Source organism: Schistocerca nitens, chromosome 9 (genome assembly GCF_023898315.1).
Source record: "Schistocerca nitens isolate TAMUIC-IGC-003100 chromosome 9, iqSchNite1.1, whole genome shotgun sequence".
In the NCBI taxonomy this organism is placed as follows: Eukaryota; Metazoa; Arthropoda; class Insecta; order Orthoptera; family Acrididae; genus Schistocerca; species Schistocerca nitens.
The window spans coordinates 94,408,155-94,552,333 of record NC_064622.1 but is presented as its reverse complement, the minus strand read 5'-3'; the positions used below and the strand labels follow the sequence as shown (position 1 = coordinate 94,552,333).

Genomic DNA, 144,179 nt, shown 5'->3' with positions numbered 1-144,179 from the left:
GGAATTAAAATCCATGGAGAAGAAATAAAAACTGTGAGGTTCGCGGAGGACATTGTAATTCTGTCAGAGACAGCAAAGGACCTGGAAGAGCAGCTGAACGGAATGGACAGTGTCTTGAAAGGAGGATATAAGATGAGCATCAACAAAAGCAAAACGAGAATAATGGAATGTAGTCGAATTAAATCGGTTGATGCTGCGGGAATTAGATTAGGAAATGAGGCACTAGTAAATGAGTTTTGCTATTTGGGGAGAAAAATAACTGATGATGGTCGAATTAGAGAGGGTATAATAAAAAAAAAATGGCTCTGAGCACTATGGGACTCAACTGCTGAGGTCATTAGTCCCCTAGAACTTAGAACTAGTTAAACCTAACTAACCTAAGGACATCACAAACATCCATGCCTGAGGCAGGATTCGAACCTGCGACCGTAGCGGTCTTGCGGTTCCAGACTGCAGCGCCTTTAACCGCACGGCCACTTCGGCCGGCAGAGGGTATAATATGTAGACTGGCAATCGCAAGGAAAGCCTTTCTGAAGAAGAGAAATTTGTTAACATCGAGTATAGATTTAAGTGTCAGGAAGTCGTTTCTGAAAGTATTTTTATGGAGTGTAGCCATGTATGGAAGTGAAACATGGACGATAAATAGTTTAGACAAGCAGAGAATAGAAGCTTTGGAAATGTGGTGCTACAGAAGAATGCTGAAGATTAGATGGGTAGATCACATAACTAATGACGAGGTATTGAATAGAACTGGAGAGAAGAGAAATTTGCGGCACAACTTGACCAGAAGAAGGAATCGGTTGGTAGGGCATATTCTGAGGCATCAAGGGATCACCAATTTAGTATTGGAGGGCAGCATGGAGGGTAAAAATCGTAGAGGAAGGCCAAGAGATGAATACACTAAACAGATTCAGAAGGATGTAGGTTGCAGTAGGTACTGGCAGATGAAGAACCTTGCACAGGATAGAGTAGCATGGAGAGCTGCATCAAACCAGTCTCTGGACTGAAGACCACAACAACAACAACAATTATAATGAAAACAGTGTCTAATTTAACCTAAGAAAGACTGTCTGAGATTAGAAGGTGCTTGAGTAATAATATATTAGCTGAGCGAAGACGAAGATGCTTCAGATGTGCTGTTGCGGAATATTGAAATAAAATTTGAATTTCTTGAAAAGTTAATTATCAGTTTGATTATAATTTGATTCCGACAGCGCCATTCATCAGACATCTACGATAAACGTTTAAATCTTAAGTATCATCTCACTGTTTTGTGTGCGCCAAGTGAACGTTATTTAAGGAAACAGGAAGTGTTCAGCCACCTGTGAAACGTCAGCCACGACCTGCAACAAATGATGATGTCCAAGTAGGTGTTTTAGCTGCTGTCGCGGCTAACTCGCACATCAGTAGCAGGCAAATTGCGCGAGAATCGGGAATCTCAAAAACGTCGGTGTAGAATATGAAACTTCCTGGCAGATTAAAACTGTGTGCCCGACCGAGACTCGAACTCGGGACCTTTGCCTTTCGCGGGCAAAGGTCCCGAGTTCGAGTCTCGGTCGGGCACACAGTTTTAATCTGCCAGGAAGTTTCATATCAGCGCACACTCCGCTGCAGAGTGAAAATCTCATTCTGGTGTTGAATATGCTAGATGAACATCGATTGCACCCGTACCATATTTCTATGCACCAGGAATTGCATGGCGACGACTTTGAGCGTCGTGTACAGTTCTGCCACTGGGCACAAGAGAAATTACGGGACGATGACAGATTTTGTGCACACGTTCTATTTAGCGACGAAGCGTCATTCACCAACAGCGGTAACGTAAACCGGCATGATATGCACAATTGGGCAACGGAAAATCCACGATGGTGGGGCATTATGGGAAGAAGGATAATTGACCCCCAATTTATCGAGGCAATCTAAATGGTGCAATGTATGCTGATTTCCTACGTAATGTTCTACCGATGTTACTACAAGGTGTTTAACTGCATGACAGAATGGCGATGTACTTCCAACATGATGGATGTCCGACACATAGCTCGCGTGCGGTTGAAGCGGTATTGAATAGCATATTTCATGACAGGTGGATTGGTGGTCGAAGCACCATACCATGGCCCGCACGTTCACCGGATCTGACGTCCCCGGATTTCTTTCTGTGGCGAACGTTGAAGCATATTTGCTATCGTGATCCACCGACAACGCCTGACAACATGCCTCAGCGCGTTGTCGATGCATGTGCGAACATTATGGAAGGCGAACTACTCGCTGTTGAGAGGAATGTCGTTACACGTATTGCCAAATGATTGAGGTTGAGCATTTCTTGCATTAATGTGGTATTTACAGGTAATCACGCTGTAACAGTATGCGTTCTCAGAAATAATACGTTCGCAAAGGTACATGTATCACATTGGAAGAACCGAAATAAAATGTTCAAACGTACCTACGTTCTGTGTTTTAATTTAAAAACCTATCTGTTACCAAATGTTCGTTTAAAATTGTGAGCCATAGGTTTGCGACTATTACAGTGCCATCTATCACAAAGCGAAAAATGTGGTCCAACTAAAACATTCATATCTCTTTACGTACTACAAGAATATTTAATAAAAAATGGGGGTTCCCATTTAAAAAAAACGCAGTTGATATCCGTTTGACCTATGGCAGCGCCGTCCAGCAGGACAACCGTAGTGACATCTGGTTTCCCCCTTCAAGTTAGACAAGTTTAGTTCTTTGTAGTATTTTCGTTTGACGCTTCTTTCGTGAGATATTCGGCCCGTCACGATGAATGGACCACTCTGTATATCCACCCTTGCGCGTTTGTGCTAAAAGAATATCAGTGTAAGGAAAATAGGCTGGTTCAAATGGTTCAAATGGCTCTGAGCACTATGGGACTTAACTTCTGAGGTCATCAGTCCCCTAGAACTTAGAACTGCTTAAACCTAACTAACCTAAGGACATCACACACATCCATGCCCGAGGCAGGATTCGAACCTGCGGGTTAGCACACTGGACTCGCATTCGGGAGGACGACGGTTCAATCCCGCGTCCGGCCATCCTGATTTAGGTTTTCCGTGATTTCCCTAGATCACTCCAGGCAAATGCCGGGATGGTTCCTTTCAAAGGGCACGGCCGACTTCCTTCCCCATCCTTCCCTAATCCGAGCTTGTGCTCTGTCTCTAATGACCTCGTTGTCGACGGGACGTTAAACACCAATATACTCCTCCTCAAACCTGCGACAGTAGCGGTCGCGCGGTTCCAGACTGTAGCGCCTAGGACCGCTCGGCCACTCCATCCGGCAGGAAAATAGGTCTTTAGTTTAATTATGCGATCACTTTAGATGTTGCAACAACTCTTAACAACATCTCTGTGTAACCTAGCATAAACATTTCACATACGTACTTTTTTCTTTTTTTTTTTTTTTTTTTTTTTTTCTCAGCACGCCGCTTTTGTTTTGTGAGGTGGCAGTATACTATCACCACGTAGCTGGTGAATATTCCCCACAGAGATAGGAGGAGTTATACAGGAGAAGTCTTCCCGTTTCTGTGTAGGACAGGAGTAGTGTCCTCCGCAGTTTTGCGAAACTTAGTGGCACCCGGTGGGAAGTACGGCAGTAGCCACGGCCGCAGCCACAGCGCTGATAAAAAACTTCCCCGGCTGACCGCAGCGCTTCCTTTGGCGTCGAATGGGAGGCGGAGGGGTAGGGGGGAGGGGCGGTGAGAGAGCACAGGACGGAACACGACACGAGCGGCGCCTAGTCTGACGAATGACGCCGGCACGGTAGCTCAGCGCGTTCGGTCAGAGAGCTAGCTGCCCTCTGTAATAAAAAAACTGAGTTAGTGGAACAACAACGAACTGAAATGGGTGTCTTTCGACGTCCGCCCAGAGCAGATACAACGAACGAATACGAACAAAATGAGATAAAAAAAAAATGGCGAGTTCGGCACCTCCTCCGTACAGGTGGCAGCAGTGGCGACAACTTCACTACTGCAGACCACAGAGCACGGACGGGAAAACAGCCCGGTTAAAAGCGATACCGATATTATACACTACAGGCCATTAAAATTGCTACACCAAGAAGAAATGCAGATGGTAAATGGGTATTCATTGGACAAATATATTATACTAGAACTGACATGTGATTACATTTTCACGCAATTTGGCTGCATAGATCCTGAGAAATCAGCACCCAGAACAACCACCTCTGGCCGTAATAATGGCCTTGATACGCCTTGATACGGCATTGAGTCAAACAGAGCTTGAATAGCGTGTACAGGTACAGCTGGCCATGCAGCTTCAACACGATACCACAGTTCATCAAAAGTAGTGACTGGCGTATTGTGACGAGCCAGTTGCTCGGCCACCATTGACCAGACGTTTTCAATTGGTGAGAGATCTGGAGAATGTGCTTGCTAGGGCAGCAGTCGAACATTTTCTGTATCCAGAAAGGCCCGTACAGGACCTGCAACATGCGATCGTGCAATATCCTGCTGAAATGTTGGGTTTCGCAGGGATTGAATGAAGGGTACAGCAAGGGGTCGTAACACATCTGAAATGTAACGCCCACTGTTCAAAGTGCCGTCAGTGTGAATGAGAGGTGACCGAGACACGTAACCAATACCATCACGCCGTGTGATACGCCAGTATGGCGATGACGAATACACGCTTCCAACGTGCGTTCACCGCGATGTCGCCAAACATGGATGCGACCATCATGATGCTGGAAACAGAACCTGGATTCATTCGAAAAAATGACGTTTTGCCATTCGCACACCCAGGTTCGTCGTTAAGTACACCATCGCAGGCGCTCCTGTCTGTGACGCAGCGTCAAGGGTAACCGCAGCCATGGAGCTGATAGTCCAGGCTGCTGCAAACGTCGTCGAAGTGTTCGTACAGATGATTGTTGTCTTGCAAACGTCCCCATCTGTTGACTCAGGGATCCCCATCTATTGACCCAGGGATCGAGACGTAGCTGCACGATCCGTTACAGCCATGCAGATAAGATGCGTGCCATCTCCACTGCTAGTGATACGAAGCCGTTGGGATCCAGCACGGCGTTCCGTATTACGCTCCTGAACCCACCGATTCCATGTTCTGCTAACAGTCATTGGATCACGACCAACGCGAGCAGCAGTGTCGCGATACGATAAACCACAATCGCGACAGGCTACAATCCGACCTTTATCAAAGTCGGAAACGTGATGGTACCCATTTCTCCTCCTTACACGAGGAATCACAACAACGTTTCACAAGGCAACGCCGGTCAACTGCTGTTTGTGTATGAGAAATCGGTTGGAAACTTCCCTCATGTCACCACGTTGTAGGCGTCGCCACCGGCGCCAACCTTGTGTGAATGCTCTGAAAAGCTAATCATTTGCATATCACAGCACCTTCTTCCTGTCGGTTAAGTTTCGCGTCTGTAGCATGTCATCTTTGTGGTGTAGCAATTTTAATGGCCATTTGTGTAGTTCTGAGTAACCGGCATTTTTCGGTACTTGTTTGGTTTCGGTTGTAACAGGTATTTTTTTTACTAATAACCGGGTAAGCATCAGTGCTAAAACTTTTGGTTTTTAAATAAACCTTATTTTAAATACGAAAAAATTTTATTGGTAAAATTTCAATTGCTTTGTAAGTCTGCGTTATCATAGAAAATGAAAAAAAAGCGTGCAATAAGTATATCGCATAAGGAATGGTACAGCACTGCCGAGACAATACTATGCCTGCTACCATGTGGGTTATTAGATGGCACGCGTATACATGAAGTGTGCAGGACTTTCCCCGTCCGGTCTGTATGGTGGTTTCTCACTGTCGTTGTTGGACACTAGCTGTATTACAAAATGGCGCAATCCCTTGTCTGCAAGTATTTCACAAAGTACGATACCAATAAAGTAAAACGATCCACTTGCTTTAGAACATTAAAATTGGAAGGGGGCACAACGAACCTGCAACATCGTATAAGGAGAAAACTTAAAATTTAACAATCCAGTCATAGTTTACAGTAAAAATAGAAAGCAGCTGACTCAGAGGGCCATAGGCACGGGTTGCCAGGTAGATGCCGTGTTTCTTGACTTCCGCAAGGCGTTCGATACAGTTCCCCACAGTCGTTTAATGAACATAGTAAGAGCATATGGACTGTCAGACCAATTGTGTGATTGGATTGAAGAGTTCCTAGGTAACAGAACGCAGCATGTCATTCTCAATGGAGAAAAGTCTTCCGAAGTAAGAGTGATTTCAGGTGTGCCGCAGGGGGCTGTCGTAGGACCGTTGCTATTCACAATATACATAAATGGCCTTGTGGATGACATCGGAAGTTCACTGAGGCTTTTTGAGGATGATGCTGAGGTATATCGAGAGGTTGCAACAATGGAAAATTGTACTAAAATGCAGGAGGATCTGCAACGAATTGACGCATGGTGCAGGGAATGGCAATTGAATGTAGACAAATGTAATGTGCTGCGAATACATAGAAAGATCCCTTATCATTTAGCTACAATATAGCAGGTCAGAAACTGGAAGCAGTTAATTCCATAAATTATACTGGAGTAGGCATTAAGAGCGATTTAAAATGGAATGATCATATAAAGTTGGTCGTCGGTAAAGCAGATGTCAGAGATTCATTGGAAGAATCGTAAGGAAACGCAATTCGAAAACAAAGGAAGTAGGTTACAGTACGCTTGTTCGCCCACTGCTTGAATTCTGCTCAGCTGTGTGGTATCCGTACCAGATATAATTGATAGAAGAGACAGAGAAGATCCAACGGAGAGCAGCGCGCTTCGTTACAGGATCATTTAGTAATCACGAAAGCGTTACGGAGATGATAGATAAACTCCAGTGGAAGACTCTGCAAGAGAGACGCTCAGTAGCTCGGTACGGGCTTTTGTTGAAGTTTCGAGAACATACCTTCACCGAGGAGTCAAGCAGTATATTGCTCCCTCCTACGTATATCTCGCGAAGAGACCATGCGGATAAAATCAGAGATATTAGAGCCCACACAGAGGAATACCGACAGTCTTTCTTTCAACGAACAATACGGGACTGGAATAGAAGGGAGAACCGATAGAGGTACTCAAGGTACCCTCCGCCACACACCGTCAGGTGGCTTGCGGAGTATGGATGTAGATGAAGATCTGCTGCCTGTGTCTATATATGTTGGGTTGGGTTGTTTGGGGGAGGAGACCAGACAGCGAGGTCATCGGTCTTACCGGATTAGGGGAGGACGGGGAAGGAAGTCGGCCATGCCCTTTCAAAGGAACCATCCCGGCATTTGCCTGGAGCGATTTAGGGAAATCACGGGAAACATAAATCAGGATGGCCGGACGCGGGATTGAACCGTCGCCCTGCCGAATGCTAGTATAAAATATGTCTCTGTCTTCCTGCAGCCTTGAAAATTGGCAAACTAACATTAAAAATATGGTTCTTCAGCCTCAGTTTTCACCCTGTAGCACTATTCGTAATGCCCAAATAGTGGTACGATCCTCGATAACAACATGATTTTTGAGTAGAATTTCAAAAAATCAAAATCAAAAGGAGAATACTGCTGATTTTTTCTAGTATTTAACCACTTATCACTTTCTATAATAAAGCACCGAACAGTGGACGGACTAAGTATTCCTTTATTTACCTATTTGCTTTGATATTTTGATTCTAAGTATCTTGAAACTGAGGAAGTCAAACTTTTTCAATCTTTGTTCGATTTATGTGTGTATTACAGGAAATAATAGGAATAAAAAAAAAACGAAAATCCATTATTTCAGATACCGATTATTTTGAGCGATTTTAATACTCGGGTTAAATTAGCGTTGAAAAAACCGGTATAACCGGAACTGTTTGTTCCAGTGATAGCCGCCGTCCCTACCACAGTATGCGCAAGGCGTCAAGCTCTAGTGAGAAAATTATACGGGATAGTAACTTTGAAAAATGAAGCACTTTGGTATGTAAAACAATATCCTGCTACTGCAACTCTTCATTTTTGGTAGTACCAAGGAATATGGCAAGAACTGGAAAGGGCACAACTTACCAAAGAACTTTCGGTGACTCTATCACTTTCTTTCCCATTATCAAATATGGCGTTTGTCTTTACTTCCGTGTTGACGAGGGTCTGATAGCGTCGGTGAACGACGTTACTTTACCACGAATTTGTCCGCCTTCTGTAGCGTCTATTTAGGACTCACGAACCGAAGCAACACTATTAACACTTCCAAAACTATCTTAATTAATCTTGTACTATTTGATCAAAGTTTGACAGCGTGTTTATGTGACTGAATTTTAATTTAGCTATCGAACTTCTTCCGAAGCGTTTAGCAGACAAGCTATTCGACAGTTAGCAACAACGTGTTCACTGCGCTTCACTGCTTCTTTTGAATTATCGTTTTAATAATTAATGGTCTCCACTAAACACAGTGATGCATTCACCACTGGAAGTGTAGCTGAACTCACCTTAAGAACTTCCTCCCGGAATTTAACTGGACTACAGGGTGGGGCAAATAAAAGTGGCCCGGAGAATAGATTTCCAGGGTACAAAGAAACACAGCAGAGGAAAGGAAGCACAGCACTAGGCTTACTGTAATACTTGTTGAAAGTGAGCGCCATTCATCTCTTGGCAATTTTGGACCATGGTCAGCGAGTTGCTGAAAGCATATGGAAGTAGGACAGCTGCAATTGCTGCAGTCTCATCGGACGTGTTTCGCTGCAGTTCTTGAAGACCATGAGGGTTGTTGGTAAACATCATAGACTTGAGGGCTCCCCACACAAAGTAATCGTACACTGACAGACCAGGTGACCTGAATGGCCGGCCACCTGGGGCTGCGACTAGACTGACCTCTGCTGACAGCTCTGTCACGTGTTATGACTGTGCCATCGTGACCTAGGGTTCAGCTACCTTACGGGCAGTTGCTACATCCTGTTGGAAGTACCTGTAGGTCTCTCTCTCGTCCGTCAATGGTGCCACGAATTAACGTCCAATTATATACACTCGTTTGGGCCACTTTTACTTGACCCACACTGTATTTACTGTTTATGTCGACACGCTCCAATGGAAAGAATTTTGAGAATTCAAATCTCTCCAACCAACTTTAAACATTTAAAATACGTATTAACAAAAATAAATCTTCTTTTTTGGAATCAGAATGAAACTGACAAGACTTCATGTCATTACTTTAAGATTTTTCGGGGAAAATTTAAAGTTAATAGTTCTCCTTCGAATGAAGATTATTAACTCTTGCAACTTTAAGCAAATGTTTTATAGAACTTCATGCAAAGCAAACAAATCTTACTAAAATACTGCAACAAAGCCATCCATCAAAAGTGTGTAATCATCTGTCTCATTAAACTGAAATATAACACTGCAGTTATTTTTGTTGCCGTTATACACAGCACACGGCACGGTACGTGTTGAATTATGTCTGGCTTTCCTTTTACAAATATAACAAATAATTAGTCAGTAAATTATTCACTGTAATCCCGTCACAGTTGCTGTGTTTTATTCTGGAGACTATCCCCGAACTATCAAGTTCATTTTGAACTCAGGTCTATTAAAGCTGAACTAATAGTGCCTAGTTAGGCAATAATCGATTCACTCATAGGTAATACACACATAATACGTTGGCACATGGAATGTCAGACCAATTTCACAATGTAGATGTAGTCGTGAAGTGCAGTTGAACTAGACTATTCTTCATAAATATACTACTAGCCATTAAAATTGCTACATCACGAAGATGACGTGCTACAGACGCGAAATTTAACCGACAGGAAGAAGATGCTGTGAAATGCAAGTGATTAGCTTTTCATTCAGAGCATTCACACGAGGCTGGCGCCGGTGGCGACGCCTTCAACGTGCTGACACGAGGAAAGTTTCCAAGCGATTTCTCATACACAAACAGCAGTTGACCGGCGTTGGCGGGTGAAACGTTGTTGTGATGCGTCGTGTAAGGAGGAGAAATGCGTACCATCACATTTCCAACTTTGAAAAAGGTCGGATTGTAGCCTATCGCGATTGCGGTTTATCGTATCGCGTTGGTCGAGAGCCAATGACTGTTAGCAGAATATGGAATCGGTGGGTTCAGGAGGGTAATACGGAACGCCGTGCTGGATCCCAACGGCCTCGTATGACTAGCAGTCGAGATGACAGGCATCTTATCCGCATGGCTGTAACGGATAGTGCAGCACCGTCTCGATCCCTGGTTTGCAAGACAACAACCATCTGCGCGAACAGTTGGACGACTTTTGCAGCAGCATGGACTATCAGCTCGGAGACCATGGCTGTGGTTACCCTTGACGCTGCATCAGAGACAGGAGCGCCTGCGATGGTGCACTCAACGACGAACCTGGGTGCACGATTGTGCAAAACGTTATTTTTTCGGATGAGTCCAGGTCCTGTTTACAGCATCATGATGGTCGCATCAGGGTTTGGCGACATCGCGGTGAACGCACATTGGAAGCGTGTATTCGTCATCGCCATACTGGCGTATCACCCGGCGTGATGGTATTGGGTGCCATTGGTTACACGTCTCGGTCACCTCTTGTTCGCATTGACGGCACTTTGAACAGTGGACGTTACATTTCAGATGTGTTACGATCCGTGGCTCTACCCTTCATTCGATCCCTGCGAAACCCTACATTTCAGCAGGATAATGCACGACCACATGTTGCAGTTCCTGTACGGGCCTTTCTGGATACAGAAAATGTTCGCTTGCTGCCCTGGCCAGCACATTCTCCAGATATCTCATCAATTGGAAACTTCTGGTCAATGGTTGCCGAGCAACTGGCTCGTCACAATACGCCAATTACTACTCTTGATGACCTGTGGTATCGCGTTGGGGCTGTATGGGCAGCTGTACCTGTACACCCCATCCAAGCTCTGTTTGACTCAATGCCCAGGCGTATCAAGGCCGTTATTACGGCCAGAGGTGGTTGTTCTGGGTACTGATTTCTCAGGATCTATGTACCCAAATTGCGTGAAAATGTAATCACATGTCACTTCTAGTATAATATATTTGTCCAATGAATATCCGTTTATCATCTCCTTTTTTTCTTGGTGTAGCTATTTTAATGGCCAGTAGTGTATATTTTCATTGTGAAATTGGTTTAATATTCCATGTGGTTGTCGTCTAACCAAGCGCTATTAGTTTTAATAGGCCGGATTCAAAATGAGCTTCGTAATTCGAAACTAGTGGCCGACATGATAAAACGTAACTGTGGCAACATTTTTGTTGTACTATTTGCTAGTCCTGCACTGACGTCATGTTGGAAATACGTAAGCAGTCTGTAGCTTGCCTTGTCAGGCGCAGTACCGTTGAGGATATGGCGCGACTAACACACCCGCAAATTCTTCACGTCTCGGGTTAGAGTGATAGGCCACAGACGTCGTAAGGGCTGACCTCTTTATGCCTGCTTGCTGCAAAGAGGTGCAATTGTTGCAATGTCATTGTTTAGCCTTGCAGCGATGGCTAATAGTTTATAGAGACGCCTTAACTTCTGCTGAAGTATTAATAAACATATTCTGCAAATAATATGTGCAGATTAATAGGAATGTCTCGCGGAGCTCACCAAGACTCGACCGCTCGCTACCACTGCTGGCTGGGCACCCTCCACCGCCCAAACTGACTGCGGTACACTTTTTTCCACATTAAAGGTTGTCCCAAAACGAAACGCTGCAAGATCACCTTTTGCTCCTCTCTCAAAACTGTCCACCAGATCTGCCGAGTGAGCCTTTTCCCTTCTAGAAAAGGTCAACACCAAACGGGACGACAAGGACGAAATATCAACATTCCTCAGGCCTAGTGATTCCCTAGCTCTTTGGTAGAATTTTATTCTTTCCGCAATAACAAATAATATCAAATTAAGCAAGAGCTAAACCATACAGAAACGATTTTTTTCATCTTCGTAACTATAGAACACTAAAGTAATGGTGCATTTTCTACTCTAATTAAAGTTTTACAGACACATTAAATAAACACTTCATGTCTCGACAATACACTACTTGCATGGAAATTAACATTGTTCCGTTATTAATCTGTGAGGCTAACATAAGTATGTATGCAGGAGACAACATGTACTGCGTAGGTGGGCGGAAGTTTGAAGAATTTCGAGGTAAGGACTGTAGTGCAACAGAGAGAGACTGCTTCTTCCCCCCCCCCCCCCCCCCCCGCCCCGCTCCTCCTTTTCTGTTTAATGTGATTCTGAAAAGACCACTTATTAAAATAAGCAGTCTAGATATAGGAAATCAGCTGGATAGAAGGATCAATACCCTGGCCTATGCGGATGCTGTTTTAGTAGCACAGAATGAGCAAGATCCGGTTCTGATGGTAATAGTGCTAATACCTGAAGAAGATTAAGGATAAGACGATATGCCTCGTAATGAGCAGAGAGATCGATGACAGAATTTTAAATGTGGATGGTAAAACCTGTGTAAGTGTGAAAGAGTTCAAATATCTCGAGGTAGTTCTCAGTGAAAGGAGTGAGACAGACAAGAAAATAATCGCAAGGATTCAAGCAAGAGGTGGATCAAGGTTTCCACTCAGAAAGCTACTCAGGTCCTTGCTTCTATCGAGATCTACGAATATTAGGATCTAAGGGACTGTAATAAGCCTACAACATAAGGACCTATACGGAAAAAAAAGAGATGGGGCCCCTCCACTCCCGCACCAAGTTCTACTGTCACCTCCGTAAACATGTTAGTTGTCTAGTAAGTGGATCATAGGATGCTGGGCTGTGATGTTGTCCGTGCGTCTGGGTAAGGCTACGCATTAACACGGTCCATCAGGTGATAGATAGTGGACGAAACGCGAGTGAGGGTAGCGATTTGAAGAGCAGAGGGAAAAAAGTGCCATGGCTCGTGCCGTGGGAAGAAAAACCTCTGCGACAGTGGGATGGGTAGTAAGAGCAGTAGTGGCTTACTAGCTGCGATAGCTCATGCAAGGTTGGATTTGTTAGTATAGGTATCATGCATCATTACCGTGACAAACGATGGCGATGTGTCCCAGTTGCTGCAGCTGCTACATTCCTGGAACAATCAAGATCGTTATACAGTAGTGGGAGATCGGCCATAGATCATCTCACTGTGTGGGGGATGTGTGGAGCTTGTTTGCATGCAGTGTACGGTACGGCTTCCCTGTGTGGTTCCAGTTATTCGGCAGTGTATTTCAGCTGGGAATCCAGTAAATGCGTCTGATTAACAGGGGCTCGCCTGTGCCGTTATGTTTGCGTATGCTTGGCCATAGATGTTATGTCCTTACAAGTATGTCTTTTTGTCTTTTATGTTTCCATCTATGGTTGTGGTCGTAGTTCCCCAGATTCAGAATAAACGGGTTCTGCGAATGTCTGGAGTTTCTGTATAGTCTTGTGGTGAGTTTGTGGATTACCTCCGTGAGAGTCTCAAGTCGGTATTCCCAGTGAAGGTCCGCGATGCGTGTGTATCTTGGAGCATTGCTTATGATTTTCAGTATTTTGTTTTGTATGAGCTGCAGACGGCGCAGGCGTGTAGGCGCAGCGTATCCCCAGACAGGAGCTGCATACGTCATCACGGGTCGGATAAGTGTCATGTACATGGACCTCGACACCCTTCTGTTCAGTGTGCTACGCCTGTTGAGCATAGGATAGAGCTGCTTGAGCCTCGCGCTAGCTCGGTTGGTCATGTGTTGTATGTGGTCCCCCCAGAATAATTTCCGGTCCAGCCAGACACCGAGGTATTTGACTTTCTCGCGGAAACGTATTGGACGTGCATGTAGAGTTATTGGTCTGCATTAGCGGTGTTTGCGCAGTTGCTTCGGTCTTCTAGTGAACAGAACGGTTTCGCACTTGTCGACGTTTACTCTAACACGCCATTTCTCCAACCAAAGCTCGGCCACTCTGAGTGCAGTTTGTAGGCGTGACGTAATGTTTGATGGTTTCCAATCTTGCGCAAGGATGGCTGTGTCATCCGCGTAGATTGCCATCATTGTGTTGTGTGTTGGATCGCTGACCCCAAAGGCACCAAGAAGACTCCCGACATTTGAGAACGCTGTTCTGAGACAGATTTTTGGACAAATGAAGGAATGAGACGAGTGGAGGTAAAGGGAACACTGCGAACTGCAGGAGCTGTATTGTGGCAGCAGTTATATGTATGAGACTAAAGTCGTACGGCCACGTAAAGTGCCCAGAATGGTTCAAATGGCTCTGAGCACTATGGGACTTAACACACAAGGTCATCAGTTCCCTAGAACTTAGAACTACTTAAACCTAACTGACCTAAGGACATCACACACATCTATGCCCGAGGCATAGGATTCGAACCTGCGACCGTAGCAGCCGTGCGGTTCCTGACTGAAGCGCCTAGAACCGCTCGGCCACTGCGCCGGCAAAGTGCCCAGAAGGCCAGATCACCAGGAAGGTAGTGGAAGGATATATCAGAGTTAACAGACCAAGGGGAAGACTACAACTCATTGTGAGATGGATTTACATCAGAGCGGACAGGAGTGCGATGAGACGAGCTGGAGAAGAAGGCGTGGCTGGAGGAAGACGGAGGAAGCTGATTGGCGGGGCCAAATTTCGACAGTGGCTGTGTGACCAGCACAGTAAGTAAACAAGTACCAATATACGTCTTTAAATTCATTGCGAAGCTAAACTCCGTTCGAAGAGGCCTTGAGAGACCAAACGGTGCCGACCGACCGCCACGTCATCCTCAAGCTATTGGCGTCATTGGATGCGAATATGGAGGGGCGTGTGGTCAGCACTTAGCTCTCTTGACCGATGTCAGTCTTCGTGACTGCAGCCACTACTTCTCAGTCAAGTTGGCCTCACATGGGCTGACTGTACCCCAGTCTCCAACAGTGCTCGTCAGACCCGGAAGGTCACTCACTCAAGGACGAGCAGAACGCGACAGCGCTTAACTTCAGTGATCTGACAGGAACCAGTGTTGCCACTGCTGCAAGACCGTTGACAGTTGTTGTGCGAGAATGTTTATAATAGAATTAAATTTTCGCCTTGCAGCAAAGTGTGCGCTGATATGAAACTTCCTGGCAGATTAAAACTGTGTGCCAGACTGAGACTCGAACTCTGGACCTTTGCCTTTCTCGGGCTTTACCGGTTTTAATCTGCCGCGAAGTTTCATATCAGCGCTCACTCCGCTGCATAGTGAAAATTTCATTCTGGAAACATCCCCCAGGCGCTGGCTAAGTCATGTATCCGCAATATCCTTTCTTCCAGGAGTGCTAGTTCTACTAGGTCTGCAGGAGAGCTTATGTGAAGGTTGGAAGGTAGGAGACTAGGTACTGGCGGAATTAAAGCTGTGAGGCCGGGTCGTGAATCGTGCTTTTGTAGCTCGGATGCTCGATCACTTGCATGGGAAAGGCAAAGGCCCCGAGATCGTGTCCCCGACCGGCACACAGTTTCAAACTGCCAGGAGGTTTTATGTATATAATAAATAAATTACCAAAATGGTAACTAGGGTGACATGAATCAGTAGCAAATTACTGTTTACAACGAACACAAAAGAAATAGATTTCCTTGCTTATTGTAAATCGCTTAACACTATTTAGTATTTTGAAAGTAATTGTAATCCTCTTGTGTGGTAGTGAAGAGAGTTCATCACTCATGTGGTAGTGACGAGTTGTGGGAGTAGCAAAACCGTTTCATACAATCAAATTTTATGACAATCTGTGGTCCGGTAAAATTAAGTGTGATTGTACTTGCAATTGGAGGATATTTCGAACAGTTGCTATCAGTTTTCTGACCTAAGAACTGTGAACAATGGTTTTTAATTAATAAAAAACAGGATTATAGCAATTTTATTCATTTGACACAGTACATTCAGTTTCAAAAATTTGTTCTCCTGATTCGCTCATTGTTTGCTTACAAAAATCGTGATATAATCTAATCACTGGATTTCCAGATCTTCTCCTTTTCTAATTTGAGTGACACAACTAAAATTGACCTAATATGCGTGTAAAGCTGTGGTGTACACGCTCTGCCTCTTGAACGAGCACACTTGGGCGGCCTGCGGAGTCCTCGGGTCATAAAGAACCAGTGTCTTGAGATAGCATCGTCGGATGCTTCGAGCCGTAGGGTGTGTAGTGCCCAACTCTCAACGGAATTCATGACACATGGCTACCGCCACCTTTTGAAACGGAGAACGCAGAACACGGGTTGTCGTTGTGGTATCGCTGTCTTGACTAGATGCACACTAATGACGAGACCACACAGCAAACATATTTTTTTTTTTTTTTTTTTTTTTTTTACTCGTACGTGAAGTTCGGAGCTCGGATATCAGTCACCCAAAGGTGTCGATGCAACGCTCAAAATTTCTCGAGAAATCGTACTTTGAAGGTCGTTATTTCGAAGGAGGAATGTGACTATTTGGAACAATGTTCATCATGTGGCTGGCCCAGGTTCAGTTTCTACCTGGAGCAGACCTTTAAACAAAGGTACAAATACTACGGGCATTTCCATAAATCATAAAATATGTAAAGGTGAAAAAATCCATTTGTAATGTATTTTTAATTTAAGCAATCTTTATTAACAATCTTTTATAAAACACTGAGAGTTAAGAATTTATTTAGGGTGTCCACAAAAAAAACCATGTAAAACCTTTAGGGACAATTTCCCTATACAGGAATAAGTAAAAAGCGCCTGGTAAACGTGGGTTCTGAAATGCGTACTTTCAGAGGTATGAGCACTTGTTCATCTTCGGTTCTATGAAACAGATCTCTTCCACTGCAAGGTCTTTGCTTTCCACTTTTTGACCGAAACAAGAAAAACGTCTAGTAATCGTGGGGTCTAAAACACATACTTTAAGAGCTATCATCACCTGTTCATCTTCGTTAGTGTGAAACACATCTTTTCTACTGAACAAGTGCTCATCGTTCATAAGGTATGCAGAGCCGATGTTTACTTGATATTTTTTCTCGCTTAGATCCGTACTACCTCCTACCGAAATATGAGAAGTAAAGAGCTTTCAGTAGAAGAGATATGGTAGATAGTATCTCTTAAGGTATGCACTTTAGAGCCCTTGTTTACTAGTCATTTTTCCGTTGTACTGCCGTAAGGAACCTGTTCTTAAAACTTGTCGATATTTTTATGAGACACCCTGTGTTTGCAATGAACACAGGATGTTTTATCCAACGTGTAATTAGAAAAAAGAGAATATTTTTCTTAAAAAATACAAAGGATAGTGTTAATCAGAGTATTTTATGAGGGTATTTGTCTTGAGTGAAGCCATGTATGAAAGTGAAACATGGACGATAAACGATTTAGACAAAAAGAGAATAGAAGTATTCGAAATTTGGTGCTACAGAAGAATGTTGAAGGTTAGATTGGTCGATCACGTAACGAATGAGGAAGTACTGAACAGAATTGGGGAGACACGAAATTTGTGGCACAACTTGACCAAAAGAAGGGATTGGTTGATAGGTCATATTCTGAGATATCAAGGGACCACCAATTAGGTATTGGAGGGAAGTGTGTGTGTGTGGGGGGGGGGGGGGGGAAGTAGGGGGATAAAAATCGTAGAGGGAGACCAAGAGACGAATGAAAAAAGCAGATTCAAAAACACACAGACTGGAATTTTCTGTTGAAATGATGCAGGTATACGAAATGAGTGATGCTTGCAACAAGCAAGCAACCAATCAACAGGCCCTGGGGGAAGGGCTGGGGAAAATTATTGAACATCACTTATTACCAAGTACTCCTTAAAACAGTTATTAACCAATAACAATTTCTTTCTCTAAACAGCAACTAAGTACAAGGCTCAACTTTTATTAACTTAATTATCACATCAGAGTTTTTCAATTGTCCTCAAGATTTTATTTTAGCACAGTTTTATGTATAATTTAACACAGGGAAGCATCATTTGAGCATCATACACTACTGGCCCCTAAAATTGATACACCAAGAAGAAATGCAGATGATAAACGGGTATTCATTGGACAAATATATTGTACTAGAACTGACATGTGATTACATTTTCACGCAATTTGGGTGCATACATCCTGAGAAATCAGTACCCAGACCAACCACCTCTGGCCGCAATAACGGCCTTGATACGCCTGGGCCACAGAAAGAAACTCTAGCCAAATAGCGATTTTCTCTGAATTTCTCGAACCCAGTTGTGGGAGAACATACGGTTGTCGTACGTATTTGTAATATCAAAAATGGTTCAAATGGCTCCGAGCACTATGGGACTTAACATCTGAGGTCATCAGTCCCCTAGAATTTAGAATTACTTAAACCTAACTAACCTAAGGACATCACCGTAGCGGTCGCGCGGTTCCAGACTGAAGCGCCTAGAACTGCTCGGCCACACCGGCGGGCCTGTGATATCAGATCCCAACGTTGAAATGAATGATTGTTAGTAGTAGGTGAGATCGTCATGTCGTCATTGGAGGCCGGAAGAGACGCGTTGTTTTTGGCGGGATTCTCTGTTGGAGGGAACCCTCGGGATTGGTCAGCAGTGGTTGGACATTTTGCGGTTTGCGAATTGCAGCATTTGGCAGCAAGGAATATGAGTGAGTACCCCAAATGAAAGACTGGGCGATATGACGCGGGCCTGTTGGGTTCGTCATTACGCTAGGACGCGAGGGTGTGCTGACCGACATGGCGTACCAGCGCGGTAGAGACCGCCACATCTTGGAGTACCGGGAGAGTGCCGGACGACTCTGTCCATGCGAAGGAACCAGCGCGTCTGCATTCCACAGCTTGGCGCAGCACAATCTTACTTACGGTAGTAAAGGGAAGAGACCCTTCGTTCAGACACAAACACCCGTCTGCGGACGCACAGGCGGCGGCTGAAATCAGCTTCTACATCTACATCCATACTGCGCAAGCCGCCTGACGGTGTGTGGCGGAGGGTACCTTGAGTACCTCTATCGGTTCTCCCTTCTATTCCAGTCCCGTATTGTTCGTTGAAAGAAAGACTGTCGGTATGCCTCTGTGTGGGCTCTAATCTCTCTGATTTTATCCGCATGGTCTCTTCGCGAGATATACGTAGGAGGGAGCAATATACTGCTTGACTCCTCGGTGAAGGTATGTTCTCGAAACTTCAACAAAAGCCCGTACCGAGCTACTGAGCGTCTCTCTTGCAGAGTCTTCCACTGGAGTTTATCTATCATCTCCGTAACGCTTTCGCGATTACTAAATGATCCTGTAATGACGCGCGCTGCTCTCCGTTGGATCTTCTCTGTCTCTTATATCAACTATATCTGGTACGGATACCACACAGCTGAGCAGAATTCAAGCAGTGGGCGAACAAGCGTACTGTATCCTACTTCCTTTGTTTTCGAATTGCGTTTCCTTACGATTCTTCCAATGAATCTCTGTCGTCTGCTTTACCGACGACCAACTTTATATGATCATTCCATTTTAAATCACTCTTAATGCCTACTCCAGTATAATTTATGGAATTAACTGCTTCCAGTTGCTGACCTGCTATATTGTAGCTAAATGATAAGGGATCTTTCTATGTATTCGCAGCAGATTACACTTGTCTACATTGAGATTCAATTGCCATTCCCTACACCATGCGTCAATTCACTGCAGATCCTCCTGCATTTCAGTACAATTTTCCATTGTTACAACCTCTCAGTATACCACAGCATCATCCGCAAAAAGCCTCAGTGAACTTCCGATATCATCCACAAGGTCATTCATGTATATTGTGAATAGCAACGGTCCTACGACAGTCCCCTGCGGCACACCTGAAATCACTCTTACTTCGGAAGACTTTTCTCCATTGAGAATGACATGCTGCGATCTGTTATCTAGGAACTCTTCAATCCAATCACACAATTGGTCTGATAGTCCATATGCTCTTACTTTGGTCATTAAACGACTGTGGGGAACTGCATCGAATGCCTTGCGGAAGTCAAGAAACACGGCATCTACCTGGGAACACGTGTCTATGGCCCTCTGAGTCTCGTGGACGAATAGCGCGAGCTGGATTTCACACAATCGTCTTTTTCGAAACCCGTGCTGATTCCTACAGAGTAGATTTCTAGTCTCCAGAAAAGTCATTATACTCGAACATAATACGTCTTCCAAAATTCTACAACTGATCTACGTAAGAGATATGGTTGAAATGGCTCTGAGCACTATGGGACTCAACATCTTAGGTCATAAGTCCCCTAGAACTTAGAACTACTTAAACCTAACTAACGTAAGGACATCACACACACCCATGCCCGAGGCAGGATTCGAACCTGCGACCGTAGCAGTCCCGCGGTTCCGGACTGCAGCGCCAGAACCGCTAGACCACCGCGGCCGGCTCGTAAGAGATATAGGTCTATAGTTCTGCACATCTGTTCGACGTCCCTTCTTGAAAACGGGGATGACCTGTGCCCTTTTCCAATCCTTTGGAACGCTACGCTCTTCTAGAGACCTACGGTACACCGCTGCAAGAAGGGTGGCAAGTTCCTTCGCGTACTCTGTGTAAAATTGAACTGGTATCCCATCAGGTCCAGCGGCCTTTCCTCTTTTGAGCGATTTCAATTGTTTCTCTATCCCTCTGTCGTCTATTTCGATATCTACCATTTTGTCATCTGTGCGACCATCTAGAGAAGGAACTACAGTGCAGTCTTCCTCTGTGAAACAGCTTCGGAAAAAGACATTTAGTATTTCGGCCTTTAGTCTGTCATCCTCTGTTTCAGTACCATTTTGGTCACAGAGTGTCTGGACATTTTGTTTTGATCCAAAATATCTTAGGATTTTCTGCCAAGTCAGTACATAGAACTTTACTTTCGAATTCATTGAACGCCTCTCGCATAGCCCTCCTCACACTACATTTCGCTTCGCGTAATTTTTGTTTGTCTGCAAGGCTTTGGCTATGTTTATGTTTGCTGTGAAGTTCCCTTTGCTTCCGCAGCAGTTTTCTAGTTCGGTTGTTGTACCACGGTGGCTTGACAGGAGTACGTGGAGGGCTAGTTTCACATTAGGCGCCGCAGATGTGGTTGTGTCTGCTCTTCCACTGATCGCTACGGTGGACCACGTGACCAGGAAAACCCTTCCGTTGGGCGGCACAATGGCTGCTCGTTCCTCATGGCCGCTTTTCGCGTCCAGTGCAAAATTAAAGCTGACCCCAAAACTTAATAAATATTGAGCCGCATGTGTCACAGAATAGCCAGTAGACTCTTTTGAAGCGGAAAAACTGGTGGTTGCGTGTGTGAAGATGCACCTTCGATATCTGCATTAGTTATGAGTTATTGTGAGTTAAGCGTTATAAATAATTCCTGAACTGTAAAAATGAATATCACGGCAATGCATTATGCGGCTACAACAAACGAGGTGTCTCGTAGAACAGTTTCGGACTGTGATAGTAGATTTATTGAAATCATATTTAAATGAGAGGCTGAGAAGTGGATTTCGTGCCATTAAAAACAGCTCTTCTTACTAAATAAATAGAGAAACATTGAAAATAGCGACAGTACTGTAAACTTTAGATATACAGAAAAATATTTAATATATAATTTTAATTGTGTGATAATGCTCACACTTATAAATCCGAAAACGCACAAAAACCATAGAAATTATTGTTTATAAATAAACTGCGGCAGACATAAGAAAACTGATTACAGCATAATATTTCTCGGAAAATACGTGCATAAAAGATTTAAGAATTTCAGCAATTTTCGTGTTCAGTGGTTTAACTGGGTGAACAGCGGCGTTTTGAAGGGGAGTCTATGTTCGGACGCCGTTGGAGGTCAGGCAGTGTTGGTCTGTGCATCGAGAAAGTGTTATCTGACGAGCGGTGAAACATCCACTAGTTCGCTTTTGAATTATTCAGAGTTCCTACTTCCGGACATTGAAATCTTTCAACATCTCTTGGACTTGTTACTCTTCGGGTTGCGTGTAACACAAGTATTACGTAGAAGGTTTCAGTGTGTACCCATTCCGAAATTTGAAATTTGTGATACTCTGGAACTTTAATGGTTTTAGAAAGATAATTCACACAATTTTTCGTGGTTTATTCAACCGCCTCGAAGATCTTAAGAAACTCGGTCAGGCTCTGAAGTTAATTTATTGTGAACTGTGTCTTTCAATTTTTCTATGTTCTTATTGGAAATGAACTCGAATGTATGAAACTTTAAGAAATACGTGAGTGCGTATGTGATTTTTAAATACCTGCGTTAATATTAAATACGTTTGTGGAAGATTGGGTACATTTGCTACGAATGTGAGCTGGCGCTCCTTAGACGAAACGTAGCCAAACTTATAAGTCCAATCACATTTACGGGGGGCCCATTGAAGTTTTTGTGCTGTGCAATGCGTGGGTAAATCGATTCACGCAAGAGCACCAGGGGACTCCGAGCTGATACAGAACTTGCAACCAGTATATAATTCTGATTTTCGGCGAGTTGATGAGAGAGATTGTATTTTATTTCGTCATCCACACCACGTGCACACTTCCATACAACCCATAAGGTCGCAGGGTGAGCATAATTCGTAGCACCGGCAGACTGGTTCAGTCTGATTTCACACTTGTGGAATGCTGGACGATCGCCTATCTCATCTCCTTTGCCCTTGTAATGAACGTGTAGAGTGAAGGGTTTTTAGTCATCAACTTGCAGCTACTGTTCCGATTGAGAATTACGGGACTATATAGTTTTCAGTTATCGTTGGACATCAAGAGAGTGTAAATTCTTAAGAGAGCAAGAAGTAATGTAACTGACAGTGGAGTGACACTGATTTCCATTTAATATTAATGCAAACTAGGATAGAAATAACCATCACAGGTTTTGATTATTTGTTTATGTGTTGATCCCATAAACGTGATTATGAAGAAATATGAGTACTGAATTTAATAATTTTTTTCTGTTCCACCTCTTCACTTGCATTACATTGTGGGCCTTTGCAAGAAGGTGCTAGCTATTGGGTCTAAATCACAAACAACATACTACTCCAGTCACATAGCGTGAGAGCGAAATTTTGTGCAAATTCTCCACTTTAAGTGCTATACCTAGGGCTGTAAACTTCGGGTTATTCATTTAACATCGCACACATACATTTAGAGCTTAGTTCTTAAAGAGTTGGCCTACCCAATACTGGTTTTGGAAGAGTAAAGGAAATTCTACACCACTGGCTTTTGGCAGTCTCCATGTGGTCTCCTTTTGAGTGAGAAGTGTGCGAATGACCTGTACCATGGATGCACCTACTGGCAAATATGTGAACCGGCTGACTACAAGGCAGATTTATAATTTCGACGTATAAGTTAAAAATCTACCATAAGTTCGTATCTCCATTCATGCTGAAAGTGTAATCTTGCAAATTGGGTTGAATACTTTTGATACACACCTTATTTTTTCCTCTTTTTTTGAATTTAAATACAAGAAATCTCTCGGAAAAAATATAAAAATAAATATTTCACTTGTTCTGCTGAAAATAAACGTCGTCGATACACTGTAATGATAGAGAACAGTTCACCTGTTAAGACAGTTCTGAGAACCACGTAGCACGGACGCTGAACAGTCGTTCCTTCTTCAGCAAGACGTGCCTTGGCTTCGTTGGAGATGGGTTTCCATTTTAGACCTGAGAGACAATAACCTTACCTTTCAAATGCCAACAATATTTACGATATTTTTCAGTTTCATGATAAAAACTCATATTTAAAGGAAGGGAGGAGGATTAGGACTTAAAGTTCCTCTGACAATAATCTACTTAGAGACAGAGCACAAGTTTAGATCGCTTCAAGGATGGGGAAGGACATAGCGACGCCCAGGCAGAGGAACAAGTCTGACATTTACCTGGAGCGATTCAAGGAAATCAGGTTAAACATAAATATGAATGGCTGTATGTGGATTTGAACCCTAGAATCAAATGATCAATCATTATTATTTATTTATTTATTTTTTTGAATAAGTATAGCTATACTGATCCCGATAGCAATAATTACAAATGGTTCTGAGCACTATGGGACTTAACTGCTGAGGTCATCAGTCTCCTAGAACTTAGAACTACTTAAACCTAACTAACCTAAGGACGTCACACACATCCATGCCCGAGGCAGGATTCGAACCTGCGACCGTAGCGGTCGCACGGTTCCAGACTGTAGCGCCTAGAACCGCTCGGCCACTCCGGCCGGCTCAATAATTACAGTAGTTTAGTAAAATTCCATTTGATTAGAAGGAAGTAGTATGACTCTCAAGAAAAAATGTTTAGTTCTTATATTTTCTAGAAGCAAGAGTAGAATGTGGGCTTTGCAGAGTGAAGATGTGGCATTTCTATAACAAACTGCGAACTCTTACATCATAAGTTTTCTAGACAGCAGTTAAACGACAGGGATAGTAAAATAAAACAGCAGTGGGTATAGGTCCACCAAATTTTTTCCCATCTATCACATTTATTACTAAAAAATACACATAATTTTCGATTTTTCGAATGTAATGTTCATAACATTACAAAACACTATTTAGGCATTCATACGCAAGTTATGTAACGGGGACACTATGTTGAGACACCCATTACGTAAATGAAGTTTCACGTGGTCTTGTGATAGAACGAAAACCCTTTTTAGGATGTTTCCACGGATCTCAGTAAACGGATTCCGTTTATTGTCTGCAACCGACGGATGATACAGATAGAAGTCTCTCACCTGTAACAGAGAAGGCTGGATCACACTCAGTTGTGGTTCATATCAGCGAGGTCATACATTGCATGATATAAGATCAATGTACTTCATGTGGCTTAGAGAGTTAGGAAAACGTACAGTGATGTAAATAGGGACGTGATTAACAGTGACTTTTTTAAAAGCACTGTAAAAAAACCGGTTCAAATTTGAAATTTTTATGTGCAATAAGTATCAGGGTTTTCAATAACAGTGATTCATACGATTAAACATGAGGTGGTTCTTGTGCACCTAATACACCAAGGATAACCTAAAAGACTAGTTCAATTAATTTTCCCAGAAACAAATGTTATAATTTCTCTGGCACACAAAAACAAAACTAAATTAAAAGAATCGTGCTTTTTGAAGAAACAGCAATGCAACTAGCATTTACAGAATCTGCAAGAAAGATTTCACCCGCTGAGCTGTCAAAATCCTTAAAAATGGTTCAAATGGCTCTGAGCACAATGGGACTCAACATCTGAGGTCATAAGTCCCCTAGAACTTAGAACTACTTAAACCTAAGGACATCACACACACCCATGTCCGAGGCGGGATTCGAACCCGCGACCGTAGCAGTCCCGCGGCTCCGGACTGCAGCGCCAGAACCGCTAGACCACCGCGGCCGGCCAAAATCCTTAGAAACTTTTGTTATGCATAAGTCAAGGGAATAGGGCCGTCTGTCCATGCAGAATTCTGCCTTCAGAAACTACGTCACGTAAGATTATCAAATTGCAGTTCCTACTTTTGAATGTTCCATAAGCTCCTAAACGATAACTACGGAAATGAAAAAGCATAGAAGTAGAAACAGTGCAAATCGCTCGCTAGAGGTAAGACCACAATCGTTGATGCGGACCCCGTTAGATTCTGTAGTAAATAAGTGAATACGTACAGGGACTGGCGCCTATTCTGGTATCAGCAGGAATAACGAAGTGTACCACATTGTCTGTCGCTCCAACCTAGGAGGGCTTTGCGGAAAGTAAAGTCCATTAGCCTACAAATAAAAACTTGGATAGCTAAAACAACTTTAAAAGATCTTAAAATTATATCGCTGCAATACTACTTTATATCAGCAGCAGTCAGATTTATACAAGCAACCAGTTCGACTAATGGCCATTAAAATTGCTACACCACGAAGATGACGTGCTACAGACGCGAAATTTAACCGACCGGAAGAAGATGCCATGATATGCAAATGATTAGCTTTTCAGGGCATTCGCACAAGGTTGGCGCCGGTGGCGACACCTACAACGTGCTGACATGAGGAAAGTTTCCAACCGACTTCTCACACACAAACCACAGTTGACCGGCGTTGCCTGGTGAAACGTTGTTTTGATGCTTCGTGTAAGGAGGAGATATGCGTACCATCACGTTTCCGACTTTGATAAAGGCCGGATTGTAGCCTATCACGATTGCGGTTTATCGTGTCGCGACATTGCTGCTCGCGTTGGTCGAGATCCATTGACTGTTAGCAGAATATGGAATCGGTGGGTTCAGGAGGGTAATACGGAACGCCGTGCTGGATCCCAACGCCCTCGTATCACTAGCAGTCGAGATGACAGGCGTATTATCCGCATGGCTGTAACGAATCGTGCAGCTACGTTTCGATCCCTGAGTCAACAGATGGGGACGTTTGCAACACAACAATCATCTGCACGAACAGTTCGACGACGTTTGCAGCAGCATGGACTATCAGCTCGGAGACCATGGCTGCGGTTAACCTTGACGCGTCATCACAGACAGGTGCGCCTGCGATGGTTTACTCAACGACGAACCTGGGTGCACGAATTGCAAAACGTCATTTTTTCGGATGAATCCAGGTTCTGTTTATAGCATCATGATGGCAGCATCCGTGTTTGGTATCATCACGGTGAACACACATTGGAAGCGTGTATTCGTCATCGCCATACTGGCGTATCACCCGGCGTGATGGTATTGGGTGCCATTGGTTACACGTCTCGGTCACCTCTTGCTCGCATTGACGGCACTTTGAACAGTGGACGTTAGATTTCAGATGTGTTACGACCAGTGGCTCTACCCTTCATTCGATCCGTGCGAAACCCTACATTTTAGCATGATAATACACGACCGCATGTTGCAGGTCGTGTACTGGCATTTCTGGATACAGAAAATGATCGACTGCTGCCCTGGCCAGCACATTCTCCAGATCTCTCACCAATTGAAAACGTCTGGTCAATGGTGGCCGAGCAATTGGCTCGTCACAATACGCCAGTCACTACTTTTGATGAACTGTGGTATCGTGTTGAAGCTGCATAGGCAGCTGTACCTGTACACGCCATGCAAGCTCTGTTTGACTCAATTCCCAGGCGTATCAAGGTCGTTATTACGGCCAGAGGTGGTTGTTCTGGGTACTGATTTCTCAGGATCTATGCACCCAAATTGCGTGAAAATGTAATCACATGTCAGTTCTAGTATAATATATTTGTCGAATGAATACCCGTTTATCATCTACATTTCTTCTTGGTATAGCAATTTTAATGGCCAGTAGTGTAAATGTCAAGCCACAGGTGTTTCACAAAACGCGTCGCTTGTTTTGAATGACTCCTTCCAGTTTACTTAATATGTCACAACAGGCTTCAGAAGTGACTGTACTTTTACATTTCATTCTATCCACAATGAAGATTCCTTTATCATACTAAAGAAACAACAGCTATAAGCCATCTGGCTGGCGGAGGTGGTCATGTTTTTGTTTTGTTTGTTGGACTCTAAGATATGACTTTACACCATTATCTGCCGCCTTGTCTCGCGTCATCAGAGAAAACCGATGTCTCACCGCAGTTGGTTGCTGACTACAGACAGTCGGCCGCATATCTCATCATCACAATTGGCCTAACATTATTACGCTAAAGGTACTCACTGTACACACTCCGTCTGTATACGACACAAATTTCACGACGAATGTAGATTTCTTTTAAATTTATTTATTTATTTATTTATTTATTTATTTATTTATTTATTGTTCCGTGGGACCAAATTAAGGAGAAATCTCCATGGTCATGGAACGAGTCAATACATGAAATTATAACACGATATTAGAAACAGATAAAATGAAATATAGAAAAAAAACATATTTAGGTGACAAGTCATAAGTTTAAATGAAGACAATCAACAATGTAACACTGGAATTTGCTTAATTTTTTAGCTCTTCCAGGAGCTCCTCGACAGAATAGAAGGAGTGAGCCATGAGGAAACTCTTCAGTTTAGACTTAAAAGAGTTTGGGCTACTGCTAAGATTTTTGAGTTCTTGTGGTAGCTTATTGAAAATGGATGCAGCAGAATACTGCACTCCTTTCTGCACAAGAGTCAAGGAACTGCATTCTACATGCAGATTTGATTTCTGCCTAGTATTAACTGAGTGAAAGCTGCTAACTCTGGGGAATAGGCTAATATTGCTAACAACAAACGACATTAAAGAAAATATATACTGTGAGGGCAATGTCAGAATTCCCAGATTTTTGAATAGGGGTCGACAAGAGGTTCTCGAACTTACACCACATATAGCTCGAACAGCCCGTTTTTGAGCCAAAAATACCCTTTTTGAATCAGAAGAATTACCCCAAAAAATAATACCATACGACATAAGCGTATGAAAATATGCGAAGTAGACTACTTTTCGTGTTGAAGTGTCACTTATTTCAGATACTGTTCTAATGGTAAATAAAGCAGCATTTAGTTTCTGAACAAGATCCTGAACATGGGCTTTCCACAACAGCTTACTATCTATCCGTACGCCTAGGAACTTGAACTGTTCCGTCTCGCTTATAACATGCCCATTCTGTCTGATTAAAATGTCAGTTCTTGTTGAATTGTGAGTTAGAAACTGTAAAAACTGAGTCTTACTGTGATTTAGCATCAAATTATTTTCCACAAGCCACGAACTTATTTCATGAACTAAATTATTTGTTACTGTTTCAATATTACACACAAGATCCTTCACTATCAAGCTGGTGTCATCAGCAAACAGAAATATTTTTGAATCACCTGTAATACTAGAAGGCATATCATTTATATAAATAAGAAACAGCAGTGGCCCCAGCACCGACCCTTGGGGAACGCCCCACTTAACAGTGCCCCATTGGGACTGAACATCACTACCACTCTCAATATTGCGGATAATTACCCTCTGCTTTCTGTTCTTAAAGTAAGAGGCGAACCAATTGTAAGCTACTCCCCTTACTCCATAATGTTCCAACTTCTGCAGTAATATTTTGTGGTCAACACAGTCAAAAGCCTTCGTTAAATCAAAGAAAACACCTAGCGTTCGCAACCTTTTATTTAATCCGTCGAAAACCTCACAGAGAAAAGAGAATATAGCATTTTCAGTTGTTAAACCATTTCTAAAACCAAACTGAACATTTGACAGCAAATTATGTGAATTTAAATGCTCCAGTAACCTTGTATATACAACCTTCTCGATAACTTTAGCAAACACCGATGGCATAGAAATAGGTCTAAAATTGTCAACATTATCAATGTCTCCCTTTTTATAAAGTGGCTTCACTACCGAGTATTTTAATCGATCAGGAAACCGACCACTCCTAAAGGAAAAGTTACAGATATGGCTAAGTACTGGGCTAACATACATAGAACAATACTTCAGTATTCTGCTAGATACCCCGTCATATCCATGAGAGTTCTTGGTCTTTAGTGATTTAATTATTAACTCAATCTCCCTCTTGTCAGTATCATGGAGGAGCATTTCAGGTAACAGTCTCGGAACACTTTTTTCTAAGAGCGCTATATGATTCCCTGTTGGAATTAGGTTTCTATTTAGTTCACCTGCTATATTCAGAAAGTGATTATTAAATACTGTACATATATGCGACTTATCAGTAACACGGACATTCCCACTACGCACTGATTCTATATCCTCGACCTGTCTCTGCAGACCAGCAACTTCCTTTACGACTGACCATATGGTTTTAATTTTATCCTGAGACTTAGCTATTCTATCTGCATACCACATACTTTTTGCCTTCCTAATAACATTTTTAGGCACCTTACAATACTGTTTGTAATGGGCTGCTGCATTTAGATTTTGACTGTTTCTAACGTTTTGATATAATTGCCACTTTGTTCTACAAGATATTCTTATCCCTCTAGTCAGCCACCCAGGCTGCCTGTTTGTGCTAGTACCCTGTTTTAAACGTTGTAACGGAAAGCAACTTTCAAAGAGCATGAGAAAGGTCTTTAGAAAAGCATTATATTTATCGTTTACTGTCTCAGCGCTATAAACATCTTGCCACTCTTGTTCCTTTATAAGGTTTACAAAGGTCTCTACAGCAACCGGATCAGCTTTCCTGAACAGCTGATGACTATATTTAACACGAGTTGCAGCATAAAAATCTTTTAAAGTTAAAATTTGCGCATCATGATCTGAAAGGCCATTCACCTTTTTTCTAACAGAATGCCCTTCTAGTAATGAGGAATGAACAAAAATGTTGTCTATGGTTGTTCAACTGTTCCCTTGCACTCTCGTTGGAAAGAATACGGTTTGCATAAGATTATATGAATTAAAGAGGTCTACCAGCATCCTCTTCCTTGCACAATCACTTATACAATTAATATTGAAGTCACCACATATAACTAACTTTTTGTATTTCCTATAAAGTGAACCAAGAACCTCCTCTAGCTTTAGCAAAAATGCTGTGAAATCGGAGTCTGGGGATCTATAAATAACAACAGTTACAAGTTTAACTCCGTTAAATTTAACCACACCTGCACAACATTCAAACACCTTTTCAGCGCAGTACTTTGAAACATCAATTGACTCAAATGCGATGCCGTTTTTCACATACATGGCTACTCCCCCACACCGCAAAGAGCTCCTCGAAAAGCAGCCAGCCAACCTGTATCCTGGTAAAGGAAGCCTCTGAATTATCTCCTTATTTAAGAAGTGTTCAGATATACCAATAATTTCAGAGTCAACATCTATAAGCAGTTCACTAACTTTATCCCTAATACCTTGTATATTTTGATGAAATATACTAATTCCCTCATTACCCGGATACCTAAGCTTTGTCAAAAGTGATTCCCTTGTTAGAGAGACTTCCCTTAAGCAGGAATACCTATCAGCTGACTTCAATCTAAAAAAGGTGCAGCTCTAACACACACTACTGCAGGAATTTTCCCATGAGTGATCCCACTTCCTATGCTGTCACCTATAAGCTTTGCCAACCTCCCCTTCCCATACCTGTTGAGGTGCAGGCCGTGTCTAGTGAAACCCGTCCTGCTGATAGACTCCACCGACACCACTGAAATGTGACCCATGCTTTCTGTCATCAGCGCACCCCCAAGTCTCATGTTATTACGCCTGACGGCTGTATTAAGATGAGGCCGATCGTGACGCTGAAACAGTTCCACGAAATGCACATTCGTGTTGCCAGTCTGAGTGGCTATCTTTTCCAGGTCACCATCTATGTTATACTCCCCATCCCTACCAATACTATTACCAGCCCCACCCACAATCACTACCTGATCCTCTTTAGTAAAATCCCTACATAACCCCCCTATGTTAACAGTCACCTGAGCCAACCCTGCATTAGGCTTCACAATGCTGGTGACCTGGTACTCACTTCCCAGCACTTCCTGCAACTGCTGGCCTACACCTCTGCCATGTGAACTACCTAACAGCAGAACCTTCTTCTTCCTCTTCGACTTTGCAACTGTTCTAGGTACAGTAACTACTGAGGTCTGCTGCATACTTCCTACATCTACAGCTACTAGAGATTCCTCTCCACTAGACTCTGACAGTTGGTCATATCTATTGTAAACACCAATAGTAAAACTATCTGAAAATCTTCTTCTCCTAGCAGATCTCTTGCCAACAGCCAGCTCCCATTCCCCAACCCCCTTCTCCCTCCTCATCCTATCTAGCTCCTCCTGTGCGTTTTTCAACTGCACCTGAAGGGCACAGATCTTACGCTCCTGCTCCTCTATCAGTTTACTCTTGCTACATAACCTGCAGTTCCAGGAGAGGATCTCACCAGAATGCCCACTGGCTTCCCCACTGCATTCCCCCCAGTGAAAATACTTCGAACAAGTGTCACACCGCAATCCACTACTCACGAACCTACGGCAAAGCCCACACTTCTCACTCATGGTAAAATTTTACTTTTTCTAAGTTCCGCTACTACAATAAGAAGATGCTAAAAACCTGACTACAATAATTACAAACTTACTCTACAAGGGAAGTAACTACTATTATTAACAGTATTAATAAACAACAAATGTGAATATAACAAAAGACTAATACAGAAAGAGAATCAAACGTCTAATCACACAGTAACGAGCTGTAAACAGTTCCCAAAAGGTTCTTCTGAAATTATTTCACCAGAAAACACCACGAACACCGGTTGAAGACTACTAAAGTTCCTAAATAAATCACTATGCACAAACAATTAATTAGTACTTAGCTTTCGATGCGCCGCTACAGCTGCAACTGGTCAGCGCGGAATGTAAACACAGGCAAGAGGTTAAGTTGCTCGATACGAAACACTCACAAATATCACGTCACAACAGAAGAAAGGCAGAGCTGAATGAAGAAACCACTAATACGTCACTTATATAGTAAATATTATCACAAAAACCGTTAAAATATGTATCTGGAACCTAAAAATATATGAAAACTTAGAGAGCGATCTCACACGCAGTCACTCGCTTATGACGTCACACCAAGAGCCATTGGTTTCCTCACTGGTTTGATGCTCCCCACCACGAATTCCTATCTTGTGCCAATCTCTTCATCTTAGAGTAACACTTGCAACACACGACCTCATTTATTTGCTGGATGTTTTCCAATCTTAGTCTTCCTCTACAGTTTTCGCCCTCTACAGCCTCTAATACCAAGGAAATCATTCCCTGATGTCTTAACAGATGTCCTATCATCCTGACGCTCCCTCTTGTCACCGTTTTCCACATATTCTTTTCTTCTCCAATTCTACGCAGAACCTTCTCATTCTTTACCGTACCAGTCCACCAAATTTTCAACATTCGTTGACGCTTCGATTCTAGATATGTTTCAGTTTTCCTACAGTCCATGTTTCACTAACATACAATGCTGTGTTCCAAACGCACATTCTCAAAACTTTCTTCCTCAAATTAAGGTTCAAATGGCTCTGAGCGCTATGGGACTTAACATCTGAGGTCATCAGTCCCCTAGAACTTAAAACTACTTAAACCTAACTAACCTAAGGACACCACACACATCCATGCCCGAGGCAGGATTCGAACCTGCGACCGTAGCGGTCGTGCGGTTCCAGACTGCCGCGCCTAGAACCGCTCGGCCACTCCGGCCGGCTCAAATTAAGGCCTACGTTTGATATTAGTAGAATTCTCTTGGCCAGGAATGCCCTTTTTGCCAGTGCTAGTCTGCTCTCGATGTCCTCCTTGCTCCGTCCGTCATTGGTTATTTATCTGCCTTCATCTACTCCGTGACTGTCAGTCCTGATGTTAAGTTTCTCGCTATTCTCTTGTCTGATACTTCTCATTACTTTCGTCTTTCTTTTATTTACTCTCAGTCCACTTTCTGTTTATCATTAGACTGTTCATTGAAATCAGCAGATCATGTAATTATTCTTTACTTTCACTCAGGATATCAACGTCATCAGTAAATCGTATCACTGATATCCTTTAACTTTGAATTTTAATTCCACCCCTGATTCTTTCTTTTATTTCCATCATCGCTTCTTCTATGTCCAGAGTGAACAGTAAGGGTCTTGGTTCTTGCATATACTGTGTATTAACCGTTCTCCCTTTAGCTTACCTCTATACACATTCTATAAACCAACGTGAAGAGTCGTTTTGTTCCCAGTTCCTCCAATAATTTTAGAAATTCTGATGGAATGTTATCTATCCCTTCTGCCTTATTTGATCTTAAGTCCTCCGGAGGTCTCTTAAGTTCCGATTCTAATACTGGATCCCCTATCTTTTCTAAATCGACTCTTGTTTCTCCTTCAATCACGTCAGGCAAACCTTCTCTCTCATAGAGGTCATCAATGTAATCTTTCCACCTATCCACTCTCTCCTCTTCATTTAACGGTGGAATTCCCGTTGCACTCTTAAAGTTGACACCATTGCTTTTAATTTCACCAAAGGTTATTTTGACTTAGATATACTGAGTCAGTCCTCCCAACAAACATTTCTTTTTCGGTTTCTTCACATTTTTTCATGCAGCCGTTCCGTCTTAGCTTCCTTGCACTTCCTATTTGTTTCATTCCTCAATGATTTCTATTTCTGTTCTCCTGAACTTCTTTGAAAATTTTTATTCTTCCTTCTTTCATTGATCAACTGAAGTATTTCTTCTATTACCCATGGTTTCTTGGCGGCTACTTTCTTTGTACCTATGCTTTTCTTTCCAACTTCTGTGACTGCCCTTTTTAAAGGTGTCCATTCCTGCTCAACTGTACTGCCTACTGAGTTATTCCTTATTGCTGTTTCTATAGCCTTAGAGGACTTCAAGCGTATGTCATTCCTTAGTACTTCCATACCCCACTTCTCTGTATATTGATTTTCGCTGACTAATCTCTGAAACTCCAGCCTACTCTTGATCACTATTACACTGTGATCTGAGTCTACGCCTTACTGTCCAGTATCTGATTTCGGAATCTCTGTCTGACCATGATGTTATCTAAACAAAACGTTATCGGTCTTCAAGCAGCGTCAATTCGAATAGAATCCTCGAGCTTTCGGTGACCATCTCCGCCATCGTCGTCAGGAGTTCACTGATTGCCAGGCCTGTTTTTTTTTTTTCTTTATTGAATTTCGATTCCCTCCGAAGGGGGTGGGCTGGCAGCAGCTTAGTATGCCGCTTTTCAGCCTATATACTTTGTTTTAAAAAAGGAGAAGATAATATATAATAAAAAAACAGGCGACAAAATCGGAGACAAAGGGTAACATGGCGAAAAAATCGTGGAACTTAAAACAAAGAAACAAAGGGATGATGATGCTAATAAAATACGTATGAAGCAGACAGGTAAAATAATAGACAGACAATTAAAAAACACGGTGACAGTCTGGTTTCTGGTCGCAAAAGACATAAAATTCACACCCAGCGACAGCATGGTTTCTGTTCGCAACACGGGAAAAGACGAAACAACACTGAACAGTCACTGGAACACTGCACTAAAATATGACATACCACAGCCGAGTGCAGGTGGGCGGAAACTGGTCAGATGATGGGAAAATAAGAAAGGGGGGAAGGTGAGGAAAAGCGAAGGGGGGAGGGGGGAAAGGAGCCAATGGAGAATGAGGACCCATAAGAGGGGTGGGGGGTGCTGGGCAGACGCAACAGGGGAAGGCAGAGGACTCGGGGGGGGGGGGAAGGGAGAGGTTAGGTGGGGAGAACCACAGGATGGAAGGGGGGAAGAGGGAGCCCAGGGAAAGGACGGAGGAAAGGAGGGAGGATGAGGATCAGAGTTGATATGAGGGATAAATGGAGGGAGAGAGGGCATCATCTGGGAGGGGGAGTTGATGGAAGCCACCTTGGGATAGGAGATTAAGGGTGTAGAGATGGAGGGTAGGGGGGACACAACAGTGAAGACGTGGCACGGGGTGGGGACGGGAGAGGAGAGGAGCAACCAGGGGGTGAGGGGGATCAAGGCGGCGGGAGGTGTAGAGTATGCGAATATGTTCGAGGAATAGGAGCAGATGGGGGAAAGGAATGAGGTCATAGAGGATCTGCGTGGGGGACGGGAGGCGTATACGGAAGGGGAGGCGAAGTGCATGACGCTCAAGGATCTGGAGGGAATTATAGAATTTGGGGGGGGGGGGCAGATATCCAGGTGGGACTGGCATAACAGAGGATGGGACGGATTAAGGATTTGTAGGTGTGGAGGATGGTAGAGGGGTGCAACTCCTATGTCCGGCCAGAGAGGAGTTTGAGGAGTCGGAGACGGTTGTGGGCTTTGGATTGGGTGGAGCGGAGATGAGGGATCTAGGTGAGTTGACGGTCAATGGTGAGGCCAAGGTAGGTGAGGGTGGGGGTGAGCCAGGCCTGCTACGGTTTCTCGCTTATATAGGCATGATGACATTATCAGCAGCCAATCAGATACACCCAATGTGACGCGAGCGCGTAAGTCGACCCGTGCAGCTAGCGGAGCTATTGCCCGTGGTAGCACCGGTGACGTCACGTGGCGCCAGGGGCAGGCGCTACGTTTTAAACTGCCGCTCCCGCGTCGCGCATCAGTTTTTGCTTTTTTTCGATGTCCAACGCCCGCCCCCATGCCCTGCTGAGTGTGTACCCCTGGTTTCTGTTGAAATTGTAGTTGTTTAAAGGCCGCCTCATTTATAACGGAGTCCCAATATGCAGACGCATGAGCCAACGCTTTTGTATTTTCGAACTGTATTTTATGTCCGTTTTCTAGGCAATGTTCCGCTATGGCCGACTTGTCAAGCTCCCTTTGTTTTGTATGGCGCTTGTGCTCAGTACAACGCTCCGCAGCCGTGCGAATTGTTTGTCCGATATACATGCTGCCAAATTTACAGGTTACACCATATACGCCAGATACTCGAAGAACAACGTCGTCTTTAACAGGACGCAACATGTCTGCGGAGTCTATATAACCGAGAAACCGTAGCTCAAATGGTTCAAATGGCTCTGAGCACTATGGTACTTAACATCTGAGGTCGTCAGTACCCTAGAACTTAGAACTACTTAAACCTAACTAACCTAAGGACATCACACACATCCATGCCCGAGGCAGGATTCGAAAGTGCGACCGTAGCAGTCGCGCTGTTCCGGACCGAAGCGCCTAGAACCGCTCGGTCACCGCGGCCGGCGAAACCGTAGCAGCCCTGGCAGTCAGTGAACTCCCGACGACGATGACGGAGCTGGTAATCGAAAGCTCGAGGATATTATTCGAATTGACGCGGCTTGAAAACCTAGAACGTTTTATTCATGTATGCCGTCGCGAAAGACTCCGAGGACACATGATGTAATCTAACTGAAATCTTTCCGTATCATCCGGCCTTTTCCAAGTATATCTCCTTCCCTTGAGATTCTTGAACAAAGTATTCGCTATTACTATATGAACTTTATTACAGAACTCAGTTGTCTCTCTCTTCTCTCATTCCTTGTCCCAAGCCCATATTATCCTGTAACCTTTTCTTCTCCTCCTTCCCCAACAACTGCACTCCAATCCCCCACGACTATTATATGTTCATATCCCTTTACACACTGTATTACCCTTTCAATATCCTCATACACTTTCTCTGTCTCCTCGTCTACAGTTTGCGACGTCGGCATGTATACCTGAACTATCGTTGTCGGTGTTTGTTTGCCGGCGAGACTGATAAGGACAACCCTGTCACTGAACTGTTCACAGTATATCACTCTCTGCCCTACCTTCCTGTTCATCACGAATCCTATTCCCGTTATACCATCTTCTACTGCTGTTGAAATTACCCTCTATTCATCTGACCAGAAATCCTTGTCTTCTTTCCACTTCACTTTACAACCCTTACTACACCAACACCGAGCCTTTGCATTTTCATTTTCAGATTTTGTAGCTTTCCTAGCACGTTAAAGCTTCTGACATGTCACGCCCCGACTCGAAAGACATTATCCTCTCGTTGGTTATTCAATGTTTTTCTCACAGTCACCTCCCCTTTGGCAACCCCTTTCTAGAGACCCCAACTGGGGAGTATTCCGGAATCTTTTGCCAGTGGAGAGATCATCATGACACTTTCCCAAGTACAGGCCACATGTCCAGTGGATACACGTTACGCGTTTTGCGGTTTCCAGTGCTTTATGCATCCTCACGTCGTTGGTCGTTGCTGATTCTTCCACCTTTAGGGGCAGTTTCCGACCACTGGAACAAAAGAGAGCCCTGAACCTCTGACTGCTTCTCCACCCTCTTTGACAAGGCCGTGGGCAGAGTGAGAGTACTTCTTATGCCGGAAGTCTTCGGCCACCAATGTTGATTATTATTCAAAATTTAAGCAGCGCCGAGTTTCGAACGCTGGACCGAGAACGATTTGTTTACCAATCATGGAAGCTACACCTAGACCACTGTTATAGAACGGATGTGACATTTGGCAGTATTTTTAGTTGTGTCGCTCACTTTGAACGGCTCCTCTAGGCGAATGAGTTGCGATGCGGCTCTACCGCTATCGCAGCTCTAAGCACATTGACGTACCGAGTTAAACAGCGTACCGGCTGTTCTTTTTCCCCACAGTACATTACAGGTACATGAAGTTGCGACACCACGAAGGTCTTGCCTTATTTTTTTGAAAGATAACGCCTCACAGTGACGTCGGAGATCGAGCACACCCACCGAGCTTACCATGTCAGAACTGTATTTACTGCTGTCGGAATAACGGGCTTTTCGAACCGAAGGTGATCGTATTGCGTACCCAGTGACGTCTCCCTACCAACACGGCAGCTGCTGGGCGCATATGACAATGATACCGAATCTGATACTGATACATCCGTCGTGATATTTGCAGAACCGTGACTCCTCTGAAACGAGGACGTGGTAGTGCTCGTGTGCTGCCATTGCATCCCACATGTGGCGGTGCGCCTCTCTGTTCTTCCGTGTCCAGGAAAGCTGAAACATGGCCACTTTGCTCCACACGTTTCATTATCCGCGAGGATTCTCGTCCTGTAACCAACAATCCCATTTCCTGATTCAGGGTACGTGATGTGTCTATACAATTCTGAACGGCAGGGTTAGCATTGTGTCTGTCCTCAGAGGCCTAGACGCTTGGGACAATATAACTACGGCATGGCGTTGAGTGTGACCTTCCTTATTCCATCGATTCCATATTTGTATAACAGTCGCGGCATATCGACCTACCCGAGAAATAATCTCACTGAACGATAAACAAGAATACCGATAGGCCCCGATCATGCTGCTGTCTAATCCCGACACATACTGACGGACGTTTCTCCTTCTTACACGAGGCATAACACGATCTTCTCTCAAATCACGAACATTCAAATCAGATTTACGAATGAGAAAGCTGCTACGTAATCGTGCCTATATATGGATTTCAGTTGACATTAATCCTACCTATTTTCTGCGGTTGCGTTAATGCTAATCATTTACACATGTCAGTATACGATAGAGACACGAAAGAGACACAGGCACAAAGAGTCAGATCTGACTCTGCGTTCGATAATGGAAGCAAGACTGAAGAAAATCAGAGACACGTTCATAGGATTTATTGACTTATAAAAAGTGTTCGGCAATATAAAATGATACAAGATGTCCGAAATTCTTAGAAAAGTAGGGGTAAGCTATAATGGAAGAGCAAGAGGGAACCAAGAGGAAACAGTAAGATTGAACGACCGAGAACGAAGTGCTCGGACTAAAAAGGGTGTAAGACAGTGATATAATCTTTCGTTCCTACTGTTCAGTCTATACATCGAAGAACCAATGAAGGAAATTAAAAAAAAGAAAGGTTTTAAGGTGAAACGATTCGGTGATGACATTGCTATCGTCAACGAAATTGAAGAAGAATTACAGGATGTATTGATTGGAATTGTCTTGAGCAGTCTAAGGAGTACAGAATATAGACTGAGACTAAACAGAAGAAACGAAAGAAATGATAAGTAGCAGAAACGCGAGCACCGAGAAACTTAACATCAGAAATGGGGACGGCGAAGTAGACGAAGTTAAGGCACCAAAGTAGCCCATCAGGGACGGAGCAAGGAGGACATAAAGAGCAGACTAGCACTGACAAAGAGGGCGTGCCTGGGCAACTATCAAACGTAGGCCTTAATCTGAGGACGAAATTTCTGAGAATGTACGTTTGGAGCACAGCGCGGTATTATAGTGAAGCATGGAGTGTGGGAAAACCGAAATAGAGGAGAATCGAACATTTGAGATGTGGTACTACAGATGAATGTTGAAAATCAGGTGGACTGATAAGGTAAGGAATGAGGAGGTTCTCTGTAGAACCCACGAGGAAAGGAATACATGGAAAACACTGGCAAGAAGAAGGGACAGTGTAAGGTGCTGCTTACGTGAGGAAGACATTTTTACTAGTTTTAATAAATTATTGTCTCTTATTGATGTATTCACGATAGTTAGGAAGTGCTGTAGTCCGTAGCCGGCCATGAGTCGGAGAGCATTTCGCACGCTGTCTGGCTAGGTGACGAAGCGACCATATGTTGCGCGTAGTGGAGTGGGGCTCGGCGCTGGACCGTAGCAGCAGAGCTTCAGCCTGGGAAATATACATGACGGGAAGTACCGCCATCTTGGCACCAAAGTCACCGATTTTGTTTATTTATATTTAATAATTAAAGTCATTTATGACAACATGAATACTAGGAGGAGCCTCTGGATGTTTAAAACTATCTACCATAATTTTGCGTCGTTAAAATTCACACCCGTTCATTAACAAATGCATATCTTAGTAAGTACGAACTTGATCGGAAATCCACGAACTGTTACGAAACTAGTAAGAGATACGGACTGCGCTCCAAAGTCGGCAGTCGGCGTTAAGAGCTCTTCCTGTCTTGTTCGATGGTAGCCATGATCTCGGATACGTGACATGAGTGTTTCATTATTGATCTAATAGGAATAAAAGTGATATTACGGCATTCTGAATGTTAATTTCGAGTAAATAGATACGCCAAAGTTGATCGACAGCAATTTCAGGTAATTAGCTTCCACCGACAGAGACGTCCAATGCGCCAATGAAGAATCTGTACGGGACGACATTTACGAGAGCTGCACCGCGCACAGGCAGGAGGAAATCCGACGACACGACCCACCAATGCGGATCAAGGAAGGTCCGACTTACACTCGCAAATTCCGGGTTGAAATGCTGACCAGTTATACTGTACGCCACATATACCACGCTCTACGGACTCGCGGCTAAGCTGAGTAATAACAGCATCAGTTTAGAAGCGAGGGGATCTTGCAACAGGATGGCAGGATGTATGTCAAGACGTCAGGGAAAGACTTCCATGGTACTAGAAGGGGCTGTAGAGGCTAAAGACTGTAGAGGAAAACACAGATTTGAATACATCCAGCAAGTATTTGACGATGTAGGTTGCAATTGCTGCGCCCCCTTCACGGCGTTGCTGTTTTAATTGACAGCGGTATGCTCTTACTTCCCAACCTCCATGGAAGGGGAACTTACTTTCCGCATCGCCCTCGTTCAAGAAATGTCAGGTTATTGTTGATGCTTTTGTGGTCTTCAGTCCGAAGACTCATTTGATGCTTTTCTCCACGCTGCTGCAACCTGTGCAAGCCTCTTTGTATAATTAATGTAACAAACATCAATCTGAAGCTGCTTACCGTACATAAATAATGATCTCCGTCTACGATTTCTATTCACCTGCACTTCCCCCCATTACGAGATTGACGATCCCTTGGCGCATCAGGTTGTGTCCTGAACCTTCTTTTGGTCAGTTACGCAATCTATCAATCAAATCTTCAGCAGTCTTCTACAGCATCATTTTTCAAAATCTTGTATTCTCTAACTGTCTTAACTGCTTATCATCCGCATTTCACTTCTGTACAAGGCCACATTCCACACAAATACTTTCAGAGGAGACTTCCTAACATATTTCTATTCGGTGATAGCAAATTCCTCTTTTTCAGAGTAGCTTTCCTTGTTATAGAAACTCTCGACTTTAAATATCCTCTCTACTTCGACCATCATCAATTATTTTTGCTGCTCAAATAGTAGTGCTTACTTACTACTTCTACTGTCTTATTTCCTAAAATATTTCCATTAGCAACGCCTGTTTTGAAATATGTACTGCACTTGCGCAGGATAACATTTCTCAGTACGGAAGACCTCCTACTATGGAAATAACAGACGGAACGCCCGGCGGAAGATGTGTTTGGCGCGGCCACTTTGTCAGAGTTTAGCCGAGTTTTCGAGTGCTGGCCAGTTGGACGTACGAGGTGTCTATGTGGTGGATCTGTCAAACTTCAACGTGACCGGAAGTTACACTACCTGGTCGGTTAAACACACGCAATGCTGGTTTTTGTAGTATTTCACTCGTCTGTTCGTATGGAAGTTCCACGTCCTGGTCGTTCAAGCAGGCGCTATGCTACGTTTTGTGGCATTTTACTTGTCTTCTTGTATCGTGGCTGCTATATAAGATAGAGAATAGCCCTTCATAAAGAGAGTAAAGAGCGAAACATGTGATACCCACGACACCTCCGTACTTCTTACACAAATGACGCATTCAGTCACTAAAACAATATGCAACAGTCGTCTCCTATAAAGTTGATAGCATTAGTCATCTCCTATAATGATGACTGCATCTTGTTGAAATAGCCTACAGAGGTCATCGACACGTCGATGAACTTGATGAGGCTCATCTCTCCACGCATTTACACTGTACATCTGCAACTACACGACTTCTTTGCAGTTCACGCTTAAGTGCCTGTCAGAGGCACCTTCAGACTATTTCTCTACCCTTCGTACATCCAAATTTAAATTGGATGAAGGTGGGACACAGCTGGTATAATTTTTATTAGAAATGAAATTCCTCCAGCTGTACTTAAGATTTTATATTTACTTCGCTACTAGTTTCGACGTTGTGTCAACGTCATCTTAAGGCCCGTACACTTTGATGAAATCAGTTGTGTGTGGCTCAGTCTAGAAGTCCGCGGTGCGACCAACACGTGCTCCACTTGTATGGCGGGCAGTAACTCCATCCCGCCATCCCTCCATCCATGGGGAGCACGTGTTGGTCTCACTGTGGGCTTCTAGACTGAGCCACACACAACTGATTTCATCAAAGCGTACGGGCCTGAAGATGGCGTTGACGCAACGTCGAAACTAGTAGCGAAGTAAATATAAAATCTTAAGTACAGCTGGAGGAATTTCATTTTTAATAAAAACATTTCCCCGTCCCACTCTGTAACAGAGCGTGGGAAAAATGAAAACTTAAATCTTTCTGTATGACTTTTCATTTCTGTTATGTTATTACAATGATCATTTCTCCCTAAGTAGGTTGGCAGCAATGAATATTTTCACATTCAGAGGTGAATGGTGCTGATAGAACTTCCGTGAAAAAGTGTCGCCACAACGTAAAAGTCTTTGTTTTAATGATTGCTATCCAACTTGTTTATCATATGTGTGGCAATCTCTCCCATATTTGGCGTAAATATAAAACTAGCTCCCTTTTTTTTAAACTTTTTCGATGTCCTCCGTCAACCCTATCTGGTAAGGATCCCATACCGCACACCACTACTCTAACAGAGGATGGCCAAGCATAGTGTAGGCACTATACTTCAGTATAAACACAGACAACTGAAATACTTATTTATTCCATAAACTGGTTTTCGAATCTTTTCCGGCTCGTCTTCAGATGGTGCACGACATGATACACGACTATATCGAGGTGTAATTTTGGGTGCTGCCTTGCGACAGTATGCGTGGCTTTTTTGTTAATATCCATCTATCAGTTGACTATTTCAAAGCGTAATTCTGGATGCTGGCTGCTGGCTGGCTTTCTTGTTGATATCCATCTGTCAGCTTCCATTGTGATGTACAGCTGGTAACAACACATCACTCACTTTTCACGCGGTATGTATGTATATACACCGTAGTTATGAAACTTTGCAAGCACCCAGCATGCGCTGTATAACTACTGCTTGTAGTAGAACAATCATATATTTGTACTCATTTAATTAAAGGTACCTGTTTAACTAAGCTAAGGCAGTTATGCATAATATCTTGGCAGTACATGCTAAAAATGGCGTTACTCACCACACACAATAATACAAGAGAATTTAATTCACATGTGTATATTTCTGAACTAGTTAACTTGGTTAAAGTACAGAAATATGTTCCACAAGCGGGAAGTGGAGACAAATTCACACAATAATCTCGTCTTCTTTGCATCAAAGATAGTAAATTTTAAGTGTAATCCGCAATATTGCCTAAATGAATAATCATCTGACCGCATTTTGTTTTATTATGACCGAACTACTAGTAGTTCTACAAGTTTATAAGACATGTACCAAATTAATCTGAGCACAAGAGCTTCATTTCAAACATCCACAAAAAATTTAATCCGTATCATAAGCGTATTAGTTCTACTGAGTGTGGCACGAGTACCGACTATCTTACATCACAGGGAAAAATGGGAAAAATTAAAGGAAGGATAGTAGAATATTGGGAAAGGAAAAGGAAGTGAAAGAAGGGAGGAGTGTAAGCAGGAAGTCAGGATTTAAGACATGAGGAAAGGAAGGAACGAAGGCAAGAAATAAAGGAAGGAAAGAATGCTCCAGTATAATTTTTCACAGCAGACAGAGCAGTAGCTCAGCTCGACAGGAACCCTCGTTTAATATGATAGAACCCTCCCCCCTACTGGCCGCAAGTGATTTCTGCAATCATGGAAAAAATTAAACGGATGTGGCCAGACTGGGATTTTAACATTGCTTGTCCCATGTACGTAATCAGTTAATTTAACACAGCACTAGCTCAATTCGTATTGAAGAGGAAAAATGAAAACTAATGAAGATCCCTGTTGACGATTAGAAACTTATTGAGGTGATTTCATTATAAATAACTTACATATTAAGGTACAACTGAGTCCAGGTGTCTGGTGTCTTGGAAAGAAATATAAAATCTTACTCACGTTATTGATGCGTGCTGTTAGAATATAGCCTCATGCTGCTGTTGGTCTATTTTATGCAAGCGATTATTCTGATCGTACTGATAGCCTTCAAGGAATTCGTCTGGCTCATGGGACTGCTGGTAAACGTCCGCATCGTTCCCAAAGTGGCTTTGCTGATATTGCTGCAAGTCCTGATTACTGATGGGAAACTGTTCCTTCTCATATTGCTGTACAATCTGTTCTGATCCAGGTTCTTGATACTGCTGATACCGATCATGACTATTGCCTTCAGTATCGTCTTGGTGTGCTTGCTGTTCTAACTCGTCTGAGTCGAAGATATTGCTCTGCTGGTACTGCTGCTGGTCATCGCTAGAATAAGATTGATCTTGTTTCTGGGGATACAAACTGAGGTGTTCAAAATCTGAGTCAACATGTTGTTGGTTCTGCTGTTGAATTTGATCATTGTTTTGGGTTTCGCCGAGTTGATATTGTTGCAGATCATCTCCAGAATCTAAAGACTGCTCTTGGTGTGTGTTCTGGCTAAGTTCAGAATCAGAATCTAATTCTTGCTGCGTCTGTTGCAGAATTTGATCTTCGCCCTGTTGATATTGCTGCAGATTTTCTCCGGAATCTGAAGACTGCTCTTGTTGCGTATTCTGGCTAAGTTCAAAATCAGAAGCAGATTCTTTCTGTGTTTGTTGTAAATCTTGTTCTTCGTTGAGTGTACCACTTTGTTGATATTGCTGTACATTTTCCCCAGAGTCTGAAAATTGATCTTGTTGTATATGCTGGGGGACTTGGTCTCCTACTGATGTATCGGTCTGTTGATATTGTTGCAGATTGTCTCCAGAATCGGAAGATTGATCCTGCTGTGAATCCTGACTGATTTGTTCATTATCAGAATTTTGTTCTTGCTGCGTCTGCTGTATGTCTCCATTTGATGTATCGGTCTGTTGATACTGTTGCAAATCGTCTCCAGAATCGGAAGATTGATCTTGCTGTGTAAGCTGACTGAGTTGTTCAGAATCAGAATCTAATTCTTGCTGTATCTGTTGTAGGTCTCCGTTTGATGCATCGGTCTGTTGATACTGTTGCAGATTGTCTCCAGAATCGGAAGATTGATCCTCCTGTGAATGCTGGCTGATTTGTTCACTATCAGAATTTTGTTCTTGCTGCGTCTGCTGTAGGTCTCCATTTGATGTATCGGTCTGTTGATACTGTTGCAAATCGTCTCCAGAATCGGAAGATTGATCTTGCTGTGTGTGCTGACTGAGTTGTTCAGAATCAGAATCTAATTCTTGCTGTATCTGTTGCAGATCTCCGTTTGATGCATCGGTCTGTTGATCCTGTTGCAGATTGTCTCCAGAATCGGAAGATTGATCCTGCTGTGAATGCTGACTGATTTGTTCATTATCAGAATTTTGTTCTTGCTGCGTCTGCTGTAGTTCTCCATTTGATGTATCGGTCTGTTGATACTGTTGCAAATCCTCTCCAGAATCGGAAGATTGATCCTGCTGTGTATGCTGACTGAGTTGTTCAGAATCAGAATCTAATTCTTGCTGTATCTGTTGTAGGTCTCCGTTTGATGCATCGGTCTGTTGATACTGTTGCAGACTGTCTCCAGAATCGGAAGATTGATCCTGCTGTGAATGCTGACTGATTTGTTCATTATCAGAATTTTGTTCTTGCTGCGTCTGTTGTAGGTCTCCGTTTGATGCATCGGTCTCTTGATACTGTTGCAGATTGTCTCCAGAATCGGAAGATTGATCCTGCTGTGTATGCTGACTGATTTGTTCATTATCAGAATTTTGTTCTTGCTGCGTCTGCTGTAGTTCTCCATTTGATGTATCGGTCTGTTGATACTGTTGCAAATCGTCTCCTGAATCGGAAGATTGATCTTGCTGTGTATGCTGACTGAGTTGTTCAGAATCAGAATCTAATTCTTGCTGTATCTGTTGTAGGTCTCCGTTTGATGCATCGGTCTGTTGATACTGTTGCAGATTGTCTCCAGAATCGGAAGATTGATCCTGCTGTGAATGATGACTGATTTGTTCATTATCAGAATCTAATTCTTGCTGTGTCTGTTGAAGGTCTTGGTCTTTGTTTGGTGTATCGATCTGTTGATGTTGTTGCAGGACGTCTCCTGTATCTGAAATCTGGTCTTGCTGTGGATGCCAATTAACCTGTTGAGAATATTGATTTTGCAATGATTGCTGTGCAATTTGATCTGCATCTGATGCCTCACTTTGCTGATACACCTGAAGACCTTCTTCAGATTCTTGTTGATCGTTTACTAGTTTACCAGACTGAGGATCTCCGTATTGATGAATCTGCTGTACCGCCTGATCGAAGTCTGAACTGGGGTCGTGATGCTGCTGCTGCTGGCTGTCGTCCAGGTCGTAATCGTAGCCCTGCTGGTACAGCTGCCCAGACTGGTCAAACTCGGGCATCTGGTTATGCTGCATCTGCTGCCACATCTCTTGCCTGTCTTTCAGGACATCTCTATACCATGCTGGCAAGCTGTACGCATTTGAACGTTGATGGTGTTGGTACGGCCGCAAAAGATCTCCTATTTCAGAGAACTGACCACCCGCGAATTTGTGCCCTGGTTCCAGGCTGCCGACTTGTTGGTACTGGTGTTGCACCTGGTCCACGTTCTGCATGTAGTCTTTCCTGTGGACAATGAGAAGCGATAAATTTTTAACTAATGTTAATTTCGTAGGTTAAACAAAGGTTAGCATGCAAAGTCTACAGTATATACGAGCGTTATTCGGAAAGTAAGGTCCGCTCAAACGCGAAATGGAAACGACAGCGAATATGGACGAAGTTTTGCGCAGATGTGTTGGGTCGTGTCTCTGGTGTGCCTGTCAATCGTGCCACGTAGCTCTATGCAGTTGTGAGCACAAGGTGAGAAAGTAAAGATGTTTAGGAGAATTATGGGTGCCCACTGCGAAGTTTCGCCCGGTTTCATGCAACCCAACATAACGTAAGTGTCATGCATTTCCTTCTTCATGATAATTCGTGACTGTGCACTGCAGGGGCAAAGAGGACGCCGCTGCGACGTATTCGATGAACGTGTTTGTTCGATCTACATACACTACTGGCCATCAAAACTGTTACACCAAGAAGAAATGCAGATAAACGGGTGTTCATTGGACAAATATATTATACTAGAAATGACATGCAATTACATTTTCACGCAGTTTGGGTGCATACATCCTGAGAAATCAGTACCCACATCAACCACCTCTGGCCGTAATAACGGCCTTGATACGCCTGGGCATTGAGTCAAACAGAGCTTGGATGGCGTGTACAGGTACAGCTGCCCATGCAGCTTCAACACGATATCACAGTTCATGAAGAGCAGTGACTGGCGTATTGTGATGAGCCAGTTGCTCGGCCAACATTGACCAGACGTCCTGAATTGGTGAGAGATCTGGAGAATGTGCTGGCCTGGGCAGCAGTCGAACATTTTCTGTATCCAGAAAGGCCCGTACAGGACCTGCAACATGCGGTCGTGCATTATCCTGCTGAAATTTAGGGTTTCGCAGGGATCGAATGAAGAGTAGAGCCACGGGTCGTAACACATCTGAAATGTAACGTCCACTGTTCAAAGTGCCGTCAGTGCGAACAAGAGGTGACCGAGACGTGTAACCATTGGCACCCCATACCATCACGCCGGGTGATACGCCAGTATGGCGATGACGAAAACACGCTTCCAATGTGCTTTCACCGCGATGTCGCCAAACACGGATGCGACCATCATGATACTGTAAACAGAACCTGGATTCATCCGAAAAAATGACGTTTTGCCATTCGTACACCCAGGTTCGTCGTTGGGTACGCCATTGCAGGCGCTCCTGTCTGTGATGCAGCGTGAAGAGTAACCGCAGCCATAGTCTCCAAGCTGATAGTCCATGCTGCTGCAAACGTCGTCCAACTGTCCGTGCAGATTGTTGTTGTCTTGAAAACATCCCCATCTGTTGACTCAGGGATCGAAACGTGGCTGCACGATCCGTTACAGCCATGCGGATAAGATGCCTGTCATCTCGACTGCTAGTGATACGAGGCCGTTGGGATCCAGCACGGCGTTCCGTATTACCCTCCTGAACCCACCGATTCCGTATTCTGCTAACAGTCATTGGATCTCGACCAACGCGAGGAGCAATGTCGCGATACGATAAACCGCAATCGCGATAGGCTACAATCCGACCTTTATCAAAGTCGGAAACGTGATGGTAGGTATTTCTCCTCCTTACACGAGGCATCACAACAACGTTTCACCAGGCAACGTCGGTCAACTGCTGTTTGTGTATGAGAAATCGGTTGGAAACTTTCCTCATGTCAGCACGTTGTAGGTGTCGTCACCGGCGTCACCCTTGTGTGAATGCTCTAAAAAGCCAATCATTTGCATATGACAGCATCTTCTTCCTGTCGGTTAAATTTCGCGTCTGTATAACGTCTTCTTCGTGGTGTAGCAATTTTAATGGCCAGTAGTGTACTTCCTTCTTCATGATAATTCGTGACGGTACACTGCAGGGGCAATGATGACGCCCCTGCAACGTATTCGATGAAAGTGTTTGTTCGAACTACGTATAAGACAGACTGGCTCCCTCTGATGCTCATCTCTGCTCACATGAAACTCTGGCTACAAGGACAACATTTTGTCACCGACAACGAACTGCGGATCAGCGCAGAGAATTGAATGAAAGAACAGGCGGCTGTCTTGTATGACGTGGGTATTGGAAAGCTGCTACAACGCTATGACAAACGTTTCAGTCAGAGCGGTGACTTTATAAAGAAATAGATGGGAGGTGTAGCAAACTCTTGGAAATAACTCGTTTTTTTCCCTGTACTCTTCTATTTCGCAAGCAATCGGACCTTACTTTCCGAACTCGTATACATTTAAATATGCACAAAAAATCACATAAGACGTAACACCTCTTTTATTTCGTGAACGGTTCGACGTATCAGAACTAGTTTTCAGCGAATGGTACTGCAGAGACAGTCACGTAATTTTGTCGCATGTTTTATCTCCTTAACTCGTCCACTAGCCGAGCAACGGAGGTATGCTATTTCCTTTTTTCAAGTGGAATGATATATGTTTCTTAAAGACAATCAAATGTTCTTGAAAAAGAGAATACTGGGTAATATAGAAATTGTTAATGATGGCATATTAACTTTTTATAAAAGTATCCGAGAAGTGTACACAAATTGACAGGCTCCGTCGGTGTATAAGGTCTTCCTTCTGTTTATTTGTCTCCTCAGAAGCTGGCCGCTTACACATGTGTAAGTACAAATATCTGAAATAATATTTCTCTCATACGCTTGAAGATACAACACTCGTTTGACTCGTAGCTGACTCTGTATCTACGAGGAATAAAGTAGAGCCCAGAGGGAAACACCATAGTACCGTACGACTACCCTGTTGCTGCATATATCTACATCTACATAGATACTTCGCAAGCCACCGTACGGTGCGTGGCGAAGGGTACCCTGAACCACTAATTTCCTTTCCTGTTCCACTCGCCAATAGAGCAAGGGGAAAGCTACTGCCAGTATGCCTCAAAAATGGCTCTGAGCACTATGGGAATCAACTGCCGAGGTTATAAGTCCCCTGGAACTTAGAACTACTTAAACCTAACTAACCTAACGACAACACACACATCCATGCCCGAGGCAGGATTCTAACCTGCGACCGTAGCGGTCGCGCGGTTCCAGACTGTAGCGCCAGAACCGCTCGGCCACCAGCGGCCGGCAGTATGCCTCCGTATGAGCCCTAATTTCTCATATGTTATCTTTGTGGTCCTTACTCGCATTGTATGTTAGCGGCAATACAATTGTTCGGCAGTCAGCTTCAAATGCCGGTTCTATAAATTTTCTCAAAAAGGTTTTCTCGAAAAGAACGTCGCCTTCCCTCCAGGCATTCCCATTTGATTTCTCGAAGCCTCTCTGTGACACTTGAGTGTTGTTCGAGCCTACCGGTAACAAATCTAGCAGCCCGCCTCTGAATTGCTTCGATGTCTTCCTGCTATGGATCCCAAACACTCGAACAGTACTCGAGAATAGGTCGCACCAGTGTCCTATATGCAGTCTCCTTTACAGGTGAACCATTCTTTCCTAAAATTCTCCCAATAAACCAAAGCGGACCATGCGCCTTCCCTACCACAGTTCTCACATGCTGGTTCCACACCTCATATCGCTTTGCAACGTTGCGCCCAGATATTTAAACGATGTAACTGTATTAAGCAGGACACTAGTAATACTGTCCTTCCCCCTGAACCATGGACCTTGCCGTTGGTGGGGAGGCTTGCGTGCCTCAGGGATACAGATGGCCGTACCGTAGGTGCAACCACAACGGAGGGGTATCTGTTGAGAGGCCAGACAAACGTGTGGTTCCTGAAGAGGGGCAGCAGATTTTCAGTACTTCTGGATGATTGACTGACCTGGTCTTGCAACATTAACCAAAACGGCCTTGCTGTGCTGGTACTGCGAACGGCTGAAAGCAAGGGGAAACTACGCTCATAATTTTTCCCGAGGGCATGCAGCTTTACTGTATGGATAAATGATGATGGCGTCCTCTTGGGTAAAATATTCCGGAGGTAAAATAGTCCCCCATTCATATCTCCGGGCGGGGACTACTCAAGAGGCCGTCGTTATCAGGAAAAAGAAAACTGGCGTTCTACGGATCGGAGCGTGGAATGTCAGATCCCTTAACCGGGCAGGTATATTAGAAAATTTAAGGGAAATGGATAGGTTAAAATTAGATATAGTGGGAATTAGTGAAGTTCGGTGGCAGGAGGAACAAGACTTTTGGTCAGGTGAATACAGGGTTATAAACACAAAATCAAATAGGGGTGATGCAGGAGTAGGTTTAATAACGAATAAAAAAATGGGAGTGCGGGTAAGCTACTACAAACAGCATAGTGAACGCATTACTGTGGCCAAGACAGACACGAAGCCCACGCCTACTACAGTAGTACACGTTTATATGCCAACTAGCTCTGCAGATGATGAAGAAATTGAAGAAATGTATGATGAGATAAAAGAAATTATTCAGGTTGTGAAAGGAGATGAAAATTTAATAGTCATGGGTGACTGGAATTCGAGAGTAGGATAAGGGAGAGAAGGAAACGTAGTAGGTGAATATGGATTGGGGATAAGAAATGAAAGAGGAAGCCGCCTGGTAGAGTTTTGCACAGAGCATTTCCAGGGGCGGATGTGGACTCTGACTACAATCTATTGGTTATGAACTGTAGATTAAAACTGAAGAAACTGCAAAAAGTTGGGAATTTAAGGAGATGGGACCTGGATAAACTGAAAGAACCAGAGTTTGTACAGAGTTTCAGGGAGAGCATAAGAGAACAATTGACAGGAATGGGGGAAAGAAGTACAGTAGAAGAACAATGGGTAGCTCTGTGGGATGAAGTAGTGAAGGCAGCAGAGGATCACGTAGGTAAAAAGACTAGGTCTAGTAGAGCTCCTTGGGTAACAGAAGAAATATTGAACTTAATTGACAAAAGCAGAAAACATAAAAATGCAGTAAATGAAGCAGGCAAAAAGGAATACAAACGTCTCAAAAATGAAATCGGCAGGAAGTGCAAAATGGCTAAGCAGGGATGGCTAGAGGACAAATGTAAGGATGTAAAGTCTTATCTCAGTAGGGGTAAGATAGGTACTGCCTACAGGAAAATTAAAGAGACCTTTGGAGAAAAGAGAACCACTTGTATGAATATCAAGAGCTCAGATGGAAACCCAGTTCTAAGCAAAGAAGGGAAAGCAGAAAGGTGGAAGGGGTATATAGAGGGTCTATACAAGGGTGATGTGCTTGAGGACAATATTATGGAAATGGAAGAGGATGTAGATGAATATGAAATGGGAGACACGATACTGCGTGAAGAGTTTGACAGAGCACTGAAAGACCTGAGTCGAAACAAGGCCCCGGGAGTAGGCAACATTCGATTAGAACTACTGATGGCCTTGAGAGAGCCAGTCCTGACAAAACTCTACCATCTGGTGAGCAAGGTGTATGAGACAGGCGAAATACCCTCAGACTTCAAGAAGAATATAATAATTCCAATCCCAAAGAAAGCAGGTGTGGACAAATGTGAAAATTGCCGAACTATCAGTTTAATAAGTCACAGCTGCAAAATACTAACGCAAAGTATTTACAAACGAATGGATAAACTAGTAGAAGCCGACCTCTGGGAAGATCAGTTTGGATTCTGTAGAAATATTGGAACACGTGAGGCAATACCGACCTTACGACTTATCTCAGAAGAAAGATTAATGAAAGGCAAACCTACGTTTCTAGCATTTGTAGACTTAGAGAATGCTTTTGAAAATGTTGACTGGAAGACTCTCTTTCAAATTCTAAAGTTGGCAGGGGTAAAATACAGGGAGCGAAAGGCTATTTACAATTTGTACAGAAACCAGATGGCAGTTATAAGAGCCGAGGGACATGAAAGGGAAGCAGTGGTTGGGAAGGGAGTGAGACAGGGTTGTAGCCTCTCCCCGATGTTATTCAATCTGGATATTGAGCAAGCAGTAAAGGATACAAAAGAAAAATTCGGAGTAGGAATTAAAATCCATGGAGAAGAAGTAAAAACTTTGAGGTTCGCCGATGACATTGTAATTCTATCAGAGACAGCAAAGGACTTGGAAGAGCAGTTGAACGGAATGGACAGTGTCTTGAAAGGAGGACTTAAGATGAACGTCAACAAAAGCAAAATGAGGATAACGGAATGTAGTCGAATTAAGTCGGGTGATGCTGAGGGAATTAGATTAGGAAATGAGACACTTAAAGTAGTAAAGGAGTTTTGCTATTTGGGGAGCAAAATAACTGGTGATGGTCGAAGTAGAGAAGATATAAAATGTAGACTGGCAATGGCAAGGAAAGCATTTCTGAAGAAGAGAAATTTGTTAACATCGAGTATAAATTTAAGTGTCAGGAAGTCGTTTCTGAAAGTATTTGTATGGAGTTTAGCCATGTATGGAAGTGAAACATGGAGGATAAACAGTTTGGACAAGAAGAGAATAGAAGCTTTCGAAATTGTGGTGCTACAGAAGAATGCAGAAGATTAGATTGGTAGATCACATAACTAATGATGAAGTATTGAATAGTATTGGGGAGAAGAGGAGTATGTGGCACAACTTGACAAAAAGAAGGGACCGGTTAGTAGGACATGTTCTGAGGCATCGAGGGATCACAAATTTAGCATTAGAGGGCAGCGTGGAGGGTAAAAATCGTAGAAGGAGACCAAGAGATGAATACACTAAGCAGATTCAGAAGGATGTGGGTTGCAGTAAGTACTAGGAGATGAAGAAGCTTGCACAGGATAGGGTAGCATGGAGAGCTGCATCAAACCAGTCTCAGAACTGAAGACCACAACAGCAACAGTAATACTGTATCCGAACATTACAGGTTTGTTTTTCTTACTCGTCCGCATTAACCTACATTTTTCCACATTCAGGACTGGCTGCCATTCATCAAACAAACTGGATATTTTGTCGTCTTGTAACTTCCTACAGTCACTCAACTCCGATACTTTACCTTACATCACGGCATCATCAGAAAACAACAGCAGATTGCTAACCACACTGTCCGCCAAATCATTTACGTATACAGAGAATAAGAGTGATCCTATCACACTTCCCTGGTTTATTCTCGACGATATACTTGTCTCTGATGAACACTCGCCGTAGAGGACAACGTACTGTGTTTTGTTATGTAAGAAGTCTTCGAGCCACTCTCATACCTGTGAACTTGTTCCATATGCTCGTACCTTAGTTAAGAGCCTGTAGTGGGGCACCGTATCATGTGCTTTCCGGAAATCTGGAAATATGGAATCTGCCTGTTGCCCTTCGTCCATTGTTGTCAGTATATCAGGTGAGAAAAGGGCAAGCTGAGTTTCCCAACAGCGATGCTTTCTAAAACCATGCTGATTCGTGGACATAAGCTGCTTAGCTTCAAGAAAGTTTGTTATATTTGAACTGAGAATATGTTCAAGGATTCTGCAGCAAACAGAAGTTGGGGATATTGGTCTGTAACTTTGCGGTCCGTTCTTTCACCTTTCTTGTATACTGGTGTCACGTGCGCCTTTTTTCCAGTTTCTTGGGACTCTGTGCTAGGCGATAGATCACGACAGATGCAAGATGGATGAGAAGCCAATGCCATACGGTACTCTTTGCAAAATCGAATTGGAATTTCATCGGGACCTGGTGATTTATTTGCTTTCAAAACTTTCAGTTGTTTCTCTACATCAGGTATGTCCAGGTATGTCGTCCATATGGGAGTCTTTTCGATGGTCAAATGACTATGTTTGTACGATACCCCTGTGTGAACGATTTCTTCAATGCGAAATTTAAAACTTCGGTTTTCGTTATGTTATCTTGTAAGTAGGCTGTTTAGGTTTTTATATTGGTAATGCCACGTAGCGCTCTGTATGAAAATCACTGGCTGTGCTGTATGCAGTCTGTGGCTGGTTTGCATTGTTGGAAGTTGCTATTGTAGTGTTGAGCAGTTGGCTGTTAACAGCACGTAGCGTTGCGCAGTTGGAGGTGAGCCGCAAGCAGTGGTGAATGTGGGGAGTGAGATGGCGGAGTTTTGAGAGCGGATGATCTGGACGTATGTCCATCAGAGACAGTAAATTTGTAAGACTAGATGTCATGAACTGCTATATATATTATGACTTTTGAACACTATTAAGGTAAATACATTGTTTGTCCTCTATCAAAATCTTTCATTTGCTAACTATGCCTATCAGTAGTTAGTGCCTTCAGTAGTTTGAATCTTTTATTTCGCTGGCATTAGTGGCGCTCGCTGTATTGCAGTAGTTCGAGTAACGAAGATTTTTGTGAGGTAAGTGATTTGTGAAAGGTATAGATCAATGTCAGTCGGGGCCATTCTTTTGTAGGGATTATTTAAAGTCAGATTGCGTTGCGCTAAAAATATTGTGTCAGTTTAGCGTTGATCAGAATAGGTAAAGAGTGAAATGTCTGAGTACGTTCAGTTTTGCTCAGCTGTTTGAAAATCAAATAGTGTAAGAGTTTTATCAGCACAGTAATACATAAATTTTTCTAAGGGGACGTTTCAATCTTCAGCCGCCACATCAGACTAATCGACAAGGGACGGAATGGAAGCCTTTGGCTCGCTTAGCGATTTTACATAGGACCAGAGTTTTCTCTTGTTCTCTGCCAGATCTTTCGCTAAGAAGCCTGACATGAGAAACCCATTTTGTGCTGCTTTTGCTCGGAGTTTATTGCAGGAAGTTTGCGTACAATAATCATCAAACGTTATGTTGAACTTTTCAAGATCTTTAGATCGTAGGTAAAAAAAGTATATTGCTTCACTAAGTAAAGCGGACTTGCTTCAAAATTTCGGTTGATACTATATTTAAAATGTTTAAACATGCAACAAGATTACGTTTCCCTGTTATAATATCGTTTACCGAAAAGCTTTCGATATCTTGAACCATTCGCGAAATGAGGGTCTTGATCTACGTGAGAAATATGGCAATGGAAGTAGACTTGGTTCAAATGGCTCTGAGCACTATGGGACTTAACATCTTAGGTCATAAGTCCCCTAGAACTTAGAACTACTTAAACCTAACTAACCTAAGGACATCACACACATCCATGCCCGAGGCAGGATTCGAACCTGCGACCGTAGCAGTCGCGCGGTTCCGGACTGCGCGCCTAGAACCGCGAGACCACCGCGGCCGGCAAGTAGACTTGTCAGACACTTGTGCTTGAATAACAATCCTTGAAGTTAACGCAATCTTGTTTCGCGAGACAACATCACTTTTCTTCCAGATATTACTATTTAACTTCACTGAGCATATTTACACACTTTTGTATCAACTGCACTGACCTGTTACGGTCCTCGTAGCTCGTCTCTGCCACGCGTAGTTGACAAATATCCGAACACCCCACGGATTGCGGAATTGACCACTAGACGTCACGATGGAGGAACCCGCCAGTACGAAAGGAGGCGTGGAGTATTTTGTTGTCATTATACACTACTGGCCACTAAATCTCCTACACCACGAAGATGACGTGCTACAGACGCGAAATTTAACCGATAGGAAGAAGATGCTGTGATATACAAATGATTAGCTTTTCAGAGCATTCACACAAGGTTGGCGCCGGTGGCGACACCTACAACGTGCTGACATGAGGAAAGTTTCAAACCGATTTCTCATACACAAACGGTAGTTGACCGCCATTGCCTGGTGAAACGTTGTGATTCCTCGTGTAAGGAGGAGAAATGCGTACCATTACGTTTCCGACTTTGATAAAGGTCGGATTGTAGCCTATCACGATTGCGGTTTATCGTATCGCGACATTGCTGGTCGCGTTGGTCGAGATCCAATGACTGTTAGCAGAATATGGAATCGGTGGGTTCAGGAGGGTGATACGGAACGCCGTGCTGGATCCCAACGGCCTCGTATCACTAGCGGTCGAGATGACAAGCATCTTATCCGCATGGCTGTAACGGATCGTGCAGCCACGTCTCGATCCCTGAGTCAACAGGGACGACGTTTGCAGCAGCATGGACTATCAGCTCGGAGATCATGGCTGCGGTTAACCTTGACGCCGCGTCACAGACAGGAGCGCCTGCGATGGTGTACTCAACGACGAACCTGGGTGCACGAATGGCAAAACATCATTTTTTCGGATGAATCCAGGTTCTCTTTACAGCATCAAGATGGTCACATCCGTGTTTGGCAACATCGCGGTGAAAGCACATTGGAAGCGTGTATTCGTTATCGCCATACTGGCGTATCACCGAGCGCGATGGTATGGGGTGCCATTGGGAAACACGTCTCGGTCACCTCTTGTTCTCACTGACGCACTTTGAACAGTGGACGTTACATTTCAGATGTGTCACGACCCGTGGCTCTACCCTTCATTCGATCCCTGCGAAACCCTGAACTTCAGCAGGATAATGCACGACCGCATGTTGCAGGTCCTGTATAGGTACAGGAAATGTTCGACTGCTGCCCTGGCCAGCACATTCTCCAGATCTCTCACCAACTGAAAACGTCTGGTCAATGGTGGCCGAGCAACTGGCTCGTCACAGTACGCCAGTCACTACTCTTGATGAACTGTGGCATAGGCTGCTGTACCTGTACACGCCATCCAAGCTCTGTTTGACTCAATGCCCAGGCGTATCAAGGCCGGTATAACGGCCAGAGGTGGTTGTTCTGGGTACCGATTTCTCAGGATCTATGCACTCAAATTGCATGAAAATGTAATCACATGTCAGTTCTAGTATAATATATTTGTCCAATGAATACCCGTTCATCATCTGCATTTCTTCTTTGTGTAGCAATTTTAATGGCCAGTAGTGTATAAGCAGTATTAACATATGTGGTGAACCGGGAGAGCTCAATGATTTCGCACTTGGATTAGTCATTGGATGTCATCTAAGTAACAAACCCATCAGGAAAATTTAAAGCCTTCTTAAGATGACGAAGTCGACTGCTCACGGAATGATTGTAAAGTGGAAAGGCGTATGAAAAGCCATAGTGAAACCAGGCGTACGTCAAGTACTGATAGACAGGGAGCGCTGCAGAGGCTGGTTGTAAAAAATCGCATGAAATCGGTGGACGGAATCACTCGCAAGTTTCGAAGTGCCGTGAGCAGTCCACCTAACATGACTACTCTTAATGGCAAGTTAAAAAGGAATGGGGTACAATGGTCGAGAAGCTCCGTAAAAGTCACTCAGTTCAGAAGTCAGTGCTAAGCGACGCTAGACTTGGTTTAGACATCTGCGCTCGAATGAGTGACTTGGAATGATGAATCACACTACACCCTGTGGCAATCAGGTGGAAGACTCTGTATTTCACAATGTCTGGAGAACGTCTCCCGCCGTCTTATTTTGTGCCAACTGTGACGCAGAGAGAAGATGAGGTTACGGTATGGGGGATATGGTCTCCTTATTGCACTTAAGAAAACAATAACTGCTGAAGGACATTACATATTTTACAGCATTGTGTAGTGCATGCAGTAGAGAAACAGTTCAGAAACGATGATTTTTTTGCATCAGCGTGACACTACACTTTGGCATATAGCAGTATCTGTGAGACAACGATTTGGAGAAAGTAACATTCATGAAAATAACTGACCCGTCCAGAGTCTCGATCTGAATCCTACTGGACACCTTCGGAACGAAAGAGAACGTCGACTTTGCTGCAAGCCCTAGCATCCAAAATCACTGCAACCTTTGATTTTGGCTCGTGAGTAAGAATGGTTTGCCATTCCTCAACAGACACCTTACTGAAATGTCCTCAGCAGAATTCAACCAATCATTAGGGCGGAGGATGCACACACGCCATATTACTATCCACTAATAGGTGTCTGGGACAACGGCCTTGCCGCAGTGGATACACCGGTTCCCGTGAGATCACAGAAGCCAAGCACTGTTGGGCGTGGCCGGCACTTGGATGGGTGACGATCCAGCCGCCATGCGCTGTTGCCATTTTTCGGGGTGTACTCAGACTCGTGATGCCAATTGAGGAGCTACTCGACCGAATAGTAGCGGCTTTGGTCAAGGATACCATCATAATGACTGGGAGAGCGGTGTGCTGACCCCACGCCCCTCCTATCGCATCCTCCTGGAGGATGACACGGCGGTTGGATGGTCCCGGTAGGCCACTCGTGGCCTGAAGACGGAGTACTAAATAGGTGTCCGCATACTTTTGATCAAATAGTACATATGCCTCATACCTTTGTGCAACTTGTAATGTAAGTGCTGAAACTGTAATGAGCAATTATAAAACACGTGAAATCTTGGAAGATCAATACAGACGTATCGACTTGTCATCACCTAAATACTCATTGATTCTAAATGAAGGTGGACGAATAAACGACATGTTATCAGTTTTAATTCAAATGAATTTTTGTTGAGTATAAAGTGACTTGACTATCTCCAACTAATGCAGTAGCCGCACGGAGTGACCGCGCGGTTAGAAGCACCATGTCACGGATTCCGCGGCCCCTCCCGCCAGAGGTTCGAGTCCTCCGTCGGGGGTGTGTTGTCCTTAGCATAAGTTAGTTCAAGTAGCGTGTAAGTCTAGAGACCGATGACTTCAGCAGTTTGGTCCCTTAGGAATTCACATGCATTTGAACTAAAGCAGTAACAAATTGTGTACAGAGGGAGGTATCCACTGTGGTTTTTACACTGAAGCGCCAAAGAAACTCATATATGCCTGCGTATTCAAATACACAGATATGTAAACAGGCAGAATACGGCGCGGCGGTCGGCAACGCCTATATAACACAATAAGTGTCTGGCGCAGTTAGATCGGTTACTGCTGCTACATTGGCAGGTTATCTGGATGTGAGTTTGAACGTGGTATTATAGTCGGCGCACGAACGATGGGACGCAGCATCTCCGAGGTAGTGACGAAATGGGGATTATCCCGAACGAGAATTTCACGAGTGTACCGCGAATATCAGGAATCCGGTAGAACATCAAATCTCCGACATCGCTGCGGCCGGAAAAAGATCCTGCAAGAACGGGACCATCGACGACTGAAGAGAATCGTTCAACGTGACAGGAGTGCAACCCTTCTGCGAATTGCTGCAGATTTCAGAGCTGGGTCATCAACAACTATCAGCGTGCGAACCACTCAACGAAACATCGATATGCGCTTTCGGAGCCGAAGGCGTCGTACTCGTGTTCCCTTTAGCTTTACGCCCCGCCTGGGCCCGTCAGCACTGACACAGGACTTTTGATGACTGGAAACATATCCCCTGGTCGGCCGAGTCTCGTTTCAAATTGTATCGAGCAGATGGACGTGTACAGGTATGGAGACAACATCATGAATCCATGAAGCCTGCATTTCCGCTAGGTACCGTTCAAGCTGAAGGACGCTCTGTAAATGTGTGGTGCGTGTGCAGTTGGAGTGATATGGGACCCCTGATACGTCTAGATACGACTCTGAGGGGTGACACGTACGTAAGCATCGTATGTGATCGCCTGCATCCATTCATGTCTATTGTGCATTCCGGCGGATTTGGGCAATTGTAGCAGGACAATGTGACACACCACACGTCCAGAATTGCTACAGAGTGGCTCCAGGAATACTCTTCCGAGTTTAAACACTTCTGCTGGCTACCAAACTCCCCAGACATGAACATTGTTGGGCATATCTGGGATGCCTTGCAACGTGCTATTCAGAAGAGATCTCCATCCCCTCGTACTTTTACGGACATACGGACAGCCCTGTAGGATTCATGGTGTCAGTTCCCTCCAGCACTACTACAGACATTAATCGAGTGCATTCCACGTGCTCTTGCGGCACTTTTGTTGCTTGCGGAGGCCCTTCACGATACTAGGCAGGTGTACCAGTTTCTTTGGCCTTTCAGTGTAGCTGCCCGTCGTCTGGATGATCCTCGGGCGTCACAGGGCGAGCAAGCGAAGAATACTTAATAGGGACCGGCAGGGAGTCTTGTAAAGGTTGCAAACGAAAGCATGTGCCCTTATGCACATTCTGAGGTAAAAGTTTGCATGTGCTCATCGAGTGTCTTGGCCGCCAATATCTGCTGCGGCTACATTATTTGCATGAAAATATTCGAGGCTCAGGATGCGAAGTTTTCGGACTTTATCTAGATGGAAATGTTGGACGCAGCAGCTCCAAACTTAATGGTGGCGGCGGGCGAAATGGCAAGTGGCATTATTTTCCACCACTACTAAGACGTGAAGAAGAAACCACCAGTCACCAAATTACACTGACAGCAATACATCACCATCACCAAAGGAAAGAACTTTTGCACAGTTTTACGTAACTCAGAATTGTTAAGAAGCACAGTCAGTGATTTCGATTCATGTAGTATAGTACAATCTTTTTCTGAATACATGCACGTTATTCAAATTATTTGTAAAGTTAATCACCTAAAGTCGATATATAACCTGTATCATTACCACAACATTTTCTACATATTCATCTACATGGATACTCTGCAAATCACATTTAAGTGCCTGGCAGAGGGTTCATCGAACCATCTTCACAATTCTCTATTATTTCAATCTCGTATAGCGCGCGGAAAGAATGAATACTTATATCTTTCCGTATGAGCTCTGATTTCCCTTATTTTATCGTGGTGATCGTTCCGCCCTATGTAGGTCGGTGTCAACAATATGTAAATATTTGTGTTTGTTTATAGTTGAAACTTACGACAATGCCTATGTCTCATGAGCCAAATGTTCAGTCACAGTGCAGTTGATCCGGCAGAGCTAATCTGTTTCATCTGCATATGACAGTCGCATTGCTACTCTGCAGTTTTACTGTCGAGTGATTTTAGAATACTTAATTTTCAATCATTAGAGTTTCAAATGTTGCGTAACTTTAAGGCGGTAGGTACAGTGCTACGTATAATATGAAAGCGTTGATCCATATCCTCTCTAAGTGAAAGTCCTCTACACTAAACACAGGGCTTATTCAGTTTAAAGTAAATTCAGGTTCATTTGTGGAACATTAAATTCATTTGCTCCTTCACAGCTGGCGACGAAAGCTTTGTATTCATAGTTCGATTTCAGAGCGATTGAAACTAGTTCTCTCCTAGTCTAAGTGTTGCTACCATGATTATGGAACCACTCGTAAAGACTATCACTAAGGTAGGCAGTGCAGTAGACGAATACAAGTGCATTTATGTGACCATGATGCACTCTCCTATTACCATTGTGCTTTGGATAGAAGTTCATTTGATTTTGATTACTTTAAATCAAATATATATTCCGTTAGAATTTATTTCTTCTTTCTTTATTTGAGCGAACTGTTACCAATTCTAACAGATCTTCGCCTTTAAGAACACATCCAGTGACAGGATACTGTGTTGCGCAGCCAGAGGGGCACAAAAGAAAAGAAAAAATCACTTCTCGGTTTTTGGTAAGATCAATTTGTAGTTCCATTTGTCTTAAATATACAACACATAAAAATTAGTATATGCAGTACCATTGCGAAAAATTTAAGATCATCACCACGACCTTAAATCCGCATAGTAAACTTGTTATCGAGACTCAGTTTACAAACACATATGGAAAGAAGTCATAAAGTTTTTTCAACAGGTACATTAGCAGCACAAGAGAAACTCGAAACGGATTAATTCAACATCGAAGTTTTATAAGGCACACCATCACGAGGAGAAATATTCTCCTGTGCCATAATAAACATAGCATTTTTCTTGTCCTCCATTAACATCTACGATCGTAAACGCAAAAACAAAATTAAATCCACGATAAACAGCAGGACCAGATAGAAGCGATCCACGACGAATTCCTATCCTGTGCTAAACCCTTCACCTCAGATTAGATTTTTTGTGTTATTTTTTTATTTTATTTACTTATATTGTCATCAGTCTTGTGACTGGTTTGATATGGGCCGCACCGAATTCCTCACCTGTGCCAACGTCTTCACCTCGGAGTAACACTTGCAACGTACGTTCTCAGTTATTCGGTGGATGTACTCCAACCTCTGTTTTCCTCTACACCTTTTACCCTAGTCTTAAATCTCTTAAAATATGTCCTACCATCCTGTGCCTTCTTCTTGTCAGTGGTCAGTGTTTTCCACATGTCTCTTTCCTTTCTGATTCTCTGGAAAACCTCCTCACTCATTACCTCGACACTCCACACAATTTTCAACACTCTCCTGTAGCACCTCATCTCAAATTCTTCAATTCTCTTCTGGTTATCCTACAGTCCATTCTTCAGTACCACACACGTTGCTACAAACGTACATTCTCACAAATTTCGTCCTCAAATTTAGGCCTCAGGTTGATACTAGCAGACTTCTCTCGGCCAGGAAAGACGTGTTTTCCAGTACTAGTCTTCTATTGTGTTCTCCTTGCTCCGTCCGTCATGGGTTATTTTGCTGCCTAGGTGGTAGAATTCCTTCATCTACATCTTGATCACCATTCTTGATGTTAAGTTTCTCGCTGTCCTCGTTTCTGCTACTTCTCATTACTTTCGTCTTGCTTCCATTTACTCTCAATCCATATTCTCTACTCATTAGATTGTTCATTCCATTCAGCAGATCACGTAATTCTTCTTCACTTTCACTCAGGATAGCAATGTCACCAGCGAATCGTATCATTGATATATTTTCACCCTGAATTTCAATTCCACTCCTGAACCTTTCTTTTATTTCTGTCACTGATTTTTCGATGTACAGATTGAACAGTAGGGGCAGAAGATTACATTCCTGTCTTACAACCTTCTAAATCCGACACTTCGTTCTTCGTCGCCCTTTCTTATTATTCCCTCTTGGCTCTTGTACACATTGTATATTACCCATCTCTTTCTATAGCTTACCCATATTTTTCTCAGAATTTCGAACAACACGCACCATTTTACATTGTCGAACGCTTTTTCCAGGTCGACAGATCCTATGATCGTGTTTTGATTTTTCTTCGGTCTTGCTTCCATTATCAAGCGCATCGTCAGAATTGCCTCTCTCGTGCCTTTACTTTTTCTAAAGCCAAACTGATCGTCATCCAACACATACTCAATTTTCTCTTCCATGCTTCTGTACATTGTTCTTGTCAGTAACTTGGATGCATGAACTGTTAAGCTGATTGTGCGGTAATTCTCGCACTTGTCAGCTCTTGCATTCTCCGGAATTGTGTGGATGATATTTTTCCGAAAGTCCGATAGCATATTGTCAGACTCATAAATTCTGCTCACCAACCTGAATACTCGTTTTGTTGACACTTCCACAATGATTTTAGAAATTCTGAAAGAATGTTAGCTATCCCTTTTGCCTTATTGGATCTTCCAAAGCTCTTTTAAATTATGTTTCAAATACTGGATCTCCTGTCTCTCCTATATCGACTCCTATTTCTCTTCTATCACGTCCTCAGACAATTCTTCCCCCTGATAGAGGCCTTCAGTGTACTGTTTCCACCCATCGCCTCTCTCGTCTGCATTTAAGAATGGGATTCCGACTGCACTCTTAATGTTACCGCCCTTGCTATTAATTTCATCGAAAGTTTTGTTGACTTTTTTGTATGCTGAGTCAGTCCTTCCAACAATTATTTCTTTTTTGATTTCTTCACATTTTTCAAGCAGCTATTGCGCCTTAACTTCATTGCACTTCGTATTTATTTCATTCATAAGCGACTTGTTTTTCTGTATTCCTGAATTTCCGTGAACATTTTTGTACCTCCTCCTTTCATCGGCCGATTGAAATATTTATTGTGTTACCCATGGTTTTTCCTCAGCTACCTTCTTTGTACCTACTTTTTTTTCTTTCCAGCTTTTGTGACTGCCCTTTTCAGAAATGTCCATTCCTCATTGACTGAACTGCCTACTCAGCCATTCCCTATCACAGTATCTGTACCGTCAGAAGATTTCAGGCGTATCTCTTCATTCATTAGTACCTACGGGAATAAGTACACAGGTCAAAAGTTTTGTTCCAAAGTGGTTTAAAAGATATTTATTGAGCAAATAATATTAGATTTGTTAAGTTCAGAATGTGACTCCAACACTCTACTGTGTGCAGCGAGGAACAGCAGCTGACGCCAACTGTGTGCGTTGCCAGTGGTAGTTTTTTGTGGCAAATAGCCGGGTCGCGAGCCGGTAACACTAAGAAACTGAATTAAAAAACGCCTTCAGTCACAACTTTTCGTGCTTTTTAAATACACAATGCATTTCGGACCCTGTGGGTCCATCATCAGGTGTAATTTGTCTTAATACATGTTTTATTTCTTCTCTTGAATGAGGTAAAATGCGTACTCCTGTCACGGAAAGGTTTAATGTTAGGTTATTAATTTCGTGAAGGTATGTGCAAAATAGTGGAAAAGATGAACAGTGTAAACTTACCACATAATCCAAGGAAAGCGTTATTAGCGTTTTAGCACCATCAAACATGTTTTTCTCCGTCGTTTTCGAAAATGCACTTCAGTCAAGAGGCACATTTGCACACACATTTTTCTAAACTCTTCACAGATGTTTTTGTACATGTTGTTGTCAAAGATGAATTTATTGAATTTATTCGTAGTGCTAAAGATATAACTAGTAAACAATTGACACATGCTGGAAATATCTGTAGAATAGGTATTTAAAATTAATGAAATAACTATAGCTTGCGAAATCTGTTTGTTCATTTAACATAGATTCGGATTTTTTGATTTTGTGGAGGTATCTCTCCAGTTGTTCTAACAGATTTAGGGTTGTGGTTATGTAGTAACACCAAACTGTTTTCAAGACTGTTGATGACATGTTTCGTTTCCAACATATGCTTTGCAATGACTGATTTTTCGAAATGGTTGAGCCTGGAAGCATTTATGTGTTCTTGAAATCTGATTTTGAATTTTCTGCCTGTTTTCCCTACATAGTAGGCAGGACAGTTTGAAAACTTATTAAAACATAAAAAACTGTGAATTGCTCAAATACCAGAAGTCCAGGACATGTCACAGCTAATATCATCTCACAATTACTTTACATTTAATGGGAAAGTTTACCAACAGAATGAGGGTCTTGCCATGGGCAGTAGCATATCAAGTTTTCTGGCAGACATATTTCTCAGTCATCTTGAAAGTAAGTTCTTTAATGAAGACAATAGACTCGAAAGCAAAATAATATATTACTGGAGATATGTTTACGACACCTTGCTGCTATTTGATGTAACAAAAGATGAGCTCGAAGATGTACTAGCAGTATTCAATTCTTTCCACAAAAACATAAAATTCACAGTAGAACATCAGGACAACAAAAGCATAAATTTCCTGGATCTTAAAATCACCAACCAACAAGAAAAACACAAGTTCAGCATACACAGAAAACGCACTTACGTAGACATAACACTGGAGACCTCATCATGCCATCCCACCACACAGAAACATACGTCATTTAGGTCCATGCTACACAGAGCACACTCCCTTGATTTAGAAGGAAACACCGTCAAGAATTAGATAGATACAATAAAGAGCATTGCCGTAAGCAATGGTTATACAGAAAAAAACAATTGACAATTTAAAAATACACAAAAGTAAGACAACGAATGGCCACGCTGTGAAAGAAGGAAAAATATTCGCCAGTATGCCATACCTGGGCCCCTATGACAAAAAATTTCTGACTTTTTCAGAAAACAAATGTAACAATTGCATTCTCAACTAATAATGAGGTGGTAAACTTACTCGTCCATAACGTAAAACCAAATACGGAAACATACGACAACAGAGGAGTGTACAAAGTATCATGCCCTAGTTTTCCTGCCCACTATGTCCGGAAAACAGGCAGAAACTTCAAAACCCGGTTTCAGGAACACGTAAATGCTTTCAGGCTCAACCATTTCGAAAACTCAGACATTGCACAACATATGTTGGCAACGAAACATGTCATCAACAGTCTAGAAAACAATTTGGTAGTACTACGTAAATAAGACCGTAAATCTGTTAGAACAACTGCAGAGATACCTCCACAAAATCAGAAAACCAGAACCTATGTTAATTGAACAAACAGATTTCGCAAGCCATAGCTATTTCAGTAATTTTAATAATTACATCTTTAGCACTACGAATAAATTCATCTTTGACAACACCATTTACAAAAATAACTGTGAAGTGCTTAGAAACATGTGTGTGCAAATGTGCCTCTCGACTGAAGTGACATGTACGAAAACGACGGAGAAAAGCATGTTTGATGGTGCTAAAACGTTAAAAACGCTTTTTCTTGAATTATGTTGTAAGTTTAGACTGTTCATCTTTTTCACTATTTTGCACATACCTTCCAAGTTCGACTTACGAAATTAATAACCTAACGTTAAACCTTTTCGTGACAGGAATATGCTTTTCACCTCATTCAAGAAAAGAAATAAAACATGTATTCAGACAAGTTACACCTGACGATGGACTCACAGGGTCCGAAATGCATCGTGTATTTACTAAAACACGAAAAGTTATGACTGAAGGCGTTTTTTAATTCATACTTCCAGTGTATTGAATACAGTTACCTTTGAAGCTGCAAAATATGGATAAAATTAAAAAAAAAAGAACATCTGTTTAAGGATGGACTTATAGTGAAATAGTTATGCTCGGCTTCTTGGAGACTATTTTCAGCCGTTCATGGATTCAGTGACTTGATCGCTATGATGTTCCTAGGCAGCATTTACTCGTATTTTCAGGGATCGCTCAAAAATGGTTGCTGCTTTTCATCCCCTTAGTCCCAAGACCACTTAATTATATTCACCAGCATCCGTTTTCAAAATACTTTGTCCCCAGCTTTTTTCATAATGATTTATGACATTTAATGAAACACTTCGTAGTGCAATTCTGTTTTTATCACAAATACAATGTATTCCACGTGTATATCTTTAACGCCACTTTCAATTCAATGTTCTACCTCGTAAAAAAAAGCGAATCAGTGCCGAATTACTACAGTAAGGAGCAGAAGACACCAAATTGAGTCATGTACAAATCCGGAAACCGAGAACGTTGGTCTCGTTTCGATTAACAGAAACGAATTCGTATTTGAGGCCTGCGGAGGGAGCACTGTGGAGCGAAAACTGAGGAGTGGCAACTGAGAACAGAGAACCGAGACTCGAGAATTGAGAAGCGAGAACAGAAATCGATTCTCAAGAACACCAAGAAGTCTTTGTAATCGAGTACTTCGTAGATCTCGGTTCTCAGATGACCCATCAGTGCAGGCTGCCAAATTTTTGAGGATCAGTGTTATGTGGAATATTAATGAATATTATATGTGAGTTTCAGGTAGACGTTAAGTAACACCGCATACGTGATGAGGAGAATATTATCTAGTAACACACAGGCAAAGAATAAGACAGCGGAGTTCAGATTTAAAGTGGCTCTACATTCAAGTGTGAATGATAAAAACAGTAAGTGTAATTTCTAATGTTTCGTCTTACTTTTTGTGGTTTTCACGGGGAACAATCCATAGTGACACTGCCCACAGTCAGAATGATATTAAAACAACAGTCATGAATGCCAACTGCAACTGTAATGTGAAATGTGAGATTTAGGTAGACATTAAGTGACACTGGGGAAACTTGATGAGAAGAGGAACGTTAAATAGTAGTTCGCAGATGGTAATAATGAATTATTAAGGTATCAGCCATCAGATTTAAAGTGGCTCAAGAGTAACGTGTGATTGATGAAAAAACAGTAAATGTAATTTACAATGTTTTACCTAGCTTCTTATGGTTTTCAAGGGGAACAAACGAGAGTGACAATGACTGTAGTGACAAAGGTTTTGTAACAATGGTTATGAGTGGCAACTGAAACTGTTAGAGCTGAAATGCTTGTTATATAAACATTGACTACATCTACGTATTTTTCTTTCTGAATTACTTAATATAAGCCGTCTACATACTAATTATTATCCAAATGAATTGAAATGAGTAATAATCAGAGTTTATTAAATTAGCAATAAGAACCTAGATACTGGGCACACAATCAGCTTCCTATGTGTACCTACATGTGAGTTTAAACTCCTCTATAGAAACCGGTTGCCTCAATGAAACATCAGACCATAAATATCCTTAGAAATATAGGAAGGAGTCGGCGCGGAAGCTTACCCAGAACAGCCATCGTTGGTACACCAGATGGTGCTCCCATCGTCCGCACAGTGGCAAATGTCACAGCCGCTCTGGAAAGTCTGCCCCGGTGGACACAGCGTATCTGCAACATGAAAGGAGTATACGCTATGGCAGCTACACCTAGGCTCCCTCTACTAATGTAATTACGTTCAGTCTAGTGGCACTTTTGAAGTATACTGAGATTTTACAGCGCATGAGGGAACTGGTCAACTCACCTCTCCTAAAACTCTAACAAATCCATGGAGCGTCCTCGGGAAACTAGAAACATGAATCCTGTGACTCGAAAATGAATTATTACTCTTAGATGTACATGAAATAATTTATCAGCAATCATGCCTGGTGGTTCAGTGGTAAACTGAAAGGTTGCGGATTCAAAATACAGTACGATCGTGTCACGGAAAAATTTCAGTGTGTCTTTAACCTAGCCTTCAACTGCCAATGATGTGAAAATTCGACGAGACCGACAAGTGTGTTAGAATTCACGTTAAGTTGTCTATTTCCATGGTAGGACTGCTGTGGTACACTATGTGATCAAAAGTATCCGGACACCTGGCTCAAAATGACTTACAAGTTCATAGCATCGGTAAAGCTGGAATTCAATATGGTGTTGGCCCACCAGTAGCCTTGATGACAGCTTCCACTCTCGCAGGCATACGTCCAGTCAGGCGCAGGAAGGTTTCTTGGGGGATGGCAGCCCATTCTTCACGGAGTACTGCACTGAGGAGAGGTATCGATGTCGGTCGATGAGGCCTGGCACGACGTCGGCGTTTCAGATCATCCCAAAGGTGTTCTATAGGATTCAGGTCTGCGCAGGCCAGTCCATTGCAGGGATGTTATTATCGTGTAAACACTCCGACACAGGCCGTGAATAGTGAGCAGACTCATGATCCTGTTGAAAGATGTAAGCGCCATTCCCGAGTTGTTCTTCAACAGTGGGAAACAAGAAGGTGGTTAAAACATGAACGTAGGCCTGTGCTGTGATAGTGCCACGCAAAACAACAAAGGGTGCAAGCCTCCTCCATGAAAAACACGACCACACCATAACACCACCGTCTCCGAATTTCACTGTTGGCACTACACACGCTGGAAGATGACGTTCACGGCGAATTCACCACATCCACACCCTGCCATCGGATCGCCACATTGTGTACCGTGATTCGTCACTCCACACAACGTTTTTCCACTGTTCAATCGTCCAATGTTTACGCTCCTTCCACCAAGTGAGACGTCGTTTGGCATCCACTGGCGTGACGTGTGGCTTATGAGCAGCCGCTCGACCATGAAATCCAAGTTTTCTCACCTCCCGCCTAACTGTCATAGTACTTGCAGTGGATCCTGATGCAGTTTGGAATTCCTGTGTGATGGTCTGGATAGATGTCTGCCTATTACACATTGCGACCCTCTTCAACTGTCGGCAGTCTCTGTCAGTCAACAGACGAGGTCGACCTGTACGCTTTTTTGCTGTGTGTGTCCCTTCACGTTTCTACTTGACTATCACATCGGAAGCAGTGGACCTGGATATGTTTATGAGTGTGGAAATCTCGCTTACAGACGTGTGACACAAGTGACACCCAATCACCTGACCACGTTCCAAGTCCGTGAGTTCCGCGGAGCGCCCCATTCTGCTCTCTCGCGATGTCTAATGACTACTGAGGTCACTGACATGGAGTACCTGGCAGTAGGTGGCAGCACAATGCACCTAATATGAAAATGTATATTTTTGGGGTGTCCGGTTACTTTTGATCACATAGTGTAGGTTAGGGACGCGCAGGTCGTCGAAATGTTGTCCAATAGGATTTTTACCAAGCTATTGAGCTCCACGGAATTACAGAAGAGTTGAATTTCTCTGTGCCAAAGGCTATTCTGGAATGACACACAAGGAAATTGTCAACTAATTGGAGAAGAGTAATACATCTACCTCATTCAGACATTTAAGCTAGAACGAAGATTGGGGAATTCGATGAATTCTGACGGTTATGGGAGGCTTCTGCGATTGTAGTACTAGCTCATTTGTCACATGATCTTATACACATATACTTAATAATATTTTTGTTCGTCTGAAACATAAATTTTGTAATGAGAGTGAAGGAAAATCATGGGAAAAATACCTCTCTATTAGGTACGAATATGGGTCCAAAAGTAAACGGCGGGGAACAGGAGTGACTACTTGTTAAGCCAGACACACCAATCAGGAGTGTCGTGATCGACGAACAGTACATTCAGTCGGCTGCTAGATATCGGCCATTAGAAGTTGTACTGTGAGCAGACAGGCTGTAACGTCTATCGACAGATTTTATTTAAAATGCTTTAAACTTTTGACATTAAAAATTTATGTGAAAACTCTTGAAGCTTTTTAAGTAAAACAAAAGCTGTTAACATTCTGCACCTTTATTCTTCGTTTCTGTGTGCTTTCAGCCCTCTGTCACCAGAGGGCCCCGAATTTTAGCGCGTAATATAGCGGTGTGTAACGCAACTGTGCCATTGCGTGAGAAACAATGTACTGTAATCGAGTTTCGAATTCTATCCTGTATGTATTAATTGAAAGTTTATTTATTTGTTTATCTTATGCCAACAACAGCAAACATTGACAGGTACATAAAGTTTAATTTTACATGTATATCTAGTTAAATATTTACATATAGTTTAGTTTTACTTGTGGCACAAATTTTGTACACATTTTTAAATTATGAAAATTACTAATTTAAAATTACTTACTACTTTAACTGATGTAATTGCAAGTTAAAAGAAAAAAAGACAGATACATTTAATCTTAGTTCAATATCTAATAATTGAAGCCAACTAACAGCAGAGGGAGTAGCATTAATAAAGTCACTATATGGTCCAGGATACTTCCCATGAGGACAGTCTCTAACAATATGTTGAAGACTTTGTTATTGGGCCCCACAATAACAGGCTGGAGAATCTCAGAGTCCCCACTTGTGCATCATAGCGTTGCACCTGGCGTGGCGAGTTCATATTCTGTTCAGCCTTGTCCACTCACTTCTCTGCAGATGAAATCCTGGTAGGCTGGCAGTTGGGTCTTGGGACTCCTTGATGTGCTATTGTTGTAGCATTCCACCTCCTGCGCACTCTTCTCTAATGTCGAACTTCTTATCGTTCCTTCCATTATGCCACAGTGGACTGCGAGATTTTAAGCGGTCTGGGGGAGGGTTGTTTAAGACTGTATGAACTTGGCGGTTTTTGTGGTAGCCAGGGTGGTGTAGTTTCCTTCATTCTCGATTGATTGCTTCTTGGCGTCGTATTTCAGGTGGTGGGGTGATGCTGATAGTGTACAGCCAGGGCATCAGGGTGGATTTTAATGTGCCCATCCAGCTTCCTCGTGTGGCCACTATGTTGCCACACTGGAGCACAGTATTCGGCAACTGGTTACACCAGCGTAAGTACTCCAGTACGTAGAGTCGATGCGCCGGTACCCCATGTTGTACCAGGTAGTTTGTTTACAATGTTGTGTCGGGTCTTTAGTTTTTGGCTTGTTTTTTCCAACGTTTTTTTATACGTCTGAGACTGATCTAGTGTGACATCGAGGTATTTAGGCTTGAAAACTATGTCTAACCTTTTGCTGGTAGAAGGTCACATCCAACTGCCGGTTTGCAATTCTGCTGTTTAGATGCTCAGACTTCCGTCTTTGCTGCATTTGGCTGAAGTCTTCAAGCTTTGTAGTATGTGTTGAGAGTTTCTAAGTCTCCAGATAACATAGCTTCTCCTTACACAAGTGTGGTGGTTTGTACGGCTATGGCAAGGTCGTCGGCATAGCAAAATGTTTCACTAGCAGTGTTTGGCATGTTACTGTTGTACAGATTGAGAAATAGGGATTCTAGGACGGACCCTTGGGGGAGCCCATTTTTCAAGGTAAATGACTTGCTCTGTTTTTGTCCAACGCTAACCTTGAAGTAGTGGTTGGTTAACATATTTCCCACAAGCGTCGTCGGTTTCTTACTTGGGACATGAAAATCGCATGAAGGATGGTCGGTGACACTAACCCCAAGGCGTCGGATTGTTGCAGACGCCGCAGCCCTCGTGAGTGGCCTGGCATTGCCGTGCTGAAGGAGACGGTGATCCGTGTGTGGTGGATAGAATTCTATCCTAAGATCACTTACCCATACTAGTTGAAAGGACCATATGGTTAAAATTTCTAAAACTTGAATAATACCTTCGAGAACATCACCCTGATAACGATGAAGAGGTGCAAGGAAAGATGAGGTTGTGGCTCCGTCAACAAAGCAAAACATCCTTCGGTAACGGTATCAAGCAACTTGGCTCTCGTTGAGAGAAATGTGTTGGTTGCCAGGATGATGTGCTGAGAAGTGAATATGCGGACATGAAGTACAAAAATGTGGTACGTTGTTGTTGTTGTGGTCTTCAGTCCAGAGACTGGTTTGATGCAGCTCTCCATGCTACTCTATCCTGTGCAAGCTTCTTCATCAACCAAGCGAGGTGGCGCAGTGGTTAGCACACTGGACTCGCATTCGGGAGGACGACGGTTCAATCCCGTCTCCGGCCATCCTGATTTAGGTTTTCCGTGATTTCCCTAAATCGTTTCAGGCAAATGCCGGGATGGTTCCTTTGAAAGGGCACGGCCGATTTCCTTCCCAATCCTTCCTTAACCCGAGCTTACGCTCCGTCTGTAATGACCCCGTTGTCGACGAGACGTTAAACACTAACCACCACCACCACCACCACTTCTTCATCTCCCAGTACCTACTGCGATCTACATCCTTCTGAATCTGTTTAGTGTATTAATCTCTTCGTCTCCCTCTACGATTTTTACCCTCCACGCTGCCCTCCAATACTAAATTGGTGATCCCTTGATGACTCAGAATATGTCCTACCAACCGATCCCTTCTTCTAGTCAAGTTGTGCCACAAACTTCTCTTCTCCCCGATTCTATTCAGTACCTCCTCATTAGTTATGTGATCTACCCATCTAATCTTCAGCGTTCTTCTGTAGCACCACACTTCGAAAGCTTCTATTCTCTTCTTGTCTAAACTATTTACCGTCCACGTTTCACTCCCATACATGGCTACACTCCATGCAAATACTTTCAGAAACGACTTCCTGACAAGCAAATCTATACTCGGTGTTAACAAATTTCTCTTCTTCAGAAACGCTTTCCTTGTCATTGCCAGTCTACATTTTCTATCCTCTATACTTCGACCATCAACACGTATTTTGAACCCCAAATAGCAAAACTCATTTACTACTTTAAGCGTCTCATTGCCTAATCTAATTCCCTCAGCATCACCCGATTTAATTCGACTACATTCCATTGTCCTCGTTTTGCTTTTGTTGATGTTCATCTTATATCCTCCTTTCAAGACACTGTAAATTCCGTTCAGCTGCTCTTCCAAGTCATTTGCTGTCTCTTACAAAATTACAATGTCATATGCGAACCTCAAAGTTTTATGAGGCTTTCCCGACGGACATGTTGTATATATGGTTCTCGGGCGAGACGTCGGATGTCATAGTGAAAACTCCACAATATTTCGTCAGCGCAACTGGCCGACATCTTCAGGTGCGACGGCCACACTGCTAAGGCAGGACCAGGGCTCCCCATTTATGCCCGTTTTAGGCAGGAAGTGCGCATGCGTGGAGGCGCCAAATTCGATGGCCAATAGCGACGATATCAACTGATAGCTGGAAGGACAGTAACGCCACCTACAGGGTGAAGAACCAAATACTTCGGCGCACGCGCGGAGGCTGCCGCGGCTGCTCTGCGCTGCCATCGGCAGCCCCAGCGACCTCTGTCGGAAGCCGCAAGCAGTACTGCGCGTCCACGTAGGCGCCTTGATTATCCTCCCGTTGTCTTTTCATGGAAGACTTCGAGGAGAGAGCGCTCCAGACGTCGGATTTGAAACCCACGTGTTTTTGGCGATATGTGGACGACACCTTTGTTATCTGGCCTCACGGCATTGCATCGCTGAATGTTTTTCTTGGGCATCTTAACTCGCTTCATCCCAACATCAAGTTCACGATGGAGATGGAGAAAAACGGCGAACTTCCATTCCTGGACGTGTTGGTACGGAGAAAAGAAGATGGCACGTTAGGTCACTCAGTGTACCGTAAACCAACACATACGGACTTATACTTACAGGCCACCAGCTGTCACCATCCTTCGCAACGAAGTGGCGTATTGAGGACGTTGGTCCACAGAGCACGAGCCATATCAGACTCAGACAGCTTATCCTATGAGCTACTCCATCTGCGTACCATTTTCCAACAAAATAGATACTCCGAACGGGAGATTCGCCGTGCCTTACAACCAAAGCGGGTTACCCAACGTGAGGAAGTGGAAGAAGGCGAAGAACAAAGGGGAATGGTCATCTTGCCATACATCGGCGGTGTCTCTTCAAAAATAGGAAGACTATTGAAGAGGCATAAAGTTAAATGTGTTTTTCGTCCGCCGGCAAAACTCAGAGCTCTCTTGGGCTCATCTAAGGACAGCCTTGGCCTAAGAAGAACCGGTGTTTACGAGATTCCTTGTAGCTGCGGCATGTCGTACATCGGACAAACTTGTCGCACTGTAGAAGAGAGGTGCACTGAACACCGACGCTACACTCGTCTGGAGCAACCAGAAAAGTCTGCAGTGGCCGAGCATTGTCTCAGTACAGACCATTCTATGAATTACCTACATACAAAAATTCTCGCATCGACAAGTTCGTACTGGGACAGTGTTATTAAGGAAGCAGTGGAAATACGTAGCTCGACGAATCTTGTAAACAGAGACACGGGCTTTCAGCTTAGTTCAGCATGGGATCCAGCACTGGCCATATTGAAGTCGCTTCGAGCAGAGAGGAATACTTTTGGTCATAAGGCGGACGACGATTCGCCAGCAACATAAATATTCTGTTGACAACGGGAGGATAATCAAGGCGCCTACGTGGATGCGCAGTACTGCTTGCGGCTTCCGACAGAGGTCGCTGGGGCTGCCGATGGCAGCGCAGAGCAGCCGCGGCAGCCTCCGCGCGTGCGCCGAAGTATTTGGTCCTTCATCCTGTAGGTGGCGTTACTGTCCTTCCAGCTATCAGTTGATATCGTCGCTATTGGCCATCGAATTTGGCGCCTCCACGCATGCGCACTTCCTGCCTAAAACGGGCATAAATGGGGAGCCCTGGTCCTGCCTTAGCAGTGTGTTCGTCGCACCTGAAGATGTCGGCCAGTTGCGCTGACGAAATATTGTGGAGTTTTCACTATGACATCCGACGTCTCGCTCGAGAACCATATATACTCAAAGTTTTAATTTCTTCTCCATGGATTTTAATTCCTACTCTTAATTTTTCTTTTGTTTCCTTTACTGATTGCTCAATATACAGATTGAATTACATCGGGGGTAGGCTACAACCCTGTCTCACTCCCTTCCCAATCACTGCTTCCTTTCATGCCCCTCGACTCTTATAATTGCTATCTGGTTCCTGTACAAATTGTAAATAGCCTTTCGCTCCCTGTATTTTACCCCTGCCACCTTCAGAATTAGAAAGAGAGTATTCCAGTCAACATTATTAAAAGCTTTCTCTAAGTCCACAAATGCTAGAAACGTAGGTTTGCCTTTCCTTAATCTAGCTTCTAAGATAAGTCGTAGGGTCGGTATCGCCTCTCGTGTTCCAATATTTCTACGGAATCCAAACTGATCTTCCCCGAGGTCGGCTTCTACCAGTTTTTCCATTCGTCTGTAAAGAATTCGTGTTAGTATTTTGCAGCTGTGGCTTGTTAAACTGATAGTTCGGTAATTTCCACATTTGTCAACACCTGCTTTCTTTGGGATTGGAATTATTATATTCTTCTTGAAGTCTGAGGGTATTTCGCCTGTCTCATATATCTTGCTCACCAAGTGGTAGAGTTTTGTCAGGTCTGGCTCTTCCAAGGCTATCAGTAGTTTTAATGGAATGTTGTTACTCCCGTGGCCTTGTTTCGACTTAGGTCTTTCAGTGCTCTGTCAAACTCTTCACGCAGTATCGTATCTTCCAGTTCATCTTCATCTACATCCTCTTCCATTTCCATAATATTGTCCTCAAGTACATCGCCCTTGTATAGACCCTCTATATACTCCTTCCACCTTTCTGCTTTCCCTTCTTTGCTTAGAACTGGGTTTCCATCTGAGCTCTTGATATTCATACAAGTGGTTCTCTTTTCTCCAAAGGTCTCTTTAATTTTCCTGTAGGCAGTACCTATCTTACCCCTAGTGAGATAAGACTCTGCATCCTTACATTTGTCCTCTAGCCATCCCTGCTTACCCATTTTGCACTTCCTGTCGATTTCATTTTTGAGACGTTTGTATTCCTTTTTGCCTGCTTCATTTACTGCGTTTTTGCATTTTCTCTCATCAATTAAATTCAATATCTCTTCTGTTACCCAAGGATTTCTATTAGCCTTCGTCTTTTTACCAACTTGATCGTCTGCTGCCTTCACTATTTCATCTCTCAAAGCTACCTATTCTGCTTCTACTGTATTTCTTTCCCCCATTCTTGTCAATCGTTCCCTAATGCTCTTCCTGAAGCTCTCTACAACCTCTGGTTCTGTTAGTTTATCCAGGTCTCAACTCCTCAAATTCCTAGCTTTTTTCAATTTCTTCAGTTTTAATCTACAGTTCATAACCAATAGATTGTGGTCAGAACCACATCTGTCCCTGGAAATGTCTTACAATTTAAAACCTGGTTCCTGAATCTCTGTCTTACCATTATATAATCTATCTGATACCTTCTAGTATCTCCCGGCTTCCTCCATGTATACAACCTTCTTTTATGATTCTTGAACCAAGTGTCAGCTATGATTAAGTTATGCTCTGTGCAAAATTCTACCAGGAAGCTTCCTCTTTCATACCTTACTCCCATTCCATATTCACCTACTACGTTTCCTTCTCGTCCTTTTCCTACTATCGAATTCCAGTCACCCATGACTATTAGATTTTCGTCTCCCTTCACTATCTGAATAATTTCTTTTATCTCATCATACATTTCATCAATCTCTTTGTCATCTGCGGAGGTAGTTGGCATGTAAACTTGTACTACTGTGGTAGGCGGGGGCTTCGTATCTATCTTGGCCACAATAACGCGTTCACTATGCTGTTTGTAGTAGCTTACCCGCATTCCTATTTTTTTTATTCATTATTAAACCTACTCCTGTATTACCCCTATTTGATTTTGTATTTATAACCCTGTATTCACCTGACCAAAAGTTTTGTTCCACCTGCCACTGAACTTCACTAATTCCCACTACATCTAACTTTAACATATCCGTCTCTCTTTTTAAAATTTTCTAACCTACCTGCCCGATTAAGGGATCTGACATTCCACGCTCCGATCCGTAGAACGCCAGTTTCCTCCTGAGTAGACCCCACTTGAATATCCGAATGGGGGAGGATTTACCTCTGGAATATTTTACGGAAGAGGACGCCATCATTTAACCATTCAGTAAAGCTGCATGCCCTCGGAAAAAATTACGGCTGTAGTTTCCCCTTGCTTTCAACCGTTCGCAGTACCAGCACAGCAAGACCGTTTTGCTTAGTGTTACAAGGCCAGATCAGTCAATCATCCAGACTGTGGCTCCTGCAACTACTCAAAAGTCTGCTGCCCCTCTCCAGGAACCACACGATTGTCTGACCTCTCAACAGATACCCCTCCGTTGTGATTACACCTACGGTACGGCTATCTGTATCGTTGAGGCACGCAAAGTCCATGATTAATAACATTTATTTTATTTAAAATGCTTTAAATTTTTCACATTAAAAATTCAGAGGCATTACTTTTCTCATGCCCTCGTACGTTGTACTCGACTCATTTTCCCACTGTCTTGAGGCAAAGTAACCACTGGACTTGCATGCGCAAGGGTCAGAATTTTTGTTTCAGTATATGGATCTTCTGTTCCATATTGTTGTTCGAGCATCGACTTGCACACGTCACCTTATCTGAGACAGGTTCATAACCCGCATTCTCAGTTCTGAACTTTAGGATCGAAACAATAAACATATAAGAGAATAAAATACGAATGGTGATAAAAGTGCCTTGTAAATATTTTGTGAGTAATATAACGAATTTGATTTCAAAAAAACGGAACAATGAGGTAGGTGAGTTAGGGCACTTTAGCAATATCAAAGTAAGACACTTGCTTTTTCTTGCAGTTTTAAAATAATCACTCCGTTTAAAAACTCTGCGAAAAGTATTTGAAAATAACTTTTAAAGCCGTCCATTATCTTCAACTGTGTCATGTTTGGTGTATTTTTCGTGATTATTTTGTACACTGTGTACGGTGTTGATACCAGCACTGCTATGTTCCATTTCTCTTATTTGATGTGTGAGAGAAATTCTCAGTACTAAAATATTGAGGTAATAGATAATACACGCTACTATGGTGATTGAGGTTTCAGTCTGAAGTTTTATTCCACTTCTAAATTGTTCATTGTTGATACCTTGTGAAATTGACTACATGCCTCTCTTTGCACAGCGTGAATGAAAATTTAAAATGGAGTGCTATTATTTCTGTGAATTAATGCGTTTATCCGATACTATTAAAGAAATGAAAGATAGATGTAAGTAAATATCCTAGTATGACTGGCGTGCGTTATTATAAGAATACCACAAAGGGCGTACTGCATTATTCATGAATAATATCTCAGTGAAGTACTCGCGCTCTTCTGCAGTTTTATGATTTTGCACCTTCGGTGTAACTGTTCACGTATAGAGAATGTGTGGTCGTATTCGCATCTGTTTCGTTTGATTAATATAACTAAAATCCGAGTTTTTTTAGATAAAAGTCAAGGCAACACTCACATGGTCCTAACCATCTTTCACTTTCGTGACAGATACAGTAACGAAAATTCTTACAGTACGATCAAATTCATTTTCTAACAATAGTATAAAATACACACACAGGTGGAAGGGGGTATTATAAGCTGATGAGAGGAAGACACAATGCACCTGTTTATTCCGAAAAGAAGGCTGTATTCAGAGTTGAAATTTGTTCGACGTCATGTAACATCAATAACAAGAATTTTATAAAATATCAATTTCTCAGTTTCAGTCACTTTTATGATCCGATCTTGATCAGAAAAAGAGCGTTTCGGCTGCCTGTGGCCATCATCATCTGCCTAACTGTTATTTATACATCGGTTTCAGTGACATGACAAGAAGGATTCATGATGAGAGTGCCAGTGAGGTTATGTTCGAATGTTAATGTCCCAGTCTCGATAAATTAATTTACTTTATTGTGCTATAATCTAGATATTTTATATTTGGATAGTCTGGACGATATCATGACTTACATGTTGCGGGAATATATCCTTATATGCCACTAGTAGCACAGGAACAGGCACAACACCATTACTTCACACAATAGTTGACATGTCAAAGATTATTCAACTGCTATGATACTACATACTTTTAATTACTTGGATAGTAAGTATATGTACATGTACATTGACATCTACATCCATACTCCGCAAGTCACCTGACGGTGTGTGGCGGAGGGGACCTTGAGTACCTCTATCGGTTCTCCCTTCTATTCCAGTCTCGTATTGTTCGTGGAGAGAAAGATTCTCGGTATGACTGTGTGGACTCTAGTCTCTCTGATTTTATCCTCATGGTCTCTTCGCGAGATGTACGTAGGAGGGAGCAATATACTGCTTGACTCCTCGGTGAAGGTATGTTCTCGAAACTTCAACAAAAGCCCCTACCGAGATAATGAGCGTCTCTCTTGCAGAGTCTTCCACTGGAGTTTATCTATCATCTCCGTAACGTTTTCGCGATTACTAAATGATCCTGTAACGAAGCGCGCTGCTCTCCGTTGGATCTTCTCTATCTCCTCTATCAACCCCATCTCTTACGGATGCCACACCGGTGAGCAGTATTCAAGCAGCGGGTGAACAAGTGTACTGTATCCTACTTGCTTTGTTTTCTGATTGCATTTCCTTAGGATTCTTCCAATGAATCTCATTCTGGCATCTGCTTTACCGACGATTAATTTTATATGGTCATTCCATTTTAAATCACTCCTAGTGCCTACTCCCAGATAATTTATGGAATTAACTGCTTCCAGTTGCTGACCTACTATATTGTAGCTAAATGATAAAGGATGTTTCTTTCTATGTATTCGAAGCACGTTACACTTGTCTACATTGAGATTCAATTGCCATTCGTTGCACCATGCGTCAATACGTTGCAGATCCTGCATTTCAGTACAATTTTCCATTGTTACAACCTCTCCATATACCACAGCATCATCCGCAAAAAGCCTCAGTGAACTTCCGATGTTATCCACAGGTCATATATATTGTGAATAGCAACGGTCCTACGACACTCCCCTGCGGCACACCTGAAATCACTCTTACTTCGGAAGACTTCTATCCGTTGAGAATGACATGCTGCGTTCTGTCATCTAGGAACTCTTCAATCCAATCACACAATTGGCCTGATAGTCCATATTCTCTTACTTTGTTCATTAAACGACTGTGGGGAACTGTATCAAACTCCATGCGGAAGTGAAGAAACACGGCATCTACCTGGGAACCCGTGTCTATGGCCCTCTGAGTCCCGTGGACGAATAGCGCGAGCTGGATTTCACACGATCGTCTTTTTCGAAACCCATGCTGGTTCCTACAGAGTAGATTCCTAGTCTCCAGAAAAGCCATTACACTCGAACATAATACGTGTTCCAAAGTTCTACAACTGATAGACGTTAGAGATATAGGTCTACAGTTCTGCACATCTGTTCGACGTCCCTTCTTAAAAACGGGGATGACCTGTGCCCTTTTCCAATCTTTTGGGACGCTACGCTCCTCTAGGGACCTCCGGTACACCGCTGCAAGAAGAGGGGCAAGTTCCTCGCGTGCTCTGTGTAAAATCGAACTGGTATCCCATCAGGTCCAGCGGCCTTTCCTCTTTCGAGCGATTTTAATTGTTTTTCTATCCCTCTGTCATCTATTTCGATATATACCATTTTGTTATCTGTGCGACAATTTAGAGAAGGAACTACAGTGCAGTTTTCCTCTGTGAAACAGCTTTGGGAAAAGGCATTTAGTATTTCGGCCTTTAGTCTGTCATCCTCTGTTTCAGAACCATTTTGGTCACAGAGTGTCTGGACATTATGTTTTGATCCACCTACCGCTTTGACATCAGACCAAAATTTCTTAGGATTTTCTGCCAAGTCAGTACACAGAACTTTACTTTCGAATCAACAACACGTGCGTTTTTGTACAAACATATTTGCATCATGGCACATGTTAAATAGTTTGATAGATCCGTATTTATTAAGTTATGCAATATTATTCAGTTTCTTATTCTACCGATCCAGGTGTCTGTATTTCCTTTTTGCATTATAGGACAAACATTCTTTAGGTTGCTTCACTGTTTATGGAAGAATGCGTTTCAACAATAAGAAAGCGGATCCGACATGGATTTTACCCTGCGCATCTCCACTAAATTCGAGTTTCACTGTCGCCACACTTCGAATATTGAACATAATACTTGGCAGGTCTGAATCTTCTGGCAATCGTCTGTTGCTGCTACACCAGTCTCCTGGTTAAATTTCATAAGGTAATCGTTAACCTTTGACAGCCAAAACACTAATTTCACACAGCAAGATATTTACAGGAGATTGACATTGTCTGAATATTCCAAGATGGGAAAACACCGTCCTACGGAAATGGTACTATTTCACAGACTTCAGTAGAGGTGCACACCGGTTGTTACCTAGTATCAGTAGTCATTTGCTCGTTAACTGGTTATTTGCAACCACAGCGTTAATGCCAAGTCTGTGTCATTCAGGCCTATGTCTAATGCTGAAACCGATAAAACTCACAACGGAGGTCATACGCTGTTACGAGAGTAATCCCAAATGTACCGTCTCTTACTTTTTTATAAGTACATAGAGATGTTTATTTCTACAATGGTTTACATCAGTTTGCAGCTTGAACATTTAGCTATTTTTAGACATAATCACCATTTCTGTCGATGCATTTTTGTAGACGCTGTGGCAGTTTTTGTATGCCCATGTCATACCAGCTCGCCGCCATGCTGGCTGTTCAGAAAGTTATGAACCTCTTCTTTCACCTCGTCGTCGGAGCTCAATCGCTGGTACCACATTTAACGCTGACAGGTACTGTGAGACTCTGAAGAAACTCAAACGGGCAATTCAGAACCGGAGAAGAGGATTGTTGAGCAAGGGCGTACACATTCTCCATGACAACGCTTGCCCACACAACGCTCGGGAAACCGTTGCTCTCCTGCAACAGTTTCAGTGGAACATAATCACCCACCCACCCTATAGTCCTGACTTGGTGTCCAGTGACTATCACCTGTTCCCTAGGCTAAAAGAACATTTGACCGGAAAGTGATTCAGCTCCAATGACGAGGTGAAAGAAGAGGTTCACAACCTTTTGCACAGCATAGCGGCGAGCTGGTATTGAAACGTCCCCTTAGAAAAATTATACATGACTGTGCTTAAACTGACACAAAGTACTTTTAGCGCAACGCAATCTGACTTTCAATAATCCCTGCAAAAGAATGGCCCTGACTAACAATAACCTATACCTTTCTTGAATCACTTACCTCACAAAAATCTTCGTTACTCAAACTATTGCAATACAGCGAGCGCCAATACTGCCAGCTAAATAAAAGATTCCAACTACTGAAGGCACTAACTACTGATAGGCATAGTTAGCAAATGAAAGATTTCGATAGAAACAAACAATGTATTTACCTTAATAGTGTTCAAAAGTCATAATGTATATACCAGTTCATGACATCCAGCCTTACAAACTTACTGTCTCTGGTGGACACACGTCCAGATCATCCGCTCTCAAAACTCCGCCATCTCTCTCCCCACATCCACCACTGCTGGCAGCTCACCTCCAACTGCCCAACGCTACAATAGCGACTTCCAATAATGCAAACCAGCCACAGACTGCACACAAGCAACGTCAGTGATTTTCATATAGAGCGCTACATGGCGTTACCAACATAAAAACCTAAACAGCCTACTTACAGTATGACATGGGCATACAAAAACTGCCACAGCGTCTATAAAAATGCATCGACAGAAATGGTGATTATGTCGAAAAATAGCTAAATGTTCAAGCTGTAAACTGATGTAAATAATTGTAGAAATAAATAGGTCTATGAACTTATAAAAAATAGGAGACCTTACTTTTGGGATAATTACTGACATGTAATGGTCAGTTGTCAAAGGAATATTTGGTTTATATGTTTGAGTTATTCGGAGTGACAACATGTAATTAAGAATGGTGAGAACTAGAATTGCAAACGTACCCTAACTATATCAAATATTTATTCAATTTGTGAGAACCTAAATAACTTAACACCTAGAGGCCATGTAACAACATGTAAGAACACTCACCTCTGCGGAGTCGATGGAGTTCCCGGCACCGCCTCTGTGTGCAAGACTGGAACGACCCAAACTGGTCACACTGACAGGTGTTGCACTCCTTCCAGCTGAACTCGTTCGGGGTGCACAACCGTATGATACCTGCAAACGAAGGTAACATCAGTTCGAAGCAGCAGCATAAGGGATAAGTCATGTGCGCCCGCACTGATTGGAGGCACTATTCTCAGTCAGACATTTCTGTCAAGTTTCTGTCATCGTCGGTGTTATTCACGTTCTTCTTCCTGAGCTGCAACAACGGTTGCTCTTAAAAGGACGAGGAGATACAGCCTGTACAAAATTATTAATTTACTTCTTGTTTCCTTTATTTTCCGGTTTGTAGGTGTAGCGCAATCAACGGTGGCCCTTTTGAAGTAATGAACACGTACAGGTAAGTGAGGGCAATAACCTGCACGTTACGTCCTTAGCTGCCTTGCCGACATCTGCACGCTACAGTAACTTAGTAAGACACGCCTGTTTACTGCTAAATCAGTTTCTGGACTTACTTTTCTTATTTACTCGAAAGTAATTATCATTTAAAAACATCCACAGACATTCAAATCAGTTTATTACATAAGACATACAGAGTTTTATCTAATAATCATGGACCAAGAAAATACAAAGAAAAATGCTTCCAGAATGAGATTTTCACTCTGCAGCGGAGTGTGCGCTGATATGAAACTTCCTGGCAGATTAAAACTGTGTGCCCGACCGAGACTCGAACTCGGGACATTTGCCTTTCGCGGGCAAGTGCTCTACCATCTGAGCTACCGAAGCACGACTCACGCCCGCTACTCCTAGCTTTACTTCTGCTAGTATCTCGTCTCCTACCTTCCAAACTTTACAGTAGCTCTCCTGCGAAACTGTAAAGTTTGGAAGATAGGAGACGAGATACTGGCAGAAGTACAGCTGTGAGTACCAGGCGTGAGTCGTGCTTCGGTAGCTCAGATGGCAGAGCACTTGCCCGCGAAAGGCAAAGGTCGCGAGTTCGAGTCTCGGTCGGGCACACAGTTTTAATCTTCCAGGAAGTTTAAAAAAAAATGCTGTTTAATTATTGTGAGACATTTGTTTTCTTTATGCTGTTACACCTACAGAGCGATTATTTACAGACATTTTAATGTTTACTCCATTTTTGACAAATCTGTAGTTTTGTCTAATAATTATGGCCTAACAAAAAAAATCTGTTTAATTACTGAGAGACATTCGTTTTCTTTATGCTATTACACCTACTGAGCAACTGTTTACTGATATTTTAATGTTTACTCCATTTTTCGAGGAAACTAAGGTTTACAGCCTTTAAACTCACAATTACGGACAACAGCTGTTTCACTTCCACGTTCAAACACTGCCATTCTCCAATGCATGTGGCACTTTAGTCTACACCGCCATGCGATGTGGCCGTGCGGTTTAAGGCGCCATGGCACGGATTGCACGGCCCTTCCCGCCGGAGGTTCGAGTACTCCCTCGGGCATGGGTGTGTGTGTTGTTCTTAGAATAAGTTAGTTTAAGTAGTGTGTAAGTCTAGGGACCGATGACCTTAGCAGTTTGGTCCCTTAGGAACTCTCACACTTTTGAACATTTTGTAACTACGTCAGTTTCCTTCATTTCCACCAGCCTGTATTAGTGTGTTTCGCGTTTAGTGTTGTTATTGGGCCTGTTAGACTGTATAAGAGGTGCGAACAGCGTTCAGATATTGAGTGATCACTGTGAAGGACAAGGAGAAACCGCGTTTCGTGTGAGACAGCATTATCAGCAGCTAACAGAGTGCGAAAGTGGCATCATTTATTGCTTGAATTTGGCCCGCTGTTCGAATCATGCAATATCTGCCGGGTATTCCACGCCTGAAAACGACAAGGGAAGATCGTCGTAGTCTCCACCAAATTCATCTGCGACTGCTATCCGAGACCAAGCAATTCTGGGCCCTCCCGCATCATTGGTCGCAGACCAGCAGCAGCCAGACGATGCGTAGGCTACCGTTAACACCACAGTACAATCGGCCGGGTTTGGAGTGCCTATGTGGCCGGTTAGCGTGTTCTGCTGACGAATGGCATCGCAGTGTGTTCAGTGCTGAACCACGGTGCTGCTGTAAGACGGATGACAATCGTAAATGTAACGGCACAACGGGAGGCACGGACGGCCTGCGTCATCACGTGCTACCTGTCACGCGACTGTACTGAGGTATCATTTTTCAACAGGACAATGCTCATCAATAGATAGCACCTGTCTCTGTGAATAGTGCGCCATGTTTCCCCGACAGAACCGTGTGGGACCAGTTCTGGCATCCATTCGGCCCCAGCACCAGTATCTACTAACTATTGTGGGTTAACTTGCCTCACGAAATGATACTACGAATTTATGACACCCTCTTCAATGGAATAAGGGAGGCATAAGTATCTGCCAGAGGAGGGCCAATATCATATTGATTTGTGGGCTCATACTGCCAAGTTTTTACAAATATTATACGATGTTATAATTAATGAACTAACATCACATTCCTTCTCAACCCGTGAAATTTCATTTCATTTAGTTCTCCCGTTCGGCGCGTTCCATTTTTTTGGTCGGGTTGTGTGTATTAATTAAAATTATTACTTGGATTTCATTTTGCATCATCATCTTCAAGTAGTCCCCTTGGTAGCGAATACAGTGACCTCAGTGTTCCTGCCACTTTTGAAATGCACCTTGGAAGCTGACTTGCAGAGGGATTTCGTTGAAAGAAAGACCGGATCGTCTCGAAGACGATGTTAAGTTCCCTGCAGACACGCAATGCTGGCTGTGTGTGTCTTGAGGTATTTGGGGCACAAAATTTACCACATTCCTTCTCACGTTCAATTCTTCTAACAGAATACTTTCACAGTTGTAAATTAAGTTTGTACCTGACATTAAAGCATTGTCTCTAAACTCTTCATTCAACATTTGGTGCTATCGTGCAGTTATTCCTACTAGTTTAAAGCAAAAATTTATTCATGTACTTCCCTCCTTCACATAAGACATCGAAAAACTGCTAATTCACGGAAACATGACAGTGGAAATATGCTCACTGATAACTATTCAAAGCAGTCAGCTCGCAGCAACTTTTCACAGTGATTCAAGAGGGTTGTATGGAGAGACACCTAGCGGAATTTCAGTGTACTTGCAATCATTTCTAAACAAAATTCAAACTGCAGGAGCTTTTGTTTATCTCTTCGTAATATCCATACAGCAAGAGTATGCAGGTGATGTAGATACAGATAATCAAATTCTGACATTTTAACTGTTACTGTCGTTCTTCATAGCAATGGGCTCAGTTCCAAGCATCCCTCCTACTTCGACTGTCTTTCCTTTAACAATATAGTGCTGTTTCCACGTAGAACGGGCTTATTTGCAGTATTACTAACGATGCATTATCCCGGCATGTAAGCGCTTGTTAGTCCAAATGATACACCTCGTTGCATACTTGCGGTTAATGCAGCTGGCTTTACAGGCTGCATCCTGAAAATAACGTCTTGACAGGATAGGTGATGCCGATTACAGCAGACGTTTTAGATAACCAGTGAACGAGAAGGCACCGCGTGTATCTGTGGCCACAAAAAGACATTTCTTCTTTGATGACAACTTGTAGAGGCGTTGGAAGCAGAAATTGCGGACATTTTTTTAAAGCTGTTTGAGAAAATTACTACGTAATTATATCCTCTTTTTCGTTGGCGTGGTAGATTACAGTTCCTGACCTTGTTTGAACAAAAGTTCGTTCACGCCCTCCGTAAGAAGTTTAAACATTAAACTCTTGGGCGTCAGGGTTCTTTAGTAAACACATTGCACTGAATGCTGTAACATGTCGATTACCATGCTGTAGTGATATTCCTGTATTGCATCTTACTGTCTTCACACATGAATTTCTACTAGTTATGCTAAATTTAGTGTACTTGACTCAATACTCATAAGCATTAGAGAAAAATCGCGTCTAACAATATTATCGGTGGCTAGGAACTGAAAAGTTTTCCTGGCTTCTAATTGTGCAGCGTGAACAATTACTTACAGTTATTTAATCAGTAACGGCGCTCGCACAGCGAGTTTTAGCTGGGGAAAGGTATGACCTTTGGTTTCCTTTAGTAGATAATTTAAATTAGTAAGTTAGGCAACTATCTTCTTTTATTCCTGATTTCGTTCTTAGCCGCTGACTCTTTTCCTTCACTATTAGTTTACAACTTGCACTGATCATTTACTTTATTGGTGAAATGCTGTTTATATATTATTTTTTAAATTAAATACAATGCAAGTCTACAGTTCTAAGGTGATCAGCAAGGTCTTTAGCTACTACATGTAATGTTACAAGCAGAAAGCAACAATAAGTGAGTCTTAAACCGTGTCTCTTTGTGGCTTGGTAGGTAATTGTGTGAGCGAAATACTACCGTACATACCCAAAGATGTCGGGTTCAATCCTCTGTCAGTCCTAATAATTTATTTGTCACATTATCTATCATTCGTTTGAGCTTGAAAGCAACTCCTTGAATTTCTAAGTCGTAGGTGTTTCTTTATTCTATTTTCATTCCCCTGATGAGAATGTGTGCCAAAACAGGAGTATTTTATAGTCGTATCGAATCTTAAACCAATAAAATGCATCATCAATGGTACTGTAACAATGGTGTTAACTGTAGCCCCGCCTTTACTCCTGACTCTTGTAGGACATGTTCCTGCTGAATAAAAGATAAAAATATGGAGCACAGTACAATTTTCCTCTAAAAAACAATGTAGGCGGTATCTAATTTCCTTATAATGTGTGTCTACATGCGGTAGGCAAGTATTTTACAATAAAGAGCAGCAACTTAGATTTCAGAAGTTTTTGAGGCCATGGCAGAATTTGATGGCGGACCGTATTCGTTTCTGGATTTGCAACGTAGATAGTGCAGCACAAACAAAGGTAAAGAACCTGTACAGCAAATAGTCATATCCAAGTTCCGGTGTGTGTCCATCACTGTTTTGAAATATTTTAGAGACCACACATTTTGAGCAATGAAACCGTAATGATATATTGTTTTCGTTTATTCTCTTCTGTTCACAGATCCCCCTACGTATCTTCATCAAATAATTCGTTACGTTTACAACATTGCGCTTCCTCGAGGCATAATACGAGGGTTGGAACTTTAATAGTGGCAACTATTTATGTACAGCTCGTACAAAATAGATATGTGTTTCAAAGTTTTACTGACCTTCAAAGTAGTCACCAGCACTGTGTATAACCCGTTGCCAGCGATGTGGAAGTCGTAGGATGATACTCTTAGCAGTGCCAGTTGTGTTGACAGTTCGAGCGGCGCGGTCTATTTGCCCGACGAATTTGTAGCAGTTCTAAAGCGAATACCGTGAAGTGTTTCTTTCAGTTTAGAAGTCGAGTTGAACTTACAAGGGCTTACGTCAGGGGAGTGCAGTAGGTGATGCAGCACTTAGCAGCCCCATCAGTCAAACAAATCAGTAGCAGCTTGTACTGTACGTGCTTGAGAGCATTCTCCTGCAAAATGATGCTCAGGTTCTGCAGGAAGTGTCATCACTTCTGTCTCTATACTGTTCATTTTTCGAACAAAACCTACGACCAGCTCAGAGACTGAAGTGAAGAGCTGCATCAAACCAGTCTTCGGACTCAAGACCACAACAACAACAACACATACGTTACTGAACTGCAGATGAATAGTAGAAAATTCATAATCGCAATTCGTCTGAGGCAAAGGTACTTCGCATCATCGGAAGTATTCCGGCCAACCATAGGTTCCAGGACAAAAAACTGGGAGAACGAAAACGGAACGTCGAGTTAATGATACATATATTTTGCAAAAGGTATTGTACTATTTACCTCCAGCGTAAATAATTTGGAAACAAGATTGGAGGAAGGCAAAATCGAAACGTATCGAAAACAAAATAGTTCAAAGTAATAGCGAATTTATAGAAGAAATTTGGGAATTTTTATATTCGGATCAGTTGAAGACAATGACTGGACTGACTGGGGAAAAAAGTGTGAGAACGGTGTTGGCTGCTTTTGGTACACTACCTGTGTTTCCTGTAACTGTACTTTCGGTGTGAATGATAAGGAAAGTTTACAGTCAGTGTGTGCTCCACTATTGCGTATGTCAGAGAGAGATGGACATTACATCCGAAATCCATTCAAACACTGTGGTTTACTCAGTGATCAACCGAGAGAGGCATTCTGAGAAATACTACACTACTGGCCATTAAAATTGCTACACCAAGAAGAAATGCAGATGATAAACGGGTATTCATTGGACAAATACACTAGAACTGACATTTTCTCGCAATTTGGGTGCATAGATCCTGAGAATCAGTACCCACAACAACCACCTCTGGCCGTAATAACAGCCTTGATACGCCTGGGCATTGAGTCAAACAGAGCTTGGATGGCGTGTACAGGTAGAGCTGCCCATGTAGCTTCAACACGATACCACAGTTCATCAAGAGTAGTGACTGGCGTGTTGTGACGAGTCAGTTGCTCGGCCACCATTGACCAGACGTTTTCAGTTGGTGAGAGATGTGGGGAATGTGCTGGCCAGGGCAGCAGTCGAACATTTTCTGTATCCAGAAAGGCCCGTACAGGACCTGCAACATGCGGTCGTGCATTATCCTGCTGAAATGTAGGGTTTCGCAGGGATCGAATGAAGGATAGAGCCACGGGTCGTAACACATCTGAAATGTAAAGTCCACTGTTCAAAGTGCCGTCAATGCCAACAAGAGGCGACCAAGACGTGTAACCAATGGCACCCCATACCATCACGTCGGGTGATAGCCCAGTATGGCGATGACGAATACACGTTTCCAATGTGCGTTCACCGCGATGTCGCCAAACACTGATGCGACCATCATGATGCTGCAAACAGAACCTGGATTCATCCGTAAAAATGACGTTTTGCCATTCGTGCACCCAGGTCCGTCGTTGAGTACACCATCGCAGGCGCTCCTGTCTGTGATTCAGCGTCAAGGGTAACCGCAGCCATGGTCTCCGAGCTGATAGTCCATGCTGATGCAAACGTCGTCGAACTGTTTGTGCAGATGGTTGTTGTCTTGCAAACGTCCCCATCTGTTGACTCAGGGATCGAGACGTGGCTGCACGATCAGTTACAGCCATGTGGATAAGATGCCTGTCATCTCGACTGCTAGTGATACGAGGCCGTTGGGATACAGCTCGGCGTTCCGTATTGCCCTCCTGAACCCACTGATTCCATATTCTGCTAACAGTCATTGGATCTCGACCAACGCGAGCAGTAATGTCGCGATACGATAAACCGCAATCGCGACAGGCTACAATCTGACCTTTATCAGTCGGAAACGTGATGGTATGCATTTCTCCCCCTTACACGAGGCATCACAACAACGTTTCACCAGGCAACGCTGGTCAACTGCTGTTTGTGTATGAGAAATCGGTTGGATACTTTCCTCGAGTCAGCACGTTGTAGGTGTCGCCACCAGCGCCAACCTTGTGTGAATGCTCTGAAAAGCTAATCATTTGCATATCACAGAATCTTCTTTCTGTCGGTTAAATTTCGCGTCTGCAGCACGTCATTTTTGTGGTGTAGCAATTTTAATGGCCAGTAGTGTATGAGAGGCAAGAAGACATAAAAATGGACAAGACAATAGGCTCAAGTGGAAGAAGTAATTATAGCTGTAATATAAATCAAACTGAAGTGGGCAGGATCAGTAGCCAGGCAAATGGATAGCCCATAAACCGAGAATGTTCCCTGCCGGTTTACGAGAGATGAGAGAGGACAGACATGATGGCCAAATAGTAGGGTTGGTACATGCCTTCAGAGACTATAGTAGAGTACGTAAGATGACTGCCGTCGGGCCTTCACATGAAACAGCGTGCTGCGAGGTGCGGTCCACACGGCTCAAAGGGGGAGTGGCACCGCACGCGAGCGGCTGTGTTCGGCAGGTGGCGTGCCTAGCAGGAGAATGAGCCAAGGCGCTCTTCCATCTCAGCAGTACGGCTCTCGAATAAAGTATCCAGTAACCTGAACCTGATTAAAAAACACTCTTTGTGCAGTTCGAGAGTTGAGGAGTTCCCAATCTCCACAGGCATTGCTTCCCTACGGTTATCATCCAGCTGTTTGCGTTGTGTCAAACAGCGAACCTGCATTTCTGTCTTATTATCAACACGACCATAGCTCTCCTCATCATATATATGTTTTCCTTCTTCCGCCTCATGTGCCTACTTTACCATATTCTTTCTTGCTCTTCACCTGAACAGTCCAACTTTTTCTGTTTTATCACTTCTCTACTGAAGTCGCACATTTCTTGTACTATATAATTTGTTATCATTCAAAAGGAACGTTATTTTGTGTGAAATTTACTTCAGAGAATATTAACAAGATTACAGAACTATATAACTTGTGATGAAATGCCGGCCGGTGTGGCCGAGCGGTTCTAAGCGCTTCAGTCTGAACCGCGTGACCGCTACGGTCGCAGGTCCTTTCGTGGTGGCAGAAGAGCCAACACCGTGTTACGAATGGAGGCCGAAATGCACGCGTTTTAGCTCACGCAGGCTCGCGTGATGAGGGAAGAACTAAACTGACGTGAAGACTGGAACATAACAAGGAATAAGAATTCAGAAAGCCGACATAATTTCTTTGATACTTGACTTTAATCCATTAATGATGAACGTCGCTCTTGACGGCACGTGATTCACAATATTATCTGTTCAGAATACATTCCTGAAGTAATTATAGTAACTGAACATAGCGCCTTGCTAGGTCGTAGCAAATGACTTAGCTGAAGGCTATACTAAACTGTCGTCTGTGCAAATGAGAGCGTACGTAGACAGCAAAGTCGACTGTACAACTGGAGCGAGTCCTAGGGAGTCTCTCTAGACTAGACCTGCCGTGTGGCGGCGCTCGGTCTGCAATCACTGATAGTGGCGACACGAGGGTCCGAAGTATACTAACGGACCGCGGCCGATTTAAAGGCTACCTAGCAAGTGTTGTGTCTGGCGGTGACACCACAGGTTCGAATCCTGCCTCGGGCATGGATGTGTGTGATGTCCTTAGGTTAGTTAGGTTTACGTAGCTCTAAGTTCTAGGGGACTGATGACCTCAGATGTGATGTCCCGTGCTCAGAGACCTTTTTTTTTTTTTTTTTTTTTTTTTTGTGATGACACCGTCGCGGGCTTCCATTCAAGTGAATGCGTCGAAATTCCGCGCCGTTTCGACGAGTGTCAAAAGCTACAACTGCAAATGACCGGTGTATGGGCGCCAGTACATTGGGCAGACAAAGCCCTGTATCTGACAACCGTGCATGGAGCACATTAGATGCGCACATCTGGGACATAAAAACAAATCTGTAGTCGCAGAACACAGCCTCAATGAGAGACGTGCGTACAAATTTGAAGAAACAAAAATGTTGCGTCGAGCTAGTGGCTTTTGAGAAAAAAATGGTTCAAATGGCTCTGAGCACTATGGGACGCAACATCTGAGGTCATTAGTCCCCTAGACTTAGACCCACTTAAACCCAACTAACCTAAGTACTTCACACACATCCATGCCCGAGGCAGGATTCGAACCTGTGACCATAACGGGTATTCATTGGACAAATATATTATACTAGGACTGACATGTGATTACATTTTCACGCAATTTGGGTCCATAGATCCTGAGAAATCAGTACCCAGAACAAACACCTCTGGCCGTCATAACGCCCTTGATACGCCTGGGCATTGAGTCATACAGAGCTTGGATGGCGTGAACAGGTACAGCTGCCGTTGCAGCTTCAACACCATACCACAGTTCATCAAGAGTAGTGACTGGCGTATTGTGACGAGCCAGTTGCTCGGCCACCATTGACTAGACGTTTTCAGTTGGTGAGAGATTTGGAGAATGTGCTGGCCAGGGCAGCAGTCGAACATTTCCTGTATAGAGAACGGCCCAACACGACATGCAATATGCGGTCGTGCATTACCCTGCTGAAATGTAGGGTTTCGCAGGGATCGAATGAAGGGTAGAGCCACGGGTCGTAACAAATCTGAAATGTAACGTCCACTGTTCAAAGTGCCGTCAATGCGAACAAAAGGTGACCGAGACGTGTAACCAATGGCACCCCATACCATCACGTCGGGTGATAGCCCAGTATGGCGATGACGAATACACGTTTCCAATGTGCGTTCACCGCGATGTCGCCAAACACTGATGCGACCATCATGATGCTGTAAACAGAACCTGGATTCATCCGTAAAAATGACGTTTTGCCATTCGTGCACCCAGGTTCGTCGTTGAGTACACCATCGCAGGCGCTCCTGTCTGTGATTCAGCGTCAAGGGTAACGGCAGCCACGGTCTCCGAGCTGATAGTCCATGCTGATGCAAACGTCGTCGAACTGTTTGTGCAGATGGTTGTTCTCTTGCAAACGTCCCCATCTGTTGACTCAGGGATCGAGAAGTGGCTGCACGATCCGTTACAGCCACGCTGATAAGATGCCTGTCATCTCGACTGATAGTGAGACGAGGCCGTTGGGATCCAGCACGACGTTCCGTATTACCCTCCTGAACCCACCGATTCCATATTCTGCTAACAGTCATTGGATCTCGGCCAACGCGAGCAGCAATGTCGCGATGCGATAAATCGCAATCGCGATAGGCTACAATCCGACCTTTATCAAAGACGTGATGGTACGCATTTCTCCTCCTTACACAAGGCATCACAACAACGTTTCACTAGGCAATGCCGGTCAACTGCTGTTTGCGTATGAGAAATCGGTTGGAAACTTTCCTCATGTCAGCACGTTTTAGGTGTCGCCACCGGCGCAACCTTGTGTGAATGCTCTGAAAAGCTAATCATTTGCATATAACAGCATCTTCTTCTTGTCGGCTAAACTTCGCGTCTGTAGCACGTTACGTTCGTTGTGTAGCAATTTTAATGGCCAGTAGTGTAATACAAGAAACTGAAGATAACGTCGAGCCATGAGTATTATGGCCAAGCTAAATGCGTACAGAATACAGTCTTAAAATCTCATTCAATCAGACGAAATTGATGGCCTTTGTTGATAAATAGTAATACAGCTGTGGATAGTAACAAACAACACAATAGTTGAAGGGATGTCACATTTTACATATATTGGCTGTGGCACTATGTAAAGGTTGTAACGTGTATGAGTGCAGATATTTTTGTGTGGATACCTTAATATGTACACACGTCAGTGTGATGATTGTTTTTTCTCTGCCTCGAACATTCTTTTCACAAACACATCACAAACTTTAAGAGCTGATGTTTTCTGCACGCTTGTTACTGCACCACTAAGTGGACTACGCCAGTCAGTATAGACTAACCGCATTCACATTGCAATACCTGACCTGCTGCCAAGGGGAAACTTGGCGTTAATGGCTTGCTCTTGCCACATGTTCTTGGAGGTACTACCAAACCTAAAAACATACAGCTTGCAACAGATATCATTATCAGTCTGCAAATGATGTAAATACTGATGTAATGCTGCTCAGTATACTGTCCTCAGTCACCAACAGAAATATCTGCACTTATACGCTTTGTATCTTGTATTATATGATAACGACGTATAGGAGAAAAACTGCATGTAGACTGAGAAGACGTGAAGCAGCCAGAAGACATGTCACTTCGTACATGTATACACCATTGGTGGGTATGTAAATGATTACAGTTTTAATTCCCTTTGGCAGGTAGAACACCATCAGAGTGCTTTAGTATTGTTTGTGTTTAGTGCTGTTACCAGCCCTAGTAGGGAATATCAGGGGCCTGAACGTCGTCTAAGGACACGGAAACGGCGTGATCTCGAGTGAGACAGTGACATCAGCACCTGACAGAGTTTGAAAGGGGCTCATTGTGGGGCTCCATTTGGGCAGTCGGTCGTATCGAACAATGTTCGCATTTGTGGGACATTCAGATGTGACAGTTGTCCGATATTGGATGGCTTGGGTATGTAAGTGCAGGAATATTCATCTCCAAGTTTCCTGTCGTCCATGTCTGACCATCACAAGGGAGAATCTCTGCGTTTCCACACTGGAGCTCTTTCACATCTCCTCCTACCACCCGAGTCGAAGTAACGGACTCCTTGCAACACTCTTTGTAGTCCCACACCATTGGGCAGAGGATTCCAGCAGTTAGATTAGGGAATGGGCGTCCCAAGTGTAACCTGCCGTTGACATGGTTCATATGGCTCTGAGCGCTATGGGACTTAACATCTGAGGTCATCAGTCCCCTAGAACTTAGAACTACTTAAAACTAACTAACCTAAGGACATCACACACATCCATGCCCGAGGCAGGATTCGAACATGCGACCGCAGCAGTCGCGCGGTTCCGGACTGAAGCGCCTAGAACCGCTCGGCCACTGCCGTTAACACCACAACACAAATGGTTGCCTTTAGAATGATGCTACCAAGCGAGCTGGCGCAGTGGTTACAATGATGGACGTATTCGGGATGGCGGCCTTTCATACCCGTATCTGGCCATCCTGATTTATGTTTTCTGTGATTTCCCCAAATCGCTTAAGGCAAATGTCGGGATGGTTCCTTCTAAGGGCACGGCTTCCTTCCTCATCCTTACCTAATCCGATGGGACTGTTTGGTCCCCTCCCCCAACTCAACCAACCAACCATGAGAGTGATGCTATGACCAAGAAGCGTGAACTGCTGATGAATGTTGTGACATTGCAGTTAGCAGTTAATCACGGTTTGCACTACTCCGCGTGTCCATCATCAGTGAGTATAGCGTTGACCTGAGAGGAAGTCTCATTCTTCCAATGTTTTGCTAACGCACAGTGGTATTGCACTTGACGTCATGTTGTCAGGAGGCATCGCGTTTGACTTCAGGTCACGGCTGCTAGTGAATGAGGGAACTCTTTCGGCACAACGATACGTCATGGGCATACGTGTTACCTCTGACATGACAGTATCGTGATCTCACTTTTCAACAGGACAATGCTCGCCTACACACGACACGTTCCTGTATGAACTGTATGATATTGAGGTAATTCCGTGACCTGCAAGATCCCCACCGTGTTCCCGACAGAACGTGTATGGGATCAGCTCATGAGGATGGAGGATGTCTGGTTCGTGGGGAGCTCAACTGCGCGTTCTTCAGCGCTCTTACAATGTTCCAATCTTTAAACAGTCAAATCTAGCGACTTTCGGGAATGATGATGATGAAATAATGAGGACAACACAAAAACCCAGTCCCTGGGCAGAGAAAATCCGCAACCCGGCCGGGAATCGAACCCGGGACCCCAGGATCAGCTCAAACGTCAGCGCCATCCCAGTGACAGTATCCAGGATATCAAGGCAGAATTAGGGTTGTGGGCGAGCTTGTCTCAGGAGAGAACACATTGGCGTTCAGACACTCTTCCCAACCGAATCAGTGTATGCATCCATGCAAGAGGGTGTGCATTGTCATGCTGATAAGTGGACTCAGGCGGTCAAGTATTTTTGACTCGATTTTGTAATCAATGAAGTAACACAGCATACCCTCTCCATCCTGAAAGTTACTTTTCGTTTCCTCTTGGCCATCTGTGTACCTAATTTTTTTATCAGGCTGTGTTTTTCAAGCAATTTGCGGAACAATAAACAGTATGCATAACTAGAAGTAAAGGAATATACAAAAATCAAATAATTAATTCATCTTACACAAATCATCTCTAGAAACCCTATAACTATAACGATACTATGACTGTTGTGCGGAAGCAAGAGATGGAAAAATAAAAGGAAAAAGACAGCCTAACACAGACAAGATTCTTGAGTGGAGTTAAAGACTGTGCAAGAAGATATCTAATTAGAAAGGAATGAATGTACGTTAATGGGGAAATAACTGAATACAAGTGTAGGTGGCAACAACATGAGCGTAGACTGAAGGATGGAAGACCTCCCAAGATAATCTTGTATTATAATTCGAAAATAAGAACGGACAAAGGTCGGAGAGGGGAGTGGCGGACTTTGGCGGAACATGCAGCTGAGTAATCCCTGTATGTAAGACGACAAAGATACGAAAATGGTATTCCTAATCTGAGCATCGTGTGAAATAATTCAGGTAACATTCAAATTTTATGATACGTGAATATTGTCGCAACAATTGCCCCTTTATTTCTAGATGCGGAAAAAGGAATAAAATGTCCTGCATTGTGTAAGTTTGCATTATTTAGAAGCTGGTAAAGCACTTCCAAGCCTCTCTTCCTGTACGGCGGTTTCGGAGAGGGAAGTTGTCGTAGGAAGAAAAGGAGGAAGTACAAAATATGTGTCGGAAGCGTCGCTGCTTACATGGAACTACACCGTCGCCTGGCAGTCTCAACAAGATAACAGTTACAGGAAACCAAAGGCTACGGTGTGAGCACTAGCTTCATGGACACTAACAGAAAACCCACCATTAGATGCCTAAATACGATACATCACTGACAGCGCGTGTGGCAGCTACTAACATGCGTGAGCTGTCATGTCAAGGGACTCTTAAAATTCAGACTGTGTAACGATCAAAGTAGGCAGTGGACATAGGAAATAAACTTGTCACGAATACAGAAACAGTAATATCATCGTTAAGCCCAACTCTATACGTTTTATTGTCTGGCGGCGGTATAGATTTCCGTCTAGTGCAATGTTTTGCTTCATCACTAATGATCTTTTGCATTACCCTAGAAGATGTCTCAGTTCAGTTCAGTTGGCTCTGAGCACTATGGGACTTAACATCTGAGGTCATCAGCCCCTTGAACTTAGAACTACTTAAACCTAACTAACCTAAGGACATCACACACATCCATGCCCGAGGCAGGATTCGAACCTGCGACCGTAGCGGTCACATGGTGCCAGACTGAAGCGGCTAGAACCGCTCGGCCACTGCCGTTAACACCACAACACAAATGGTTGCCTTTAGAATGATGCTACCAAGCGAGCTGGCGCAGTGGTTAGAATGATGGACGTATTCGGGAGCGCGGCCTTTCATACCCGCATCTGGCCATCCTGATTTATTTTTTCTGTGATTTCCCCAAATCGCTTAAGGCAAATGTCGGGATGGTTCCTTCTAAGGGCCGGCTAGATGTTTCCTGTACGTCACAAAAATATTAACAGTAATTTCTTATGTGCTCTAACAACGGATAATGTCTACATTGAAGATAAGCTCAGAAGTAACTTACGAATGTCACGATAATTTCACAAATTTAGTTCCAGTGTGTAGTGACCGAGTGAGGTGGTTCTTAGGTGAAGAAAATGGATTAATATCGTCAAGTTTTACACTACTATCTGAACAGCACAGCAGAAACACCCGCTCACAATACAGTAAAATTCTCTCTGTACCAGCACATAACACTGCCACGTAATTTAAATCATTCACCGTATCCGTAACTGGAACAGTCTTCCACAAAATATCAGAGAAACCAAATCCCTTCCAATTTACAAAAGACAGCTAATTGTCCACCTTCTATTACAATAGCCATCTATCCCATACTCAGAATAGCAGCTTAGTATCGCAAATTTCGTCTATCCCACAACCTCCCCCCCCCCCCCTTCCTTTCAGCAGTTCTCTATTTTGTTGTTTCCTATATTCTAATGTCACTTTCATCTCAATCTTCTCCTTCATACATATCCTTTTCACTCCTGATAACTCTAATCATAGTCTCAAATCTACTAAAGTAACTTATAAAATTTCTTATACCATTCATTGTCATAGTTACTATTATCATCATCATTATTATTGTCAGTTCAACTCACTATTATCATTGTTAATATTATTTTGACTGTTATTACTGTGAACTTTTTTTGTGAAATCTTTGGTATGTTTTGTTCCTGGCCAGATGGAAGAGAGAGCCTTAAAGCCCTAAACTGGTCAGACTAAAAAAGCAGTAAATAAATAAGTAATATTCAGATACAAATGGAATGCGGAAGACCACGAGGAAGAGTAGCAAGTAGATGGTGGGGTCGAGCGAAGAAGATTACAAGCCTAGCCCTTCACGTTACATTGCAGGAGAGCTGACGATAGTTGTGGATGGAGACTTCTAGTCGGAGATTCAGTTACTTGGGAAATGAATGAAGGAATGAGGTCATAACAATCTGTAATTGTTAAAGCGACTAATGATGAAGATGATTAATCTCAGCCTGGTCTTCCTAAATAGGGCTTTCCTGAAGAGCCGTTGTCGCAGTCAATAAAATTCTTCGACGTCGCGGTCACTGTTCCAAATGGCTTGCCTCAAGGTGTTTTTGCTAACTGCTGAATGAGGAAGTTTTGGTTCCTACATATTGACGGAAGAAGATGTTACCGGTAATTGATATGGCATTGAGGATGAGGAGGAGCGGTGTCCGACGTCCTTTATCGGCGTTTGAAAAAAAAAAAAAAATACAAATACCAATACACGTCGTTTAATACCAATCCTCCTCATCCTCAGTAGTATATTGGATTGCGGTAACGCCCTCTTCAACCAGTACATAGGAACCTAAGCTTCTCTCATTCTGCAGTTAGTAGAAACACCCTGCGAAAAGCCATTTGCAACAGCAACCGAATTTTACACATTGACAATGCAGTCATACACCCAGAAGAATTTTATTAACTGTGACAACGTCCGCGGAAGTCTACGCGCACAGCTTGAGATAAGTCTTTCAACAAAATGGCGGTTGACTCTGTCCCCATATCTGTAGAATCCGAGTTCGTACGAGGGTGAGTCAAATGAAAACCTTAAATATTTTTTGAAATATTATTTATTGTGCGTAAGTGGTACAAAGCTATATCACTTTTCAACATAATCTCCCCCACGCTCAATGCAAATCCTCCAGCGCTTACAAAATGCATAAATTCGTTTAGAAAAAAAATTCTTTTGGTAGTCCGCGCAACCACGCATGCACCGCGTGGCGTACCTCTTCATCGGAACGGAACTTCTTTCCTCCCATTGCGTCTTTGAATGGTCCGGACATATGGACGGTATGAGTGCATCTGCACTATGCTGCCATCTACAAGACATTCTGCAGGCTGTTTGTAGCACGCTTACCAACTTACAGGATAAAGGCGCTGGTGAGTATGGTGGATGAGGAAGACACTGAAAATGCAGGTATGTGATTGTTGCAACTGTTGTACGGGCAGTGTGGGGCCTTGCATTGTCATGTTGCAAACGGACACCTGCTGACAGCAATCGACGTCGCTTTGATTTGATTGCAGGCCGCAGATAATTTTTTAGGAGATCTGTGAATGATGCACTGGTGACAGTGGTCTCTCTAGGCACGTAATTCTCCAAAACGACGCCTTTTTTGTCCCAAAAGCGAGTCAGCTTGACCTTCCCTCCTGATGGTTCTGTTCGAAACTGCTTTGGTTTTGGTGATGAGGAATGGCGCCATTCCTTGCTCGCTCTCTTCGTTTCCGGTTGATGGAAGCGAATCCAGGTTTTGTCCCCAGTAACGATTCTTGAAAGGAAGCCATCACCTTCTCGTTCAAAGCGCCGAAGAACTTCTTCACAAGCATCAACACGTCGTTCTCTCATTTCAGGAGACAGCTGCCGTGGAATCCACCTTGCAGACACTTTGTGAAACTAGAGCGCATCATGCACAATGTGGTGGGCTGATCCATGACTAATCTGTAAACATGCTGCAATGTCATTCAGTGTCACTCGGCGGTTTTCCTTCACTATGGCTTCAACTGCTGCAATGTTCTGTGGAGTCACAACTCGTTACGCCTGACCTGGACGAGGTGCATCTTCCACTGAAGTCACACCATTTGCGAACTTCCTACCCCATTCGTAGACTTGCTGCTGTGACAAACATGCAGCACCGTATTGAACCTTCATTCGTCGATGAATTTTAATAGGTTTCACACCCTCACTACGTAAAAACCTAATAACAGAACGCTTTTCTTCCCTGGTGCAAGTCGCAAGTGGGGCGGCCATCTTTATACTGATACTGCGACGGTATGAGTGCATCTGCACTATGCTGCCATCTACAAGACATTCTGCAGGCTGTTTGTAGCACGCTTACCAACTTACAGGATAAAGGCGCGAAATTTCGATTTGTTACTACAAATTTAAGATTTTCATTTGACTTACCCTCGTATTTCAGTTTACTTTTATCGGAATTTGATCCGTCTTTTACTTTGCCTCTTGCCTTGACTCTGCTTATTTTCTAAATCATTATTATCTTGATATATTTATTGTTACATTCTACTGTGTGCAAATTCTGTTACAGTCTTCGTCGTTATCCTGAAGTTTCTGATACATTTTTATGTACTTTAGTCTGTAAAATCTACGTCAATACGAGTGCTTCACTGGCCACTCTACAGTGTGCGGTGCTGAGTATATCGTACTAAAATAAGTCATTTTCTACCCTGTTCCGTCTGTATACTGAGGGAAGGTAAAATAATTGTTTATATATCTCTGTACGCATCCATACACGCTGCATTTTATTCCAATGGTACTCAGCGAGACATACTATTGTGGCAGCATTTTGGCTGCTAATGGGAACAGCGGGCGGGACTGGATGTATCCTATGGTGAGTACAGCAAGAGGCTGCGGAGCGTAGTTGAACTGCTTAGTCGACGAGCAACTCACAACAGTGCTGCAGTGCTAGTAGTCTTGATACAAAAAAGAGCATTGTCAACGATAAACAAAGCAAACTCTGCATTATATTTACAACAACAGGTGCCGAATTTGACATTCGTTAGAGACGAACCCAGGGAATTTCGCAGAGAAGTAAGTAGCAAATGAAATATTAGCGTTTCTGCAAGATGAGTCAGTGGAAAGTTTGATGTATAGGTTCGAGTCTGTGAGCAATGTACTTGAGGAATACAATGATGACGATACGTCGGATTAAAACTATGTGCCGGACCGAGACTCGAACTCAGGACCTTTGCCTTTCGCAGGCAAGTGGTCTACCAACTGAGCTACCCAAGCACGACTCACGCCCCGTCCTCACAGCTTTACTTCTGCCAGTACCTCATATCAGCGCACACTCCGCTGCAGAGTGAATATCTCATTCTGGATGACGATACGTCCTTTACAAGGGAAAGTGATACTGAAGCCAGCGTCGAACCGTGTAGTTCCTCACCCCTGTCGGACAGGTTGCCATAAATCCCGTCTCCAGTGAAACATAGCAAACGACAATCGTTGCCCGAGGAGCGGACGCTACACGTAATTACTTATGTGCATGATCTTCCACAGCATAGTAAAAACGTAACTATGGACAGACTGCGATTAAGTCCGCAGCAATATGACCATGGAACTGCCGATATTCAAAGGACAAGGCGCACTTGTTACAGAAACTGGTGTTCGTGCGATTGAAGGATGCTCGATACAATTTACAGGATTTGCATGATAATGACCTACTACGATAAGCACATCAAATTTTGCGCGGTATAGATTACAGTGATTTCAAGGGCAGTAGTGGATGTTTGCATAGCTTCAAACAGTGCAACACAATTGGAAGGACAATGCTAAAGAAATTACAAACAAAATGTCAACTCTACGATGCACAACAAACAGCGGAATCGGCCAGAAATTTCGTAACGAGATAAACAAACTTATCCAATCGTTCAGTAATGAATTTGGTTTCAACACCTAACAATCAGAATTTGGAGAGGAAACGCAATGTGAAAGCAACCCTGGAAATTAGAGGCACCAAGAGAATTGGATCAAGATCAGCTAACATCGATGCCTTAAACACATTCATATACAATTATCCCGACTGTTAATATAGGTGGTGAAATGGTTGGAAAGTTATTCATGGTACTGTGAAAAGTTGGAGGTCGTGTGCTCCAAAAATGGCTCAAATGGCTCTAAGCACTAAAGAACTTAACATCTGAGGTCATCAGTCCCCTAGAACTTAGAACTACTTAAACCTAACTAACCTAAGGACATCACACACATCCATGCCCGAGGCAGGATTCGAACCTGCGACCGTAGCAGCAGCGCGGTTTCAGATTGAAGCGCCTAGAACCGCTAGGCCACAGCGGCCGGCTGTTCCGCTCCCTACGACTCTTTCTCGTGTGCGTGATCTTGCAAGGGCATTAGAGAATATTTACGTCACAGCAGGCAAGACTGGGAAAATACGCGTAAGAGAGCGACAGCTGCGGTACGAGCACTGCTTCAAGCCAATAGCTGGTCAAAATAACTTACTTTTGCTTCATTCCTGGTCTGCTTAGAAAAGTTGTACTCCTTTAGAGAAAACATTGCAGTTTATGAACCACTCGAAGAATTCAGTCTCTGAATGTTTGTTCTTTTTCCGTACCTATAAAACATATCGTTGCACTATCTGCAGCTACGCCTTAAAGGATAACCACGATAAGCTCCACGACAGACTGCCATCACATTCCATCAGTTCTCATCACCCCGGCACACCAGCATGATTCTATGTGTGTTCTTTAAGAGTGAATACCTAGATGAACCAAGGATATCGCCTTCGATCTTGATGGTGCCGATCTTTGTGATCACTGTGGCGCGCAGGTTTTCAAAAATGGTTCAAATGGCTCTGACTACTATGGGACTTAACATCTGAGGCCATCAGTCCCCCAGAACTTAGAACTACTTAAACCTGACTAACCTAAGGACATCACACTCATCCATGCCCGAGACAGGATTCGAACCTGCGACCGCAGTGGTCGCGCGGCTCCCGACTGAAGAGCCTAGAACCGCTCGGCCACACCGGCCAGCGCAATTTTTCATTCGGTGTTCATGGTACAAGCTGACAATTTGTTTTGAACGTTTCTTGAATGTCGCTTACGTCCGTTTTGTGAAGTGTAATACATACGTCCCATAGAAAATTGATCTGTGCACCTTCTGGACATTCATTTTCTCCACATAGTGAGTCATTAACTGCTAATGTTTTGCTGTCATAGTTGTTAACACGTCACTTTCAGATGAGTTTTACTGAAGGTTGAACTTGCAACATCGCACTCAAGAGGTTGTTTGTCAGTCTTGTTCGAGCACCAGATCTAAAAATTTTGGCAGTAGGGTTTCTAGGGAACTATGTCGCTTCCTTTCCTGGCTTTCCTATCTACGTTCGCCAACCTACTCTGTTACGCTTTCGATTAAGCTATTGCAAACTGTTACTGTCTTAGCACCACCTGTTTAATTCCCTCCACTGTCTGTTGTCATGCGTTCTTGGTAAAGACTCAAAGCACAGACACAGTCCTACAGATTGTTCGCATTAGCACCTTGCCTGTGGTCTTGTTTACAGGCGAAACGTACTTTGTCAAAACCCTTGCAACAAATCTAAATATATGAAGACAGTAACTGTTCTCGAAAGAACAGATACCATTGATGACTGTGCAGCTTCTCTACAATAAATGATAATTACTTGAAACCCTCAGCTGCCGACAGGTGTTTTTGATATACCTTCTCACCTTGTTCTTTCGAGAACAGTTACTATCTTCATATATATAGTTAAAGGCTTCCCAGCCATTGACCTTCGTCTGTGCGAATGCGCACAAGTTGCCCGAACTCTTACGGGAATCGTGACCTTAGTGTGCGCGAGTAATGAGTGGATGGGCAAATATCTATTAGGTACATTACGTATGTAGATAGTGGACAGATGGGAATGTGGGTCTCACGGGAAGCGTGCAAGGGATAAGTCCCTGCAGTCGCGTTATTCATCTGTGTCCTCGGTGGCTCCGATGGACAGAGCGTGTGCCATGTAAGCAGGAGATCCCGGGTTCGAGTTCCGGTCGGGGCACACATTTTCAGCTGTCCCCATCGAGGTATATCAACAACACCTGTCGGCAGCTGAGGGTTTCAACTAATTATCATTTAAATCTAAATATTCCATTCACGTTACCCATCAGATATTTCATGTGTTAGTCTCATTTCATATCGCTTCTTGGTGTTACTCGAAAATAAGCGCCCCGAATAAAATGTCGTCACTCTCTAAAAAGTGCACACTGGTCGCTTTGGAGCACTATATGCGGAGCAGAACAGGTCACATTGGGGTCACGTGACACTGCACAGCTGCCGTAAGTCATGGAAGTTATTCAGCAGTATGTCCACTCGGTTGCATGGAATCTGTGATATGAGTCGACAACGATGTAACACAGAAAGGAACTGCCGTATTTTGACGTGCCCAGAACCACAGACTGAAAGACATTACCCGATTTGTTGACGTGCAGATGCTAGTGGCAGAGAACGCTGGTACGTCTCTGCCAGATTCTGAACGAACATTGCTAAGGGAACTGCAGGTAGTGGCGCTCTGGTATCGGATAGCTAGCAAAATGGTTGCTGCTCGCAGTGGTTCATACAGCTGGAGAATAGGCCAAACAGCACAGATGCTGGACGATAGATGAGTAGAAGCGTTTAAAGTTGTTCGTCGAGTTGCCATTTTCTCTATTTTCAAAGCGATGCAAAGAGTCTAGTGCAAAGACTTTCCAACGAGGTGTTTCACACGCATTAAGTTGCATGTTTATTTCAGACCGGAGGTAGTTCCGTGATCTACATCTACATTTATACTCCGCAAGCCACCCAACGGTGTGTGGCGGAGGGCACTTTACGTGCCACTGTCATTACCTCCCTTTCCTGTTCCAGTCGCGTATGGTTCGCGGGAAGAACAACTGCCGGAAAGCCTCCGTGCGCGCTCGAATCTCTACAATTTTACATTCGTGATCTCCTCGGGAGGTATAAGTAGTGGGTAGCAATATATTCGGTACCTTATCCAGAAACGCACCCTCTCGAAACATGGACAGCAAGCTACACCGCGATGCAGAGCGCCTCTCTTGCAGAGTCTGCCACTTGAGTTTGCTAAACATCTCCGTAACGCTGTCACGCTTACCAAATAACCCTGTGACGAAACGCGCCGCTCTTCTTTGGATCTGTATCTCCTCTGTTAACCCGACCTGGTACGGATCCCACACTGATGAACAATACTCAAGTATAGGTCGAACGAGTGTTTTAGAAGCCACCTCCTTTGTTGATGGACTACATTTTCTACGGACTCTCCCAATGAATCTCAACCTGGCACCCGCCTTACCATCAATTAATTTTATATGATCATTCCACTTCAAATAGTTCCGTACGCATACTCCCAGTTATTTTACAGAAGTAACTGCTACCAGTGTTTGTTCCGCTGTCATATAATCATACAATAAAGGATCCTTCTTTCTATGTATTCGAAATACATTACATATGTCTATGTTAAGAGTCAGTTGCCACTCCCTGCACCAAGTACCTATCCGCTGCAGATCTTCCTGCATTTTGCTGCAATTTTCTAATGCTGCGACTTCTCTGTATACTACAGAATCATCCGCGAAAAGCCGCTTGGAACTTCCGACAGTATCTACTAGGCCATTTATATATATTGTGCAAAGCAATGGTCCCATAACACTCCCCTGTGGCACGCCAGAGGTTACTTTAAGGTCTGTAGACGTCTCTCCATTGAGAACAACATGCTGTGTTGTGTATGCTAAAAACTCTTCAATCCAGCCACACAGCTGGTCTGATATTCCGTAGGCTCTTACTTTGTTTATCAGGAGACAATGCGAAACTGTATCGCACGCCTTCCGGAAGTAAAGGAAAATGGCATATACCTGGGAGCCTGTATCTAATATTTTCTGGGTCTCATGAACAAATAAAGCGAGATGGGTCTCACACAATCGCTGTTTCCAGAATCCATGTTAATTCCTACAGAGAAGATTCTGAGTCTCCAGAAACAACATGATACGCAAGCAATTAAACCATGTTCTAAAACTCAACAACAGATCAATGTCAGAGATATAGGCCTATAGTTTTCCGCATCTGCTCGATGACCCTTCTTGAAAACTGGAACTACCTGTGCTCTTTTCCAATCATTTGGAACCTTCCGTTCCTCTAGAGAGTTGCGGTACACGACTGTTAGAAAGGGGGGAAAGTTCTTTCGTGTACTCTGTGTAGAATCGAATTGCTATCCCGTCAGTACAGTTGCTTTTCTATTCCATGGACACTTATTTCGATGTCAGACATTTTTTCGTTCGTGCGAGGTTTTAGAGAACGAACTGCAGTGCGGTCTTCCTCTGTGAAACAGCTTTGGAAAAGGTGTTTAGTAATTCAGCTTTACACGTGTCATCCTCTGTTTCAATGCCATTATCACCCCAGAGTGTCTGGCTATTCTGTTTCGATCCACTCACTGGTTTAACGTAAGACCAGAACTACCTAGGATTTTCTGTCAAGTCGGTACATAGAATTTTACTTTCGAATTCACTGAACGCTTCACGCATAGCTTTCCTTACGCTAACTTTGACATCGTTTAGCTTCTGTGTGTCTGAGAGGTTTTGGCTGCGTTTAAATTTGGGGTGAAGCTCTCTTTGCTTTCTCAGTAGTTTCCTAACTTTGTTGTTGAACCACGGAGGGTTTGTCCCGTCCCTCACAGTTGTACTCGGCACGTACCTGTCTAAAACGCAACTTACGATTGCCTTGAATTTTTTCCATAAATACTCAACATCGTCAGTGTCGGAACAGAAATTTTCGTTTTGATCTGTTAGGTAGTCTGAAATCTGCCTCCTATTACTCTTGCTAAACAGATAAAGCTTCCGCTCTTTTTTTATATTCATATTTACTTCCATATTCAGGGATGCTGCAACGGCCTTATGATCACTGATTCCCTGTCCCGCGCGTACAGAGTCGAAAAGTTCGAGTCTGTTATCAGTAGGTCCAAGATGTTATCTCCACGAGTCGGTTCTCTGTTTAATTATTTGGTGCTATTTTTTGCATCGACTCGGATCACCCATTCAGGATAACATAAACATGAATCACGATGTTTATTTCGACATTTTCTGTATCAGCTACATTCCCATGTTCCAAGATGGCAACAACGGTATGAACAGGACTTCACGCCAACGTTCCTGATTTGACGACCACTCTGGCGCCCTGTCACACGTCAGCTGGTCCGGTTAATCACCCGACCTTAATTCCATGGAAAACGTCTGGCAGTAGTTACAACAGCGAGTGAAGCGCAGCAATCAACGGGCCCGCAGTTTGGTAGCCGTAAGGATACAAGCCGTGACGTGCATATGGCTTACCTGAACACCTGGTGCACTCTTCCTCACCGTTTTGCACGGTATTAGCTTCGCGTTTCCTAGAGCTTATCAATTTTTTCCCAGAATGTTGAGGCGCGCTAATGATGTTCGCCACTACTCATATAGTCGGACACTACAGTTATTCGTCTTTGTTATAGGCCTATACTGTGGTCCTTAGACTTGGTGTGCGTTGTGGCGTGACGGTAAATATCTACATCTACATGAATAATGCGCAATCCACTTGACGGTATGTGACCGAGGGTACTTCTGGTTCAACAAACGCCGGACGGTGTGGCCGAGCGGATCTAGGCGCTTCAATCTGGAACCGCGCGACTGCTACGGTCGCAGGTTCGAATCCTGCCTCGGGCATGGACGTGTGTGATGTCCTTAGGTTAGTTAGGTTTAAGCAGTTCTCGGGGACTGATGACCTCAGATGTTAAGTCCCATAGTGCTCAGAGCCATTTGAACCATTTTGGTTCAACAAACTGATGATCACTTCCCTGTTCCACTCGGAAACGGCGCGTGGGAAGAATGAATGAGGGAAAGCCTCCGTAGCAGCTCTAATTTCTCCATTTTCTTGTCGTGGCCATTATGCGAGATGTATGTGGGAGGAAGAAATATGTATTCCGACTCTTCCCCGAAATTTCTCTCTCTGAATTTCATTAGTAACCCGTGAGACACAGCGCCTCTCTTGTAACGTGTGCCACTGGAGTTTGTTGAGAATCTCGGTAATGGTCTCGCGCCGACTAAACGATCCCGTGACAAAACCCGCCGCTCTTCGTTGGATCTTACCTATCTGTTCTATCAGTCCTACCTGGTAAGGGTCCTAGATTGATGAACAATCCTGAAGGATAAATCAAACAGGCGCCTTGCAAGCCAGTCCCTACGTGGATGAATTACATTTCCTTCAGATTCATCCAGTGGGTCTCAGTCTGGCATCTACTTTTCCTACTATTTGTTTTCTGTGGTCATTCTACTTAAGGACGCTCTAGATAGATGTTTTACTGCAGATACTGGTTCCAGCAATTTGTCATCAATAATGAAGTTGTACAGTAGTGGATTTTTTTTCTTATGTACGCGCAATATATTACATTTATTTAAGTTCAGGGCCAACTACCAGAGCCTGCACCATTGATCAATCTTCTGTAGGTCGTCATGAAAATCGATACTGTCTCCTGGCGGTTCTACGAGGGTAATCCCAAAAGTAAGGTCTCCTATATTTTTATAAGAACATAGACCTGTTTATTTCTATAATGGTTTACATCAGTTTATAGCTTGAACATTTAGCTATTTTTCGACATAATCATCATTTCTGTCGATGCATTTTTGTAGACGCTATGGCAGTTTTTGTATGCCCATGTCATACCAGCTCGCCGCCATGCTGTTCAGAAAGTTATGAACCTCTAATTTCACCTCGTCGTCGGAGCTGAATCGCTGGGATCACAATTAACGCTGACAGGTACTGTGAGACTCTGAAAAAACTCAAACGGGCAATTCAGAACCGGAAAAGAGGAATGTTGAGGAAGGGCGTACACATTCTCCATGACAACGCTCGCCCACACTTCGCTCGGCAAACCGTTGTTCTCCTGTAACAGTTTCAGTGGAACATAATCATCCACACACCCTATAGTCCTGACTTGTCGCCCAGTGACTATCACCTGTTCCCTAGGTTAAAAGAATATTTGGCCGGAAAGCGATTCAGCTCCGACGACGAGGTGAAAGAAGAGGTTCATAACTTTCTGATCAGCATGGCAGCGAGCTGGTATGACATAGGCACACAAAACCTGCCACAACGTCTACAAAAATCCATCGACAGAAATGGTGATTATGTCGGAAAATATCTAAATGTTCAGGCTGTAAACTGGTGTAAACCATTGTAGAAATAAAGAGGCCGGCCGATGTGGCCGTGCGGTTCTAAGCGCTTCAGTTTGGAACCGCGTGATCGCTACGGTCGCAGGTTCGAATCCTGCCTCGGGCATGGACGTGTGTGATGTCCTTAGGTTAGTTAGGTTTAAGTAGTTCTAAGTTCTAGGGGACTGATGACCTCAGTAGTTAAGTCCCATAGTGCTCAGAGCCATTTGAACCATTTGAACCAAATAAACAGGTATATGTACTTATGAAAAAATAGACCTTACTTTTGGTATGACCCTCGTACTTTGCTGTAGTTAATGGTATCATCTGCGAACAGTCTTAAGGAACTTCCGAATTTTTGTGCTACATCATTTTTGTATACCGTGTACAAGAGTAATGGTCCTATCACACTTCCTTGTGGTACTCCGGAAATTACCTTTACATCTGTCGATTTTTTTTCCTTCAAAACCGACGCGTTGATTTCTATCTGTAAGGAAGTCTTGAAACCAGTCGCAAACCTCGTCGGGTACTAAGCTCGTATTTTTTTCACTAAACGGTAAGGCCGAGCGCTGTTGGCAAGCGGGGTGCACTCAGCCCTTGTGAGGCAAACTGAGGAACTACTGTACTGAGAAGGAGCGGCTCCGGCCTCGTAAACTCGTGCTAACCACATGCCCTACATATCCGCATCCAGTGACGCCTGTGGGCTGAGCATGACACGGAGACCGATCGAAATGCCTTCCAAGGCCTGTTCGGATGGAGTGTAGTTTTTTTTTTTCCTTAGGTATTGCGGGACGGTGTCAAACGACTTCCTGAAGTCGGGACACTTGTACTCAAATTTTTAGAAGGTCAGTTAGTTTTTGTCAGGTAAATAGAGATAACATTGTCTTTAAGAGTATAGCTGTCTTGCTTAAGCACAATTTTCGCTTCTAGGTACAACATTCAGTTAATAATATGTGCTTCAGTGCTTCTATATTAAAAGAAGTGTTACAAAACAGTGGTACATGCGGTTCAGGAATGAGTTCAGTAATCCGTGTCCTACGTAAGTTACTTTACAGACGGTCTACAAGCTACACTCCTGGAAATTGAAATAAGAACACCATGAATTCATTGTCCCAGGAAGGGGAAACTTTATTGACACATTCCTGGGGTCAGATACATCACATGATCACACTGACAGAACCACAGGCACGACCGAGCGAGGTGGCGCAGTGGTAAGACACTGGACTCGCATTCGGGAGGACGACGGTTCAATCCCGCGTCCGGCCATCCTGATTTAGGTTTTCCGTGATTTCCCTAAATCACTCCAGGCAAATGCCGGGATGGTTCCTCTGAAAGGGCACGGCCGACTCCCTTCCCCATCCTTCCCTAATCCGATGAGACCGATGACCACGCTGTCTGGTCTCCTTCCCCAAAACCAACCAACCACAGGCACATAGACACAGGCAACAGAGCATGCACAATGTCGGCACCAGTACAGTGTATATCCACCTTTCGCAGCAATGCAGGCTGCTATTCTCCCATGGAGACGATCGTAGAGATGCTGGATGTAGTCCTGTGGAACGGCTTGCCATGCCATTTCCACCTGGCGCCTCAGTTGGACCAGCATTCGTGCTGGACGTGCAGACCGCGTGAGACGACGCTTCATCCAGTCCCAAACATGCTCAATGGGGGACAGATCCGGAGATCTTGCTGGCCAGGGTAGTTGACTTACACCTTCTAGAGCACGTTGGGTGGCACGGGATACATGCGGACGTGCATTGTCCTGTTGGAACAGCAAGTTCCCTTGCCGGTCTAGGAATGGTAGAACGATGGGTTCGATGACGGTTTGGATGTACCGTGCACTATTCAGTGTCCCCTCGACGATCACCAGTGGTGTACGGCCAGTGAAGGAGATCGCTCCCCACACCATGATGCCGGGTGTTGGCCCTGTGTGCCTCGGTCGTATGCAGTCCTGATTGTGGCGCTCACCTGCACGGCGCCAAACACGCATACGACCATCATTGGCACCAAGGCAGAAGCGACTCTCATCGCTGAAGACGACACGTCTCCATTCGTCCCTCCATTCACGCCTGTCGCGACACCACTGGAGGCGGGCTGCACGATGTTGGGGCGTGAGCGGAAGACGGCCTAACGGTGTGCGGGACCGTAGCCCAGCTTCATGGAGACGGTTGCGAATGGTCCTCGCCAATACCCCAGGAGCAACAGTGTCCCTAATTTGCTGGGAAGTGGCGGTGCGGTCCCCTACGGCACTGTGTAGGATCCTGCGGTCTTGGCGTGAATCCGTGCGTCGCTGCGGTCCGGTCCCAGGTCGACGGGCACGTGCACCTTCCGCCGACCACTGGCGACAACATCGATGTACTGTGGAGACCTCACGCCCCACGTGTTGAGCAATTCGGCGGTACGTCCACCCGGCCTCCCGCATGCCCACTATACGCCCTCGCTCAAAGTCCGTCAACTGCACATACGGTTCACGTCCACGCTGTCGCGGCATGCTACCAGTGTTAAAGACTGCGATGGAGCTCCGTATGCCACGGCAAACTGGCTGACACTGACGGCGGCGGTGCACAAATGCTGCGCAGCTAGCGCCATTCGACGGCCAACACCGCGGTTCCTCGTGTGTCCGCTGTGCCGTGCGTGTGATCATTGCTTGTACAGCCCTCTCGCAGTGTCCGGAGCAAGTATGGTGGGTCTGACACACCGGTGTCAATGTGTTCTTTTTTCCATTTCCAGGAGTGTATTTCTTGACACATCAAAGAATCAGTGCAGTTATCGGGTGAAATGTAGTTGTTTTGTATTAAGAAGAACGATGGTTTTTATGTACATATGGCCACCTAAATATCCGGCATTTTGGTTATCTCGTAGTTGTGACGTAGCAAATTCATTTCGTTACAACTTTTTGAGTGGTTTAGTTCTCAAAGCGTCCTAAATGATCCTGAGCGATCACAGTACAGGCAGCCAGTCACGAATCGAAGGGATAATACAGACTTTTAAAAAAAATTCTAGATCACTGACTTTATTACATAGTAAATGCAACCTAAACACAAGACGCGATCAAACATTTACTGTTTGAAGGCGTTGCTGCAGGTATATGCATCGTAGCGCGACTCATATACGGGTTTATCAGCGCCTACATGTAGGCAAGCAATTAGTGTGGCATCCGTGACTTTCGGTCGTGCGAGCGGTAAATACGGAAACGTGAACTATGGCGACGTTGTTACCAAATCCGCCCAAGCAGTACCAACATGACGCTATTATTTTCTTGGCTGCCGAAGGACAAACGTCGGTACACACCAATCGGTGACTGAACAAAGAGTATGGCCCAGCATGTCTGTCGAAACCACCGTTGTCGAAAGGTGCGCCGAAATTCGTCATAGCGAACGTCCCCACATCGCAAATGCCTTATAAAAGGCACTGAAGGTTCTCCATTTCCTATCGGATGGAGATGTGCAACCGGCAGTTACGTTCTTCTTACGCAGCAGGTAACGGTGTTTTGCCAGACAGGTATCTCAATCTGTCACCTCGCTGGGATAATTGCCTCAATGCTAAACGGAAATTTTGCCTGATCAGCATACCTAATTTGGAACTGTACGGCATTAGAACGGAAACTTCTTCATCGCCCTTACACATCTTTTCAGTTGATTCAGACATGGATTAAATATTGGAGGAAGGACCAGCTACGTAGCGACAGAAGAAGAGTAAATGAAAAGATCCTAAATAAACAGTTCTTACTTTTTTTATTTTTTATTTGTAGAATTTGTTGATCATTCTCATTGACTGTTCTCGAAGGAAAACACCTTATTGAGTAGTCTTCTCACGCGAAAAATGCCATTTGCAGGAAGGTGCACATGATTTCTCTATAAGGCCGAAACTAAACTGTATCTTGCGTCTTGATTATGTGTTGGAAAATGTATGGTCGATTGTAGATGTTACGTAAAGTTGCTTGCCTTCCAATAACAGTAGCTACCGTTTGAACAACAGCTACAAAAGACAATTCTAATCTTATCGCACTGCAATACGGACACCTGCATGGCAGGTACCTAAATCTCTGGAAAAAAAACCGTGTTGCTAGGTATCAAAGATCACGTTGGTACTGCAGTTTTTCCACAATTTCCGTTTTAAAAAGAAATCAGGTGTCGAGAATGTCGAAAATCTGTCACTACTCCCCTTGAACAGAATGGCCTGCGTTCGACTTGAAACGCAATCCTTTCCGTGTATCACTAAGCGTGTACTCGCACTGGAGGGGTCTAACGCAATTCTGTTATTAATTTAAATGTGTTATCTTGAAAAGTATAAAACTTAAAAATTAAGTCATCTAACAATTCAGGGATGAAGGGTTAACATCCAGTCTCGAGAAAATTGCCTTTCTATAACATCACTGCTTTGTTGAAATGGTAGCTCGGCACGTTTTCTTCAGTCATGGTGGTAAAACGGAATTCCGACACAGGGCCTACCAACTCTTGAACCAGAAAAACAAAATTAGGACTGCCGTAAGCTCTTATATGAATGATTTTCTTATTTTTGACTGGTTCAGATCTTGGATATTCGTAAGATGTGCCAATATTATCATCATACCGGGTGATAAAAAAGTCAGTATAAATTTGAAAACTTAATAAACCACAGAATAATGTAGATAGAGAGGTAAAAAGTGACACACGTGCTTGGAATGACATGGGGTTTTATTAGAACCACCCATATTGCTAGACGCGTGAAAGATCTCTTGCGCCCGTCGTTTGGTGATGATCGTGTGCTCAGCCGCCACTTTCGTCACGCTTGGCCTCCCATGTCCCCAGACCTGAGTCCGTGCGATTATTGGCTTTGAGATTACCTGAAGTCGCAAGTGTATCGTGATCGACCGACATCTCTATGGATGCTGAAAGGCAACATCCGACGCCAATGCCTCACCATATCTCCGGACATGCTTTACAGTGCTGTTCACAACATTATTCCTCGACTACAGCTATTGTTGAGGAATGATGGTGGACATATTAAGCATTTTCTGTAAAGAACATGATCTTTGCTTTGTCTTACTTTGTTATGCTAATTACTGCTATTCTGATCAGATGAAGCGCCATCTGTTGGACATTTTTTGAACCTTTGTATTTCTTTGGTTCTAATAAAACCTCATGTCATTCCAAGCGTGTGTGTCAATTTGTACCTCTCTGTCTACATTATTCCGTGAGTTATTCAGTTTACAAATTTATACTGACATTTTGATCGCCTGGTATTATGGGAGGGACGTTCGTCGATATTTATCCAAAGGCACTGTTTAGCCAGACGTCGTACGTCAACAAACTAAGTTGTCACTATAGCCGACATATTTGTCGCGAGACAATTCAGAAACTACATTGATATTTGAAATTTTTTATGTATCTTTCACTTTTCAGTGCCAGTTCCAGAAATTTTACAGTAAGACTAGATACCCAGGGAGATCGTAACTCGTTATGCTGTAAAAATTCTGCAACTGCTACTCGAAAACGAAGTTTTTAAACTGGGCTATTTACGATGTGATGATAATTTCAGATTGATTCCAATAAATAACTAATATTATTAAAATAACATTTAAACACCCGTGGAACACTGGCAGCAGAAGGCATTTCGACAACTCAGAACCAAGTTTTGGGAATAGGAATTTCACAAGTTGGCACCTGAGTCTCAGACTCAGGGAAACCGCGAGTGCGGTAGCGGCGATGTCGCCTTACCAGAGTTCACTTGCGCCGGTAGCGACAGCAGCGCCGCGGCGGCGCACAGCAGAACCACTGTCCTCATGGCGTCGCTTCGCTCAGGACACTGGGTATCGTGCGCGGCGGATCTGCCGTTATGTGGAGAAGCGCAGTGCGACCGCTTCCGCCCCCTGGCCGCCAGAGGAAGCGCACCGCGGTCGACTATCGCACCTGTGGCGTTTTCCGTCCTCAGAACCCTCTGCAGCGTGCAGGTCGTTGTCCGCTGCACCCTCCCGTGCCAGCACAGACAAATATCTCACTGATCCGTAACTTCATTTTCCATTTAATCCCTTTTCCAGTTCATAACGGGGTTGGTACAGCAACCGGTATTTGTGATACGAAGAAAAGAGTAGTCTTGGCTGCAATTTATTCATATTATTATTATTATTTTCCATACGATCATATACAGCGGAAAGAAACATAGTCACCACATATTTGGGACAGGCTTTGCGGTTCAGAATAAAATAATGGCCAATGTGATGACACTAGAAAATGTGAATGAAAGAATATGCTACATCAGAATCAAAGGCAAATATAGAAACATCTCATTAATAAGTACAATTGAAATAAAACAGCCCTCAGTCACTATTTTTAACGAATTAACCGGATTTCAACACTGCTAAGAGTGTCTTCCTCAGAATTTAAATCAATGAATGGTCTATAACATGGTCACAGAATTATGATACAAGTATAAGTACAGAATCATCGTGAAAGACTGGCAGTACTTTATATGTCCTTTATAAAATAATAAATATGCCAAAAGGGCATTAGTCACAAAGATATTTAAGATAAAAAATTGTGATGGCGAGCCACTAAGGGCTGCTCGTTACTTACAGACTCCGTTCGCAACCTGTAACTGCGTAAGTAACGAGCAGCCCTTAGTGGCTCGCCATCAAAATTTTTTATCGTAAATATCTTTGTGACTAATGCCCTTTTGGCATATTTATTATTTTACAAATGACATAAGTACTGCCAGTCTTTCACGATGATTCTGTACTTATACTCTGTATCATACGCTTTTAGTCGTAATTCTGTGACCATGTTATAGACCATTCATTGATTTAAATTCTGAGGAAGACACTCTTGGCAGTGTTGAAACCCGGTTAATTCGTTAAAAGTAGTGCCCGAGGGCTGTTTTCTTTCAATTGCAACCATTTACGATCTCTGAATGTGCAGGCATGTACAAAATTTTGTCATTAATAAGTGTCCATGCCCCAACTGCAGGCAAGGAGGGAGACATAAAAGACGAATTCTATGACACCCCAGACCAGATGTACTCCAGATTACTACAGTATGACATCAAAATTGTGATGGGAGACTCAAATGCCAAAATAGGACAAGAACAGCAACGGCAACCATGTATAGGCATGTCCAGCCTTCACACTGAATCAAATGATAATGGTATAAGGCTTTTCAACTTCGCCACAGCTAGAAACATGAAAATAGCAAGTACATCATTTCCCCATAAAGCAATACATAAAGCAACATGGACCTCACCAGATGGATTAATTAGGAACCAAATAGACCATGTTTTGATAGAGAAAACGCATAAAAAGGCAATAACAGATGTTAGGACAACGAGAGGGGCTGAGATAGGCTCGCACCATTTTCTTGTGCTTATAAAGATGAAACAATCATTGCCAAAACCACCAAGTAAGAACAACAGTGGTAAAAGAACCCAAAGTGTAGATGTGAGTAGGCTAAAAGAGGAGGACGTGAATAAACCGTTTAAGATTAAGCTTAAAAATAGTTTCGCTGAATTAGAGAATGACAACAACAGAAAAGAAGATGAAGATATCAACACAAAATGGAAGAAGATGACAACAGTTCTGAGGGAGACAGCGTATGAGCTACTAGGAGTTGATAATAATAGCACTATAAAGCGAAAAATCATGGTCCAATGAAACATGTAGAAAAGCAGTACAGGACAGGAAGAAAGCCAGACAGGCAATGATGAACAATAACACCATGAAAACCAAACAACATACAGGAAAGCCACGAGAGAAATGAAGAGTATAATAAGGCGAGATAAAAGAGCACTCATATATAAACAGGTAGAGAAGTCTGAGGAGGGCTATAACCAGAACAATAGTAAACAGTTTTACAGGACAATGAATAGCTATAGAAAAGAGTACAGAGCTCTAAGGACAATGGAAAACTGATCACTATGAATGAAGGAAATTTAGAGAACTGGAGGAAATACTTCAAAGAACTGCTGAACAACCCGGTAGATATCTACAACAATGAAAACATGGCAGAAAACAATCAGAATTACAACCATTAATCAAAAAACCAACTGTGATGGAGGTGAAGGAGACAATATAAAGACCAAAAAATGGAAAGTCCCTTGGCATTCATGACATCAGCAGAGCTCATGAAAGAAGGGGGAGAGAAGCTACATGAATAGTTAGCCAAACTGATAAAAGAGGTATGGAGAAAAGAAGTAGTGCTGGAGGAATGGAAAACTGCTGCTGTATGTCCCACATACAAGAAAGGAGACGAAATGCTGACACAGAACTGCATGCTCTAAACTAATGTCACGAATTATACTGAACAGGCTCAACCCATACATCGAGGAAATATTAGACACAGCACAAGGAGGATTCAGAAAAGCTAAATCATCAATCAGCCAAATATTCACATTAAGACAAATTGTAGATAAGAACCGGGAGCACAATCATGGTACCTTTGGCCTGTTTATAGATTTCAACAAAGCATATGGCAGTATAGTAAGAGAAGAAATGTGGAGGATAATGGCAGAGCATGGGATACCTGACAAGCTGATAAAGCTAACTCAGATGTGTGTGATGGAATCTAAGTGTAGAGTGAAAGTACAGGGGGAGTTCTCAGAAGCATTTGAAGTAAAAGCAGAAGTGAGGGAGGGAGATATTATATCACCAACCCTGTTCAATATGGCCCTCAGCAACACCCTGAGGAGAGTAACGTGAGAAAGTGAAGGAGACGCCATAGGAAGAAAAGAGAAATGTCCTGGCTTTTGCGGATGATATTGTGCTGATAGGAAATAACATGTAAGAACTGGAGAAAATGGGGACTGTGCTAATGAAAGAAGCAAAGAAACTAGGTCTAAGTATAAATGAAAGTATAACAAAGTTCCTGGTAGTAGGAAGAAGAGCTCATTTGGGATCAAACCATCTAAAAATCGGGAATCTAACAGTACAGAGACGGACACATTCACGTACCTCGGTGTCAACATCAACCAAAAAAACCTGATAGAACAAGAGATAGTAACAAGAATTCAAGCTGGGGGAAGATGTCTAGGAGCTATGCACAACATCATAAGATAGAAGTTACCATCTAGGCAGGCAATAATAAGAATATATCAGACCATCATCAAGTCAATAGTGTGCTATGCAAGTGAGACATGGACCCTGACAAAGAAAACAGAGAAAAAACTCATCACTTTTGAAAATAAAGTACAGAAAAAAATATGGAATGAACAGTGGAGAATAAGGAAAAAAAGAGAACTCAGACAATTAGACACACTACCTGACATCGTAGAGAGGGTGAAAATTAAGAGACTAAGATGGTATGGACATGTGAGAAGGAGAGGGGGGAGGGGGAACATGGTAATGAAGGCTGTAATGGATGGAGAAGCTGAAGGAAAGAGATGGAGGGATAATTCCATGGGAGATATGCAGATACTAGGTCTGGGAGATGAAGATGCAGATGACAGGAAAAATGTGGAAGGCTGGACTGAGTGAGGCGAAGGACCGGCTGTGGTTTATATGGCCAGTATAAGTAAGTAAGTTAGTAAGTAAATATTATTATTTCCCAATGAGCATTTCACCTGTGGCGCCTCTGGGGTGAAGCGCCATGTCTTTGTACCTGATGATCTTTTACTCTGCTTCTTTGTAGCTCTCTCTGCGCCCTATGTTCGTACAGCCATATTGTATTCAGCTTGTTCAGTGTTTAAATAAATGTTCATTCGACTGCAAAAAATGTGTTATTATCGATCTACGACTCGTAATATCCACACACCTTTATTTAGGTTTCTTCGGATTGATCTATGGAAGAAATAAAATTTCATAATAGTGATGTGACATTATTTAGTGATACTGGATTACCAAGAAAATACAAAACTACTTACTGATATTTGGTAGCAATGGGCACATGGGATACAGCGCATAAAATATCCCAGCAGGTAAAGGTCCCTTGTCAAAGCCTTAAAAACAATGCATGGTGTCATATGAAATAGAGTAAAAGAGAAGATAATCGAAAGGTACTTAAAAAAAAGTGTAGTCTACTTTATCCACAAATTCATAACCCACACTGGAAATAAGGAGAAAGCAGCAGAATACATTATTACAGCATGTGGAGCAGGTCAGTGCACACATAACGGGATCAGGCCTACAGTGAAGCTTTACGTCGTAAATATGCCGGACGTGTAGTACATATTCTGGCTGCACACATCACACTGTATATGAAAACATACATACTAGGCCCCTAAGGCTAGTGCATGGAGCTCTCGGTAGATGCGTCTGCAGGTAGTGAGCTATGATAATGTTCAACAATAGCAACAAACCACAACAGTTATTATAGATGACTGGTGTTCTAAAAAAATTGCTGATAAAATTTTCACATTAAAAGATTAGAGAAGATAAACTTCTTAGTCAAGATCTCTAATAATAACCTTTATTCTCAATAGCCAGTTTAGGTAAATCAGAGTTACCGTCCTCAGATCTGGATAGCATCAGCATAGTACAGGTATAAACAAAGGAATTGTAATATAGAGTATCAAGTACAATTTAAATTACGTTAATGGCCAGAATAATTAGGATGACTAAAAACTTGAAACTAATATATGTGTGGCGTGCGTACTGTAAGACCTTCGGTACACACACCATCAGATTATTTGACTTGTCGCTCTAACGAAGTAGGCGAGTGTCAGCAAAATGTCTTGTGGTCTTATCGTGGCGTGTTTATCTTCTGTCGTTAGGTCAGACGATAGAAATGCCACTTGCACGCTTAGAGTAGCAGATTGACGGTGACCAACTTTAAACAGAACTTGATTAATTTTCACACACATTTATTAGAATAATAAAAATCATAGATATTACGTAACTTGATTCTGGATGCTGTTTACAATTGACAATCTGAAGTTCCTTTGGTCTTGGTACGTTGATCTTATTCTCACATATCTCTGATACTTGACAAAGTGTCTATACATTTCTCTTCATGGCTATGTACAGGAATATGATAATCTTATTAGGCGCAGACTGAAACTTGACTATAGACTAATGCAGACTAAGGCACAGTGATGCAGACTAATGCAGACTGACTAATCGGAGGTCTGTACACTCGTTATAATACCTCGAGCGTTCAGGTATCACTGCGCGAGTGTGATCCGCGAGGAGAAAATGTTGTACGTTAGCAGCAATCTCATTGGCTGCATGACATATTAATACGCAGATCGAAGCAGAATTTGGTCTGTCTCTAAGACAGCGCCATCTCGTAGTGCGGAGATGGACAAGCGCTGCGCCTGCGCTGTTGTGCTTAGCGGGGCGCGCTCTAGTGGGAAAGTTGTGTACGCGCTGACTACGCGGAACTATGTACACAACAATATGTAAAAAATGTATTGCTAAAATGGGAAAGCATAAAATAATATAGGGGAGATCTGAATACCAGTACTGAGTGTCCCCAGTAGTATTATAGCCAACAACATTGTGAATACCCGAATCTTCCTAAAATCAAAATCTACACCCCTCCCAATCCCGCCTCTTCACGAAATCGTGAAATGTTAACTACCTGTCACAACCGACTAACAGTTTCAATACTACAATATTTACCATGGCTTATTGCAGTGCCTGTGTTATTCCTAATTACGATGCAAAGTTGCTTCGGGCGTGCATGAATGTCCAAAGGAACCTTCCATAGTAATTGGGAATAACGCACGCACTGCAATATCGTATTTATCCGCCGAAATTGGGCAAGCGACTATCAAGTAAATGTCTACTCTGTCCAATAATATACATAACATATGTATGAGTACAAGTTGTAGGCACATGGTTTACGACATATGAAAATTTGGGTTTGGCTTTGAGTCATGCTCGGATAGCCAAATGTTAAGGCGACCGCACCAGATAAGGGGGAAATCCAGTTCGAGACCCGGTCCGGCATAAATTTTCAGTCTTCATTCAAATATACAGATGATGGTTGTCCATATTCGCAACAGCGAATACATTTAATGTGTTTCAATACTTCGTTTGGCCGCCAAGCAAGTACGATATCTAAGTTGTAAAATATCTTCAACACACCGCCGTTTCATACTGAACGTAAGAGTGTAATGTAGTGTTGCCAGCTACGCGCAATACACACTGTCGACTTATTTGACACTGCGATGCAATTTCGTACACACGTAAATAAAATAAAAAATTTACTAATAATGATTTGTTCAATTGTTCAAATGTGTGTGAAATCTTACGGGACTTAACTGCTAAGGTCATCAGTCCCTAAGCTTGCACACTACTTAACCTAAAATATCCTAAGCACAAACACACACCCGTGCCCGAGGGAGGACTCGAACCTCCGCCGGGACCAGCCACACAGTCCATGACTGCAGCGCCTTAGACCGCTCGGCTGATCCCGCGCGGCAATAATGATTTGGTAACCACCCAAATCACTTAACATAAACTTTGTCTTCCAAAAAATAGCTTTATCCTTTATTTACGCATATGGTCAAACTGTTGACGATGGACTGAAAGGCACATTCACAATCACCGTGCGAAAGAACGCTGAACAGTTGTAATTACAGTGGATGATATGGTAAAGCATGCATTGGCGGCTCGACGACATATATCCTCTGGTATAGTTGGGGCATCGTCATAAACAGCATCTTTGAGTGCTCCCCAAAGAAATAAATCGAGAAGAGTCAAAACAGGGGATCTATCAGGCTATTTGACAACAGAATTTCGTGCTCACCAACTTCCAGGAAAGTTCTTATTCAGTTTTTGCGTCGCAACATGGGACCAGTTACCTGGACAACCGTCGTGTTGCAGCCACATACACAGTCGAATATCCAGCGGTACCTCTACGTCCATGGAATTTGTCGACCTGGAAAAAGCGTTCGACAGTGTAAAATGACGCGGTATCTCTACGTTCATGGGATTTGTCGACCTGGAAAAAGCGTTCGACAGTGTAAAATGGTGCAAGATGCTTGAAATTCTAAGAAAAATAGGAGTAAGCTACAGGGAGAGATAGATAATATAGAATATTTATAAGAGCGAAGAGGGAATAATAAGTGTGGACGACCAAGAACGAAGGGATCGGTTAAAAAGGTTGTAAGACAGGGATGTAGTCTTTCGCCTCTATTGTTCGATCTGCGCATCGAAGAAGCACTGATGGAAATAAAAGAAAGGTTGTAAGATGTCCGAGCAGATGTAATTATATGTAAGAGGTCCGAGCAGATGTAATTTCGATGTATTGCTCATGTGCTGCCTGCGAAAGTCAGGAATGCCCTTACTGCGGCGAAGACGCTATTATCAACACCTCAGTAAGTTTGAACGAGGTCGTGTAATAAGGCTACGACAAGCTGGATGTTTCTTCTGCGATATCGCAGAAAGACTTTGTAGGAATGTAGCTACCGTACATGACTGCTGGAAGTGGTGGTTACTGGAAAGTGCAGTCTCAAGAGGACCGGACTCTGGACAGCCGCGTGGCACTGCCGAGAGGAAAGACCATAGTATTGGATACATGGCTCTGGCACATCTCAATGCATCTGCAGCGGCAACGTGAGCACCAGTTGGCACCACAGTGACGTAAGAAACTGTTAAAGATCTATTAGTTCAAATACAGACGTGCTGTAGTTGACCCCAAACCAACGCCATTTGAGACTCCAGTGATGCCAAGTGATAGGTCACTGCAGGTGAGGGTCGAACCCTGTTGTGTTTTCTGATAATGGCTGGTTCTGCCTCGGTGTCAGTGATGGCCGTGTATTGATTAGAAGGAGGCCAGTGAGGGCCTGGAAACAAAATGTCTGCTTGCTAAACACGCTGGACCTACACTCGGGGTTGTGATCTGGGGTGCGAATTCGTATGACAGCAGGAGCACTCTCGCTATTGTCCCACGCATCCTGATTGCGAATTTGCACGTCAGTGTAGTGATTCGACCTGTTGTGCTGCCATTTATGGACATCATTCAAGGGGCTGTTTTCAGCAGGATAACGCTTGTACACATACCGCTGTTGTTACCGAACATGTTCTGCAGAATGTCAACCAGATGCCTTGGCCTGCACAATCACCAGATCTGTCTCCAATCAAGCACATATGTAACATAATCGGATGAAAAATGCAATCTCATCCACAACCAGCATTAACAGTCGCCATATTAAACCACCAAGTACAACAGACTTGGAACTCCAGCACACAAACTGACATCCGGCACAGGTATAGTAGAATGCACACACGTTTGTATGCTTTCATTCAACATTCTGGCGGTTACACCGATATTATTGTGCCAACTTTTCACATTTGCAGTGACGTACCTCCCGCTTACGTTAACATGTGATCGTGCAATGTTATTCAGTAGAATATGTTACCCTCTTTTTTGAGTCATCAGTATTCTGACTGATTCGACCTGTTGTGCTGCCATTTATGGACATCATTCAAGGGACTTGCAACCTACGTCATCAATTATGTACCGGATGTACTCCAGTCTCTGTCTTCCTCTGTAGTTTTTACGCACTACAGTTTCTTCTAATACCAACGAAATTATTATTCCCTGTTGTCTTAACAAATGTCCTATCATCCTGTACCCTCTTCTTGTCAGTGTTTTCCATATACTCATTTCTTTTCCGATTTTGCGCAGAACCTCCTCGTTTCTTATTTTATCCGCCCACCGAATTTTCAACATTCTTCTGTAGCACCATATCGCAAATCCTTTGATTCTCTTCTTTTCCGGTTTTCCCACAGTCATGTTTCGATACCACACAATGCTGCGTTCCAGACGTGCATTCTCAGAAATTACTTCTTCAAATTATGGCCTATGTTTGATACTAGTAGACTCCTCTTGGCTAGGAATGCCCTTTTTGCCAGTGCTAGTCTTCTTTGATGTCCTCCTCGCTCCGTCCGTTATTGTGCTGCCTAGGTAGCAGAATTCCTCAAGTTCATTTACTTGTTGACCATCAATCCTGATGTTAAGTTTCGCACTGTTCTCATTTCTGCTACTACTCATTACTTCAGTCTTTCTTTGATTTACTTTCAGTTCATATTCTGCACTCATTAGACTGCTCATTCCATTCAGCAGCTCATGAAACTCCACTTTCGCTGAGATTAGGAATATCATCAGGAAATCTTATCATTGATATCCTTTTACCTTGAATTTTACTTCCATCATTGCTTCTTCGACGTATATATTGAACGGTACGGCCGAATGCATTTCGTTCTAGGTCTTCCACTCATTATTCACTATTGGCTCTTGTACCTGTATATTATCCGTTTCTCCCTATAGCTTACCCCTACATTTCTCAGAATTTCGAACATCTTGGAAGACTTTTCATCGTCGAACACGTTTACCAGGTCGACAAATCTTTTGAACGTGTCTTGATTTTTCTTTAGTCTTGCTTCCGCTTTTAACCGCTACGTCAGAAGTACATCTTTTGTGCCTTTACCTTTCCTAAAACAAACTGATCATCATCTAGCATATCCTCAATTTTCTTTTCCATTCTTCTCTGTATTACTTTTGTCAGCAACTTGCATGCATGAACTTTTAAGCTGATTGTACGATAATTCTCGCACTTCTCAGCTCTTGAGTCCTTGAAATTGTGTAGACTATATTTTTCCGAAAGTCCGAATTCATACATTCTAAATGCCAACATCTATTACATTAGGCAAATATTCTCCCTCATAGATACCTACGATGTACTCTTTCCACTTATCCGCTCTTTCCTCTGCATTTAACAGTGGGATTTTGACATTTGTGTGTCGTAAGTCAGTCTTTCCAACAATATTTTCTTTTTGGATTTCTTCACTTCGTTTTAACTTCCCTGCAGTTACTATTTATTTCGTTTCTCAGCGACCTGTATTTCTGTGTTCCTGAATTTCCCTGAACATTTTTGTTCTTCCTTCTTTCATCGAGCAACTGTAGTACATCTTCTGTTACCTATGGTTTCTGCGCAGTTGGTTTCTTTGTACCTATGTTTTTCTCTCCAACTTCCGTGATTGCCCTTTTCAGAGATGTCAATCCCTCTTCAACTGAACTACCTACTGAGCTATTTCTTATTGCAGTATCTATAGCCTTTTTGTGTGTTGGTTCTTCCTGACTGATCTCTTACACTTCAGCCTACTCTTATAGGCTTGTTACTTAGACAAAAATATTCCCGATATTTACTTACTTCACACTGGTTATTTTTTGATGTTCCAATTTCTTTCCATCAATGTATTTTCTGCGACATTTTCATTTTCCCCACCCTGGGAATCAACATTTATTTTCAAGGGAGAATACTGAAGATACTGTAATCATTGTCTGCCCTCTGATTAGTTAGTGACACCCTTAACAGTTGTGCAGATCCTTTAAGTAGATCGGTCATTGAAATCGTGATTGTGTAAGAGGAGGTACACAAATTCGAAATGTTATGGATGAGACGCCACTCTGGAAGCCCTGGAATCGAAATTGTAGATGTCTTGAGAAATACTGTATAGGATCAAATTAACTCGTAACTAGTGTGGTGAAGTTCTCGCTGCTGTGTTGGTATAGTACAGTCATCAAAATCCCAGATTTTTATTTAAAAATTAGGGGCATGAAGATAAATCAAACTCTTGTAATCGCTTAATCTTAACAGCTATTAATGGTACTAGGCGAGGACTTTACAATGATCTGAATCATTGTTGATTGGTTGGTTGATTTGGGGGAGGGGACCAAACAACGAGGTCACCGGTCCCAATCACTGCTGCCGAACTCTCTCTCTGCCTCATCAAGGATTGTCTGTTCATAGAATTTACGCTCAATTACTTTCATTTCGTTACGATAAGGTAACGCCATTTCGATCTAGGACAGTAGGAGCTTATTAGGTATAAGTGACGGTCGTCAGCGAACGGATGATACTTGTAATAACAGAGATTAGTTGAAACATCATTAACATACGATAGTAATAGTAATGGACCTTGTACTGGTGCTTGAGGAGCACCGATGCTGGCTCCCTCCAGTGTGAACTCATTCCTCTGATCATTACACACCGCTGGGGAAATGTAATATAGTAGTGGAACCCCTGCATAGCATTTGAAGAAAAATATTGGCTTGTGAGTTTTGCAAGTGGAATGTCAAATTCGACACAGTGGAAAAGTTATCTGAAGTCCAAAAAGTGCGTAATTGTTGCTCCTTGTTTCTACAGGGTTGGTACATCAGTTCGTAGCGTTTCTCGATAAGTTTAATAAACAGAAAAGATGCACATAACAGAGACTTTATTCATCTATAATATATTCTCCTTCACTAAGTAGGTCTGCCACCTCTGGGGTAACTTTTCGGTTCCATGAATGTAGAAATCGAGTGGTTTTGAGGCGAAGAAAGAACACATTGAGCCATGTTCGGAGAGCATTTTTACCCGGAAAGGAAGTTCCTTGAAGGCTGTTCGATAGAGAGCGGAAAAGGTGAAAATCTGAAGGCGCAAGTTCAGGTGAATAAGGTGGGCACGGAATGACTTCCTAACTCAGCTCCTGTATAGTGTTTCCTGTCATCCTAGCAGAACGCGTGCAGCCGGTGTCATGGATTAATATCACTTCACGCAGTCTTCCTGGTCGTAGTTCTTGGACTGCGGCTGCAAGACATCTCAGTTGTCGAAAGTAAATGTCAGAAGTGACAGCGACGCATCGGGGAAGAAATTCGTTGTACACCACACCGTCACTGTTGCATCAGGTGCATAACATCATCTTTTGTGGATGCGCGCAGGTCTTTGTAGGGAGAGTTGCCTCTTTGTTCGAGCTCAACCACAACTTCCTTTTCCTCGTGTTAGCATAAAAAAATCATTTCTCGTCATCAGTAACAGCGCAAGACAGGAATGATAGGTGTTGTTCACTGGACAATTTATGACAGACAATCAGAGATGCACATTTGGACATCTGCTGATTTTTGTGACTTGGGCTTAAAGCGTGCGGTACCCTACAGCCTATTTTGAACCTTCCCCATTGCATGCAAATGTTGCACGACAGTGCGATGGTCGCTGTTCACCACATTTACCAGTTCTCTAGTACAATGACGTGGATCATCGTAGATTAATGCTTTTAAACGACCTTTATCAAACCCCGCAGGTCTTCCTGAACGTGGAGAGTCATTATTGTGAAAAGGGTCCTCCTTAAAACGAGGAAACCAATTTTTTTTTTGCCTGCTGTGTCCAATGACATTATTTCTGTACACGACCCAAGTGTTTCTGGCTGTTTCTGCTACTATCAATCCTGTATTGAACTAGAACAGCAAAATATGTTGGAAATGATCCGACCTGCCGACTCGCCAACCCGTATTCTAGCGTTCACAGCTACACTCACTATCTCCACATCACAAAATGACAATATGTAAACTCAAATAGAAGCAATGAACTACAAATAAATAACGACAATCAGTAAATAAACCCATAGCAGCCGGAATTCCAACATGATAAGTAAGCACACCAAGAACTTACGCAGCAACCTAATACATAACTACACTACTGGCCGTTAAAATTGCTACAGTAAGAAGAAATGCAGATGATAAACGAGTATTCGTTGGACAAATATATTATGCTGGAACTGACATGTGATTACATTTTCACGCTATTTGGGTGCATAGATCCTGAGAAATCAGTACCCAAAACAACCACCTCCGGCCATAATAACGGCCTTGATACGCCTGGGCATTCAGTCAAACAGAGCTTGGATGGCGTGTACAGGTCTGCTGCCCATGCACCTTGCCGGCCGCGGTGGTCTAGCGGTTCTGGCGCTGCAGTCCGGAACCGCGGGACTGCTGCGGTCGCAGGTTCGAATCCTGCCTCGGGCATGGGTGTGTGTGATGTCCTTAGGTTAGTTAGGTTTAAGTAGTTCTAAGTTCTAGGGGACTTATGACCTAAGATGTTGAGTCCCATAGTGCTCAGAGCCATTTGAACCATTTTTGAACCCATGCAGCTTAAACACGATACCACAGTTCACGAAGAGTAGTGACTGGCGTACTCTGACGAGCAAATTGCTCGGGTACCATTGACCAGACGTTTTCAATTGGTGAGAGATCTGGAGAATGTGCTGGCCAGAGCAGCAGTCGAACATTTTCTGTATCCAGAAAGGATCGTACAGGACGTACAACAGGCGGTCGTGCATTATCCTGCTGAAATGTAGGGTTTCGCTGGGATCGAATGAAGGGTAGAGCCACGGGTCGTAACACATCTGAAATGTAACGTCCACTGTTCAAAGTGCCGTCAATGCGAGCAAGAGATGACCGAGACGTGTAACCAATGGTACCCCATACCATCACGCCCGGTGATACGCCAGTATGGCGATGACGAATACACGCTTCCAATGTGCGTTCACCGCAGTGTCGCCAAACACGGATGCGACCACCATGATGCCGTAAACAGAACCTGGATTCATCCGAAAAAATGACGTTTTGCCATTGGTGCACCCAGGTTCGTCGTTGAGTACACCATCGTAGGCGCTCCTGTCTGTGACGCAGCGTCAAGGGTAACCGCAGCCATGGTCTCCGAGCTGATAGTCCATGCTGCTGCAAACGTCGTCGAACTGTTCGTGCAGATGGTTGTTGTCTTGCAAACGTTCTCATCTGTTGACTCAGGGAACGAGACGTGGCTGCACGATCCGTCACAGCCATGCGGATAAGATGCCTGTCATCTTGACTGCTTGTGATACGAGGCCGTTGCGGTCCAGCACGGCGTTCCGTATTACCCTCCTGAACCCACCGATTACATATTCTGCTAACAGTCATTGGATCTCTACCAACGCGAGCAGAAATGTCGCGATACGATAAACCACAGTCGTGATAGGCTACAATCCGACCTTTATCAAAGTCGGAAACGTGATGGTACGCATTTCTCCTCCTCACACGACGCATCACAACAACGTTTCACCAGGCAACGCCGGTCAACTACTGTTTGTGTAAGAGAAATCGGTTGGAAACTTTCCTAATATCAGCACGTTGTGGGTGTCGCAACCTGTGCGAACCTTGTGTGAATGCTCTGAAAAGCTAATCATTTGCATACCACAGCATCTTCTTCCTGTCGGTTAAATTTCGCGTCTGTAGCACGTCATCTTCGTGGTGTAACAATTTTCATGGCCAGTAGTGTATTTTCAGTTCTTCCGTAAGCTTTAAAAGAGAACTCTTAGTGTTGCGATTTTTGCTGAAATCTGATTGGTACTCGTTTACAAATTTATGTAATTAGTAATACAGGTAGGATGCGAATGGGCTGCTTGTTGGAGGACTCCTTGACGGGTTCTTTCTTGGGTAATGGGCTTATAGGTATCTATCTTCAGGCTGCTGGGAAGCTATTCTTGCAGCCGCTACACCTGCTACTTGTCGCTTTGTGGCTACGGTTAATTTCATGCATTGCCTTTCCTTTGTCGCAGAACGACACGCGGTTCGCATTCCGTGTTAAAGTGTAGGTGCCTTTCCCCCGGTAGTAGTGCTGGGGTAGGTTAGGGATACACAAGTCGGCGAAGTGGCGTCCAACTGGAAGAACTGCACCAGGCCGCTCGGCTGCATGAATTTATTATTGTCTGCGCTGGCGGCAGGAACCCAGGGCAGCCGGTGTGAGCTTCGCAGAAGCGGACGGCCACAGCCCGCATCCTGAGTCTCGACCGCATCCTTCCGCGGGGTTACGAAAACCGCTGTCCACCGGCCACACTGAGCTCTCACGCAATAAACACAGTATTTGGAACGAAGTTTCCTCCAACATAAAACTACGTATAAAGACGTTCGAAACCTTTACATCTACACAGGTATCTACAGTACTTTCTACAATAATGAACATGAACTTTAGTTTGCGTTGAGTCTATAATGTGCAGGTAGAGAGATAAAACTCAGAAACCGTTGTTTGTTCTTACATACGAGGGTAATCACAAAAGTGTGGTCTCCTATTTTTTATAAGTACATAGACCGTTTATTTCTACAATGGTTTACATCAGTTTACAGCTTGAACATTTAGTTTTTTTTTCGACATAATCACCATTTCTGTGGATGTATTTTTATAGACGCTCTGGCAGTTTTTTTGTGCCCATGTCGTGCCAGCTCGCCGCCATGCTGTTCAGAAAGTTATGACCCTCTTCTTTGACTTCGTCGTCGGAGCTGACTCGCTGGGACCACAATTAACGCTGACAGGTACTGTGAGACTCTGAAAAAACTCAAACGGGCAATTCAGAAGCGGAGAAGTGGAATGTTGAGCGAGGGCGTACACATTCTTCATGACAACGCTTGCCCACACATCGCTCGGCAAACCGTTGCTCTCCTGCAACAGTTTCAGTGGAACATAATCACCCACCCACTCTATAGTCCTGACTTGGTGCCCAGTGACTATCACCTGTTCCCTAGGTTAAAAGAACATTTGGCCGGAAAGAGATTCAGCTCCGACGACGAGGTGAAAGAAGAGGTTCATAACTTTCTGAACAGCATGGCGGCGAGCTGGTATGACATGGGCATACAAAAACTGCCACAGCGTCTACAAAAATGCATCGACAGAAATGGTGATAATGTCAAAAACAGCCAAATGTTCAAGCTATAAACTGATGTAAACCATTGTAGCAATAAACAGGTCTAAGTACTTATAAAAAAATAGGAGACCTTACTTTTGGGATTACCCTCGTACTATGTCTGACAGTCACTCAGTGCATAACAGCGCTTCTACAACTAGATCTTATCTTGTAAGAATGTATATACCGTGGCCAACATATTTGGTAACGTGGCAGACGTCGTTAACTACTGACAGCCCGTGGTGTTTGTATTCCACCAAGTATGCGTCCTGGCATACGGACAGTACTTCATTTGAGGTGGGAGGGAGCATAATGATTCTAAGTCTGTCAGTGCTAACGCAGTGTCGTCACGTCGATCAGCAACAGATGTAAAATATAGTGCTAATGTAGACCATGAATAAACCGGGAGAAATTCGATGAGAGGAAGACTAGTTAGCAAATGGGGAGAAGAGGTTGTGATGATTATTAAAGAAGTTGTGTTCAGATTACGAATGGCTGAAGCTGCTGAAGTTAACTACCGCGAGTATGTAACAAGAAACAGTAATTTTTATATGTTACTATTCAAATTAATTTTCTGCATCTACATCTACATCCATACTTCGCAAGCCACCTGACGGTGTGTGGCGAAGGGTACCTTGAGTTCCTCTATCGGTTCTCCCTTCTATTCCAGTCTCGTATTGTTCGTGGAAAGAAAGATTGTCTGTATGCCTCTGTGTGGGCTCTATCCCTCTGATTTTATCCTCATGGTCTCTTCGTGAGATACGCGTAGGAGGGAGCAATATACTGCTTGACTCCTCGGTGAAGGTATGTTCTCGAAACTTCAACAAAGGCCCGTACCGAGCTACTGAGCGTCTCCCTCGCAGAGTCTTCCACTGGAGTCTATCTGTCATCTCCGTAACGCTTTCGCGATTACTAAATGATCCTGTAACGAAGCGCGATGCTCTCCGTTGGATTTTCTCTATCTCTTCTATCAACCCCATCTGGTACGGATCCCACACCGGTGAGCAGTACTCAAGCAGTGGGCGAACAAGTGTACTGTAACCTACTTCCTTTGTTTTCGGACTGCATTTCCTTAGGATTCTTCCGATGGATCTCGGTCTGGCATCTGCTTTATCGACAATTAATTTTGTATGGTCATTCCATTTTGATTCACTCCTAATGCCTACTCCCAGATAATTTATGGAATTAACTGCTTCCAGTTGCTGATCTGCTATATTGTAGCTAAATGATAAAGGATCTTTCTTTCTATGTATTCGCAGCACATTGCACTTGTCTACATTGAGATTCAGTTGCCATTCCCTGCAGCATGCGTCAATTCGTTGCAGATCCTCCTGCATTTCAGTACAATTTTCCATTGTTACAGCCTCTCGATATACTACAGTATCATCCACAAAAAGCATCAGTGAACTTCCGATGTTATTCACAAGGTAATTTATGTATATCGTGAATAGCAACGGTCCTACGACATTCCTCTGCGGCACACATGAAACCACTCTTACATCGGAAGACTTGTCTCCATTGAGAATGACGTGCGGCGTTCTGTTATCTAGGAACTCTTCAACCCAATCACACAAATCTTTTCGTGGTTTTCGTTGGAAACATTACGAAATAAGTGACTTTTCAAGCTTTTCCGTCGGATATGTTGTAAATAGCCTTTACGGGTTTCCCGCCGGATCACGTTGTGCGAATTCCACAATATTTTCTCGTAACAACTGCTCGACATCTTTGGTGGTTCAACCTTGGTGGTGGCTAGGTACGACTGAGTACCTAGCCACCAGCAAGGTTGAACTGCCTAGAGAATTTGCACAAGGCGATCTGGCGGCAAACCCGTGAAGGCTATTTACAATACGAAATAATATTGTAGCACAGTGATGGCTGAGTGTGATGTAAAACTGTTGGCGTTGAAATTCTTGTCAAATGAACAGTGACTATATTTTCGTATTCTGCGCGTCCTGAGTAATCGAATATAGACTGTACTAACACCACTGGAGATTTGAATCAATATAAATAATAATAATATCCAAATTTAAGTAGGGGTAACAGAGGGGAAAGCGACAGTTATTAAGCCGGTCGCTGTGGCCGAGCTCTTCTAGGCGCTTCTGTCTGGAACCGCGAGACCGCTACGCTCGCAGGTTCGAATCCTACCTCGGGCATGGATGTGTGTGATGTCCTTAGGTTGGTTAGATTTAAGTAGTTCTAAGTTCTAGGGGACTGAAGACCTCAGATGTTATGTCCCATAGTGCTCAGAGCCATTTGAACCATTTGACAGTTATTAAAGTAACGTATGCCATCCTCCCAGATACAAAAAAGCTTTCTTCTCTTCCATGGTTCACCGGCTCCTTCGTCTACCTTTAGACGAAAACTAAATACGTAAAGAACTTATCATTTTAAAGCAGATAGCGTTAGCTAACGGCTTTTCTACAACGACGTCACGCGCCCCTACAAAAGGCTAAAGAAACGTTTAACAAACAGCAAGCACACACACACTCACACACAAAAGAGAATCGGCAAAGATAGAATAAAAACTATTCCTATGAAATTTAACGGTAAAATGTCCCTGCAAATAGAAAAATGTTTTAAAAAGTCTGATGTCAGATGTGGCTTTCAGGTCAATAACACCGTAAAACTACGAATAAAACATAAATTGAAAGGGAACTATGATAAATTTGATGGCTGTGGAGTGTACAGAATCGACTGCAGTAACTGTTACAAATATTATATAGGTCAAACAGGCCGCTCTTTTAAATTAAGGTTTAAAGAACACTCACAGCCACGAAACAAAACGGCTTTAGGACAGCATTTGTCTGATACTGGTCATTCCATAGGGAGCATTGAGAACTATGCGTATTCTTCACAGGGTGCAAAAGGGCCGTGCTCTTAATCTGCTAGAGGAGCTTGAAATTTACAAAGCAAAAAATAGAGAACCAAATAAACTGATTAACTGGCAAAACGATTTTGTGCCCAATGCCTACTTTGCTTTATTTGACAATGTTTAACCCTAATCACTCCACGCCTCTGGGTGTCCCAGCTATCTTGTCCACCCAAAATATCTCTGGAACAATAACAGCTATTGGAAAACGACTTTCACCGGTATCAATGTAGGGCTGGGGCCCATGAATGTACATATTTGGAAACATTCTAAAACGAAAGCATATGTGTTTTTTAACACAATCTTATGTTTTTTTAAATGGACCTCCTATATTACCTCCTATATTTTTTTTCAGTAATCCGTAGCATGACAAAGCACATACACAATGGCGTTGATTGCATCGCAATATTCCCATTACATCCCAAGATATTTAGGCGTGAAGTTGACGCTTGAAACACCCGACATGCGCTGCTAGCGCACGTCGTGAGGTTCAGGCGTGAACCCCATGCTGCCCGTAATCGCGATGTGATTGACATGCGTAATCACACTTCCACACTTATCCAGAGGTGCGAAACGAATAATACGGTCTGCTGCCATCCTGCATTAACGTCGTACATTCTAGCAGGTATGTATCCCATAGGCTAGGGGTGATGCGGTTCTGTAACATTTCTGTGTACCGCAACGTTAGTCACAAAGTTAACTTCGCTTATCGTTAATCCGTTACTAAAAAGGTAATGCCGTTCAACGTTAAAACTTTACTTTACTGTAGATCTAGCGCAAGTGACAGTTAATCATTCACTCGTAATAGTAAAATTCATGTTGATGGTTTTAGTGAAACGAGCAAGTGGACAAAAAGTTTTACCGTTGTTTAGGTAAAAACGTTTTGATTTGGGAAGTTCAGGTGGGACATAGAAGATGAATGTAAACATGTTTAATCAATTAGTTTTATTATCACATAATTATCAATGCTATGTTTATCTAATGCGTTAAATGACAAATTGTTGCAAACAAATGTTTCTTAACATCACTGGGTAAAATGGTCCTTTGTAGAAACTTCCACTGTGATACCAGCACTACATACTCGTACTAAACATAGCGTTCACATCTCATGCTCAAAGTGATGCCCATTGGCTTGCATACATAGGTTCACTCTGCGGATGAAGGATGCCCTACTTCGTGCTACTGTTTCCTCTTTGATGGCTGTACAAGCATCAATAATGCGTTGCTTCATGTCCTCTGATGTTGTTGGTTCATGTTGGTAAACAGCATCCTTCACTGCTCCCCAAAGAAAATAATCCAGCGGTGTAAGGTCCGGAGATCGGGCAGGCCACCTAACTGGGCCACCTCGTCCAATCCACCTACCAGGGAACTTACGGTTCAGAAGTCGTCGTGCTCGTAAGGCGTTATGTGCAGGGCATCCGTCATGCTGATACCACATGACCATTCTCCGGTTCAGAGGTACGGTGTCCAAGAGAACAGGAAGATTGTGTCGTATAAATCCGGAGTATTGTCTGCCATATAGATGCCATTTATAAAGAAAGGTCCGATAATGGTATCTCAAATAATCCCACACCAAACATTGCATGGGGGCTTAATAAAAATATTAATGCAAATAATTTTAATTTTTTTTTTTGCTTTAGTAGCTGTCTGTCCGTTTACGAAGTCTCGTAAACGGTTGGCCCTGACTGTTATTATTACGCTATCTGACTGCTTAGAACAACAACAAGGAATGAAATGGAAATTTTCATTAACACAGTTAATTAATTAAGCCCCCAGCAACTATAAAACCAACGCAACAACAAGCACAAGAGTAACTGTTCTGTGTGTGGGAGTGTGACTCAACGTACGCATCTGGCACGGTTCTTCTTCAACAACACAACAATTTTTTAATAACATTATACTGAATTAATTAAAGAAAATACAAATACCATAATTACTCAAGAGAACCACAATTACACTCTAATCCAAGAACCCAAGCCAGATGCTTTGTTGACTGAACCTGTAATGACACATTATTTAAAACATGGAAATAATGAAAAATAAATCAAGTTTCGTTACCTTCATATATTGACCAAAATCACTCTCATAATTACAATATATCTCCACACCGCCTCGCTATTACCACATCTGAACAAGAACCTTTCAGTATCACATCTCAGCAAGCACTCCCTACTAGCACATCTGAACACCAACTGACTACTACGAGTCCTGGACAAGCACTGACCTCTAGCACATCTCAATAATGACTGCCCGTGGAGGCGGCGGAACAATGCTCTCTAGCGATCTCTGGCACTGTGGCTCAGTGTAGCCACCTTTCATATGCCCTTCCTCCACGGCTAGAATTTGATGGTATTTTTGCCAGCATTGGTGGTGAAAATACCACCAAATTCGTCAAAAAAATACAGACAAAAATAAAAGATAATATTAATACGTAAATATCATATAACTAGATAAAATTTTGGCTTTGCACTGACCTTTCAATAACCTATTATATAGAATACAGTAAGCAATACAAATTCTTTCATACATGTGACTTTACATAACAGTTTATACAAGTATTATGTGGTTAAACAGTTCAATCAATAGCGTCAGCAATGACGAATATGTGCAGGTAAGAGTCTCATAACTTTCCACAAACAGTAATACACAATAAATCAGTTTATACAAATATTCACATAAACGCTTTCCATAGCCCAAGAATAAGCAGTTGACAGTTCCAGCAGTAGCACCCAGCAATGGTCAACAGGTGCAAATACCACAAGTAACATTTTTTCAATAGAAACAGTCCATCAGTGGCACCCAGTAATGTTGATCAGGTGCACACAGCAACAGGTGACTCCATTTCAGTAGAAGCAATCCATCAGTGGCACCCAGCAATGTTGAGTAGTTGCAGACATCAACAAGTAACACCATTTCAGTAGAAGCAGTCCATTAGTGGCACCAGCAATGTTGATCAGGTGCACACAGCGACAGGTGACTTCATTTCAGTAGAAGCAGTCCATCAGTGGCACCCAGCAATGTTGAGCAGGTGCACACAGCAACAGGTGACTTCATTTCAGTAGAAGCAATCCATCAGTGGCACCCAGCAATGTTGAGCAGGTGCAGACATCAAAGGTGACATCTTTTCAGTAGAAGCAGTCCATCAGTGGCACCCAGCAATGTTGAGCAGGTGCAGACACCAACAAGTAACACCATTTCAGTAGAAGCAGTCCATTAGTGGCACCCAGCAATGTTGATCAGGTGCACACAGCAACAGGTGACTTCATTTCAGTAGAAGCAGTCCATCAGTGGTACCCCGCAATGTTGAGCAGGTGCAGACATCAACAAGTAACACCATTTCAGTAGAAGCAGTCCATCAGTGGTACCCAGCAATGTTGAGCAGGTACACACAGCAACAGGTGACATCTTTTCAGTAGAAACAGTTCCATAAAATACACTGTCACTGATCACACTGTTCATCAGAGTTTATAAGCAGAAATTAAACATGTCCTAGTGGCACCAATCATGTAGAAAAGGTACAAGTAACAGTCCATAATTTTTTTACAATCACTGATCACACAGTTCATCAGCAGAAATTAAACTGTCCTTGTGGCACCAATCATGTAGAAAAAGTGCAAGTAACAGTCCATACTATTCACCATAACTACTGAGACAGTTCAGTCATGAACAATAGTTTGAATGCACATACAATTTCTTTAACAAATTATTATCAATGCTCTTACACTAAACATACAAATCATAATAAACACACAAATGATATCAGTTAATTGTCACATTAACTATTACAATACACAAATACCAGTAAACCTATAACATTTATGGGTGTCAGTGCAAGCCACTACCAACAAATAAAATAATATTTAGGAGATAGGTGGGTAGGATTAGAAAAGGAAAACACACAAAACACATCCACTCATCTTTCATCCACATTAAGTACTACTGTGTAATTGAATAGTGTTAACAGTGTAAATGTAACTCTGTCCAAGATTTGATGTTCATCTGTGTACCAAGTACTAGTGGCAGCAATGTATAACAGTCAATAATAGTTAAGTCAACGTCATAGTCATCATGTCAAGACCAATGTTTGCCAAGCCAGATCACATTGTACTGTTGCTGAACAACTGTCAGTGAGCCAAGATATGCAAATACTTCCTCTCTTCAAAAAAAAAAAAAATGTATACTGCTTATTGATTTAACAAAGTGTGTGTGTAGGCAATCTTCTTTCTACTTGAGTGTTCTAGTCTGCCATCTTCATCCTCCTTGTTCCATATTGACCAACAAAAAAAATATGCTCCTCACTTACTTTACCTCTTATCCACCAAAACTCCAATAATCATCAGCATCAATACATCGATACATATAAACCTTTGTCCACGAAAACTCCAATAATCATCATCATTACTTTACCTCTTATCCACCAAAACTCCAATAATCATCAACTTCACATAATCTCAATACCTCAATAATACGTCGATACATATAAACCTCAGCACCAATATCATTTCACTTCCATAACAACTCTTTCCTCTAGTCAGTCTCCTCGAACAAGTACAGACAAAATCCTAGTGCAACTTCAATTCATCATCCCATACAATCCGAAGACACAGTGTCCACACACAACCTCTGTGTAATCCATCTGACCCAAATTTTCTACTCATTATAAATTATAAGATACATTTTGGTTCCTTGTCCATCATTAAATAAAAGAAATGCATACATGACCTCTAACAGACTTTAGTTCGAATAACTCTCAGTAATTAAGTACGATTACGGAGTGTGAATGATCATAATATTTCACAGTGTGTACACCACTTCAAGAATCAAAGCAGAAGCAAACATGTGGAGTATTTTTTGTGTCAAGTGTCACTTCCTATTTCAATTGCTCACGAAAATGCAGTGTAATACTGTCAATGGTCTAAACCTAGTTTTGGTATGTCATGTCGTTAGCTTCCTTCCTATTAGCATAAATTTATACAGCTTCCATAAAACCTCAGCTCATGTGACTTCTATGACTTTCTTTTACTAATGTCGTTCGTCGAATTATAGCAGTTCATTTTCTTATCTTAAAAATATAAGGCACTGAGCGTAAGCAAAACATGCAATAGCGAGTAAATATACCAGTAGAGAACAGAATGTCAACAAGTGGATGCAGCACAATTCTTACAACGAGGCTCTGCCAAGCGAACAATCTATAATTAATACAATAGTGTGACCTAAACTCTATGTACGTACACAGTATATCAGCATTTCTATATTCTAAATTGAAGAGTAGTTATGACAACAAAACAGAAACGTGTAAATATGCAATCCATACGCACAGCAGCAAACATGCCTTACACAATAAACAGGTCATTAGCATCACATCGACATAAGCAAATAAATGTTCATATGTAATCTTAATAAGTAAACATGAAGGCGCAAGCAGATAAATCACAAAGTATAACTTACATATCTAACCACATCAGCACAATTAATCAGGTGACAATTATAATTTAAATTAATAAGCACAGCAGGCACATAATAAAAAAATATGACAGTGAAAAAGCATAGCAGCCAAGCGATGCATAATATACACAAGTAATAACACTGTTCATTAATCAATAATTGTCAAAATCAGTAAATGTACACAAGCACGTCGCTTCACAAGTAAATTCATAGAACATAAAATTTAGCACAAAGTATGAGTCACGTAATCGCGAGCAGCAAATTACATCTAAAGTACGTACCTAAGTGAAATTATGTTACCTGAAAAATAAACTCAATTAATCGTTACCTTTTTTTTGTTTATTAGTTTCATCTTCGAAATTACATTCTTCCTGAAATTTTCTCGATAGTAAGTCCTCTTAACGTCGGACACACACAGAATTTACCTGAAGGTCTTAAATATTTTACACACCGTATCCTGAAAAATACTGAACGTTAATAACATAATTTTTGAAGTCATTATAGCTTTATACTGAATTTAGTCGGAGAAATTAAACTGTGTATTTGTTTACGGCTGTCAGTGCATTCGCACTGAGCGCTCGATCAGCTGTAGGCGCGTGACGTAGGAAGTGATTGTTTGCGGTCAACGACTGCCTTGTGCGGCGCGCAGACTGACTGTTGCTTTGAGTATGTGCCGCCGCCAAACACAGCGCGGTATCCTTGTACTCTCTCCATGTTTACGTATAGCTATTAGTTTCTCACAAGTATGTCATTCCACAAAAATTTTTACGTTAGATATGTGATGTATTCCCTTAGAGCGTCGAGATTTAAGAGTTTCTACTTCAACAGTGTTATCATGAATAATTTTGCGAATTCTATATGGACCGTTATAAAGCAGAAAAAATTTGCGACATAAGCCTTTTCCTTTATGAGACAAACGATGAGACTTAATTAATACCTTTTGACCAACTGACAAGATTTTTAAACGACCAGGACGTTTCGCTGATTTCTCTCTTCTAGCAGCCGCAGATGCAATATTTCGTAGAGCCAGGTTGACAACTTCAGAATGCCGCAGTTTCCGTGAAGACGGAAAAGGAACGATTTCAGAAATGCGATTTGTTGGTACTTTATTTTTTAATATCAATAGAGGCGGTAAAGAAGTTGAGTCATTAGGAAGTTCATTCAGAATGTTTTGAAAAATAGGAAGATACTGGTCCCAAGTTCTGTGATTCTGATGACAATAAAGACGGCACAATTTATTGATTTCCTTCATCCATCTCTCTGAAGCGTTAGACTGAGGGTGAAAAAGTGAAATAAAAATTGGTTTAATCTTACGACGCCGTAGAGTACGAAACCAAATTTTAGAGCGAAACTGTGATCCATTATCTGATATAACCTTATCAACATGACCAACTTCTTTAAGAAAATGTTTGATGAAAGCATTAGATACTGAACGAGCTGTTGCTTTGCGTAACGGTGTAAAACACACATTTTGATGTCAATTCCACTGCTACGAAAATGTACGCAAAACCATTAGTAGAACGAACCACTGGACCGAACAAATCGACTGCAGCCATGACCTTTAATTTCGCTGGAATGATAGGAAACAACGGTGCTCTGTGAGAAATCGTTGGCGGCTTAGCCTTTTGACATAATTTGCATTTGGCAAGAACAGATCGAATACGTTTTTCCATATTACTGAAGTAGCAATTTTCTCGTAATTTATGAAAGCATTTTCTGGGACCAAAATGCGCATAACTGAAATGTGTGTACCAAATCAATTTATTGACCCACTCATCAGGAATACAAACTAACCAAACAGAGTTGTCGACCGATTTTCGTTTGAAAAGAATATCATTGCGAACTAAATAATACTGTCTGATCGCTACGCTTTCCTTTCTCCTCCACTTCTCCTTAATGTCCTTCCAGATTGGATCCTTATTTTGCTCCTTAGCGATGTCCTGGAGCGAAGACGAAATAAAGTTCTCAAACGCAACACCTTGAATGTACATCAAACAATAATGGTTTTCTTTGCCGTCCTCTTCGGCACTTTGTTTCAAACCCATAGGTGCACGTGATAAAGCATCAGCAACAATATTTGAAGATCCCTGTATGTAAACAATACTAAAATCAAATTCCTGTAGGTACAACGCCCATCGTGACAATCTGCCATGAGTTAATTTTGTCGACATAAGAAATTCCAGAGCTCGATGATCGGTGTAAACCTTAGTATGTCTGCCAAACAAAAATGTGCGAAATTTTGTGAAAGCCCATACAACAGCCAAAGCTTCAAGTTCCGTAATCGAATAATTCTTCTCTGATTTAGAGAGAACACGACTTCCAAATGCAATAGTCTTCTGTACTACAACGCCGTTTTCTTCTATCTCTTGAAATAAATGTGCACCTAGGCCTTTGTATGATGAGTCCGTCGCCAAACAAAAATCTTTAGATAAATCCGGATGTGAAAGAAGTGGGGCAGCAACTAAAGCATCACGAAGTTGTTCAAATTCTGACTGAGCTTCCTCATCCCAACACCAATTAGAATTTTTTCCAGATAATTCACATAAACGAGGTGTGGCCAAATTGTCCAATCTAACAAAGCGTCTAAGAAAATTACAGACACCAAGGAAACTACGAACATCACGTTTTGTGGTAGGAACAGCATAATTATGAATAGCGTCTAGTTTCTCTGGATCAGGGAGAATACCTTCTGTAGAAATAATGTGACCGAGAAATTTCACCTGAGAACGACCAAATTCAGATTTTTCCAAGTTCACTGTCATGCCAACTCGTGCAAAAATACGTAATAATGAATCCAAAATTTTGTTATGCTCACTCCAAGAACGTTTAGCAATAAGAATGTCGTCAACATAAGAAGTAATATTGTCACGAAGATAAACAGGTAAAATTTCATTTAAGCTACGAATGAATGCTGCAGAAGATACAGTAAGTCCAAACGGTAATTTCCGAAACTGGTAACAGTTACCAAAGGCTAAAAAAGCAGTATATTTTCTACAATCAGGGTGGAGTTCTATTTGCCAAAAACTTGCGCGCATATCAATCGTGGATAAAACTTTAATTCCATGGAAATGTCGAAGAAGTTCATCTAAATTTTGTGGACGGTCAGTTTCAGGAATAATAATATTATTTATCTGTCTGGAATCCAGAACCAAACGAATTGACCCATCCTTTTTAAGAACAACGTGTAATGGGCTGGTATAAGGACTGACTGCTGGCTCAACAATGCCCTGATCTAACATGTATTGAAGTTCATTCTTAACCTTGTCTCTGTAAGCCAAAGGAATAGCGTACGTTTTTCCGCGAAATGGTGTGTGTTCTTTTACTTTAAATAAATATTGTAAGCCTTGTATAGTTCCTGTGTGATGACTAAACACTGTAGCATGTGAAGTCAAAATATGGTGCAGCTCTTCTCTTGCAACGTCATCTGGCACTTCAGCTTTCTTAACCTTTTCATTAATTAATTCTTCGCTATTAATTACATCATCCATCGCGTCCCTGTATCTATTGTCATTGTCATGAATAAACACACTGTCGTCATAATGCTCAACAAAAGCATCAGAAGTAAGAAACCTTAAACATTTTGTATCTGATTCAGATCTTGCTAAACACTCGAAGAATTTCAAACACTTCGGCATTCCGGCAACAGTCAA

At 43.0% G+C, this 144,179-nt stretch overlaps 1 protein-coding gene across 16 annotated transcripts; it reads right to left on the bottom strand.

Moving 5' to 3' along the window:
- Positions 1-24,260: 24,260 nt before the first annotated feature.
- Positions 24,261-116,617, bottom strand: LOC126202879 (putative mediator of RNA polymerase II transcription subunit 26). Of its 16 annotated transcripts, none has more exons than XM_049936927.1 (7): positions 116,527-116,617; positions 84,041-84,169; positions 68,657-68,759; positions 45,538-46,790; positions 45,305-45,408; positions 44,139-45,046; positions 24,261-24,547 (listed from the first exon to the last, which is right to left on the bottom strand). In XM_049936927.1, exons 1-6 carry the CDS (start codon positions 116,591-116,593, stop codon positions 44,156-44,158), a joined length of 2,547 nt encoding a protein of 848 aa, XP_049792884.1. In that variant the 5' UTR covers positions 116,594-116,617; the 3' UTR covers positions 24,261-24,547; positions 44,139-44,155. The 16 variants fall into 16 exon arrangements, with proteins under 16 accessions (XP_049792884.1, XP_049792893.1, XP_049792882.1 ...); XM_049936936.1 differs by having other exon boundaries at positions 45,796-46,790; XM_049936925.1 differs by having other exon boundaries at positions 44,139-45,408; positions 45,538-45,691; positions 45,821-46,790.
- Positions 116,618-144,179: the final 27,562 nt, after the last annotated feature.

Excerpts from the sequence above, each read along its gene's own strand:
- LOC126202879 (XM_049936920.1), bottom strand. The coding sequence starts at position 116,593 with ATGAGGACAGTGGTTCTGCTGTGCGCCGCCGCGGCGCTGCTGTCGCTA. Across the intron at positions 84,170-116,526 it reads ACCGGCGCAAGTGAACTCTG|GTATCATACGGTTGTGCACC; the intron begins GTAAGGCGACAT and ends CTTCGTTTGCAG. Across the intron at positions 45,409-45,537 it reads GCAGACGCAGCAAGAACAAA|ATTCTGATTCTGAACAACTC; the intron begins ATTCTGATAATG and ends AGCAAGAATTAG.